The 144,179-nt window shown below is 34.1% G+C and overlaps 7 protein-coding genes across 12 annotated transcripts; 2 read left to right on the top strand and 5 right to left on the bottom strand.

Moving 5' to 3' along the window:
- Window positions 1–33,455: 33,455 nt before the first annotated feature.
- Window positions 33,456–37,751, top strand: LOC141723462 (delta(7)-sterol-C5(6)-desaturase-like). The gene is made up of 3 exons (XM_074525280.1): window positions 33,456–33,800; window positions 35,526–35,831; window positions 37,231–37,751. The coding sequence occupies exons 1-3, from the start codon at window positions 33,584–33,586 to the stop codon at window positions 37,527–37,529; spliced, it is 822 nt and encodes a 273-aa protein (XP_074381381.1). The 5' UTR covers window positions 33,456–33,583; the 3' UTR covers window positions 37,530–37,751.
- A 13,324-nt stretch (window positions 37,752–51,075) lies between these two features.
- On the top strand, window positions 51,076–56,024 carry LOC141723458 (chloroplastic group IIA intron splicing facilitator CRS1, chloroplastic). Of its 2 annotated transcripts, none has more exons than XM_074525274.1 (9): window positions 51,076–52,017; window positions 52,342–52,450; window positions 52,532–52,804; window positions 53,567–53,697; window positions 53,904–54,251; window positions 54,338–54,494; window positions 55,168–55,460; window positions 55,560–55,619; window positions 55,828–56,024. In XM_074525274.1, exons 1-9 carry the CDS (start codon window positions 51,253–51,255, stop codon window positions 55,849–55,851), a joined length of 2,160 nt encoding a protein of 719 aa, XP_074381375.1. In that variant the 5' UTR covers window positions 51,076–51,252; the 3' UTR covers window positions 55,852–56,024. The 2 variants fall into 2 exon arrangements, with proteins under 2 accessions (XP_074381375.1, XP_074381374.1); XM_074525273.1 differs by having other exon boundaries at window positions 55,813–56,024.
- A 257-nt stretch (window positions 56,025–56,281) lies between these two features.
- Window positions 56,282–62,135, bottom strand: LOC141723459 (LEAF RUST 10 DISEASE-RESISTANCE LOCUS RECEPTOR-LIKE PROTEIN KINASE-like 1.2). Of its 2 annotated transcripts, none has more exons than XM_074525277.1 (4): window positions 58,999–61,203; window positions 58,200–58,238; window positions 57,773–58,108; window positions 56,282–57,564 (listed from the first exon to the last, which is right to left on the bottom strand). In XM_074525277.1, the coding sequence occupies exons 1-4, from the start codon at window positions 59,744–59,746 to the stop codon at window positions 56,621–56,623; spliced, it is 2,067 nt and encodes a 688-aa protein (XP_074381378.1). In that variant the 5' UTR covers window positions 59,747–61,203; the 3' UTR covers window positions 56,282–56,620. The 2 variants fall into 2 exon arrangements, with proteins under 2 accessions (XP_074381378.1, XP_074381377.1); XM_074525276.1 differs by lacking the exon at window positions 58,999–61,203 and adding an exon at window positions 61,211–62,135 and having other exon boundaries at window positions 56,284–57,564.
- Window positions 62,136–62,381: 246 nt separating this feature from the next.
- LOC141723461 (LEAF RUST 10 DISEASE-RESISTANCE LOCUS RECEPTOR-LIKE PROTEIN KINASE-like 1.3) lies at window positions 62,382–65,368 on the bottom strand. Its single transcript, XM_074525279.1, has 2 exons — window positions 63,893–65,368; window positions 62,382–63,076 (listed from the first exon to the last, which is right to left on the bottom strand). Exons 1-2 carry the CDS (start codon window positions 64,671–64,673, stop codon window positions 63,066–63,068), a joined length of 792 nt encoding a protein of 263 aa, XP_074381380.1. The 5' UTR covers window positions 64,674–65,368; the 3' UTR covers window positions 62,382–63,065.
- Window positions 65,369–65,615: 247 nt separating this feature from the next.
- On the bottom strand, window positions 65,616–67,890 carry LOC141723460 (putative glutamine amidotransferase GAT1_2.1). The gene is made up of 4 exons (XM_074525278.1): window positions 67,699–67,890; window positions 66,575–67,305; window positions 66,095–66,301; window positions 65,616–65,981 (listed from the first exon to the last, which is right to left on the bottom strand). The coding sequence occupies exons 1-4, from the start codon at window positions 67,784–67,786 to the stop codon at window positions 65,730–65,732; spliced, it is 1,278 nt and encodes a 425-aa protein (XP_074381379.1). The 5' UTR covers window positions 67,787–67,890; the 3' UTR covers window positions 65,616–65,729.
- Window positions 67,891–81,770: 13,880 nt separating this feature from the next.
- Window positions 81,771–91,197, bottom strand: LOC141723456 (uncharacterized). Of its 3 annotated transcripts, XM_074525270.1 has the most exons (20): window positions 90,824–91,197; window positions 89,581–89,733; window positions 88,544–88,722; window positions 88,056–88,163; window positions 86,615–86,785; window positions 85,964–86,527; window positions 85,790–85,864; window positions 85,570–85,698; window positions 85,401–85,475; window positions 85,106–85,315; window positions 84,757–84,909; window positions 84,460–84,674; window positions 84,246–84,363; window positions 84,036–84,168; window positions 83,752–83,953; window positions 83,554–83,659; window positions 83,327–83,467; window positions 83,110–83,233; window positions 82,877–82,993; window positions 81,771–82,535 (listed from the first exon to the last, which is right to left on the bottom strand). In XM_074525270.1, exons 1-20 carry the CDS (start codon window positions 91,020–91,022, stop codon window positions 82,150–82,152), a joined length of 3,558 nt encoding a protein of 1,185 aa, XP_074381371.1. In that variant the 5' UTR covers window positions 91,023–91,197; the 3' UTR covers window positions 81,771–82,149. The 3 variants fall into 3 exon arrangements, with proteins under 3 accessions (XP_074381371.1, XP_074381372.1, XP_074381373.1); XM_074525271.1 differs by lacking the exons at window positions 89,581–89,733; window positions 90,824–91,197 and having other exon boundaries at window positions 88,033–88,163; window positions 88,544–88,681; XM_074525272.1 differs by lacking the exons at window positions 88,056–88,163; window positions 88,544–88,722; window positions 89,581–89,733; window positions 90,824–91,197 and adding an exon at window positions 86,884–87,007.
- Window positions 91,198–95,351: 4,154 nt separating this feature from the next.
- Window positions 95,352–98,554, bottom strand: LOC141723455 (protein PAL OF QUIRKY). Of its 2 annotated transcripts, none has more exons than XM_074525269.1 (2): window positions 97,756–98,554; window positions 95,352–96,410 (listed from the first exon to the last, which is right to left on the bottom strand). In XM_074525269.1, exons 1-2 carry the CDS (start codon window positions 98,430–98,432, stop codon window positions 95,585–95,587), a joined length of 1,503 nt encoding a protein of 500 aa, XP_074381370.1. In that variant the 5' UTR covers window positions 98,433–98,554; the 3' UTR covers window positions 95,352–95,584. The 2 variants fall into 2 exon arrangements, with proteins under 2 accessions (XP_074381370.1, XP_074381369.1); XM_074525268.1 differs by having other exon boundaries at window positions 95,352–96,419; window positions 97,756–98,551.
- Between the last annotated feature and the right edge of the window lie 45,625 nt (window positions 98,555–144,179).

Genomic DNA, 144,179 nt, shown 5'->3' with positions numbered 1-144,179 from the left:
ATTAAGAGAATGGGGCTGTGATTCCACATTTGCTGGAATCACATCAAGCTGAATTTGAGAGGGCACAGATACAAGTGGATGTATCTGTGCTGTGTGTGTCCCTTGTGTGGAAACTAGGGTCTTGGCCTTCTTCTTCCTTGAAAAGGCTTTAAATGGTGAATGTGTGGCTTCAGTTTCCCTCCCTCTTTTGTTCTGTGTCCCTGGTTGGGGACTATTTTCAATAGTTACAACCTTTTGGGAGGATGCAACTAGGGATGTGTTGGACTCCTTTTGAACCACCACAGTCTTTTGAGAGACTGTGGCTTGGCTGGTTTGGGTACCACTCACCTCTCCCACCTTATCCTGGGGGGCTTTTTGATGTTCACCCCTCCCCTCACCACTCACACCCTGTTCACTCCCTTCATGGTTTATGGTAGTTGTTACAACTGTTGTCTTTTGAGAAACAACAGAGGTAGGTTTCTTTGACTTGACTTTGGAAACTTTAGATTTAGTGGCTTTGGTAGGAGCCTGTTTGGACAGAGACACAGGTTCCATAGCCACACTAGAAGGCAAAGAAACATTGGGGTTGGAAATAGTAGGAGTTAGAGAAGTATTTACCTCACTTACCTGTGGTGCATTCATGATTGGCAAGTATACCAATGGCACTTGGCTGTTGAGGTTCATTCTCAAAAGGTCTGCAAGGACCCTTTTCTCTTGTGCCCAGCATTTGAGTTTATTATTCTCATTGGATATAACCAAACCTTCAGCAACATGGTTAGCCAATAACATAAAGAATCTAGCATAGTAGATGTTATGTGATCTATTAGCTTTGTTACCTAATCTGGAACCTAATTCTAGCATAACACAGTTGCTAAAATTAAAGTACCTATCAGAAACTAGCATATAGAGCATATTAATAAGAGATGAAGTGATAGCATCAAAATTACTAATCTTCCCAGAGAAAACCTTAATAAAGGCATCTCCAAGAAAACTCCATTCTTTCCTAAGGCCTTTCCTTCTAATACTACCTAAACTAGCAGAATCAAAAGCGTAGCCTATGGAATCTAGCATAGCAGAGACATCTTTATCAGTGTGTGGTGTCATGGCATTATTCTCAGGCAACTTAAAGCAAGATTGTATATCATCACAATTAATGCAATAGTCCTTACCTTTGAGAGAGAAGGCAATAGTCATATCTGTGGAGTTGAACTCTGCAGTTGTCCAAATCTCCTCAATCACCTCACAGTAGATGGTTGGGGCTTCCAGCATTGCATAACTTAGTTTGCAGTTTTTGATGAAGTCCATCATCTTGTGATAATCAGAATGGGCTTCATTCTTTTCAACCAAGGCAATGAAATTGTTCTTTTCATAAACAAATCCTGTTTGAGACATAATTTTGACTACTGGTACCATTGTTGTGAGTAGAGGTTGCAGAGAAAAACTTGAGAATTTAGAGAGAAAGAGAATAAGAATTGCAAGAAAGCGTAAAGTGAGAATAAGAGTTCAATTGGGCTTTTATACTTTCTTGAATTAAAACGTAAATAAAATGATTAAATGATACTTTTAAGTAAGTTACAGCCGTTCAAGAATAAATAAAACTGTAGAAATTCTGAAAACTACCTTAAATACAAATACATACAACACTGTATATCTGTATCAACGGTTGAGTAAAAGAATCAACGGCTGTGACTCACTTATAGTAACTGACGTGACACTTCAACGGATAAGGGAAATAGTTATCCGTTGATAAACAACACCATTTTATCCGTTGAAGGATAAAATTACCAGAAATGTATTTGTCTTTCAACGGATAATGAACATCCGTTGATGGAACAATTTTGGCTTTCAACGGATAGAGAATATCCGTTGATAGGATAAGTCTTAATTAAAGCCAACTTTGTTCTTGCAGCAAATTCATTTCAGGCTCCAAGGCAGATTATATAGATGACATAAATTATGAATAATTAAGCATACCTAACTCACTTACTAATCTTGTGAATGTTGATTCATCAAGTGGCTTGGTAAATATGTCTGCAATCTGCTTTTCACTTGGAACAAAGTGAAGTTCCACTGTACCTTTCATCACATGTTCCCTAATGAAGTGGTACTTGATATCAATGTGCTTGGTTCTTGAGTGCTGCACTGGATTTTCAGTAATGGCAATGGCACTTGTGTTGTCACAGAATATTGGAATTTTGTCAACAGTCAGACCATAGTCAAATAGTTGATTCCTCATCCATAGTATCTGTGCACAGCAACTACCAGCAGCAATGTACTCAGCTTCAGCTGTTGATGTGGAAACAGAATTCTGCTTCTTGCTGAACCATGATACAAGCTTGTTCCCTAGAAATTGACAGGTGCCTGTTGTGCTTTTCCTGTCTATTTTGCAACCTGCATAATCTGCATCTGAGTAGCCAATTAGATCAAAACCAGACTCTCTAGGGTACCAGATTCCTAGATTTGGAGTCCCCTTGAGATATCTGAAAATTCTTTTAATAGCCTCTAAGTGAGATTCTTTAGGGTCAGCTTGAAATCTAGCACAGAGACATGTAGAAAACATTATATCAGGTCTACTAGCAGTTAAATATAAAAGTGAGCCAACCATGCCTCTATAACTTGTAATATCCACAGACTTTTCAGCCTTGTTTAATTCAAGCTTAGTGGCAGTGGCCATGGGAGTTTTTGCAGGTGAACAATCCATTAAGTCAAACTTCTTTAAAAGATCATAAATATATTTAGTTTGACTAATGAAAATTCCACCACTAACTTGTCTAACTTGTAAACCAAGAAAGTAAGTTAGCTCTCCCATCATGCTCATTTCATATTTACTTTGCATTAATTTAGCAAACTTTTTACAAAGCTTATCATCTGTAGATCCAAATATAATATCATCTACATAAATTTGTACAAGTATCTTAGAGCCATTAACGTTTCTAAAGAAGAGAGTTTTATCAACAGTACCTCTTATGAAGTGATTATCTAGAAGGAACTTTGACAAAGTCTCATACCAGGCTCTAGGTGCATGCTTTAGTCCATAGAGTGCTTTCAACAGATAATACACATAGTCTAGAAAATTTGGATCTTCAAAACCTGGAGGTTGGCTTACATAAACTTCTTCCTCCAATTCCCCATTTAGAAATGCACTCTTGACATCCATTTGATAGACTTTGAAATTGGCATTAGCTGCATAGGCTAGAAAGATTTTGATGGCTTCAAGTCTGGCAACTGGAGCAAATGTTTCATCAAAATCTATTCCCTCTTGTTGAGAATAGCCTTTAGCAACCAATCTGGCTTTATTCCTTATGACAATGCCATTTTCATCCATCTTGTTTCTGAATACCCATTTTGTGTCAATAGAACTCTTGTTCTTTGGCTTGGGTACCAGCTTCCATACTTTGTTCCTCTCAAATTGGTTTAGCTCCTCTTGCATTGCTAAAATCCAATCTGGATCCAATAGAGCTTCTTCCACTCTCTTAGGTTCCTCCTGTGATAGAAAGCTACTATACAGACATTCATCTTGAGTAGCCCTTCTAGTTTGTACTTTTGATGTAGCATCACCAATGATCAGTTCAAAAGGGTGATTCTTGGTCCATTTCCTTTGAGGTGGTAGATTAGCCCTAGATGAGGTTGCCTCAGTATTGTCATGATGTGAGATAGAATGTTGATTTGTTGAAACTCCCCCTGAGTTGCTGATCCTTTGAAAGGAATTGGGAGCTCTATCAACTGATGAAGTGAATTGATTATCCGTTGACAGACTGTGATCAACGGATGCTTCATTATGAACTTCAACGGATGATGCACTTTGTCTTTCAACGGATGCTACATCGCTTCTTTCAACGGAAGCTGAATTATGACTTTCAATGGATGCAGCATTCTGTGCATTATCCAAAGGCAGATTCTGAATTCTTCTTGAGATGCCTTCTTCATCATTCTCATCTTCACTATCATCACAGTATATCTCAATGTTGTCAAATTTGAGTCCTTCATGATGTCCCTCATCTGTTAGTCCATCAATCTTTTTATCATCAAACACAACATGTACAGATTCCATGACAATATTGGTTCTTAGATTGTAGACCCTATATGATTTTCCAGCAGAATAACCAACAAATATTCCTTCATCAGCCTTTGCATCAAACTTCCCTTTGTGATCAGATTGATTCCTTAAGATGTAGCATTTGCAACCAAAGACATGTAGAAAGTTTAAAGTTGGTTTTCTTCTCTTGAATAATTGATAGGGAGTCATGCATTTTGCCTGATTGATTAGAAAAATATTCTGAGTGTAACATGCACAGTTAACAGCCTCAGCCCAAAAATAAGTTGGGAGTTTTGACTCTTCAAGCATTGTCCTTGCAGCTTCAATTAGTGATCTGTTCTTCCTTTCCACCACACCATTATGTTGTGGAGTTCTTGGAGCTAAGAACTCATGCATGATCCCACTTTCTTCACAGAATAACTTCATGGTTGAATTCTTGAACTCAGTTCCATTGTCACTCCTAATATTCCTTACTTTGAAATCAGGATGATTGTTGACTTGCTTGATATGATTGATGATGATTTCACTAGCTTCATCCTTTGATCCAAGAAAATAAACCCATGAAAACTTTGAGAAATCATCTACAATCACTAGGCAGTATCTTTTCCTTGAAATTGACAATACATTGACTGGTCCAAAAAGATCCATGTGTAGAAGTTGTAGTGGTTCATCAATTGCAGATTCAAGCTTCTTACTGAATGATACTTTCTTTTGCTTTCCTTTCTGACAAGCATCACACAGTTCATCCCTTGTGAATTCCACTAGAGGCATTCCTCTAACTAAGTCCTTTTTGACTAGATCATTCATTGTCTTGAAATTCAAATGGGACGGCTTCTTGTGCCATAGCCAACTTTCAACTGGACTTGCTTTGCTGAGAAGACAAGTTATGGATTCTGCATCTGTAGAGTTGAAATCAGCTAAGTACACATTCCCTTTTCTAACTCCAGTTAGAACCACTTTATTGTCCTTTTTACTTGTGACAATACAGGCTTCAGAATTGAAGGAAACAGTATTCCCTCTGTCACATAGTTGACTGATGCTCAATAAATTGTGTTTGAGACCATCAACCAATGCAACTTCATCAATGATGACATTTTCTTTTGAAATCAAGCCATATCTCATAGTGAATCCTTTGTTGTCATCTCCAAAGGTTATGCTAGGGCCAGCTCTCTCCTTAAACTCTGTGAGCAGGGTGAAATCTCCTGTCATGTGTCTTGAACAACCACTGTCCAAGTACCATAGATTCTTTCTTTGTCCCTGCACACAACAAAATCAATCAAGTTAATTTTGGTACCCAAGTTTCCTTGGGTCCAGCCTTGTTAGTCTTTTTCCTAGACTTTATTCCTCCTGTATCTTTTGACTTAGGTAACTTTGGGTCAACCTTGGTCTCAGATGTGGTTGGTTGAAGTGTAGGGTTAGTCACAGAATCATTTAACACATTTGATTGAATTTGATAAGGCATAGGTTGTGCAAACATGTTATTCCACATAGGCATATTGTATGGCATTTGAGGCATACTAAATGTAGTAAGATAAGGATTGTTAATATATGGCATGTTTGCAAAATATGCATGGGGATTCTGGTGAGATATAACAGGCATAGCATGCAGAGGTGACATAGACATGTTAGGCATGGAGGGATTTGAAGGCATGGGAGCATTTTTAACAGACTTGCAATTATCAGATAGGTGATTAACACTTTTACAATGCACACAGCTTTTTCTAGGAGCATACCTATCAGGTGTGTAATTGTTATGTTTATTAATCCCTACCTTCCCATTTCTTTTAGATTTTCTTTTAGTCTCCTTCTTATCCTCAACCAACTTAAGCCTATCTTTTAGCTGATCTAAAGTCATGTGTCCTATATTCATCTTACTAACATTTCTGGATGTGCTAGCTCCTTCTTTGACAAAGTTCTTGAGAGTTGAATCATTCTTTTTATTGAGATTATTTTTAAAAGAACTTGCCTGTTTTAATTGATGAGCCTTCAACGGATGCTCCTTTTCTTCCTTCAATGGATAACTTTCATCATCCGTTGATTCCACATCCATTGACAATCCATCAATTAATTCTAACTCCTTTTTGTTTTTCTTCCAGGCATCCTCACAGAATGATTCAATTCCCTGAACCTTTGCAATCTGAACACTAACATCCCTAGATGTTTTCCAGGTCTTGATTACCTCTTGCTCACTTTCTAACTGTATAGAAAGAATTTCTACTTTCTTAACAGCTTCTGCTAGTTCACTCTCAACAGTCAAACATTTAAGTTTTATCTTTTCAAGCTCAATTACCTGATCTTCTAACATAGCATTCCTATCACTTAAAAACACATTATTCTCTTTGATCCTAGTGTTTTCTTTCGCTAGTGATTTAAGGGAAACACGCAAATGATATAATTCATTGCTCATATCATTTATGGCTTCATTGCATTCATGTTTAGAAAGCTGAGATAGATCATTAGTAATTACCTGGTTGCTTGATGAACTGGTTTCATTTTCATCAGAATTAGCCATCAGGGCTAGGTTGACATATTCCACATCATCATCTTCATTTACCCCATCTGCTGCCCAATCATCATGAGTGAGAAAAGTTCTTTCCTTTTGTTTGAGCAAATCAAAATACTTTTTTTTCAAATCAAAATACTTTTTTTGTTAATCAACTTGCTCAAATTTCTTTTTCTCAGACTTTGGCTTCCTACACTCACTTGCAAAGTGTCCACTAATGCCACAGTTGTAACATTTGAACTTTGATTTGTCCACCATGTTTTTGTTTGGCTTAGTGAACTTTGTGTTTTTCCTGAACTTCATTTTTGCAAACCTCCTGGACAGAAAGGCCAAATGTTCTTCAATATCATCAGATTCATCCTGACTGGAATTGTCTTCATCCTCAGCAACTTGCTCTTTACCCTTGCTTGATTCTGATTTGCTTGTGCCAATTTTCAGACTTGGCATTATCTTCTCCTCATTCTTGGCTTCCATCTTCTCACTGTCAGCTACAAGAGCAACTGTTCCTCCTTTTCTCTTTCCCTTTTCCAACAGCTCATCCTGCTCCATTTCAAGTTCATAAGTCTTCAGAATTCCATATAATCTTTCAAGTGTGAAGTTCTTATAATCTTGAGAATTTCTCAAAGAGACAGTTATGGGCTTCCACTCCTTTGGCAGAGACCTAAGAAATTTTAAGTTGGAATTCTTGACTTGGTACACTCTACCATACAGCTTCAATCCATTCAACAGTTTCTGAAACCTGTTGAAGGTATCATTTAATGATTCACCTTCTTCAAAGTGAAAATATTCATACTGTTGAATAAGAAGCTGCATCTTGTTCTCTCTGACCTGCTCAGTACCTTCACAGATGATTTGTACAGTATCCCAAACTTCCTTTGCATTTTGGCTATTGATGACATTGTCAAACATATCTTGATCTAAGCCATTAAACAAAATGTTCATGGCTCTCTTATCCTTGCGGATTTCTTCCATGTCTTCAATAGTCCATTCTGCTTTTGGCTTGGGAATGGACTGTCCAACAGCAACTGTTGCAGTAGCAGCTGTGGCTACTTTGTGAGGGATGTGAGGACCATTTTCAATACAGTTGATGTAGCTTTCATCTTGAGAAAGAAGATGTAAATGCATCTTCACTTTCCAGTGATGATAATTATCTTTTAACAGGACTGGGATCTTTACACCAATATCCTTCCTACTCATGATGTTAGCAGGAGGATTCTTCTGTGCACTCATAATGTTAGCAGAATAGATCTTTAAACTCTTTGTATGTTAAGAGCTTGCTCTGATTCCAATTGTTATTCCCAGTGGACTAACAATGAGATTTACAGAAGGGGGGTTGAATGTAAATCTCAAAACTTTTTCAAGTTTTGAGCAGTTTCTAAGGCTAAGTGTTTGAGTGATCAAATGTGTGTGAATTGCTTGAAGCTGATGCAGACAGATATATATTCAAACACAAATGTAATGAGCACAAAGAACTTAAAAACTTTTCTGGTGGAATTGTTATTCCACCAGAGATGTGTTATTTCAGAAAATCTGTGATTCAAAGAATTAAATCACAGCTGCTTTCTAGTACAAACTAGATGATTTTCTCTTTTGATATTTCTAAACAGCGTAAGGAAAATTCATATATAATTACTAGTTGCTACTTGGTTTATATATCACCAAGTTTACAAGTGAAGACAAAATGTAAAATATAATTGAAAAGATTCTTCACATGTTTCTTCTTCATTTCTCTATCCAATGCAATCTAGGATAATCTGTAAATCTTTGAATACTTCCTTGTTTGCATCAGAATGGAAATGCTGCATTTTCTTGATTCCTCCTAGAGGCTTCCACATTCCAGTGTGTCTCTGTCAACCCATGTGCCTCTGTCAGCTTGTGAATTGTCACTATCAACTGCTAATGAACTAAGCATCCGTTGAAGCTTTCATCCGTTGATGCCTTATCCGTTGAGGCTTTATCCGTTGAAGTTTTATCCGTTGATGCATTATCAGTTGAAGTCTTTATCCGTTGAAGCACTTATCCGTTGATGGATATTATCCGTTGAAGCATTAGAGACATCCGTTGAAGCTTTGTTTCTTATCCGTTGAAGGTCTTCAATATCCGTTGACACTTCTTCACTTATACAAAATTACAAGGCATAAAATATTTACACTTAGCCCTCCTATTTGTACATCCATTAGTAGTCAACATGACTGATCATTTCCTAACAATGTCTAAGAATTACAGCTTGAAACCAGAGAGTGAAATGTGCTACAGTACTAAACTTATTGCTAAGTAAAGCTACTCCTTCAACGGATAGCCAAGATGGTCTTATCCGTTGAGGCTACAAACACTAGATTTCTACCTAAGTGTTTTGCTTAACTTATCATCAAACTAATATACATATTCCTAACAAATAGTAACCTTGACGGACGAGAAAAACGTTTGAGCCCATACTATGTAGTGCATGAGAAAATGAGTTTCGGAGTTGATATTACGATTATATGTACCAAATAAGTGTATGTAAACGCTATTAGTTTTCGAAGAAAATGAACTTTGAAAAACGACCGTATTTACGACTCATCGAGGATTACGAGAATCACAATATAATTACAAGATTAAAACCCTACGAATTTATATTCAAGTATGATAATTAAAAATATAAGGAATAAATACGAAAGGAATTACGTCGCGAACCATTTACGAGTAACTATTACAAAAACGTCTAAGCAACCGAGCGAACGCGTAAACGATTAAATAAATGTAACACACTAACTAAACCATGGTAAGAAAGTAACCATGGTTACTTTATCAAATAGTAAGCTAACCATAGGATGATCAAGCAAGCTATCCAAATAATGTGCTAAGGAAGCTAACACAAGTAGTTTCTAGGAAGCTACCTAAGATTTGTCCCTAAGATTTGTAACAAGAATAAACCTAGGATTCAACCTAGGAGAATAAAAATCAAGTGCAATATCTTCCATCCCATTTCCTAGAAGCAACCTAGGAAGTCCGACTGATGACGGAAGCTGAACGTTGCACGATCCTAAAACGTGTCAATAAATTGCGTATGAAATGGTGCTTCCTTCAAGATGGCAATAGGGCGATGACGTGTTTTACGTTACTACGGGAAGAAATGTTAAAACTGGCGCTAAGCGGGTAGCAGGAGACGAGCGTGTAGAAATGCGACGAGAACTTCTTACATAGAATAATCGACAGAGATGATGCGCCCAAAATGGAAATACGTTAAGGAATGAAACTCTAGCACTAGTAGGAGCAATGTAGGGGGAAACGAATAAGTTGAAGGATGATTCCAAACACTAGAAGATGCGCTAATTGTCCATATTATCAATTTTTAAGGGAAATGAAGTGGCCAGTTGACGTTAATCGAATTATCGACAATAACGAGTTATCATGCGTGCATTGGAACGGCTACAAAGCTTGTACGGAAGAAAGAATCGTTCTCTCTTAGGTTGGGAAGAAATTGATAAGCGGAAGATACTTGGACCATCGTTGAGTCAAACAGACCAAAGTAATTCCTAGAACTTATCAGAACCCGGCTAGTGGCAGCCCAGGACGAACAATAGAGATATGAGGACCAGGACTATAAAGACAGAAAGTACGAAGTAGCAGACCAAGTATTGTTTAAAGTACCTCCCGAGGAGGGAGTGATGAGATTCGAAAGGGAAAGGAATGTTGAACCCAAAATTTATTGGACCAGTTGAAGAATTAAAGGACTAAGAAAGTTGACTTACAAATTAGCACCATCATCGAACGGTCACCAAGTTTATAACGAGTACCACGAATCGAGGTTAGGAAATTTAATTGTCAAAACCAAATTTATGATTAAAAATGAGCTAATAAGCTCGTAGCCAGACTTAGCGTATGTCGAGTAACGTGTAGAGGTCATAAGACTACAAGGACGAGTAACCGGAAATATATTGGATGGATGCGTGGAAATTTTATGAAGAGATCAAATACTGCAAGGTCACACGTAAGAACTCAAGGTTGTCATGCGAGAAACATATCCCTAACTGTTTCTGAACTGATTCCGGGACAGAATCCTTTTAAGGGGGGAATACTGTAAGAACCCAAATTTTTGACATCGGTAAAAGACCTTTATGAATGGTAATATAATAACTTGAATTTTTGAGACCTTGTAAAACGTTTAATGAATAGTAACCATGACGGACGAGAAAAACTTTTGAGCCCACACTATGTAGTGCATGAGAAAATGAGTTTCGGAGTTGATATTACGATTATATGTACCAAATAAGTGTATGTAAACGCTATTAGTTTTCGAAGAAAATGAACTTTGAAAAACGACCGTATTTACGACTCATCGAGGATTACGGGAATCGCAATATAATTACAAGATTAAAACCCTACGGATTTATATTTAAGTATGATAATTAAAAATATAAGGAATAAATATGAAAGGAATTATGTCGCGAACCATTTACGAGTAAGTATTACGAAAATGTTTAAGCAACCGAGTGAACGCGTAAATGATTAAATAAACGTAACGCACTAACTAAACCATAGTAAGAAAGTAATCATGGTTACTTTATCAAATAGTAAGCTAACCATAGGATGATCAAGCAAGCTATTTAAATAATGTGCTAAGGAAGCTAACACAAGTAGTTTCTAGGAAGCTACATAAGATTTGTCCCTAAGATTTGCAACAAGAATAAACCTAGGATTCAACCTAGGAGAATAAAAATCAAGTGCAATATCTTCCACCCCATTTCCTAGAAGAAACCTAGAAAAACAACCAAGCTAAGAAACCAAGGGAAGCATATAACACCCTCCAAATCCGGGGTATAGATTTGGGGCATTATTAACAACAATTATCAACTATATCTGCACAAACGGAATATATAAATATAATAATTACCCCGAACTATCACTACTCAGGATCTTTTAAGGTTTGAGTTTGGAAACAAGAATCATGCACTACACTTTATTACAACCCAACTAAATAAAACCTGTCTCAAGAACTCTCTTTATTACAAAACTTTATTCTATCTACAGTTTCACTACACAATCTTTTATTCAAACTACACAAAACTTTTATTCAACCCAACATTACTACTTATCCTGTTACACCTGATCTGGCACTTCAAAACTCTCTTCGGGAATAGAAAGGAACACTCTTGGTATAAGAGGGTCCCGCTGCTTGACTCGCTTCTTGACTATGCGGGTCCTGATGGGTTTCATTCTCTACCTTAACTGTAAAACAATAGGAGTGACAATAAAAGAAATGAGCCAAAATTGCTCAACAAGCCTGCAACAATATATATATATATTATAAAGAGAGAGAAATAAATGAACCAATAAGCTGCTGGTTTGAACAACCATCTGTATCTGTATATGATAATAATTTGCCAACACTGGCGAGTGCCAAATGAACAAGACTGGAACAAGAACCAACATATGCACTATAACCTGCTGATCAGTCAGAATATAGTACGGATCTATACCCAACTGCATAGACCCAACCAACATTAGGAGTACTCAGGCAACTATGGCCTATTAATTAATGGTCTGGGTAAAACCCAGCCCGTAAAGTAACCATCCAGTCCAAGGCTTAGCATCCGGAATATTCGGAATGCTATTGATATATCCCAACACCAGGATATACCAGACTATATGTAACAAGGGTAAAGGAATTGAAATATGAACAAGGAATTCAATAAATTGGGTAAATCAAGAATTGAAATGAAATGGAATAAGTGATAATAAATGGGTAACAGTGTATATGAACAATGATTATCAAAGAGAATTGATACGATAGAAAGGAATTATAAATCACTATTCTGAATTTAGAATAGGGGAAAAATTTGCCTTGCGCGTACTTAACCTGGTTTAACTCACTGCCTTCTGATCTTAGCTTGCTTTGTCTTGCTAACACTGAACAAATCATGGAAAGATAGGTGTTTAGATAATTTACTACATACGTGTATCTTGAATTGATATCACGCAACCTTATCAGTCTACCCATGCGTTTCCATCTGACTCGCATATATATATACATACATTTATACAGCACATCTATTCACATAATCACATAAAGCACATAGCATGTAAAGCACATAATTAATTTCTAGATTTATAATTATTTTTTAGAATCAATTCTGGACTTATACCTGCATTACTAGTCGTATCTGATTTTATTATAATTTTTCGGGATTTATTCAGCTCAATTATACCCCTACTAGGACCTACGAACTACCAATTATCACCAAACCACTTTCTTTCAGAAGAAATTATAACTTACAACTATTTTTATTGGATTCGTCTCATTTTTCTGAGTCTAGGGGTCTTCGTTTTGCTCAAATCGGACTAACGGTTGAATTATTATGAATTAAACAAGATTTAATTAATTAATAATCAATTATAAATAATTAATTATAATTAAATAATCTTTAATTATACTTTTAAATAATTATTTAATAATTATTTTATTTTAAAATAATTAATCCCTAATTATTAAGATTAATTACAATTTACTACACTAATTTACTAATTATTAACGCTTACCCGATCAGATCGATTATTTACAAATAATCCATCGATACAATTAACTGATACGTTATTTATCGAATCAATAATTATTACGATATTCTTCAAATAAATTAACGATCGCATAATAATTCTAATTTAACGAATCACGACTTGAATAGGTACAAGTTACTCGTAATATTTAACTAATTATCGGATTATTATTAATATTATTTAATCCTTATTTATTAATTAATTACCTAATTATTAATTAATTAGATAACTAATAAATAATTAAATAATTAATTAAATAATTAACTAAATAATTAAATTCTAAATTCTAAATTAATAAAATAATTTAGAAATTAATTATACTATTTTTCAGAATTTAAAACTGATTTTCTGATTTTAGAAAATAGAATAAATATTAAAATATCATAAACACAAAACAGGTTTCAGGGTTAGGGTTTTCAGGATCAAACCCGGGTCGAAACCGGGTTGGAAACCGGGTCGACGCCGGGTTGAACATGAACACGCCGGCCGGCTGCCTGAACTCGGCACCGGCGGCGAAAACTCCGGCGAACCAAAACGCAGGCAAACCCCTTGATTTCGACCCCGTTTTTCATCGTTTTTCCACCCCCGTGACCTCTCCTCCCTACTCGTTGCCACAGCACCCCGAACCATGCCTTCCTTGCCGTTCCTGGCCGCCCATCGACCCGTCGCCGGCGTCCCTCCGGCCAAAACACGATCACCCAAATTCGTATACCAAACTTCGAAAAACTTATACCAAATCAAAGCCACACTCCACTATAATCATTCCCAATCATCATATTAATTCAACAATCTTTAGAAATTAGTAAAAATGAACTTGAAATTTTACCAAAACCCCTTAACTCGGGAATCATCTTCCCGGGGTTATACGAACTAATTTATTACACCAAATCACTCCTAGGACTGTGAATAAGCTATACAAATCACCAAAATCGACAAACAATTCCCGAATCCTAAACCCCTAATTCTAGCATAAACCCTAGAAAAACGAATTGAAAATCACAAGACTGAAACATGAAATTGATTATACGAATAGAAAGTAGAGATCAAGAGCTTTGTTTTGGTTACTCACATGATCGATTTGGATAACAGAATCACTATGAAATCTGCAGTTGAATTCTCTGAATGTTCTTCACCCCCAAACTAAATTTCTTAATATTCTGATTTTTAATTATAATTAACTTAATAATTAACAATAAATCAGGTATTTATATTTATGAAAATAATACCCCTAAATAAAATTAAGGGGCTAATTACACTCCTAATAAAAATATTTGGCCCCAATTTTTATAATTTTTGGGTATTAATATTAAATTTTTAAATATCCAATAAATATAAAATAAATACTAAAAATTCCCAAAAATTGTGAATATTATAAAAATGCAAAGAAAAATGATATATGATAATTTCATGATCATATAAAAATAAAAATGTGATTTTTGTGGGGATTTTGGTACCCGAAGGGGTCCGGAAAAAGTCGTTTTCGCGAAAAAGGTCAATTGGTAAAACGTCTAGGGGTTCAGAATAGCGATACGGTATAGGGCATTTTTGGAAAAATAGGGCCAATAATTTTGTTTGAAATACGGGCTTTTAAAACATAGTTTTGAGCTGTACAGGTTTTGATATAATATATATAACTGACGATAGAACACTCAATAAATATCCAAAACACGTTTGGATCAGAACAAACAACACGTAACACATAGCAGTTAGGGTTTAATGACTTAACACATTTAATCACATAATAATACACATAATTTATCATTAGTATAATATAATACAAGCGTAATTCCTCGGTCGTTACATTCTCCCCCCCTTAACAAGATTCTGTCCTCAGAATCTAATTATGCAAATAACTGAGGATACTTTTCTAACATTTCACTCTCAAGCTCCCAGGTTGATTCTTCAACCACTGGGTTTCTCCATAAAACTCTCACTAATGACACAGACTTATTTCTTAATACCTCTCTTGCCTATCTAGAATTCTTATTGGCTGTTCTACATATGACAAATCTGCCTGAAGTTCTACTGGTTCATACTCGATTACATGCCTTGTATCAGGATTATACCTCTTAAGCATAGATACATAAATACGTTATGAATGTGCTGCATATGGGGTGGTAGAGCTAACTCGTACGCAACCTTCCCAATTTTCTTCAAAATCTCAAATGGTCCAACGTATCGTGGCTTCAATTTCCCTTTATTGCCAAATCTGGTCAATCCTTTCCATGGCGATATTTTGAGCAATACGTGTTCTCCTTCCTGATAATCCATATCCTTCCTGGCTTGGTTTGCATATCTGCTTTGTCTGTTTTGTGCTGCCTCGATTCGTTTTCGAATAAGATTAATCTTTTCTTTTGTCTGCTGAATTAATTCTGGACCCAAAATCTTGCGTTCTCCAACTTCATCCCAGTGCACGGGTGATCTGCATTTCCTCCCATATAATGCTTCATACGGTGGCATTCCAATACTGGCGTGATAGCTATTATTATAAGAAAATTCCACTAGGGGTAAATGTTCATCCCAACTGCCTTCAAAATCGATCGCACAAACTCGTAGCATGTCTTCAATCGTTTGAATTGTCCTTTCACTTTGGCCGTCAGTTTGCGGATGATAAGCTGTACTCATATTCAACTTCGTTCCTAGACATTCTTGGAATTGTCTCCAAAATCTTGAATTGAAACGAGGATCTCGATCCGATACAATTGATACTGGTACTCCATGACGCATCACAATTTCTTTGAGATACATGTGCACTACTTTGTCGAGCGAAAATCTTTCATTAATTGGTAGAAAATGTGCTGACTTCGTAAGTCTGTCAATGATTACCCATATCGCATCATGATTTGCCCTAGTCCTCGGTAGTCCTACCACAAAATCCATCGCTAGATGTTCCCATTTCCATTCTGGAATGTCTAATGGTTGCAATAACCCACTCGGACGTTGGTGTTCTGCTTTAACTCGCTGGCATGTGTAGCATTTACTCACCCATTCTGCTATCTCCTTCTTCATATTCGGCCACCAAAAGTTTTCCTTCAAATCGCGATACATTTTTGTGCTTCCTGGATGAATGGAATACTTCGAATTGTGCGCATCTCGCATAACTTCTTCTTTTAATTCTGTCACGTTAGGGATCCAGATTCTTGACACAAAACGTAAAATTCCTTCATTATCTTTCTGAGTTGTAATCTCTTCTCCTGTTAAGCTGTCGTCTTGACTCATCACTTCTTCTTGACAACGGCGAATCTTTTCTAGCAATTCTGGTTGGAAAGTCATAGCGTAGATAGTTTCTGCAGATTCATCGGGAATACAAATTTCGATTTCCAATTTGTCGAATTCCTTGGCTAATTCTTCGTATGAAGTTAACCGATTCAATCTTTCTTTTCTGCTTAGCGCATCTGCTACAACATTTGCTTTTCCTGGATGATAACTAATTGTAACATCGTAATCTTTAATCAATTCCAGCCATCGACGTTGTCGCATGTTTAGTTCCTTTTGCGTGAAGATATACTTCAGACTTTTATGATCCGTGTAGATTTCACATTTTTTACCGTACAGATAATGTCTCCAAAGCTTCAATGCAAATACAATTGCTGCTAATTCGAGATCATGCGTAGGATATTTCTGCTCATGAGGTTTAAGTTGTCTCGACGCATATACAATGACGTTACCATGTTGCATCAACACACATCCCAAACCACGATATGAAGCGTCACTATAAATAACAAAATTTCCTTGCTCGTCTGGCAGTACTAATACCGGTGCCGTCACCAACCGATTCTTCAACTCTTGAAAACTTTCTTCACACTTACTATTCCATTCGAACTTTTCACTTTGTCGAGTTAACTTGGTCAGCGGTGTAGCTATCTTCGCAAAATCTTTGACAAATCTTCGATAATATCCTGCCAAACCTAAGAAACTTCGAACCTCTGTCGGCGTCTTTGGTTTTTCCCAATTCAACACAGCTTCAATCTTTGCTGGATCAACTTGAATGCCTTCTCTGCTGATGATGTGCCCTAGAAACTGCACTTCTTTCAACCAAAATTCGCATTTGGAAAATTTTGCATAAAGCTGCTCCTTCCGTAATATCTCCAATGTCGTTATTAAATGCTCTGCATGCTCTTCTTCCGTCTTTGAATAGATCAAGATGTCATCAATAAATATAATGATAAACTTATCCAAATACTTCTTGAATATTCGATTCATCAAATCCATAAACGCTGCAGGTGCATTCGTCAATCCAAAAGCCATCACAAGAAATTCATAGTGTCCGTACCTTGTTCTAAACGCTGTCTTTGGAATATCTTCGGCCTTGATCTTTAACTGATGATAGCCTGATCGTAAGTCGATTTTCGAAAACCATGCTGCTCCTTTTAGTTGATCAAATAAATCATCAATGCGAGGTAAAGGATATTTATTCTTGATAGTTAACTTGTTCAGCTCACGATAATCGATACACAGTCGCATACTACCATCCTTCTTTTTCACGAACAATACTGGCGCACCCCATGGGGATACACTTGGCCTTATAATTCCTTTGTCAAGAAGTTCTTGCAACTGCTTTGCTAATTCCCTCATTTCAACAGGTGCCATTCTATATAGAGCTTTCGAAATTGGTTCAGTCCCTGGCGTCAAGTCAATAGTAAACTCGATTTCTCGATCTGGTGGAAGTCCTGGTAATTCGTCCGGAAAAACATCAAGAAATTCACAAACTACAGGAATATCTTCAATCTTCAAATTTCCCTTATCAACATCTCGTACATAGGCTAAATAAGCTTGACATCCTTGACGTAGCAATCTTCTCGTCTGCATTATTGATAGGAATTTCTGCTTTTGCTTCTCACCTTTAAATATTACCGTTTCATTTTCTTCAGTTTGCAATTTCACTCTCTTATTCGCACAGTCAATTTGAGCATTATTACTAGACAGCCAATCCATTCCTAAAATAATATCAAACTCCCCTAACCTAAAAGGTATCAAATCAACTGAAAAATGACATCTCCCTATCTCAATATCACAGCTCGGACATACTCGATCTACTGCAACCTGATCATTATTCGCTAATTTTATGACTAACACTTCATCTAACCACTGGATCTCACAATCTATCTTAGAGACAAAGGCTTCAGAAATAAAAGATCTAGTAGCTCCTGAATCAATCAATACCAAAGCATTTACGGAATTTACAGGAAGTGTACCTGCAACCACATTCGGATTTTGTACCGCTTCCTTCATTGACATGTTGAAAGTCCTTGCTCTGGGCTGATTTTGCTGTGGTAGTGGAGGTGGAGGTAATGCTAAAACTCTTGGAATACTAGCAGCCATTGCAATTCCTCTGCAGTCTTTGGCGATATGTCCTTTTCTCCCACATTGGAAACAAGTAACTTCTGCCTTTCCCATTGGACATTCTCCAGAATAGTGTCCCCTTTGCTTGCACTTGAAACACGTAACATTTAGCTTGTTGCAAACTCCTGTATGCTTTTTACCACATGTTCTGCAATCAGGTATAGGCGGTCGGATAAGTCTCTGCTGAATTGGGGCTGGAAGTCGATTTCCCATCCTCTGATTGTTCTGCTCTGGCCTTTTGAAATTTACTTTTCCCCGAGCTTGAAATCCCGGCCTTTTGTTGAAACGATTCTGAAAATTCCCTGGTCCTTTCTCTTTCTGAGCTGCTTCGCTTTCTCCTTCAATAATCATAGCTTTCTGAACAACAGCCATATAAGTTGTCAATTCAAACACAGCTACCCTGCTACGAATCCATGGTTTTAGTCCTTGCTGAAATCTCTTGGCCCGCTTCTCGTCCGTATCCACCTGCTCTGGAACAAACCTTGCCAATTCAGTAAACTTGGTTTCATAATCCGCAACCGATAAGTTGTCTTGTTTCAGCTCCAGGAACTTGATCTCCATCTGGTTCTTCATAAAACGAGGAAAATATTTCTCCAAGAAAAGATCAGTGAATCTGTTCCAGTTCACCACACCTTCTTCCAAAGCTTTCTTTGATTCCCACCAGTAATTAGCTTCGCCTTTTAGAAAATAGCTAGCAAAATCTGTCTTCTGCTCTTCCTCAACCTTTACCAACGAAAAAGCCTTTTCCATCTCTTTCAGCCAAGCTCTCGCTTTTGTAGGATCTGTGGAACCCATAAATTCCGGTGGTTTCACCGACTGAAATTGCTTGAAAGTAGTCGTAGGTGCTGCTGGTGGTATTTGATGTCCTGGATGAGCGGCTTGCTGTAACATCTGTTGCTGAAACTGCTGTTGCTGCTGCTGCATTTGTTGTTGCATCATCAACATCTGCTGTTGCATGAGATTAAACATCTGATCCATCTGTTTATTATTGTTTTGGCCCTCGGTGTTTCCATTCGATGAGTCGGGCTGCGCTTTTCTCTTAGGTGCCATTTTTCTGGTAAATAAATAATGGATCTTATTTAATAACAGTATATTAAACATATATTAAAACAGTCGATTCGAGAAAATAAAATAACTTATTAAATAACTGAATAAATACAACAGTATGATATGTAAAAAATTTTATTATTTTTTTTTTTTTACAACATGATCGTGAATAAAACTACATTTGTAAATATGCAATGGTACTGAAATAAATGTAAATGCTTAAATGACTGGAAATAAAATAAAGAAAATATGCAAAAGATTATCTCATATATATATATATAGGTAGAACACCAGCTACAGGTGTCAGTGCTTGATACAAAACCCTATGATATAACAGTCGTACTGCTACTACTATCAGTCAGAGTCAGTAGCTACACTCATACAAACTAGTCATACAATACTATGCTGCCTCTATCTACAAAATATACATAATACAACACTCATTGATCTACTGGTCTCAAAATCCTGGTGGTACGTGGCTCAACTCCTCCTGCACTGCCTCTAGCACTGCCTCGGTAAGTCCCAATGCTCTGCGATATGCTGTCTCCGCACTAAGATCCTGCTGTCTCAAATCAGTAAGCTGCTGCGAACTAACCCGGTGAATATGATGTAGTCTCTCTCTCAGTATATAATCCGGTCGTAATGCTCTGACAGGACCATCCGTCTGTGTCTCATACAATCCAAGGATCTCTCTACACTGGTTCTGCCATCTAATCCTCTCATCCCTCTCTGCCTGAAAGCGCTGGTAAGTCACTGTATGATGCTCATGAAGATCAGTGCTGGAACCTCGAGAAGGTAATGGTCCATCCACCACGATCTCATCCATAAACTCTGGCTGAGGAAACTGATACACTCCTGGAACAGGTGCATAAATGGCTAATGGGGCAGGAAATAAGACAGGCTGCTCCATAGGCGCATACACAGGCGGCTCTGCCTCTGGCTCCATCGGTGGCATCTCTGGAATCTCGACTGGTGGCATATGAATCTGAGGCTCTACATCCTCCCACTGTGGAAGATCAACCATATCAGGAATATCAAACATCGGAAACTCTAATGGTGGAATATCTGGTATTTCTGGCTCAACGTATGGAAAATAATCTGCAAAACCTGGTACCTCCGGGAAAAGTGGTATCTCTGGTGCTGGCTCAGGTGGCAATGGAGGTAAAACCTGCTCTGACACTGGGGCTACTACCGGTGCATCCACTGGATCTGTCTCGGTCCTCTCCGTAGATGATGATAAAGAAGCCATCTAATATACATGAAAATAATAACACAAAAACAATCAAATCACAATCCTATAACTCATAACTTCTAATCACATAGACAAACAGTCCTAACACTCTCACTCTCATCCTATCTTATTTTCCTATCTTATCTTAACCCTAACATTCTTGTTTTCCAAGGTCAATCCTAAGCTCTGATGCCAACTATAACACCCTCCAAATCCGGGGTATAGATTTGGGGCATTATTAACAACAATTACCAACTATATCTGCACAAACGGAATATATAAATATAATAATTACCCCGAACTATCACTACTCAGGATCTTTTAAGGTTTGAGTTTGGAAACAAGAATCATGCACTACACTTTATTACAACCCAACTAAATAAAACCTGTCTCAAGAACTCTCTTTATTACAAAACTTTATTCTATCTACAGTTTCACTACACAATCTTTTATTCAAACTACACAAAACTTTTATTCAACCCAACATTACTACTTATCCTGTTACACCTGATCTGGCACTTCAAAACTCTCTTCGGGAATAGGAAGGAACACTCTTGGTATAAGAGGGTCCCGCTGCTTGACTCGCTTCTTGACTATGCGGGTCCTGATGGGTTTCATTCTCTACCTTAACTGTAAAACAATAGGAGTGACAATAAAAGAAATGAGCCAAAATTGCTCAACAAGCCTGCAACAATATATATATATTATAAAGAGAGAGAAATAAATGAACCAATAAGCTGCTGGTTTGAACAACCATCTGTATCTGTATATGATAATAATTTGCCAACACTGGCGAGTGCCAAATGAACAAGACTGGAACAAGAACCAACATATGCACTATAACCTGCTGATCAGTCAGAATATAGTGCGGATCTATACCCAACTGCATAGACCCAACCAACATTAGGAGTACTCAGGCAACTATGGCCTATTAATTAATGGTCTGGGTAAAACCTAGCCCGTAAAGTAACCATCCAGTCCAAGGCTTAGCATCCGGAATATTCGGAATGCTATTGATATATCCCAACACCAGGATATACCAGACTATATGTAACAAGGGTAAAGGAATTGAAATATGAACAAGGAATTCAATAAATTGGGTAAATCAAGAATTGAAATGAAATGGAATAAGTGATAATAAATGGGTAACAGTGTATATGAACAATGATTATCAAAGAGAATTGATACGATAGAAAGGAATTATAAATCACTATTCTGAATTTAGAATAGGGGAAAAATTTGCCTTGCGCGTACTTAACCTGGTTTAACTCACTGCCTTCTGATCTTAGCTTGCTTTGTCTTGCTAACACTGAACAAATCATGGAAAGATAGGTGTTTAGATAATTTACTACATACGTGTATCTTGAATTGATATCACGCAACCTTATCAGTCTACCCATGCGTTTCTATCTGACTCGCATATATATATACATACATTTATACAGCACATCTATTCATATAATCACATAAAGCACATAGCATGTAAAGCACATAATTAATTTCTAGATTTATAATTATTTTTTAGAATCAATTCTGGACTTATACCTGCATTACTAGTCGTATCTGATTTTATTATAATTTTTCGGGATTTATTCAGCTCAATTATACCCCTACTAGGACCTACGAACTACCAATTATCACCAAACCACTTTCTTTCAGAAGAAATTATAACTTACAACTATTTTTATTGGATTCGTCTCATTTTTCTGAGTCTAGGGGTCTTCGTTTTGCTCAAATCGGACTAACGGTTGAATTATTATGAATTAAACAAGATTTAATTAATTAATAATCAATTATAAATAATTAATTATAATTAAATAATCTTTAATTATACTTTTAAATAATTATTTAATAATTATTTTATTTTAAAATAATTAATCCCTAATTATTAAGATTAATTACAATTTACTACACTAATTTACTAATTATTAACGCTTACCCGATCAGATCGATTATTTACAAATAATCCATCGATACAATTAACTGATACGTTATTTATCGAATCAATAATTATTACGATATTCTTCAAATAAATTAACGATCGCATAATAATTCTAATTTAACGAATCACGACTTGAATAGGTACAAGTTACTCGTAATATTTAACTAATTATCGGATTATTATTAATATTATTTAATCCTTATTTATTAATTAATTACCTAATTATTAATTAATTAGATAACTAATAAATAATTAATTAATTAATTAAATAATTAACTAAATAATTAAATTCTAAATTCTAAATTAATAAAATAATTTAGAAATTAATTATACTATTTTTCAGAATTTAAAACTGATTTTCTGATTTTAGAAAATAGAATAAATATTAAAATATCATAAACACAAAACAGGTTTCAGGGTTAGGGTTTTCAGGATCAAACCCGGGTCGAAACCGGGTTGGAAACCGGGTCGACGCCGGGTTGAACATGAACACGCCGGCCGGCTGCCTGAACTCGGCACCGGCGGCGAAAACTCCGGCGAACCAAAACGCAGGCAAACCCCTTGATTTCGACCCCGTTTTTCATCGTTTTTCCACCCCCGTGACCTCTCCTCCCTACTCGTTGCCACAGCACCCCGAACCATGCCTTCCTTGCCGTTCCTGGCCGCCCGTCGACCCGTCGCCGGCGTCCCTCCGGCCAAAACACGATCACCCAAATTCGTATACCAAACTTCGAAAAACTTATACCAAATCAAAGCCACACTCCACTATAATCATTCCCAATCATCATATTAATTCAACAATCTTTAGAAATTAGTAAAAATGAACTTGAAATTTTACCAAAACCCCTTAACTCGGGAATCATCTTCCCGGGGTTATACGAACTAATTTATTACACCAAATCACTCCTAGGACTGTGAATAAGCTATACAAATCACCAAAATCGACAAACAATTCCCGAATCCTAAACCCCTAATTCTAGCATAAACCCTAGAAAAACGAATTGAAAATCACAAGACTGAAACATGAAATTGATTATACGAATAGAAAGTAGAGATCAAGAGCTTTGTTTTGGTTACTCACATGATCGATTTGGATAACAGAATCACTATGAAATATGCAGTTGAATTCTCTGAATGTTCTTCACCCCCAAACTAAATTTCTTAATATTCTGATTTTTAATTATAATTAACTTAATAATTAACAATAAATCAGGTATTTATATTTATGAAAATAATACCCCTAAATAAAATTAAGGGGCTAATTACACTCCTAATAAAAATATTTGGCCCCAATTTTTATAATTTTTGGGTATTAATATTAAATTTTTAAATATCCAATAAATATAAAATAAATACTAAAAATTCCCAAAAATTGTGAATATTATAAAAATGCAAAGAAAAATGATATATGATAATTTCATGATCATATAAAAATAAAAATGTGATTTTTGTCGGGTTTTTGGTACCCGAAGGGGTCCGGAAAAAGTCGTTTTTCGCGAAAAAGGTCAATTGGTAAAACGTCTAGGGGTTCAGAATAGCGATACGGTATAGGGCATTTTTGGAAAAATAGGGCCAATGATTTTGTTTGAAATACGGGCTTTTAAAACATAGTTTTGAGCTGTACAGGTTTTGATATAATATATATAACTGACGATAGAACACTCAATAAATATCCAAAACACGTTTGGATCAGAACAAACAACACGTAACACATAGCAGTTAGGGTTTAATGACTTAACACATTTAATCACATAATAATACACATAATTTATCATTAGTATAATATAATACAAGCGTAATTCCTCGGTCGTTACAAAGCAAGTATAAATACCCCCACCCATTCACTTCTTCCATTCGGTCCTTTGAAGAAAAAAGGGAGAAATTCCATTTCAAAACTCAAGTTCTAGCCATGGTAAAATCATCCCATTAATTCTCAAGCCTCCTAGAAATTAAACTAAGGTAAGAAAATTCTTTCATCTCTTTTTATCAAGGTTTTATGGGTGAAATAAAATCAAGAAACTCACTAGTGAATAGTATGAATAGTAACCTCTCTTTGGTTTCTTGATTTCAATGGTGGTTTTAGGTTCTAAAAATCATACCAAGCACTTCCAAGCCTCCACCATCCTCAAGAACACGTCTCAGGCTTTCAAGGAAGGTAAAAATCTTTGGCCCAACTTTATTTAAGATTTATTTTTAAGATCCATTTAGTATGTGGTAGAAAACTTAGTTTAAGAAGTGGTATTGTTGAGATCTTGAAGTTTAAGTTAAGTAGATTAAGGTTGATTGTTGTTGCCTCAAGAACATGATGTTCTTGAGAGAAGTTTGTGTGTTGATGATGAAATGATGATTTTTGGTGGTTGTGTCAAGAGTTAGAGCGTAAATGAAATCCCGATCGTAAACGTAACTCCGTTAAAACCAACGAATCGTAACTTTAAGTTTCTGCAGAAATTCCCGGAGTTTTAAACTGTAGTTTCTTGAAAAATAACCCTTTATTATGATAGACAATGTTCTAAGGATCATTTAGGCGCTTGAATCGCTTGATTCCGATTTACGGATCAAAAGTTATGGTCATTTTAGTAAAAGTGATTTACGCGACAAAAACTGCTACAAATCACGAACTTTGAAAATATAAAGGATCGTCTTAAAAGTGTTTATAAGTCAAACAGAGAGTAACATATTGAGTTTCCTAACTTCCATAAAAATTTCAAGTGAAAATAATGATTTCTCAATTTTATAAAAATATCGGAGCCGAGACCGCGCGAGTAGATACCGTAAGAATCCATAAGCGGAGCCGACGACGATAAAGAGAATGAACCTAAGATACTTAGAAAAATGAAGCGACCATGATGTGAATAAGGACTTAAAGGAATAATAAGGATAGTATAAGTTGAGAGGGTGCATAATAAATAGTGCATGAGTGCGAGTCGCCGTAAATCAGAACGGGACCTAACAGAATGAATTGTGTTTATGACTATAGATTTCCGAGTGGAACCTAGAGCATCCTCCACCTCGAGATACCCAGACAAGTTTTCAAACCCTACCTTTTAAGAACTGTTGTGTTGTGAATATTTTACAAAACTGTGATATATGCATGAGATTGCTTTAAACTGTTTTACGAAGTTTGAGATGTATTACATTACTCAATTGTTGATAATTTCTAGTATATGTTCATACCGAGTTCGAAATATTATATTTAGACCGAGAGCCGGTCGGTGTAAGATTATAAAAACTCGGAAGTATCCCGGAGGAGTTTATAATTGAGAATGTTGACGCTAGCGAGTAGCGTGGCGTGTATATATTTTAGACCGAGGATCGGTCAGTAAAAATTGATGAAAACCCGGAAGTATTCCGGAGGTGTTTTAATTAAGAATATTAACGCTACAGTATAGCGTGATGTATAAGTCGTAAGACCGAGAGTCGGCTAGTTTTGTTTTATAAAGTATAAACCCGGGAATCATCGCGGAGATGTTTTGGACGATTATAAGTCCATAGTAGTGCATTTTAAAGGGACTCAACGTCCACTTACGAAATATTAAAATACCTCGAACTTTTATTAAAACGATTTCCAAACGATCATATTACCTCAACTATATTTTATTGTTCGAATAATAAAAACTTTATACTTATTCCTTAATCATGGGAGTAGTATACCCCAACGATTATTTATTTCAAACCCGATTAATCATTATAGATTATTAATTATGTAGACACAAACTAGTTGAGTAATATTATTTTAAATATTCTTTTAGAGAGTAAACTCATTCGAGGTTAAATTATTTATTGACTATTATTTAATTATTTATTATTCTTAAGGGTTTATTATTGATTTAAAAATCATAGATCCTGATTTAAAATATACTTTCTGATTTCAGAGTATCATTCGAATAATTTCAGATCGTCGGTGAATATTATCCCGACCTATTTAATATTTTGAATATAGTTTCAAGGAGAAACTTTTCCCCCTTATTAATTATCTGTTGACAACAGTCAACTTACATCCTTAGTACTTCCTCCGAAATTCTCGGAAGTACGTATATACATATATATACACTTATATCTTAGAGAGATAAGTTGTTTCTATCAACAAGCAAAACGCTTGGGGAACTTCGATGTGGTTCGAGTTCTCGAGATTGATAGAATTCTTTTAAAGGACAAGGGAGGGGTAGACTCTGCTACTATGTGTGCTAGATGGAATACCAAAGGTACCGCAGGCGAAGGTACTCAGTGTACTCAAGAACTTGTAAAGTATGTGTATACCCGAAAATGGGACACGTAGCCCGAATGCGGCAAGGGTGATAACCGGGATACGAAGGTGTCGTCCTTCTACTAGTAGAAAAGGTTACTATTTCCGTAGTACGACTGATCATCGTATTCGGTGGCTCCAGTGAATGTCCTATTCTTCCAATTGGAATTGTGATGCAATACCGTAACCCAAGCCTAGGTGCTGGGTTTACTATTAAGGTATTCGCAGGTTAATAAAATCCACTAAAGGATTATTTTCATAAGAAGGTGTGTATAACCAGGGAAAACTATTTTTGAAGAAAACATATTTATCAAATATGATGTTTTACGTGAGTTTATCATACAGTCATTTTCATACTGTACATTATTATGTTGGGCATTATAGCTCACTCTTACTTTCTTTTAAATGACACAACACAACAGATAACCAGTATGCCGGTGTGGGACTTAGTCGCTTGCAGACGTGTTTTAAAAATCCCCGATTTTTAAAAAAATCCCCGATTTTTAAAAAAATCCCCGATTAATCCTTAAAAATATTTGGCCGATCTATTTTTTGAAATCCGATTAATATTTATAAATTATTTTTGAATTATATATTTCATTATAAATAAGATAAATATTATTAAAATATTTAAATATATCTTATTTTTATTCCGATTAATCCCTCCGATTAATCCCCGATTTGCCGATTAATCCCTAATCGGTACCTAAACCGATTAGTACCGATTACCGATTTTTACAACCATGCTTGCAGTCATGGGGAGGATCCCTGACAGTTTTGTCTCAAGTGTACTAGAGTATCAGATAGATATAAGATATCAGTCGTAATTATTGTAACTTCATGTAGAGGTTATAACTAATTGTTTGAGATCCTGTAAAGTACATTTGCGTATAATAAAAGAAGATTACATTTTGTACGTCGTTTCTAAGACTATAACTTGTGTGTGTGAGTATGAGATTGGAGTCTGTTAGATTATTGAATCAATACCAGGTTACACATGAGTGAAGGATGGCGTGACGACCCAGATTCCTGATCCCGGATTTGGGGGTATTACATTATTCATAAAATTTGTGACATTCATAACTAAACATATAGTAAATGTTTTCATTATTTAATAATATAAAAAGTTAACTTTACACATGTGGCATGCACATGAAAATTTATAAATATTTTTTTACATAATAATTGTTTTTTGACAAAATGAGTTGGCTTATTACTTTTTGATATGAATATCTTTTACCAAAATTACTATTATTTTTTATTCTAATAACATTATTTACATGATGATGATGATAATATTAATAACTTGCTAACCATAAATTTAATAATTTTATATTCCAGTGATTAATTATTAATTATAATATTAGTCATGATCACTGAATCCTAATTACAATATTATAGTCCTGGCGATCAAACCATAACCATTTTTTATATACGAATATTTTTTGACAAAATGAGTTGGTTTATTTACTTACTAATATCAATATCTTTTATCAAAAGTACTATTATTTTTGTTATTCAAATAACTTTATTTACATGATGATGATATTAATTACCTGCTAAGCATAAGTTTCTCTGTACATACTATAGTCTATATATATAATAACAACAGACTCTGAGTATATGTGTGTTGTGTAATACTGGATAATGATATAATATTTTACTGATTCATTATTAATTATCATTAATTATAATATTCCCACTGATTACCAATCCCTAATTACAATATTAACCCTGACGAGCAAACCATACCATTTTATCTATTTTACTCCAATTATATATAGAATATAATAAAGATTTATATTATCATTACAAAAAATTTAACAATTTTATGCAGATTATTTTTTGAATTTAACTATAAACCGTAAATACTTTATTCTTATCGAATGTTACAAATATCCTATAGTATTGAATAAACATTATCGTCATGTTCACAAACACACATATAAAACTTAGACAATGTATTTGCATTTCCGACCGATAGAACTTTAATATTATTTATGATATCTAAATCACCGGTCGAATGTATACTGGACTAAACAACCCCCAAGTGAGTGCGAAAAAATTGATAATTTAGTAAATATAAGTTGTTGATTTATATCCGTAAAAACTTTGACGAGATACAAAATTGATTGACCTCATTTCTCTTGTTGTTGTTTGTTTAATTGAAAAATACAGTTTCTTTTCCTTTTTTTAATTTAAAATTTACCCAATACCCCCTAACCTCATTTTTCACCTCAGACATTCATATTTGGTTTCCTTTTCCATATAATTTCATAATTTAAATTTTACATATACAAAATTATGGCAACTATTTCAAAAACTAAAAATTAATCTATAAATAAATTTTATACATTAAAAATAATTTTGATATATTTATATTCTAATTTATCTAAAAAATCTCTGATATTATTAAATAATAAGTTCACTAAATTTATTAAAATTTAAATAAAATTTAATATTTTTAAAAATATGACTATATATATAATTAAGAATTTGAAATTGCATAAAAAAATAAATCTAAAAATAATAATATTATTATCGTTCCGTTTGCATTTCCTGTTGGATTTTAATCGCAGCGGAGGCATGGTAAAACACTTTTACACATATAAAATCCAAATAAAAGCATATAAATCGTGATTAAAACATATGAATCGATTACTAACCTTTAATAGCGATCCAAAAACAACGATCGGAGATCCTTAGTAGCTGCTCCTCAAACGTGAAGCACTCCACCGGTATCCACCAAGAAAACGATGCTAAGGAGGAGGAGGTGGAGAGAATTAGGTTTTCTGAAAAATTTGGGTTAGAATAAAAAATAGGGTTTATAATAGTATATTTATAGGCAAAATTTTCAGCTGAAATTTTCCCATAAAATATTATTATTATTAACCCATTTATTATTCTCATTAATAATTAAAACACCTTTTAATTATTAATCATTTTTCTAAACACTTTAGAAATAATTCTCTCTCTTGATTTAATTTCTAAAATTAAATTATTAATTAATAATATTAAGAACTTTTCTTAATTAATTTATAATCAATTAAATCTCATTTAATCAATTATTAAATTTGCCAATTAATTATTTATTTCATAAATAAATAATTATCAGCCATTATTAATTAATTTCTCCACCATTAAATCATTCTCTTTTTATGGTGTGACCTTGTAGGTTCAATATTAAGCCGGTAGTAGAAATAAATAATAATAAAACTATTTTATCATTATTTATATAAATTCTCTAATTTATTAAATATGATTAATTAATTAATCATATTTATTCTACATCGTGAGGGATACTTCTCAGCATATCGCGACTATCCGGATAATACGAATTCACTGCTTAGAATACCAAGAACCTATTGAATGAATAGTTACCGTACAATAAACTCCTTCTACCATATAATGTCCTGATTAAATACAAGGCATGGATCTCGTGTCAAGCCTATCTAATTTAATCACTTGCTTACCATTTACTATACTTAGTTCTATGCAAATTAGAAACTCCTTTCTAATTTCATTCACTCTGTCCAGAGATTCCTGAACTAACATAAGTGGATCAGCCTTGAACATTCGCTTCCTTCACTGGAAGGGGTAGATCTTTTATTGATCATACACTATCTTCGTGTACAAATTTCTATACCCAGTAGAGCCCTAATAATTGTCCCCGGAGACTAAGAACTAAACCAAAACATAGTTCAGTGTACACAAGATGACTATGATGACCTCAAGTCTAAGGATACTTGTACAACTATCACTATGTGAACAACTGCTGACACGTGAGTGAACTTCATCAGTTGTTCAGCTGTGCGAGTCATGTTCAGTGAACTTATTCTATAATAAGCACCTACATACTAGCTATAGTGTCACCACACAAATATTTATGAGAACAGACATCTTTCAAAATGAAGCAAGCATAGTATGTACCGATCTTTGCGGATTATTAATTACCAGTTAGTAATCCTATGACCAGGAACTATTTAAATTTAGAGTTATCATCTTTTAGGTCTCACTATTATGATCTTATCATAATCCAGAAAAGTTTTACTCTAAACTATGGTATATCTTATTTAAACACTTAAATAGATAGAGCCCGTAATAAAAACAAAACAAGTCTTTTATTAATATCAATGAAATCAAAACAGATTACATAAAAGTTATTCATAAATCCTAATACATGATTGGACTTAGGACATATTCCTTTCATTTCCGAATACAAACCAAACAGTTATTACAATTTATGGCCATTCCTTTCTTTTTCACCCATTTTTCTTTTCAAATTTCATTTCGTTTTCTCGAAACGAACCGAATGCCTCCCTAAATATTTTTAAGTAAATTTCATTTTATATTCACAAATATATACATAGATTAGAAATTGCATATTTTATAACCATCAGGAGGATATGCTAATGAGTAATGCCAGACAGTAGTACTACACTACACTACTGATCTAAATACGTGATATAGAAATGCACAAAAGCCTGTGGGACCGGTTTTTATCCGGGTTTTAAAAACCTGATATTTTCGAAAACGGATCGGGCTGGGCCACATTTTAGGTTTACGGGCCGGGTCGGATTGAGTCGAAACGGGCTTTTATTTATATATTAAAAATTATTTTAATATTTTATAACTCGAATTATGAGTAATTTAAATACCAGAGAAAGTAATATTTTGATATATTACATAGAGTAATTTAAACACCGAAATAAATAATTATTTTTGAATATAAGATATAAATAATCATATATACCTTAACTATATATACCTTAACTGCTTCTTATATTATAATATAATATTTTAAAAATTATAAAAAATATTGTACATGGGATTTCAAATTTTTAGAACATGTGATAGTACACGGAATTTGTTTCCCGTGATAGTAGTTGCTAAAATATTGGATTTTTGTATCAGTGAGAATGTAGAGTGAAACAGAAACAAAGCAACCCAAGAAGACAAAACCCATGTGCAGAGCAATTACCCCAAATTGCCCCGATTTCCCCCACTAATCTGTAGCAGAGCATCATACTTTTCGAGATTAGTTGAATTAATGAATTACGTCTAAATTGATTCGAACATCTGATTAACAAATTTCCGTAAAATTTATAAGCTATCTTTAATGCTTTGATCAATAAATATCGCTTATGATTCTTTTAAAAATATGGAAAACACGAATTTGTCATAATAATAATAATAACCGGTATAATTGACAATATTTTATGATATGCATTTTATCGGCCGATAACGCGGCCTTGAAGTGAGAAAGAAGAGACCTTGTACATAAAACACTAGAATATTTTTTTTGTGGTTTTATAGATAAAACGGAATATATACGAAAGATGCACAATGAATAGAATATTTTCACATTTTTTTACAAATAAAAGGGAATATATAGATGCCAAGTATGCATTATAAATTAGATATTTTCATATGTCTCATGATAAAATAGAAATATATAGATGTGAATATAAATCAATTAAATATTCATCCGTTCCGTTTAATATTATAAATAAGTGGTGTGATACAAAGATTAATAATTAATAAAAAATATTATTTAATAAAAAAAAGTAAGAAAAGTGGGTAACATGACGAGATTAATTAATATTTAACATATAAGGTGTGTAGTGTGGATGTGGTTAAATTTTATATTATAAAAGTTTAATATTGTTGAAACGTATAGAATTGAACGAAATATCAAAAAATAAAAATGTATAAAAATAAATGAGATATAGGTAATTATAATAATAACGATCATTTGAAGTTTTGTGAATACAACAGAATAATCAGATGTAAAATGTGCATCATTCGACTATAATAAATTTCAAATTTATTTTTAATTAATTTTTGTAAAACTCTCATAACATATTTTATATTTTTTTAATAGTTTTTGAAACTTTCTTGACTCCGTTAAATAGAGCTGGCAATTCGTTCATTTCGTGTCGTGTTATGAATGCCTAAACCAAACACAAACAGTTAAAAATTCGTTTCGTTTCGTGTTCGTGTACCTTCATTTCATGTACATTTCGTGTCGTGTTTCGTGTAATTTAAAATTAATAATAAAAATAAAGATAAATTAAATATATATTTAAATATTAAATTTTTAATAGTCTAGTCTTAAGTCTATAAGTCATAAATGCTCAAATCTTATGAAATTTAAATTTGAATATATTTTGTATATATTTTAAGTAAATATTATGTAAAATATTATTGTAAGATATATGTATTCATATAATTTTAATTTATGTATTTTAATATTTATATATTTCGTGTACTTTCGTTTCTTGTCGTGTACCAAAGTGTAAAACCAAAACCGACACTAATTTTATCCGTATACTTTCGTGTAGAAAAAATGTGAAATCAAACCTGTAATTTTCGTGTCATTTTCGTGTCGTGTTATCGTATCGTATACGAAATTGCCGGTTCTACCGTCAAACAGAAAGAAAATATAAATCTATTTTATATTTTTATTTCTTTCTAGGCACGTAATTTGATATTTTTAAATCCATCAATATTTTTTTCCATATTCCACGTCATCTAAAATTTATACTACATTCTTATAAATCGCATCGGCCTATACATACATTACATACATACATCTCATTACAATACTCCAAACAACAAACGTACGACTCAACACTTGCTTTCCCTCTTCTTCACTCCCCTCTGTCCTTCTCTTGTCGGTGACCGGAGCTCACCGCCGCATCTCAAATTCCGGCATAGAAATGGAGAATTACAAGCACCTTTTCGTGGAGGAAACAACCTTGTACAATCGCATTGTTCTCGGAGCTTTATTGCCGGAAAGATTGTGGGCCCCACTACCCCATTGTGTTCAAGGGTGGCTCCGTAACTACATTGCCGGAACCCTACTTTACTTTATCTCCGGATTTCTTTGGTGCTTTTATATTTATTATCTTAAAAGAAACGTTTTTATTCCTAAAGGTACAATCTTTACATCTTTTTAACACTTTTTAAATCTTGATTTGTGTTTTAATTGCTTATTTAAATACTATTTATGTGTTTTTGTAATCTTTTTATGTTTTGTGATGTGGGTTTTGATTATCTTTGATCCTTGTAGCTGTTTGATTTTATCACTGTTTTGTGTCATGTATCAACATCAATGAGGCCTATTTTAGAATTTGAGCTATTATTTGTTTCGAAAAATATCAAGAATGTTTGACTGACCATTTCGGTTTTGAGGTTGGATTGCGGTTATAGATTAGTTGGTTTTTGGTTTGAGAAGATGTCTGAACTACTTATAGAAATTGTGTGCACGTGATATGTCTACTGATTATAGATGGCTCTTTACTTTTTTCGGGTTGATTTGTTCTTGGTCCCCCTCTTTATATGATTCTCGACTGGGTAGATGTGGTTATGTCTTAGTTTTGGGTTTTCCGCTACCTTATTATGTGGTTATGTCATTTTAGTTTTGGTTTTATGTTCTTGGTCCCCCTCAATATGTTTTATGGCAATTTTAGTTAATGGAATTTTATACAAGTCTGATGGTATCGGTAGAGTTTCTTATTTAGGTGGTAATATAATTGCTAGGATTCATATAATAATTTATTATTGACATGTTAAATTACTTTTATGCGTCTATGTATATTATATGACGAGTACAGACTTGGCATACGATTGCTATTAATATTCGTTTTTTGTGGAAACCGGAAGAAAACAAAATTGAAGGTTTGAAATGGATTTTAAAGACATTCACGTGTTTAAAAGTTAAAAATCTTGGGGATTTTAATGTAACAAATACCATCATCCCTAAGAATGATAGCAACAACAATATAGTGTCGCGGGTGAACTTATGATATGATTGCTATAAATATCCATCTTTGTTTTGTTGTGGAAACTGGAAGAAAACAAAATTAAAGATTGAAATGGAGAAGTGAAATATGTCTCATGTTTAATACTTAAAACACTGGGGATTTTAATAAAACAAATATACGGTGACCCATCATCCTTAAGAATGATAGCGACAATAAATACAGTGTCTCCGTACAAATTACTCTAGCTAAAGTCTAATTATCTAAGTATTTTCTTATAGTAAATGAGGGTGTCAGTGGACACACGGTACTGCTGTCAATTAAATTGTTATATGTTTTCTCTGCTGCCATTGCAACCATGCTCTAAAATGTAAATGTTGTTTTCGCTTGAAGTTAGTTATGTTTTTATACTCTGTTAAGGTAAAAACATTTCATTTATAAAGGTCGTAAGCTCATGATTTCAGAAAATTGAAACCCCGTTAGAATTTTTGGAGGGGGTTAAATGAGGAAGCAGAAATCTAGTTTCCTTGATCTGTTACTAAAAGTACTTCACAAAATTTGGAGTTGTTCAAGTAAAGTCAGAGTCCTTCCGATCCATGTGAATAACTCCTTCCTCATTTAAAACATATTGCAAAGCCATGTTGGGTGTATATTGTATGTTGGCTCATTGATATTATGCAAAACCATGTTTAATCAATTGACAATTTTAGTATGACATTGGTCTTTCTGTGCTCCATGAGACTCGGATACAACTAGTCTATCACTTGAGATTCTTGCTTCTATTACTCATGGGCAATGTATAGTGTATCATTATATCTTGTTACTTAAGATTCTTGTTTCAATGCTTACTTATAGTCAATTTATATTATATCTTGGTGTGTTTAATGCATAAATGCAGAAGCAATTCCTACAAAAAAGGCTATGCTCTTGCAAATAATTGTTGCAATGAAGGCAATGCCATGGTATGTTGTTCTTCCTACTTTTTCTGAGTACATGGTTGAGAATGGATGGACAAGATGCTTTCCAAGTATTAGCAGCATTGGTTGGATTGACTATGTCTGGAATGTAATTGGCTATCTTGTATTTGTTGAGTTTGGTATATACTGGATGCATAGAGAGCTGCATGATATTAAACCCTTATACAAATATCTCCATGCAACACACCACATCTACAACAAGCAGAATACCCTTTCTCCTTTTGCAGGTAAGTTCTACTAAACTGTAAACACCTTGGTTGTTCCGAGTTCATGAAGTATAACTTATGTTAGATAGCAGTAAATTAGACTGTTCTCTACTTAAAAAACAGTTCACAAGTTTGTTGATTATTTTTTTCATGTATGAAGCACAATTAGTATTACTTGAAAATAAGTGTAGATTAAACCTCCTTTTGACATTAAATATGATTCGAGGAGATACCAACTGAATTTGAAACCTTGTAACAGATAATCTTCCAAGTTCCATCCTTCCTTTTGCAACTCATAATAAATAGAAACCCAAATATAGCAAGCTATATAGATATCTTGTTGTATCTAGTTAGTTCTTGCTAGTCCAAGTAATTACCACTTTATCGAATCATTCAGACAGCTATTTCCATTGTCATTTATCAGGGTCTGTTGTGGATAGACGTGTTGGAATATTATATACTTATATACAATATTAAATATTAATCCACACTTAAAGTTTTTACAGCCATTAGTTGGTTAAAGATCCCCCTCCCGCACACCTTGCTGTGAAGATAGAAATAAATGCATATCTTAGATTGAGCATATACCTTGCCCTGAAAGAGGGTGCTTTGAGTAGCTGAGCTCATGCCCAAAAAGTATTTCATGTCTGTACGTAGTTTGTGGGTTCAGTTCCATATAATTACGAAATTTATTTATTTAAAAATAAAGTGAAAGGTAATCTCTTTTTAATACTTAATCTTGGACGTAGTGTGGCCCTATATTTATTGGCCTCTACCTGGATTCACTTTTCCGTGGATCTGTACAGAGAGGCATAGCAGTACCATCATTTTATGAGTGCAAAAAAAACTCCCTTTTTTCTTTACTAGAACTTGACATTTTTGCTGTAAGTTGTCTTCATTTTTCTTAACTTTTTCTTTCTTATTTCTTTGATTTTCCATGCTCCGAGTCAATCCTTGCTTGGATCCTTCCTGTATAAGTAATTCTTGTGGCACTTACGTTTTATATTTGGAGATCTTAAACGAAATTTCGGCTTGAGACATTTTCTTTGGCAGTATATAGGATGTTTAATACTATTAGATGGGTTACCTTTTCCATCTAAATTCTATAACATTCCCTTGTTTAATACTATTGGACGGGTTACTTCTTCCACCTGAGTTCTTAACAAGAAAAACTGAAGGGTTTCTTGCATTCGTATTGTCATTTTTCTAAATTACTGGAAAAATAAACGACAAAAACTCTTGTTTGAGGTTTCAGTGATAGCCTACTGCCAAAGAGCCAAAATATTATCCCCCACCCCTCCCCTCGTGACAAGGTCATTAAGGAAAACTACTGAAGCTCCCCACCACACACAGAAAAAAGCTCTTGTTTTTGTCTTATATTTAGTTAGAAAATGATTTATGGTTACTGTGTATGTATCAGGCTTGGCATTCCACCCACTAGATGGGATACTGCAGGCAGTTCCTCATGTCATAGCTCTTTTCCTGGTGCCCATGCATTTCACAACACATGTAGCCCTCTTATTTATAGAGGCCATATGGACAGCTAACATTCACGACTGCATCCATGCTAAAATGTGGCCTGTAATGGGAGCTGGTTACCACACTATCCATCACACAACATACCGTCATAATTATGGTCACTACACAGTGTGGATGGACTGGATGTTTGGGACTCTTCGTGATCCTGTAGATGATGATGATGATGCAAAGAAGATATAAACTGAACCACAGATGTATTTTTCTGGTCAAGTAGTATTCAGTTTCTTTTATCTTGTAGCGGGGTGCTGAAGATTTTTCTGGTCAAGTATTCAGTTTCTTTTCTCTTGCAGCTGGGCGCTGAAAATGACGCGTCTACAGCTTCCTGTAAATCAAACTTCATTGCTAGTTATTTCAACAAAATGGAACTCTTTATATGAAATTTAAATTGTGGTTTTTTGCTAATTGAATTTGTTCTTTCATTTGCTTGTATGTTAGGTCACACACATTGTAGAGGGGGTTAATACAGTGTAAAATACAATCAAATCGAAATTTTAATATTTCAAGTAACAGAAAACAAACTTTATTGAAACAATAAACTCTGTTACAGTATGGAACTGTTACCTCTTAGTGATGAACAAATATCACGAGAGCTGCTAAGGTTACAATGAATAATCTCTTCGAATATGATAACACTTATAGTGTAAACCCTATGTTTGTGTTTATATACTACACAGTTACAAGATAATCGCTAATTGATATGAAATATAATTCTGCTTCCTAAAATATATCAATCAGATATCTTTTCTTCCAAGTATTCTATTCTTCATAAAATTCCTTCTTCATGCATATCTCTTCTTATGTTTATCTCGATCTTCTTTCCTTTAATCAGCTACTGTACTTATCTGAACGTCCTTCAGCACTTAAGTTCTGATATCCATCTTCTGATGATTATCTCCTGATAATATAAGTACTGATATCCTTAAGTCCTGACTTCCAGTAAGTACTGATTTATCCTGTTAAAATAAGATCTGAAAACTAAACATAAATCATATTAGCCATGACATTATCAAATATATCTAACAATCTCCCCCAACTTGTAAATTAGCATAATATACAAGTTTAACAGATATTTGATGATGTCAAAAATATTAAGTACAAATGCATGAGAATTAGACTAGATAACTACAACTTACGGTCCTTAAAACTTTACCAATATTTAACTTCTGATAACAGCTTCAGTCTGTACAAATATCAGAATTTAATCAGTTGTAGATCTTGATTTGGCTTCATCTTCTGATCTCTCTGATGTCAGGAGTTGTTCTGAGATATTTCTTCAACAAACATCTCTCATCATATCTAAGTTCATCAATCATTCTCCTTTTAGCATCTTTAAACTCTGCATTATCTTCACCAATTTGAAAGATTGCAGCCCTGAGATCATTAATCTTTGTTTTTCTTATATCCTGATCCAGTCTGATCAAATAAGCTTTATCAGACTCAAGATTGAATTCCACAGCCCTGTAACCTAGAAAGGTAGTTATAATTTTAGCAGTGTTGGGCTTCATTTCAACTATATCACCCTTGTGATCTCTGTACTTTGGAACATATGTGCTGTCAGACTTAACAGAATAAAGCCTTTTCTGTCTCTGAATCTGATCCTTCAAATAGTTTGCAGCACTTCCTGTCAATCTGTCATCCACTTGAAGTAAGAATAGTACATGCTCCAATTCTTCAAAATACTTCAATGGAATGACATTTTGACTTATATGATAAACCCTACCATCTGTCATGAAGAACAACAAGATGTGTTCTTTCAAGTAGGTATGGTAAACCATTTGTACAGATTCTAGTTGATTCAATCTTTCAGGAGTTGCCCCAATACCTGGTTCACTCAAGGAAGTTGGATCATTGGTAGTGTTCTGTATTCTTCTTTCATCAGCACTTCCCAATCCAGTTTTATCTCTTGTTTCCTTTCCAGTAACTACTCTTGCTTCAAAACCACTTGCAGCAGTCTTCAGAGGTTGAGTCTGTTTTGCTTTAGTGAATCCTGGTAGGAGTGTCTTTGGTCTATCCTATCTTCTGATATCAAGTTAACTTGAGCTGTGTCAGAGGTTACTTGCTTCTTTGGAATATCAGAACTTACTGTATCTTGACTCTGAACAACTTGAGCCATGTCAGAGGTTGTTTTAAGAACTTTTCTTGAAGTCAGAGCAAGATCATCCTTTTCATCAGTGATTTCTTCATTCTCAGGAGGCACATAAACCTTGATAGGTTCACCAACCTTTTCTTTACCCTTGGATCTTGGATCTATCTGCGGTTGTGATTTAGCCAATGTTGCTTCAACATTTGTCCTTTCTTTTATCACAATGCCTTTGAGTTTTGGAAATGGCTTTTTACCAGAAGCTTCAGATTTAGATATGGCTTTTTCTGATTTAAGTCTAGCTTCTTCTTCCATTAAACTCTCCAAGTCCATTCCTGGATTTTCCTGAAGAAATAACTGTCTTGACATTTCTTCATCAAGATCTAAAAGTTCATCAGAACTTGTCCTTTTACCAGTAGCAGAACTAATTCTTTTCCCAGTATCAGAACTAATCCTGTGACTTGTGATTTCAGCTTTTCTTGATGTGAAACCTCTACCTTGACTATGACCTCTACCCATTCCAGAGCTTCCTTGATCATCATTTTCATCATCCTTTCCTTTCAGTGTCTTGTCAGGCTTGCATTTGGACTTAATTACTTTCTCCCCCTTTTTGGCATCAGCAGGTAGTAGAAGAGAGACAAGCAATTCCACTGAGGCTTGGATTTCAGTAAGTTGAGATTGCTGAGAAGCTTGATTTTTCAGAATATCATCAATCTGAGCTTGTTGTTTCTCCCGAGTCTTCTCAATATAAGCAATCCTGTCAAAGGTAGGTTGGAAGAACTTTTTCTTATCAATCTTTTGAACTTGTTCCTGTTTGATGAATTCTTCCTGAATCTTGTGTAGCTCTGCATGAGTAGTTGAATGGAGACCTTGAAGATGTTTAGTACTAAATGTAGTGACTCTAAGCTGGGTTTTGAAATCATCAGTATTTAACATCTCATCAGCTTTTGTCAATTGCTCAGCCAGATTCTTTGCAGATGGAACACAAGTAATTGAGTTCCATTCCTTAGTCCACTCCTGACCAGCAGGAGTTTCACTCCAAGGCACTGGTGCTTCTCTGGTAACAAACTTCTTAACAAGTTCAGATTTAAGAACTGTTTGTTGAGGGGCATGTCCTGAAGGACCTGCTTCATCAGTATCTGCTTGTAGAGCAGGATCACCAGTGTCTCCAGTATTTGCAGCATCAGAACTTACAGAATCAGTATCTTCTGACAGAACAACAGTGTGAGTAACAATGGAGGCTTCAGCATCCTCTAATTGCTGATCTGGTTCCAAGTTCTGATCAACAGCCATATCCTGATGCTCACCTATATTCTGATCATCAGCATCTAGATGCAGAGAAGGTGTAGTAGATAATTCTGGAGTGTGAGCAGCATCAGTAACAGGTGTTGTTGATGGATTAGTTGTTGTTGGAGCTTCTAAGTAAAGAACTTCAGGCACAACCAAGGTCTGGATATCAATTTCAGCACTTGTGCCTGGAACAACAGGAGATACAGACTTTTAAACAGGAGACACAGATGGTGTGTTGGCCTTTTCAGTAACAGCTTCCTGAGATGGAGTTGATGGAGAAGTAGGGACTGGAGCAGATTCCTTTTCTTGTGAGATCAGAGATTCCTTATCCCCTTCCTTAGCTGCTGCTTCTTCATCATCTGAAACTGGCCTTTTTGCCCTCTGTTTCTTGTATCTCTTTGTAGATATGGATTCCTTAGGAGTTTCAGGAACAGTCATTCTTCGAAGCCTCTTGAGAAGCCTAGATCCCCCAATTCCAGAATCCTTCTGAGAAGTCACTTTCTCAGCTTCTTTAACAACAGGTTCTGAAGAAGGAACCTGTTCCTCAGTATCAGATTCATCTCTCAAAGCAATCCTCCTTCTTTTTTGAGGTGTTTGAGTAACAATCTTTGTCCTCTTAGGGTTAGAAGATGAAGGGTTCACAGGAGGTTCTGAGGATGAGGGTTGAACTGTCTGTGAAGTTGAGAACTATGATCTAAGATATTGCCTTAGTGTAGGTTGAGTAGTATGGGTGGTAGGTGATGATGGTTGTTGTGGTGTTTGGGAGGTTGTTGTTGATTGGATATCAGAATAAATATATTGATAAGTATCAGGATCAGCATTTACTAAGATCTGTTTTACAGACTGAGGAATCTGTAAAGGTCTAACCACTGGTTTCTTAGTGTCAGCATTTACCAGGTCATTAAAGTATCGTTTTGCAACTTTAAAAGGTGGAGTTGAGGTACTAAGTAGTTGAGGTTCATCAGTACAAAAAGTATATATAAGTTGACAGAATCTAGCAAAGTAGACAACATTGCTATCCTCTGTCATCCTATCCCCAATAAAACCAATTATAGCCGTTGCAAAATCAAAATGAGTTTGGTTTATAATGGCATACCCGATGTGCTGACTCATTATGTGAATGACATCAAAATTCGAACACTTGTTCCCAAAAACTTTAGTGATGCAGTCGAAGAAGAAGCTCTATTCCCTCCTGATATGAGCCCGTTTCAACTGCCCAAACTTTCCCAAACTCTGTTCATATCCCAAACTGGCCATTAACTCCTGAAGAGCTGATTCCTTTGGAATTAAAAAAGTACATCCTTCTGGGAGATGTAGAGCCTTGCGTATTGTACCAGGAGTGACTGCATATGAAGAATCACCCACTTCGAAAACAATACTGGGAGTGCCATGTGTACCACCATTATTAAAGTGCCCAGTCCGCCAAAATGTCAGAACTTGTTGGCTCGAAAAGACTGAAGGCTGGGTTAATGCATACCCAATCTCACTGTGTGCAAGAAGATCTTGCACAAAATGCAATTCAGATGGAGCTTCAGCATGATCAAGAATTGCAGCATAGTTGTTTGGAACAAATTTAGCTCCATCAATGATTAAATCATTTGGTGCCATGAGAAAAATTGAGATTTAAGAGTGCCTGTTAGGTGTTTGATAAAATGTCTGTATGAAAAACCAACGTGAGAAGAAGAAAGAGAGTAAAATCAAGTAAAGAGAAAAAGTATGAAAGGAAATAAAAGATTAAAAAAATCCTCTCTCTGTCTTACTTATACTCTTAAAAAAAATGTTACCGTTGGACACCTGTCAGATATGCAGTAATAACGGATAGTTACTGGGCGCGAAAAAATAGTAATCATTACTTACCCACTTGTAGTTTTTCAAGGAGAAACCGTTCCACTTACCCATTTATTCCATTAATCAAGGTGAAACAGTTTTAATTCAGAATTGAAACCGCTCCCACTTATTTAATTATTGTTCACTGCAACATCAATATTCTGAAAATAAATCGAGTGAAAATGACCAAGATAAATCAGATGAGTAAGTACTGATAAAGGAAAATCAAAACTTAAATTAAAACAGAATTATATGGTCATCAGAATATGAATATGTATCAGGATTTAACAATGCATTAAAATATCTCAGAGACAAGATCTTGAAACAAAAACAAATTTCATTAATATATCAAGAGAATACATTCATAAAATTTAAATTACATCAGAACTTGTACAAGATTTCCCTAAGCTTCTAAACCTAACGTAAACAGCCTTTGTCCTAGCTCAAGAAGCAGGGCAAGGCTGATGATGAAGAAAAATAGGAAGAAGAAAATAAATCATTTATTCTTCCTACTCTCGATAAACAGAATGGCGAGTCGAATGATTCGCTCTTGCTGGCGGAGAGCTTCCAGCCTTTCCTCCTCCAATCGCTCCAGATGGCGATGGTAATCAATATAGAAGAACAGGAGGTGGGAGAGTACCTCCTGGGGAACAGAGTCCCATATCTCATCAGGAATGGCAGTGACGTGTCATTCCATGGTTGAGGTAGAATAATGTTTTGTCTATTGTTCCTCTGTTGAATCCACTTTCCAGAAGAAACTGAGCTAAAGTCTCATACCATGCTCTAGGAGCTTGCTGAAGTCCATAAAGTGCTTTATCAAGCCTGTAGACATAATCTGGATGTTTCGAATCTACAAAGCCTGGAGGTTGTTCAACATATACTTCCTCCTCCAATTCTCCATTGAGAAAAGCACTTTTCATATCCATTTGAAAGACAATAAACTTTTTGTGAGCAGCATAAGCCAAAAATATCCTTATGGCTTCTAACCTAGAAACTGGTGCAAATGTTTCATCATAATCAATTCCCTCCTGTTGAGAATATCCTTTTGCAACCAGCCTTGCCTTATTCCTTGTAATTATGCTATCACTGTCAGTTTTGTTTCTGAATACCCATTTTGTACCAACAACAGGTCTATTCTTTGGTCTTGGCACTAGGGTCCAGACTTTGTTTCTTTCAAATTCATTTAACTCTTCCTGCATTGCTTGCACCCAATCAGCATCTTGAAGAACTTCTTCCACTTTCTTTGGCTTAAAAGAATTGTAAAGACATTCGTTTGAAGTACTTGTTCTAGTTCTGACACCTGCATCAGGATTTCCAATTATCAAATCAGGTGTATGTGATTTAGTCCACTTCCTTGCAGATGGAAGGTTTTCTCTAGAACTGGATGCTCCCCATGATCCATGCTGTCTTCATTTTCATTTTCTGATGCTCCCCCTGAAACTATGCTCTCTGAGTTGGATTCTTCAGAATTTAGATTTTCAGCACTATCAGAACTTGGCTTATCAGAACTTGACGAATCAGAACTTGAAGAGCCAGATGTGTGTTCTAATGTTTCTTGAGATGTGGTATGTTCTTGAGTATGCTCCCCCTGCATAGGTGCATCTTCCTTTGGCGTAGTCACCACAGTTTCAATAACATCAGAGTTTAATCCATCAGAGTTTACAGTATCAGGACTTAGACTGTCAGGATTTTCAGTATCAGTACTTGAGTCTTCATTTTCAAATCTCAGCTGATCATGATAAATAAAATCTTCAAGACCAGTAATATTCTTGTCATCAAAAGAGACATTGATAGATTCCATGACCACTCTTGTTCTCAAATTATAGACTCTGAAGGCTTTTGTGGAAAGTGGATATCCAACAAAGATTTCTTCATCAGCTTTTAGATCAAATTTAGATAGCTGTTCAGGATGAGTCTTGAGAACAAAACACTTGCATCCAAATACATGAAAGTACTTCAGATTTGGCTTTTTTTTCCTCACCATCTCATATGGTGTTTTTCCTTGCTTGTTAATGAGTGTTGCATTTTGAGTAAAACAAGCAGTCTGCACAGCTTCAGCCCAGAAGTAGGTTGGAAGCTTTGCTTCTTCAAGCATTGTACATGCAGCTTCAATGAGAGTTCTATTCTTCCTTTCAAAAACTCCATTTTGCTGTGGAGTTCCAGGAGCAGAAAAATCCTGCTTAATTCCATGGTTTTTGCAAAACTCTTCCATTATCAAATTCTTGAACTCAGTGCCATTATCACTCCTTATGGTTTTCACAGAATCTTTGACCAATTTATCCAGATATTTGACATGATCAATCAAGATAGATGCAGTTTCACTTTTTGTGTGCAAGAAATACACCCATGTGTATCTAGTGAACTCATCCACTATGACCAATGCATATTTCTTCTTTGCAATAGACATGACATTCACTGGACCAAATAGATCAACATGTAATAGATGATAAGGCTCAAGAATTGATGATTCAGTCTTGCTCTTATATGAAGATTTTCTTTGTTTGGCCTTCTGGTAAGAATCACAAAGGTCATCAGGAGCAAATACTGACTTTGGCAGTCCTCTCACAAGATCTTTCTTGACCAACTCATTTATATTGTTGAAATTTAAATGAGAGAGTTTCTTGTGCCAATTTCAGCTTTCTTCAATTGATACTCTACTCATCAGACAGATTGCAGAACCATCAGTATTTGTTGAAATCTTAGCTTCATAAATGTTACCACGCCTGTATCCTTTTAGAACAACATTGCCTTTGGATTTACTCACAACTTCACAGTGTTCTTCAAAGAAATCAACATGATAACCTCTGTCACAGATTTGACTTATACTCAACAGATTGTGTTTAAGTCCTGAGACCAGAGCTACATCTTTAATGATGACATTCCCAAGATTGATATTGTCATATCCCAATATTTTTCCAATGTTGCCATCTCCATAAGAAACACTTGGGTCAGCTTTCTCCACAAAGTCTAATAGCAGGGCTTTATTTCCAGTCATATGTCCTGAACATCCACTGTCCAGAACTAGAATATTTTTTCTGTTGCCCTGCAATCACAAAGACCACTAATGATTAGTTTTAAGGATCCAGACTTGCTTGGATCCTTTGGCCTTATCAAGTTTGTTAACATTTGCAGCGGATTTAGCATCAGAGTTTATGTTAACAATTTTTATTATCAGAACTTAAACTATCAGACTTTGAATCAGAATTTACACTAGAAGGAACAATGGAAACTTTCTTCAGAGAAGGTTTTAATTGATAATAATCATAGTACAAACTATGATATTCCTTACAAGTATAAATGGGATGCCATAAACTACCACAATGAAAACAAGGATTTTGTGGTTTATATCTAACAGACTGACTCTTAACTCCTGATTTTGAAGGTAAGGAGTTTATGTTCTTATTCTTCCTGCAAAAAGAGGCCAGATGGTTAGAACTTCCACAGTTATGACATATTTTCCTAGGAGCATCAGGAACAGGTTTATAATCATTGCTTTTATTTACACCTTTCTTTCCATTTCTATTTTTCCTAGGTGATTTTACCTTGTTTGCATTCTTAACATCTTTCAGCTTATGCTTAAACTGCTTCTTAGTCCTTAAGCCTATGTTTACTTAAGCTGTCTTTTCCTGTTTTAGTTTGTCAGAAGTTAATCCCTCTCTAACTTCTGATTTATCATTATCAGACTTTACAGTTACAAACTTAACAGGTTTTAACTTTGGCTTTTGCTTAACAACAGGCTTAATTTCTACAGTTCCTTTATCATTCTTATCCTCTCCATAACCTAAGCCCTCTTTTCAATTTTCACTACTTAGCAAATTTTGAGTTGTTCTGCCAGAGTTAGTCCAAGTCCTGATTATCTCTCTTTCCTTTTCTAACTCAGTTTTTAGAGATTCATTCATTTTTAGCACTTCATCCCTAACATAAAAAGCATCATCTCTATTCTTCTGAGTTTGATGGAACATAACTAACTCTTTTTCTAAAAAATCATTTCTTTTCTTAAAAGCAATATTTTCAGAAGTTAATCTTTCACATGTTAAAGTTTGATCTCTATAACTAACAAACATGGTTTTAAGATATCTTCTCAACTCATTAATATCATCAGTATGAAAAGCATAAGTAGTCTGAGGTACCTTTGTTTCAGCAGCTTCAGAACTGCTCTCAGCACTTTCTTTATCAGCATTTGCCATCAACGCATAGTTCTCCTCACTTTCAGAGTCTGAGGTGTCTGTCCAGCTTTTCTAATTTTTGACAAGAGCCTTGCCTTTGTCACCCTTTACTTTCTTGCAATCATGAGATATGTGGCCTTTCTCACCACAGTTATAGCATTTGACATTGGTATAATCTCCTCTATCAGACTTTCCTTCTCTGCCTTCAGATCTTCTGAAATTCTTCTTATCAGAACTTGTGCCTTTCCTGGAAAACTTCTTTCCCTTCCTGAACTTCCTGAACTTCCTGTATGCAATCTTTGTGATCCCTTTCACCATAAGAGCACACAGCTTCATAATCTCCTCATCAACATCAGTCTCAGACAAGCTTTCAGAATCTGAGTCATCATCACTTTCAGAACTTGATGACTCAGTATCAGACTTTGTGAAAAGAGCTTTACCCTTGTCTTTTCTTGAGGTAGCTGCCTTGGGGGATTCTTCTTCAGCCTTAAGAGCAACTGTTCTTGACTTTCCTCCTTTCCTCTTGCTCCTTTGTTCCATCTCAAGTTCATGAGTCTTGAACATTCCATAAATTTCATCAAGAGTTGTTTCATCAAGACTGTAGTTGTCTCTTATTGTTGTTGCCTTCAAATCCCAACATTCAGGAAGAGTTAACAGGAATTTAAGGTTTGAATCTTCAAGATCATACTCCTTATTAACCAGTGACAGATCATTCAAGAGTTTGACAAATCTATCATATAAATCAGTCAATGACTCATTAGCCTTTGAGTCAAAGTGTTCATACTCTTGAGTGAGTATTGTCTTCATGTTCTTCTTAATTGTATCAGTTCCCTGACACCTTGTTTCCAGAGCATCCCATATCTCCTTAGCAGTCTTGCAGTTAATTACCCTGTTTGACATTACATTATTAATGGCACTATGCAGTAAGTGTCGTACCTTAGCATCCTTAGCAATTGATGCGATATCTTCAGCAGTATAATCACTCTTCTCCTTTGGTACGGTCTTTGCTGCTTCACCTGCAACTGCAACTGCGAGCTTGGTTGGTTTGTGAGGCCCTTCCTTGATTCTATCAATATATTCTGGATCTGTAGCTTCCAGAAACATGGTCATCCTCACCTTCCATATGGCATATTCAGATGGTCTCAGTATGGGAACTCTGATGGTTTCATACCGACTTTGAATTTGTGTCTTTGGAGGTTCTTCAGTTTTGGCAGGCTTAGTTGGAGTTTCTGTGTCAGACATGATTGTGTTTGGATCTTTAACTGTATGTGTGTTAACAGATAGGTTCTGATACCACTTGTTAGGTCACACACACTGTAGAGGGGGTGAATACAGTGTAAAATACAATCAAATCGAATTTTTAATATTTCAAGTAACAGAAAACAAACTTTATTGAAACAATAAACTCTGTTACAGTATGGAACTGTTACCTCTCAGTGATGAACAAATATCACGAGAGCTGTTAGGGTTACAATGAATAATCTCTTCGAATATGATAACACTTATAGTGTAAACCCTATGTCTGTGTTTATATACTACACAGTTACAAGATAATCGCTAATTAATATGGAATAATTCTGCTTCCTAAAATATATCAATCAGATATCTTTTATTCCAAGTATTCTATTCTTCATAGAATTCCTTCTTCATGCATATCTTTTCTTATATTTATCTCGATCTTCTTTCCTTTAATCAGCTACTGTCCTTATGTGAACGTCCTTCAGCACTTAAGTTTTGATATCCATCTTCTGATGATTATCTCTTGATAATATAAGTACTGATATCCTTAAGTCCTGACTTCCAGTAAGTACTGATTTATCCTGTTAAAGTAAGATTCGAAAACTAAACATAAATCATTTTAGCCATGACATTATCAAATATATCTAACATTGTATGTTGATTTTACCGCAAAATCTAGTGTTTCATCCTCTTTTTTCGGAAAATGTCATAGGTCTTGAAACATTTAATTATCAAATGTTGTACTTGCAACATACTCTGGTCGCTGTGGCATTATTCTACAAATTCCTTTCGTGATGTAATGTAATGTTATGCATAACTTCAATTCTACATATTTGTACAGCAAAAATTTTAAAAATCTAAAAAACATGAATTTATATATATCCAGTGTGTGTTCAGTGAGCAGCACTAAAATCACGAGCACATTTAAAATCTGGGCGTATTTTGATTGGTGACTTGTGATTGTGATGTTGTAAATGTTGGGATCTATCATTTTTAAAAAATATAAATTAATTAAAATAAATTAAATTTATCAAATTTTATATTTACTGTATGCTCGTGACACACCATAAATAGACCTTACTCCTAATATCAATCACAAGACTATCTCGTTTGTTTTGATCTAACCTAATTACTTTTTTGGAATCAAATTTGATTTGCTGTATTTTAAATTAGGCGAGGGTACTTCAAATTTCAAATTTTTTGTTATCATAAAATATTGGAAATTAGTTACCACAATCCCCCATAATTACCACAAATTATATAACTATTCAATATAAAAATATTAATTATTTATCAAATTTAACTACATAATCTATAGGGTTTTTTATTTACCTAAAAATTTGTAATTGCAAGAAAAAATTAAAGCTTTTAAGTGACGACATAATTGACCAAACAAACTAGGCCTCAGATTAATCTTTGGCCGCAATCTCATTCTTTTCTTTTCGAAAATAACTTTACTGGAGACTAGTATTATTTGGAAAGCTAAAGACCTATATAACTATATAACTAACGTTACATTTTTGTCAGATTGCGGAGTGAGAGACATGATTAATATTACTTATAAACCTAAGTCAAAAATGTAATGTAACATATATATAAATATTATGTTAAAAATATATTAAAAAAATAGAGTGCTGAACTTTATAAATATAGTGAAGTAGTTTAAATTGTAACATGATTAAAATCATACGTGAAAATTTTGTTTAAAAAAATAGAGTGCAGAGCATATCGTACAACTTTATAAATATAGTATAATACTTCAAATTATAAAATTTAATACTTTTAATTGTAAATAAAAAATATAATGCAACATGCAAAATAAAATATTATGTGAAAAAATATATTAAAAAATAATGTGCATAACATATTGTAGAACTTTATAAATAGAATGTAGTACTTAAAATTATAAAATATAATACTTTTAAACCTAAATAAAAAATATAATGTAACTTGCAGAATAAAATATTATGTGAAAAAAATATATTAAAAAAATGAAAGAAAGAACATAGTGCACAATTTTATAATTAGAGTGTAGTACTTAACATTATAAAATGTAGTACTTTAAATCTAAATAAAAAATATAATGCAACTTGCAAAATCAAATATTATGTTAAAAATATATTAGAAAAAAAATAGTGCAAAACTTAGTGTACAGTTTTTTTATAGATAAAATGTAGTACTTTAAAATCTAAATAATATATATATAAATTAACATGCAAAACACATATATGTGAAAAATAGAATTTTAATGCATAACTTAGTCTAATTAAAATTATAATGTAATATATTTGATGTGGAGTAAATGACAAAAAAAGTATTTATACATAAATAAAAACTTAGTACTTTTAATCCTAAATAAAAAAAATATAATACAATTTACAGAATAAAATATTATGTGAAAAAAACTAATAAAAAAATATAATGCAAAACAAATCGTAGAACTTTATAAATAGAGTGTAGTACTTAAAATTATAACATGTAGTACTTTTAAATTTAAATAAAAAATATAATGCAAGAATAAAATATTATGTGAAATATTTAAAAAAATAGAGTGCATAATATATTGTAGATTTTTTTATATATAAAGTGTAGTACTTTATAATCTAAATAAAAAATATATTTTAAAATAAACAAATAATATTTGAAAATTATATTCAAAAATAGAGTTCTATATAACTTAGCCTAATAAAAGTTATAGCCTAATATATTTGAGTAAGGAAAAATAAACTATTTGATCTATGTAAAGTAATACAGTTAGTTTTAGATTTTATTTTATATATATGAGTCGTCCATTTCATCCAATCTAACCGCCTATAAGCAAGACTTTTTGTCTTGATTTAGGTGCTATTATTAATCAAACTGTTATTAAATTCCTTGTATTGTTTTTGTTGAATTTTTACATCAGTTCAATAATGTTTGCTGTCGAGACTTTCATTTTGGTTTAACATTTTGACAATACTAATTATTCAAAAAAAAATTATACGATTTCTGATTTTATTTTAACAATAATAAATTATAAGCAGTTTTAATAAAGTTACTTTTTTAAACAAAAAAAATATAATAAAACAAAATTGTCTCCTTATCTCGGCGAGTATTTTTGCAATGCTACAGCATCCAGAAAAAAAATGAGCCACACCATGCTACAGACTGATAGTAAAAGCATCATCAAGTTCATTTTTTTCTTTCTTTACTAATCAAGATTAGATTTTTTTAGGATATCATCTTAATAAAACTCAAAAAGATCAAATCTTTATAGTTTTTACATTTCAATTAGCTTAAAAATCTTCCATTTCATCCTCCTATGAGCTCCATTCTTTTTCTTCCTGCTCCTTCATCAAACTTTCTTCACAATTCCACTTCAATTCCACCCAAAATCAATATCTTTAGTACTTTTAATCACAATAGAAAAGATGATAAAATAAAGGTTAAATCTTGTGACCCTGATGATTCTTTTTCAGCAGAGGTTGATTTGGGTACTAAATTGCCTTCAGCTCCATGGATGAAGAGAAGCCCTGTTGTTGTTGAGGAGAAAAAATTTTCAAAATCAAGAAACGATAGAAACTTTAGGAGTGATGAAGGTGAAGAAAATGAGGGTAGGCAGTCATTGACTGAGAGAGTTAGAGGTGGGAGAGGAAAGAAAGCAATGCACAAGATTTTTCGGGGAATTGGGAAACTTCAAGAAAGTTGTGATTTGGATGAGAGTGAGGAATTTAGGAAAAGCCCTGATCAGATTAAATTGGATTTTTTGATGGGAGGGTTTGAGGAGGATGAGTTTTCGGGTTCCGGGGAGCAAATGCCTTGGGAAAGAGATGAGAGGATTTTCTTTAGGAGGGTGAAGAAAGAGAAAGTGGTGACCGCTGCTGAATTGAGTCTTGATAGTGAGGTACTTGAGAGGTTGAGAGGTGAGGCTGCAAAAATGAAGAAGTGGATTAAGGTGAAGCAAGCTGGGGTGACTTGGGAGATTGTTAGTCAGATAAGATGTATTTGGAGGAATAATGAGCTTGTCATGCTTAAATTTGATCTTCCCTTGTGTCGGAACATGGACAGAGCTCGAGAGATTGTAGAGGTTTGGTTCTCTAATTGTCTGTTTTGTTGTGATGTAGGCTACTTAGACTTGTAATTGCTAAATTAGTTATTGTATATCATGTAGCAAAAAAACAGTTTTGACATCTTATACTCTTTGTGTGCTTTGTATGCTCCTACTGCCGATTATGCTCAGTTTATTTTGAAACCGTTTATGTTAATTATGAGAAGAAAAATGTGTGTTTCTATTGTGACCATTATATTAGCACCTGTCATCTCAGCTAACATGGGCATCATTATCTCAAATATTACTTAGAAGCATGAAGGTTGTAAATAAGTGCGAACTTGACTTGTACCTTTTGAACAGTTCAAGACTGGAGGATTAGTTGTGTGGAGTAAGAAAGATGCACATGTTATCTATAGAGGATCCATATATCAATATCCAAAACCTTATATCAGGAAGATTGACAAGTTGGGTAATTATCCTCAACCTATTCGTCACATATCTGTTATCGTGACACTGTTATTCAGCTGAAGTCAACTCTAGAAAATTACAGGTACAAATGAAGGTAAAGAGGAGATCATTTCAATTGATGGATCACTATATGAAAGGGAAGCTGATAGATTATTGGATGGATTGGGACCTCGTTTCATTGATTGGTGGAGACCAAATCCTTTGCCGGTTGACGCAGACTTGCTTGCCGAAGTGGTTCCAGAATTTAGACCACCATTTAGGCTCTGCCCACCAAAAACTAGATCGAAGCTGACTGATGATGAACTTACATACCTAAGGAGACTTTCTCGTCCTTTACCCACACATTTTGTTTTAGGTATTTTATATCCTATATGAAGTCCTTAAGCTATCAAATGTTAATATGTATGTTTCTTGTGAAGGAATGTCATGTACAAAGAAAGTTCTTTATAGGTTAATGATATAATTGCTGGATCAGCCATTGGTAGATATACACCAGAACCTTAGACTATCAAACTGAAGTAGCTTAGGGACTGTGATGCCAATTTCAACCACTTCCTGAATCTGATATGGTGCCTGTGGAACCACGGACACAGAAGTCAGAATCTGGCTATACATACAAGTGCTTAAATGTGTAGAAAGTAATTGCAAACCTTTGAAGAAGCCGAATCCTATTTCGAAATAGTTTTTTGTTGCATTGATTAAACTACTTCAAATTACGGTCTGTTTAAACTTCCATCAGAGCTGCAGGTTCTAAAAAAAAATTCTACACATTCTTCCTGCTAGATTGGTTTATTTAATTGCACTTTTACATTTTTCTCTATCTTTTTTTATCATAGCAAAAGCACATGTAACATAGTCCTCACATTATTTAGCAGATCCTTGGAGACATGCATAAGAAATTACGTACACCTTTCCCCTGTTCATGTCTAAACATGGTTTGGCTGCAGAAATCATTGCAAGCTTTGCTTGAGGTGATATAGAATCTACTTCACTATCTTAAAAGAAGAAAAAGAAGAGCCTAATGATGCTGCTTGCCATAAACATGCAAAGTTGTCATAATAGTAAGGATGTTTAAGTTCTATTTAGAGAATCTACCTAATTCTTATCTTCTCTGTAGGAAGAAACAGAAAACTTCAAGGCTTGGCTGCAGCCATTTTGAAACTGTGGGAGAAATGTCATATTGCGAAGATTGCTTTGAAGTTGGGAGTTCCTAATACAAACAATGCAGAAATGGCAGACGAGCTCAAGGCAAGTTTAAATTATGTCAATAATAGATAATATAATCTAATTTAGGTGCTGAAGGTGGTTACTAATATATTCTCATGTATAAATGGCTGTTAATTGTCAAAGAATGAAGAGGGTCCTCTGTGTAGAGAATTCTGTATGACATGGGTCCTTATATATTGCTGTGATGTTCTTAATGGGACTTACATGAACTGTACCTTATTGTGCAGTGTCTGACAGGAGGAGTTCTAATATTGCGTAATAAGTTCATTATAATAATTTACAGAGGCAAGGACTTTCTTCCTTGCAGAGTTGCAAACCTTGTGGTAGAGAGAGAATTGGAGCTTAGAAGCTGCCAACTTCAAGAAGAAGCTGCACGGGCTGAAGCAATTGAAAACATTTGTTTGACTGTTGAACCATCAAATTATGGCAGCACTGTGGGATCCCTGTCAGAGTTCCAGGATATTCAGTCAGACAGTGACCTGGAAGGTGAAGATAAGAAGGTGAATATTCAATTTGAAGCCGAAAAGAGGAAACTCGAGAAGGAACTGAGACAGCAAAAGCACAATCTTTCAAAGGTATTTATCAGCATTTTATGAATATGTATTCAATTCTATGGGAAATATAAGAAAATTCATAGATTAATTAATAAGGATTTCTACAGCTCAAAATGAAGATAGGGAGGTCAAGCAGAAATCTACTGCAGCTAAATTCAGCATGGAAACCTGCTGCTCTGGACTCTGACCAGGAAATAGTAACCCCCGAGGAGAGAGAATGTTTAAGGAAGATAGGTCTGAAGATGGATAGCACCTTGGTGCTTGGTAATCAATAACTTTCTCTTTGTCTTGCTATTACCTGTTATATATTTTTGTTCTTATATAATTCCGTAAAGAGTTATAGTTATTCTGAATATAATGATTTATTATTATTCGTAAGTAATATATTTTTGGTTTGTATTGTATTTGGCTGAAATAATTTACTTGGAGGAGAAAACACATAAAGCTACATATACTTTGATGCAAATTAATTTTCATTATGTATGCTAAAAGCATGAAAAGCAGAAAGAAAAAAAAATGTAAAGCTTTTTGTGAGAAATACGGGTAATAGGCCTCGGTGCTTAAAATTTGGAGATACTGCCTTGGTTGATTAAGTCATCAACAAGGCCATCTCCATGATTTAATTTCTTGGCACTCAAATGCAAAACAGGTTCCCTTCTTTAGTTGAAACAAATAATTATCAACTACTGTCACTTATTTTTTTACTGGTAAGAGAGAAAAAGCGAGAATTAATTTTATTATAATTCTTAATTTTGAGTTATACTTATAACAGCGCCACTTTCTTTATTCATATTTTGGTAAAGTGGGGTAAATTAATGAATTCATCTTGAAAGACTGATTCTTACCTGCCAGTATCCTTTTTCTAGGCAGCTGTTTAGCTTAGCTTTTGGTGAGGATATATGTAATTCTTACTAGCTTCGGCGTGATACTCTTTTAGGTAGGCGAGGGGTGTTTGATGGTGTAATAGAAGGATTGCATCAGCACTGGAAGCACAAAGAAGTAGTCAAGGTGATTACAAAGCAGAAAGTGTTCTCCCATATTGTAAATACAGCAAAACTTCTTCAAAGACAAAGCGGTGGGATACTTATTTCGGTAGAGAAGCTGAAAGAAGGCCATGCTATAATTTTGTATCGTGGGAAAAATTATAGACGCCCTTTAAAGTTGGTATCCCCAAATCTTTTAAATAAAAGAGAAGCATTAGAAAGGTCACTTGAAATGCAGCGAGTTGGAGTAAGTAAATCTTATATTTTTCTGCTTTGTTACCTTACAAATTCCATAACCTTATATCAAATGGGAGTATAGCTAATTTTTATATTCTTATATATTCAGTCGTTGAAGCATTTTGCATATCAGAGAGAAAGGGCAATCTCAGATTTGAAAAGAGAACTAGTAAGGGATCTAAACTTTTAATTGAGATGCATTGACCTTTATCTGTTCAATTTTTTCTTTGAATTTTAATAGATTTATAACATAGCACTCCCATTTAATGGTGGTTACAAGTTAAAAATTTACCTCTTCAAGCTGCAATTACAAACTCCTTTATCCTTATAAATTTAAGGCTTATCTATCTAATATTCATTAGTTTGTTAATATGCAGGCTGAAGTGCAAGAGGAAAAATGAGCTCAAAGAGAACCTGAAGTGCGAAGAGCCGAAGACCTTGTAAAGTTGTAAAGCCTTGTGTACAGATATGTTAAATCAACACTCTTCTTTGATATAATAAAAATGCTTCCTCCAAACATAATATGCATGTATGAACGAAAATCAATAATATGTACACCGATCTTGTTTTGTAATCCTCTGGTTTTGAGAACTCGAAAATGACCTCCATTTTCTGTGAAAGTGTGAGCATCCTTCATTTGCATTTGTCATTTGAGTGCATTGTCTATATCTTTGTAAAATCGGATTTTCTGATGTGTGTCAATGGGCATACACTAAGGTACTATTTGTCGTTTTCTGATTGGCCTTTACATCATTAATAATGATGAACCCCTATGTAAAAAAATACCTACCAATAAAATAAAAATATGACACCTCATAAAAAATGCATAGATGAAGGCGGCTTCAAATGTTAATACACAGCAGCGCCTAAGCTTAAAACGCCACGTCATTATCTTCCAAGTATGCAAACACTTGTACAATTCTTTATATTGCAACTAGTGATACATGTTCAATCTAAAATTAACAAAGTACACCGATTTACATAGGTTTTCTTACCAAAAAATATTGAAGTATAACCAAACAAACAAATCTGTCTAAAAAAATATAAAGATAATAAAAAAGATTGTTGCATGCTCTGTTAATTACATGTGTATTATAGTTTTATGTATGCCTTCTGGGGAGTTTCGACTTCTACATCACTCGTGCCATCTGATATCGGCTTAATAAATAGTCAGTATGTAACCATAATCTCTTCACTATGAATAGATGTGGAGTTGCTAATCCATTTGTCAGCCACCGAATCTGGTGAGAATGAACCTCCCTTACCCTTCAAGGGTGCAACCTCCTCCGCCACAATGTCCAATACTCCCGTTTTCTGAACATCAGAATCTTCATATTGTATCCCCTTCAATGTTTCAACCACTTCCTGCATTGTCGGTCTTAGATCCTTCTCCTCTTGCAAACATCGGAATGCTAACTCTGCCACCAATGTAGTCATCTTTTCTACTGAAGTATTGCTTTCAAATCCTAGTCTTCGATCAATTAACTCGTTGATTGTCTGGTTCTGGATTTTACTGATAGCCATACTAGCCAAATTTATATCAAATCGGTCCCTGCTGGTGTCCAAAGCTGGTAATGAAGATATAAGCTCAACTAAGACCACTCCAAAACTATAGACATCACTCTTGTCAGTGAGTTGGAAAAGTTTGTAATACTCAGGATCAACATATCCAGGTGTCCCTTGTGGAGCGGTCGAAACGTGAGTGGCATTATTTGGATTCAATCTAGACAACCCAAAATCAGCAACTTTGACGCAGAAGCTGTTGTCCAGGAGAATGTTGTTACTTTTGACATCACGATGAATGATACCAGAGACATGCAGATAAGCCAACGCTTCAGCTGTTTCTATGGCAATCTTCAATCTGACAGACCAAGAGAGCAAACCTGAATTTGCTTGTTTACCGTGTAGATGATCAGCTACTGTTCCATTTGGTATATATTCATAGACAAGGATGAGGTCTCGGCTTCTCTTTGAAGTGCATCCGTACAACTTTACTAGGTTTTTATGATTTAATTTTGTCAGGATTTCAACTTCATTCATAAACTGCTCAACACGCTTAAAATTGTTTTCATATAGTCTCTTAACTGCCACTACACGACCATCTTGAAGTGTGCCTAATCAGGAAAAGGACCAGTTCAGCAAAGACGAAGCAGCACACAACACCAGATACATATATGGACATTGGACAAGCAATACCAACACATGCATTCTGACGCAACAAACTATTTGACACCTAACCAGTATCAACACATGTGCATTCCTATATGTCTACATATTTAGGTACATAATTTAATTAATAAAAGATTTAGATAGAGATTTTACCGTAGTATACAGTACCGAAGCCTCCATCTCCGAGTTCTCTGGATGGATTAAAATTATCAGTGGCCTCCTCGAGTTCTCTATAGTTAAAGACCTGAACTCCAAAGTAGGTGCTTCCCTTTCCTGACTCAAATCCCGAGGAGGGATAAGAAGGTATGCTTTTGGTGAAATGAGTTGATGTTGTGGTAGTAAGAGATTTGGCCGAAGGAGTAGTCTGAAGGTCTTTGATTTCAATGAGTGTTGCAGACTGGGCAATTCTTTGTTTTCTCCTTTGCCTACAGAAGAAGACTGACCATCCAATTGCAATGATAGCAACGATAGCACCTACCACAGAGAGGACTGGAAGTGCAAGAGAGTATTAATTTCTTCGAAAAATATAGATGACAATAACAGAATAATAGATCTATACTGCAAATTAACTTTCTTTTACCTATGGGTAATGTTTTTGAACTTGATTTGCTCTGTTTTCCTGCACATATAAAAGATTTTATAAGATTTAGCTAAAGAATGTCTAAAATACTCGAAACTAAGTTTTATAATGACAAACATGAATCTGACCAAAATTTTCAGAACGAAACTCTTGAAATAAAATTAAAGGCAATCTGTATTAACTGCGTGGAAGCACAATTTCTACAAATTGCCAATAATATTGTCATAAATATAGAAAAACTCTGGTTCAACTATGTCCAGATTATAATGCAAGATTTGTTTTCATTCCTTCAGCTAATAATACAGCGAGTCAGTGACAACACCAGGGGAAGCATACAGGGTTAAAGTATACAACCAGGTACAATAATTCTAGGGACCTGTATTAATTTCACTAGGTTAGTTAACATAATTCCTAGATTAAGCACCACTGCTTCCCCCATTACATTTGTACCACGGAGCTAAAATAAAGAGTCCCCGGCTAGCTATTTATCTGTAGTCTACTTGAACCCATTAGCTGATCTAATATCTTCCATATCAATCTAGCTCACCTTCTTTGAAATAAACTATCTTATCAAGATATCAATCTAGCTCACCTTCTTTGAAATAAACTATCTTATCAATTGCGACGTGATAAATGTTTAGCGTGGCAAGGAAGGGTTATATGAAAATAATAATAAGACATTTATAGGAGTTACTTGATCATAAAAAAGCCTAATGAAATCATTAACAATTCTAAATAAGATTCATCTAAAAAACACAATCACAAGCAAAAAAAATTAGTACACAAAATGATCAGATACCTGCATCAACACACACTTTATTTTGACAAATGCAAACAGGCCGGATCGGATTAGTCAAAAACCCACATTGCCCACCCAACAGACTACAATTCAAACAATCATCGCCATAAGGATCACTATAATTCACTCTAAACCCCAATGCTAAAACATCGTCCAGAGTAGCTAAACTACTCCTGAGCCTTTCTCCAGCTATCCCAAGTATTGGAACGACAACACTGACAGCACACCGAATAAAGTTGATGACCGGAACCAATCCAACAAAATAATAAGCATTACTAGCCTCAACACCATTCACATTACAACTAAACACATTCAACAATGGAGAATTCAACGACGATGGAACACACCCGTAAATCAAATTAAGCATCACATTATCTTCACCAACAGTAAAAACACTAGAATTGAGGGTGTCATTAATGAATTTTTGAGGACAAGAGGTGTTATAAAGATCAGACCTAGCTAGGTTTAGGGTTTGGTGAGTTTGATTGATGTGAAGAACTCTGTAAGTGAGTGAGTTGAATGTTAACTCGGGGAAAGTGTTGGTGTTAGGACAAGTGAGATGGAATTGAGGTGGGCCACAGTAATTGGGCCGATCACCACCTGTGAATGGGTAAGTGATGTTTTGGATTGGGCCGCATGAGAAAGTGTTGGTGCAATTGGGATATGAGGTGGAGTCGTGGGCGGTGAATGACGGCGTAGCGGCGGAGATGAGGAGGAGGAGGAGGAGGAGAATGAAGGGGTGGTGCATTGGGAAGCGTGAGAAGTGAGGTGGCGTTGTGTTTTGAGTTTAAGTTTGAGGTCAAACTGGTTTGAGATTTCTCGAAGGTTGAAAATTGAAATGGCGGGCTGTCTTTGTTTGACTTTTTTGTTCTGGGGACATTTTAGGCAGGTTGCCTATACTCTTTAGTACAGCTGTACCAGGTATAATTTCTTTTTTATTAAGTACTTTTCGAATAATTAACAATATTACTGTATTATTAACCCATAGAATAAATATACCTTTTTATAATAAAATATATATATATTTTAGGAAAAAAGTATATAATAATACATAGAAAGATACTCCCTCCGTCCCGACCAATTCTTTACGTTTGGTTTGGGCACGGAGGTTAAGAAATATACATAAAGTAGTGAAAAGAGGAAGAAAAGTGGGTGAAGTGGTGAAACTAATTAATTTTTAACGTATGAAAGGGAGATAGTGGAGTAAAAGTAGTATGAAAAGGGTGGAAAAGTGGGGAAAGTGGTGGGACCCATTGACTATTTTTGGTAAGTTTTGAAATGTAAAGAATTGGATGGGACATTTCAAAAAGGAAATTGTAAAGAAATGGTTGGCACAGAGCGAGTAAATATTTAGGAAACTGAAGAGGAGAGATACATCTAGGTTAGGTATGTAATTCGGGCAGAACGAGCCGAGTTTCGTTTAATTTCACGAGTCGACTCGACTTATTAAGCTAAACAAACCGGTTTTAAAGAGTCGGACGGGCAAGTTTGTTTAAATGTCAAATCGAATTAAATGAGTTGAAAACTTTGTCAGAACTCTAACGCGGCTCATTTAACTAAACGAATCACGTGGACCCGAATCTCGGTACTATGTTATTTCGGATCGGATGATGAGAAGTCGATCTTTGGACTTTCTGAACATTAGTGAAACTGTACTAACAAGATATTTAACCACGAGACATCACTTTCATGTAGTTAGCCCTCAGAATAATGAGAATGTTTTAAATTATCTCCAACTTACAACTAAATTAAAATTATGGATGGCATCAAAGACCAGGTCAAATTTGTCATACTGACGCTTCTGTCCAATCTATGGCCTATCTGAAGACTGAGGTCTATTTATAGTATCAAAACCAAGAAAAAAATAATAAAAATTACCTAACACCCTCTTTGACATATAAAAATCAAGAACAAAAACATGTGTCTGGTTTAATTTACATGGGCGACAGAGACACGCACATATTTCTTGGGAAATGTCTATTTTGGCAAACAATGGAATGTTTTGGGGGTGTCGCAGCTGAAGCCCAGAAGGAACTCAAATGAAATAATCTCTCAATGATAGGATAATGAGTAGACGCTTACTGGTTTTCGCAAATCACGAACTTTAACCGTGATATTTGATTATTGCGAAAATTTTATTCGTAAGGATAAGACTCAGGAGAGTTCCTGAAGCTAATAGTAATAAGTTTGCGAGATATAGAAGGGAAATTACCATTAGTCGAGGCGGTCACGTTGCACAGAGATGGATAAGGACGATCAATGCAGTAGCAAGCAAGGGATGAGGTACTTGAGTTAAAGCCGCAACGCCCACCTGATCGGGCACATGCATTACAGTCGTCGTCATTTGCATCCCAATTCAACCCAAAACCAGCTTTAAGAACTTCCTTCAGGTCATCTTCTGTTGACGTCGGACTAGTTAATGATTGGACCGATGTTCCATTGATAGGAACACGAATAGTTTGGCTGCAGGATAACAGAGGTAGGTTAGGTGCTAGTAAAGCCCTTGTTAAGAAATAGCTGTCCCTGCTTGTTCCATTAACCTCGCAAGCAAACTTATATTGTTGACCAAGGCCTGTGTTGCAATCATATAACAACGTCAAGTTCTGATCGCCAGAAGGATGCTCGAAAATTCTGTAATCCAAGTCCGTGTTGTAGAAAACGCTTGGACATGTACTGTTCCACAAGTCTTCTCTAGCAACGGTAATAAGCTGAGATCGAGCATCTACTCCAAGAACTCGATATTGTCTTGACGTCATATTTATAAAAGTGACATTACCTTGGCAACTTAGCTGGAAATCTGGATGCCCACAGTAGGCCGGTCGGTCACCTCCCCAAAAAGGGTAATCAAGAATAGGAAAATTGGAGCATCGAAAACGCTTATTGCAGGCCTCATATTGTGAATCAACCTGACACAGACTCGTCGGTAGATGACCAAGAGTGAAAATTAAGATGACAAGGAAGAGAAACGAAGACGGAAATATATAGGGATGCATTTATAGAGGAGAAAGAAATAGAAACCAGAAAAAGTTTAGGAGCTAAGAGCTCGAAATCATAGAGAGAGGGAGATAGTTTTGTTATTCAGGGAGAAAGGGAGAGGATGTTAGACATGACTCGGTTTTCCTTTCTCTATAGGCTTGTCAAATGTAGCACCTCATAAAAAATGTTTACAAACTTGGAAGCTTCTGTTGGAAATTGCTAGTTTCTTGACCAAAGCTAATCCTAGACTTATTGAATAATAATGTCCAAAGTTGCGGTATTAAGTATAGAGATAACCATTGATTAATTAATCGTCTTCTATACCAGCTAAAGCAGTAGATTTTTATTTATTAGTCAAACATACAAAGAAGATCCCATTCAGTGGACACAACTTCTAGAAATTCAGTTCCTTCAGATTTTATATGTAAATTTACAAACAAACGGTCTCCACATCCCCTCATAACATCATGACTTTTACGGGATCATCTGGGAAATTAGAAGAGAGATGACACCTGGTATCTAAGGGTGTCATTGCAGAACTGTTGTAGTAAGTCGACTTACAGGTACGATTAATCTCGGAGGTGGATTGACTTTTCAGATGTTTACGTTCACCTATGCTTCTAGATACAGCAAATTTGAAGGACCAAATAGTACTTAGACTAGAGCGAAATATACCCCCACCAGCACAGCTCTCAAAAATCTATTGTTGCACCAAAGTTTTATTTATCTCAAGCTGCTGTGTATTCCTTCAAGAACTGGAACAATGAATTATCCACCAATGCTTCTAGCTACAGCCTACAATTAGTACTACTTTATAGAAAAGTCTGGTCTTGCGTTGATAGAGTTGTAACAGACGCTTGTTACATATATACCAATCTGATTGCAATTCAATTAACAAAAAACTGATTTGTCACTTGGCAAAAAAATCTGATTGGTCTCAGATGGTGCCTCTCTCTATAAGAATGATCTAAACAGCCTAAAAACAAGAAGTGCTTAAACGTACTTGCGTCTTTAGCAACCATTTCAAATTTCAGAATCCCGTTTCTTCATCTGATTTGTGGTGCTTAAACTCCAACCATTATGGATGTTATTTATGAAAAAACTGCCACAGATTCATCACATCATAAAATCACGAATTCACAATTCACAGATTAGTTAACAACAGGAGTACTTCAAACTCTAAAATCATATTTGGGAATAAAATCAGCAAAAACAGAACATTTAAAGTAAGAAAGAATCACTTTGATATCATAAGAACATTGTACAGATACATATATGTATTATGCCGAACTCTAAAAGTTGCATGTCATGACTTTCTTGGATCCCATATATAACACGACAATCGAAAACCAATGCCTAATGCAATACCTATAAATTAGGGTTATCCAACTCCACAGGGCTCAAATTTACATACTAGATTTGATATTTTCACATTATTCTAACTTATTACTTGAGTTACAATTTGTACTCACCAACATCAACATGGCCATAGATATGCACCGCAGTATAATACCAGCCTACATGTCTGTTAAAGACTTCAAGTGGGACTACAAGTATATTTTCTTTACAGCAAGATGAAATATGAAAAGAAGCTATTTTTATAACTAAAAACATCTGAAGCAGACCCGTAAACAAGCTATTTTTTTATTACTACTTTTTTTAAATTTTTTGTTGTTAAAATACGCTGTGGTGATAACAATGCAATCTAAAGGGATTGTGAATAACAATGTTATAGGTAAAATATACAAGACAGCCATTGGCTCACACCAACAATCGACCAGACTAACAACTTCTGACTTGCACCGAGTAAACAATGACTTGTTTCCGAGAGTTTGATCGTAGGAAATCATGAAAGATAAGCACATAAATCTAATACAAGAATGCATGTTTTCTGTCTGGGATAAAGGTAATTACATACCTGGACCAGGTGAAGCTCTCTTTGTTGCGGAGCAGGAATCTGAAAGGTACGGTTGGCCAGGGCAAAAGCAAGTTGTTTGATTAGTAGAAAAGCTGTATCCACATCGTCCACCTGTTTTGGTGCAGTCGCTGCATGCTTTCCCGTCCATTTTCCATCTAACTTCAAACCCCTCTTGAAGAAGTTGATCCAAATGTGTTAAACTGAAAGATCCTTCTGTACCTGTCTTTAGAACTGGAACAACAACACTGTAATTACAGTTTCCAGGGCCTTGAACGCCAGAAACTACACCAACACTATCATACTCTTTACTCCCACAAGAAAAAAAATTTGGACTTTGAAATTTAACTGAAACCGGACAACCATAGAGAAACGTAATATTCATATAAGCAGAAGTATAATCATAGACTGCATAGTTGAAGGTCGTGTTTACTAGTTCCTGTGGACAAGTTGACTCCATCACATCCTCTCTAGCAATCTTCATAATCTGAGTAGCTTGATCAATTTTTAATACACGATATGTCACGTTCATTAATCGAATACTAGTCGTGTTATCTTCGTTACATATAAGCAAAAAATTGGGATATCCACAATACTCTGGATCACCATTGCCCCGAAAAGGATATCCAACTCCAGTGATGGTGCCACAGCTGAATGTAGCACCGCAAGTTTGGTACCACTCATCTGGGTGACTAGAACATTGCAAAACTTGCATAAAAACCAGTGTTCTTAGTAACAGAAGGACAGAATACAAAGAAAACCAGGAAAGGAACTGAAAATCCATTTAAAAAATTCTGGTTAAACTGGAAGAAGTCGCTGACAGAATGTTATCGATTAGAAATTAGTAGAGTTAGAATTAAAATTTAGATGATACTAGAGGGAAAGTGGCAGTTGCCACAATATTCAAAGAAAGTTATAGAAGGTAACACATGATTTTAATCTTTGCCTTGACTTTCCATATTTATGATTATTTTAAGTTTGAAAATTTCATCTACCTCATATTCACTGTTCTTATCAGACCCTGTAATGTCAAACAAATTAACCTACCATCAGCAGACTATGGTGTTGTGGCAAGGAAGACAAGTTAAATGATTTCCCCTGCTCATTTTAGCTCATACTACCTAATTATATACCAACCAACCACTCCTTGGACATTGAGTCCATGTAACATGAATTCAAATGTAGTTTATCTGCAGTCTTACTACACAAAGCAAGTTTAGGCCCTAGTGAGATCCAGACAATCACACTGTTGACATAACATTACTGACTTGGCTCTAACTCTACAACATTGTCTTAGCAAAAAGATTTAAGTTGCTAGTGTGCATCCAAGACTATGCTTATTTAAATATAATCTCACCTTCAACCAATTTCGTGACTTGGACTGACAGTATATTATGAGGATTTTATTATTTGAAGCAGACTTAATAAAAGTAAGCTCCCAATGAGTTAATCCTAATCTTTCCAACATCATACGAGATCAAAACGGAACAGAAATGTGACCACCGTGTTAAATTTTATGTTAGCTCAAGGTGCGAAAAAGTCATCTTCATGCGTTTTGGGTAGTGGCCTTTCACGGTCTCTCAAAAAGTACAGGAAAATTGATTTCATGTTTTGTTAAAGTTTACAAATATTTCAAGAGAAATTGTAAGGTCCAGGTGGTCACATCGTTATACTAATAATGTTGGACAATCATCATGTACAATCAAGCGAAAATACAGAACAAAAAGAGAAGGAAGGATATAAAATTTTGAAATAAACAATAATCATTGACAGTGATCCTTATTATGAAGGACATTGCATCAAATGAAGAAAAAAGCACTTAACTAGAACATAATCTGAATCAAGAACCAAGATCGTTGACCACGCCATGAAGTTTTCTATCCAGAACATCGGAACATAACTGCCCCATCATGTGATAAAATGACATGAGATCCGATAACTGTTCAATTGACATTTTCTCTATCACAGTTTTTGCTAACCTTTCCCTCTCCGCATTTAACTTCAGTTTCTGAGAGTAGGAAGAAGCATTTCTCACCGTTGCACCCATCTGCTTTAACCTAGTCTCTTGTTGCAAACTCAAAGCTGTGTTTGACTGCAATTGAAAAACAAACCAACAAGTCCAATCATCCTTAAATATTTGAGATAAAATATCAACTTTTTAGACAACACTCAGTTATCTATTGCTCTATGATACTAGGTTTATACCTCCAGAAATTCAGCTCCCGGTTCAAGTTCAGAGTCTTTAAATGGATTCCTCTCATTTCCAGCTGCGTATATATCTCGTGCCAGGGAGAAACTTCTAACTATAACTTTCCTCTTCTTCTCCATCTCTTGATCAAGTTTAAGAGATCTTGGCACACTTGTTGTGCTATTAAGCCTTTTCTGATAAGCTACCACTGCTTTAACAAACTCCTGCAAAGTTAATATATTGCACAGATTTTAGAGAAGGCGAATATATTTTCACTTTACATAGCTTAAGCCGTAAAGGAAGTCACTTTCTCTGTTCCACTTGTCACTTGGGTTTTTTGTTGTTGCTAATATATCATTTGGGGGTTTTGGAATGGCAAGACTTGCATAAACTATATTACAAATAGTTTCAAATAGCCATCTCAAGAACGAAGAAAAATGTTGTCCTCATGAAAATTATAACATAAGACGGAGTAAGAATCTGTTAAAGAATGATACCTTGTAAGCAGCAGGGCATCCTGGATAATCAAACTCATCAGAATCAGGCTTCCTCATTCGCTCGGGGTGAAACTGCAGCCCCATAATAAACTTCCCCTCATCCGGATTATACGCATCAGGATCATAAAACCCTTCAACCAGCCCATCAGGTGCAAATGCCATAGGCATGAAACGTTGCGCCAACTTCTTAACTCCTTGATGGTGATAACTATTAACCCGAATCTCCATTTCCTCATCCTCCAAAGAATCCTTAAACCAATCACTCAACGGCGTGTTCTTCACAACCTTAACCCCATGCCTATGCCCATCATAATTATCATAATCCATATGCACAACCCTCCGATCCTCACAACAATTTATCGTCAATTCCTTACCAATGTCTTGATAAAGAGTACCCCCACACGCAACATTCAAGACTTGTGAACCCCTACAAATTCCCAAATACGGGATATTTCTTTCGAGACAAAGCTTAGCCAGGCTCAACTCAATCGTATCTTTTTCTTTATCAATTGCAGTATCACTAGCATGCACTTTCCTAATCTCATCTAATTCCTGTAAAGACAAGCCACAAGTTTCGGCTTGGTAATGAGAAGGATCAATGTCCTCTCCCTCACAAAGAAGAACCCCGTGAATTGGCTCAAAGCTGTCCAATAACATGTGGACCCCAGTCACCCGGGGCACAATCACAGGTACAGCTCCATAACCAACTATAAGATCAAGATGATATTCACCTAATCAAAATTAATCCAACATTACCAAGTTAATAATAACTCATATCAATAATCTTGCAAATTGCATGATTTTGTTTGTATTAAACAATAAACATCATAATAACTCATATCAATAATCTTAATTTTTAATGTATTAAATTACAAACATCGTAACAAAACCAGGATTTCGAAACAGCCGGACTAGATACTCATTCTAATTTCTAACCACACATAACATATACATAATACATCAGATTGAAATGATGTCATGTACATGTTGGATTTATAATTACGTCAATATATAAAATACAGATTCATCATGCATGATTATGAAGGTAGGTTTTTGATTAAATCATAGAAACAACACATAATACAAACATATAAAATGGATAAAAAAATGAAGAAGAAATGTACCAACGAAGTCGACAAACTTGTTCTTGCGAAGGCTACGTCGAGAGACAATTAAAACACGAGGTAAAATCACAGAGAGGTCTGTTGACATGGCTAATTAATCAAGCCTTTCTCAATTTTCTGGATTAATTAAGGAAGAAGTTGTATATGTTGTAATAATGTGTAAACTATGTGTTGTGTAAGTATAAATGTAGTTGGGGACATGTGTGTGTATTTATAGTTGTGAAGTGTTCCGGTTCCAGTGGAGAGATGCATAGGCGCCGCGTCTGTTAATTTGTCACATGTATGACTTACTACTAGTATTTTTTTTAAAAAAATAACTAATTATTAATAAATATTTATATAAAATTTAGGATTATGGTTGTTGTTAGCTTAAAAATGGTAATAAGGATGAGATTGACACGTAGTGGAAGTTCAAGCAAGGGTTTTAAACTGCGTGTAAGGTGAGTCAAATTAAGGCCCATGGATTAAGCTTTAAGCTCCAAGTGGATATGCATGCATATTTCCATTTTTGATATTTTTATTTGATTATCCATATCACCAAATTAGCTGGAGGAGGCGCTTATTTATTACTATTAGGAAAAATTGTAATTTGCATCTATTTATGGGGTGTCTAAACATATTTTATTTTATCTGGAGGAGGCTCTCCTGGTCCTGGATGTACTAGACTAGACAGCTAGCTAGACTGTATGAGGCGGTTTGCGGGGATTAGTTAGGCCTATCTAGTTTAGTGCATGTTTGACTACCAGCTCATTAGCTGTTTATTGATTTATAAACTCGTAAATATTTTATAAACAGATATTTATCGATTCAATTTATATATTTATAAGTTAAAAAATAATTTAGAATTTAATAAATTAAATAATAGCAACGACGTATTTTTTGTTAATTTATTTTGATTTTCTCATTTTTTATTAATTTTTGTTTCAAAAATATGTTTTTACATATTTTTCTAATTGAAAACTTACGAATTAAGATAATTATATTTAAAAATTATTTATTTTGATTCATGTGATTAAAAAAAATTCTGACTTATACGTAAAATTATCTAAACACTTATATAACTTATAATTATTTATTTATTTATCACTTATAAGTCAATTATTCATTTAAAATTATAAGTTATTTGTTTTAAAATTTTCTAAACGGACACTATTTTTTTATATAAATTGACAATTAGTAATATGTTAATATATAATTAAACGTGAAATTTATATTTTAATACAAAATATGACCAATTTACTCATGTTGTATATTTATTTTCTTTCCAAATAAGAGATGAAAGATCATTCCATAAGTTAATTACTACGTTTTAGAAAAATAAATCATTTTCTTTGACAAATGAAAAATAAATTTCATCAACTAGAAAGAAACTCAGCCAAGATAAATCCCCAATCGATGCAATCAAATTGAAAAATGTAAATAAATAAATTAAACAATTAGTCGTTTTGTTTCTCGATCGCTTAACATCACACAGACTATTATTCAAACTAGAAATGAATTCAATGGTATCTTGAATAATCTGGCCTATACAACTCTGAATTTCATCTGTAGATTTAATTTTCTGAGATTTTTTTTTTCTTCAAAAAAAATTCTCAGCAAATTCAATCTACAGATGAAATTCAGAGTTTAGATATTTCAATGATATTGATTGAGATCGAATGTACAATGCCTTGTAGTATGAAAATATTTATATTATCAAAGATGAGCTATTACGATTTTCATCGCTGTTTCATTTTACAATACTTCGATGCGTATATTCAATTCAAAAAATTGGGTATGTAAAACAAATCTCACCGTTATGCCATATTTTGGCATAACCAATATTTTTAATAATCTCATAATTTATTAATTATTAATTATGTTTAATAATTAATTGTTTAAGACCCAAGTTATCTTCTCTCCGAAACGAAACGAGGAAAGAATCGATCTAAATAAATCAATTACGGAAAATATCTCTCAACGATATTCTTCAAATCAGGAAGATATCACAACGCTCAGATAAATCAGATAAAATCGGTAATTACCACATTAACGAAACTTGTCCCTAAAGTCTCTTAGGGATAAGCCCAAATTTCACAGAACTGCGTAGACTTGATCCAATATATATAAATTAATACGCAGGCATCTTGACAAAAGAGATCCGATACAACGAGATAAATCGAGACATCTTCCAAGTCCAGCCCCCCATATTTTTATAAACCCTAATCCCTAAAAACAATCACAATTACACACAAATTGCTCTAATATTCCAGAAACCCTCTGATTTTCTTATTGTTACGAAATTCCTCCAACAACACTCACCGATAACTATAAGTAGACCTGGCAAATCATTCGTGTCATCTATTTTCGTATCGTATATTTTCGTGTTTCGTATACTTGAATGTCAAATACAAAATCGACCCGTTAAGGATTCGTGTTCGTGTACTTTCATTTCGTATTGGTGTGTGTCGTATTTTTGTGTAAATTGAATATTAATATAAATACAATTAAATAATTAAATGAATAAAAATATAAGTTTTTTTGGTGAAAATTTTACAAAATATATGCAATATATATTTAGATCACATGTATATATAATATTATGAAATCAAGTATTATTTTTAAATTAAATATAAACATATTTATTATAAATATACATATATATTATAAATATTAATATTTAACTATATTATTTATTCATGTTGTATACTTCGTGTCGTGTTGTGTATTCAAATGATATATACAAAATCGATACTAAATCTCGATCATGTATTTTTGTATTCGTGTATTTTCGTATCGTATATTAAAAAGACAAACATAAATACTAAATTTTTATTAATTTCGTATGGCATAAGTAGTGTCCAAAATTATCGGATTTACCAACCTACAAAAATAGGATTATTAAAAAGGAAATAGAGAGAGTATGAATGAGAGCCTCTGGCCGGTGAATTAAATTGTAATGCATATTCTGCCCTCTACATACATTTCCTTCTCAAATTTTTAGTTTTTTTACACATCACCTCTGTCGAGTAATTTGAAAACAAAATCTAAGAAAAACTTTGGAATAACTAGCCGTCCAAGCAGGTTTGGCGAGGTTAAGTGAGGTGCATGAATCTTATCTTGTTGAGATATTAGTGGAAAAAACGAAATGTTTTCCTTCCTAATAAATGAAAGATTAGTTAGCTGTGTTGAATGCAAATACTTTAAAATGAAAATGACCCGTATAGATATGCTAGTATACTATTACATGATAATATATAAGCCTGTAAAACTTGTATTATCACAAATTTGACTCATAAATTTGACTTAATTAGGAGTTATCTGGTAGCTAAGGAAAGGAAGGATAATAAGAATTTAATGAAATAGCTGACTCAAATTAGAGAGAATAATAATACGAATATTCTTGATAGAATTGTATTATGCATGATAACCTAATAGTATATTGTAAGGCAATAAACAAAGACTTATATCCAAGTTAATGCGCAAGCTAAACATGGATTAGGGGATCAATAAGCAGGCATCTACAGCTAATTCCTTTACGTTGGTCGCACTTCAAAGTTACATCACAGGGAAGGATAATAATATGTATAACGTCAGGTTAAGTTGTTGAGATCTAAACCACGAGTACTATATACATTTTACAACTGTATGTGTAATTATAGATTTAATTAGTTGTTCTTTTATAAGTTTTCACTCACTACCTTGGACGATCAGCAACCTTATGTTGAGGCCTCCCGTGATTGTGTGCTCTGTGCACATTATGTAGAAAATGTATGTGGCCTGTAATTTATGCCAATTTCATTAACTTTGATATTCAATATATATACTTTTAAAGTTTAAATTTAATTTCGATAATTTATGATGCAATTACAATTTAATGCTCCATTCGTCTTCGTCCATTACAATAAACTATGGACTTATGCCCGCGCTACGCGTGCTCTTTTTATTATTTTTTTAAAAATTTAATACTTTGTATATGTGTATGTATGTATCGTATGTATGTGTATAACATCATATATACTATTTTTTATATTAAATAACTTGTTTTCCGTTATTTTTAAACCGTCGAGAAATAATTGGAATAATAAGATAAAACAAATTAAATTAATTAATTGGGTTTCAAGATATTTTTTTCGCGACATGTAATAAAAATTACAAATGTAATTTATTTCAAAAATGTATCATTCAAATTTATGTACTTGTTTAAAATTATACTATGATTTCATTAATTTTCTTAATTATGACTTTAGATATAAACATTGTAGTCTTATATTAGATTTTTAAAATGTACTAGTTTAAATCATGTTCAATGCACGGGTTCCGTTAATATTTTTGAAATTTTATTTATCTAATTATATAATAATTTTAAAATATTTATAAAAATATATAATAATTATAGATTTATAATATAAAGAATTAGGGAGATAACACTATTTATTTTTATTTTTAAAATCAAAATAAGGGAATAACGCGTTGAACCAAAATATAACACATTCCTGTTATTATATTATAGTATAGATGTCAATAAAATACCAGACGATTACTTAATGTAGTAAATAATTTATTTACAAACTATACGTATAACATAGTATAATTTTAACACATTTTTAAATTTACTTAACCTAATGGTATAATATATTGTCGCGCCTTATGATGAGTAGATAAAAAATTATTTATCATTTTTTTGGTGATTTAAATTTAAATTTATAGTAAATTTCACGGTATTATTTGATTTAAAAAATAAATTAAAATAATATTGCTTTGAATGTTGCGGATTTTCAATTGAAAATAGCTTCATTGTGCGTTGCAAATTTCAATACAAATTTATCGCAATTCGTAATTGAACATTTACTCTCCTTTAAACTCATGTACAATATTACATATCAAGTTCCCCTTTAAACTCAGTTGTTATATTACATGAAAAGAAAAAATTTGTTGAGTTTCATTATATAGATGTATCGCTTTCCGGTTGTATTTTTTGGTGATTAAATTAACAAACTTTTGATTTAAGATTAAAATTTATTTATTGACAATTTCTTGGTGCCGCCAAAAGATATAAAAGATGATATAAAATAATTGTGAAATTAAAACAAAATCAATATATGATATTTATTAACAGTTTGTCGGTGTCGTATTGTGAAATTATAATAAAATAAAAATAAGATATTTATTGATATAATAGAGGATATACAATAATTTTGAAATTAAAATAAAATCAAAATAATAAATTTATGGACAGTTTATCGGCGTCGTCTTCGACGAAACCTCGTATTCTGCAACTAAAAAAATATAAAAGAGGATATACAATAATTTTGATATTGAAATAAATCAAATTAAGATATTTATTGATATTTTCTCGGCGTCGTCTTCGACGACACCTCGTATTTCGCAACTAAAAAAGTATAAAAGAGGATATACAAAAATTTTGAAATTGAAATATTTTAAATCAAAATAAGATATTTATTGACAGTTTCTCAGCGTCATCTTCAACGAAGCCCTGTATTCTAAAACTAAAATGATATAATAGAGAATATATAATAATTTTGAAATTGAAATAAAATCAAAATCAGAAATTTATGGACAGTTTCTTAGCATCGTCTTCGACGAAACCTCGTATTCTGCAACTAAAAAAATATAAAAGAGGATAACAATGATTTTGAAACAGAAATGAATAAAAATAACATATTTATTGATTTTTTCTCGGCGTCGTCTTCGACGACGCCTTGTATTCTGCAACTAAAAAGTTATAAAAAGAGGATACACAATAATTTCGAAATTAGAATAAAATAAAAAAGATCTTTTTACTTGTTCTAATAATATATTCTACTATTACTTATAAGTAAAATTTTGAAATTAAATTTAGTAAAATGCAAAATTTACATATATAAGAAAATCTAATATAAAAGAAAAACATTATATATAAAAATTAATATTGTTATAAAAGTAATGTTATGAGTATTATATTATCCTTAAAATCTTAAAACTTTTTATTATTCAAATTGATATTAAATTTATATGTTACATATATCTCATGTCTACTTTTTTAATGATCTTATTAATAATATCTATTACTTATCAATAGTTCATTAGTTATTTAAATAGTTATAAAATAAGGTTCGTAAATTCGTAATATATAATATATGTATGTATATATATTACTCGAGGCACCTTAGTACCGCATTTTATTATATTAAAATAATTTTTTTATAATTATAAAAATATGAAAAATATGTGCACAATTTCATACCTTAAGTGGTGGTAAAAAATCATTTGTTGTCCTAGATCCACTTGACTCATTCTAAGATATTCAATTATAATATTATAAAAATTGTAATGTTATAAGTCATATTAGTAAAAAAAAAGTTATGTACATAGTTGTCTTAAAAAATAAATAAAATAAATTATTTACTAGTAACACTTTTTGTTAAACAGCTCAAACTTTCATTTCAAAATTACATGCTTATGATCAAGAATATAATTTTTTTTTTGACATGAGAATATCATTTAAATCGATCTTACAAATTAAATTATAAAATCTAGTATTTATTAGAAAATTTAATGATGAATGAGTGAGCCCATATCACCTTGTATTAAAGTCTAAGAATTAGTATTAGAATTAGTATTTTTATTTTTCAAATTATTTTAAAAGTGACAAATAAAAATATTTGGAGCACATGAACTGAATAATTTTTATACCACAACACTAAATTGTGAAGCGATGTACAATGCACTTGAACTAATAATTTTTTTTAAAAAAAAACTAATATAAATTAGTTGTAGTGAGAGACTAAACAAAAATTGATATATTAGTGAGGTTAAAGATTTATCTTGATTCAAAATTGTGTGAGTATATCGTATTACACCAAGTTAATTGAAAATATTTACTTATTATTTTCAATCTATTTTAAAGAGAAATTTTATAGTTAATTCATTTACTTAATAGCCTGAGCATGTGTTTATATTCTCAACATATTAAGTATTACAGAAAAGTGGTACATGCAGCATATCACATTGAAAATTAACTCTTTATAAACATATTTGGTAATTTTAATGGAGGTGTTAAGAACAACATATCTCTCTATTTTATATATCTAATTTGACAACATTGTATTGAACGACAAATTAAATGCTTTCTATATTTAAGGTGTACTATTTTTATACAAAGAAGATGACATAGAACGACAAATCAAGTGCTTTGTACTAATTTTATACAAGGAAGATGACATACTCTTCTCTGCATGTATTATAATTACTATCAAATCATGAATATGAACATTTGAATTTGCTAATTTAGTAATTTAAAATTTTATAGAATAAGATTTAAATTTTTTTAAAGAATATAATTTTTATATTGTAAGTTTACTTTATATAATCATATAATAATCAATATTACTCGGCAGCGCCTCCCGGCGCCGTACTAACATATATCATTATGTGTAGCTAGTTTAGTATTAAAATTTTATAAAATAAGATTCGAAAATTCATAATAGAACATAATTTTCACAAATTTGCAAGTTTACCTTATCTTATCATATAATGATCAATGTTACTCCACGGCGCCTCACGACGTCATCTCGTATTTTATTAGGAACATATATTAATTATGTGTAGTTAATTTAGTAATTTAATTTTGATAAAATAAGATTCAAAAATTCTTAAAAAATATAATTTTCATTATGCAAGTTTACTTTATGTAATTATATAATAATCAATGTTACTCGACGCCGCCTCACAGCCTCGTCTCATATTTTATTATATAGAAATATTTATTAACAACATATATCAATTATGTGTAGCTAATTTAGTTTTAAAATTTTATAAAATAAGATTCAAAAATTCGTAAAATTATATAATTTTCACAAATTTACAAGTTTATCTTATCTAATCATATAATAATCATTGTTACTCGAACCTCTCGACCATAAGCGGCCTTGACCCAGTGCAGGCCGTGCTGGTGCACCGACCTAGTAGGATCCAGGGCCCAAATATTTTATAGCCCGCTATATATATAAGTCATATCTAATTTTGCAATATATATATTTGAAAACTCAAAACGAAGTCTCTAAATTCAAAACATAGCCGAAATTTTCTCATTTATTTTAGTTAATCTGAGGCCCACATGAATTTGACTTTTTTTATTAAATTTATTATTATTAATTCAGTGAATTTCTTATTGTATTGTTTACCATGATATGTACGTGGCGGTGCGGCTTGCTTTAGGTTATATATAAGTTATAAAATTCATTTTCTTGTTATTCTTAACCTATGTTATCTCTCATTAAAAATTTTCTAAATGTATACAATAATGTATTAGTTTAGATTTTGTAATATTTATATAATTTTAAGATATTTGGGTTACTATTTATTTTTTGTAACAAACTTGAATGTATTGGATCTAAAATTAACACGTGGGGATTAGCCTTCTAGCGTAGCACTTGTCTAGGTTCTAAAGCTCTTAAAACAATTTTTTTTTTGAAAAAAAATTTGTTTCACATTTTTATATAGGGCCTTGAAAAAATGTTTGCACTGGGCCTAGAAAAACCAGGACCGTCCCTACTCACGGCGTCGTCTCGCATTTTATTATATAGAAACATTTTATTTGGAACATATATTAATTATGTGTAGCTAATTTAGTACTTTAAAATTTTATAAAATAAGATTCAGAAATGCATAAAGAATATAATTTTTATTATGCAAGTTTACCTTTTACTCTCTCTGTCCCTCCCATTCGTTTACACTTTCCTTCTTGGGATGTCCCTTCCAATTGTTTACATTTCAAAATTTTCCAAAAATAGTAAAATTTTTATAATTTTTAAAATAACTACATCCACCACTTCTCTCCGTTATACCCACTTTATACATATAATATTAATCAGTCCCACTATTTTACTCATTTTTTTAACTTTCCTCCACAACTTTATCATTGTTTTTAAACTCCGTACCCCATCCAAATGTAAACATTTGAGAGGGACAGAGGGATTATAATCATATAATAATCAATTTTACTTAATGGCGCCTCAAATCGCTGTCTCGCATTTTATTATATAAAAATATTTATTTATAACATATATCAAATATATGTAGCTAATTTAGTATTAAAATTTTATAAAATAAGATTCGGAAATTCGTAAAAGAATATAATTTTCACAAATTTGCAAGTTTACCTTATCTAATAATATAATTATAAGTTTTACTTGACGGCGTCTCACAACGCCGTCTCATATTTTATTATATAAAAATATTATTATTTTAAAAAATAAGTACATACAATTATAAAAATATTAAAATCTTTATTATTTAAATATGTATATGGAACTGTCTTAAAAAATGTATATAATTGAAAAACTAATGATTCATTTACTAAAACCATATTTTGTTTAACCAATCAAACTTTCACTTCATTTTTTTAATTTAAAAATGGATGATTGTTTTCATAATATATATAAATATCATTAATTTTATAATTTTATACTTAATTAATATATTAATTAGAAATTTTCTAATTTAAAACATTGCTAATGGGGAAAGTATGTGCTACTGAGAGTAACAAATAAAATTTTGAATTTTGAAAAACGATGTTAGTGGGGAAAGTATAACATTAAGTGTTGAAAAAAATATTGGTTTGCTTAATTAGTGCACAAAACTTATTACAATTGGTTTATTACATTAATTACTTTCTTATTCTGGTACAATAATAGTTTAATTAGCATAATTAATACTCTGTTTGGAGCAACAAATTTGAAATTTGAAATATAAGGCCATGTAAGAAAGAATAATCTTCGTGGACAGAAATATGCAAATTTCATAGCCAACATAATAAATAACTTTCCTTTTCAGTTTTTAATTATTAATGGGTTAAGGAACTAATGTGTCTAAGAATAGGCTATTGAGAAAAATAATTTAAATTTTAAATTTTGAAAAATAATGTGAACAGGGAAACAATAACACATGATGCTGAAAAAATAATATTTTGCTTAATCAATGCACAAAATTTACTATAATTGGTTTAGTACATTAAATACTTTCTTATTTTAGCATAATAATAGTTTGATTAATAGAATCAATACTCTTTTTGGAGGAATAAATTAAAATTTGAAACAGAAGGGCAAGTAGGAAAAAATAATTTTCATGGACAAAAATATGCAAATTTCCTTGAGAATAACTTTTTTATGTAGGAGAATATCTTTTAAATCAATCTTATAAATTAAATTACTAATAGGAGAATTTCTACTGGTCTTCAATAAGTTCCATATACAACCTTTCATAAAAAATATCTTATTTTATAACCTATCTAAATTGGATCTATGAACATAATATAGCTAAAAAATATATCCATCTTATAAGCTAAAAAAAACCGATATAAAATAGAATAAGAAAGTTTAAAAGTGGAAAAGATGAGATGCTGAATCAATAAATCATTGTCATTCAGTCCCCCTTATCTTTTACGGCTGTATCCTCGGACAATGCCTTTATGAATTTTGTTCTGGTAGCGTCTATGCAGCAAACATAATTTAAGAGGCTATTATATTTTAGATGATTTTGAAAATAGAAAGATGATTACATGACGGTGAAGATTGTGTATCAACTGATTATACCATACTTGATTTACGTTTTAATCTTTCACAATTAAAACCACAAATACATTCCCCATGTTCCTGCCTAGATATGTTTATCATGCAAATGCGATTAAAAATAAGTATCATATATAATAATTATCAAAGAAAATTGGTACATGCAGCATGTCACATTGAAAAATAACTCTCTATAAACATATATATTCATTGTAATAGAGGTGTTAATAACAACATACTTCTCTCCTTTGTATATCTAATTTGACAAAATTGTAGTCAGGTGAATGGTTGAACGATAAATTAAATATTTTCTATATTTAAGGTGTACTAATTTTACACAAAAGAAATTCCATACTCTTCTCTCCATGTATTATCATTGCTATCAAATCTTGAATATGGACTTTTGAATTTGTCTCTTCCCCGTTAGCTTTTAAAGACTATCAGACAAAGGTGAGTTATTAGAATTTCGATAAAAACCTCTTATTTCTTCCATTGCAGTGGGAGAAAAAAAGGAGTAAAATCATCCAATGAAGTATATAATGGAATATTTTTTTGTGTATTTAAAAATAAAGTAACCACATTCAAAAATAAATAAAATTAAGAAAAAAATAGCAGTAGAAAATCATTCAACAACCAAACACATACAACTATTGTTTATTTAGTGCAAGTATAAATATTGGAGGATAAATGCACAAACTATAGTTCGAACTGTAATACATGAGTCATACCATTGATTAATTATGCTTCGACATAACTAATTTGTCCAAATTGTTATCTGCTGCATTCTCAGCTGCTCCATTTATCTCAACAAAGTCGCCAACCACCGTCTCCGAATTCACCAATGGCCATACCTCATGCTCATTTTCTCGTATATATGGAAAATATGTAAAAATAAGTATTTTTTAGTATGAAATTTAAGTCTGACTGTGACTTCATTTAAAATCATCAAAATTACAGACAAAACAATCTAAAGGCTCTAAGGCATACTAATTTGCAATGCACAATAAAAAGAAAAAAGAGTGTAAGGTAATCCAGTCCTTAACAAGGTATTCCCCTCATTTCCAAGAGTTTATCTTTTTGGATTTTTTTTCCAAATATCCAATACATGTTGTTCATATCTCTAACATAAGTAAGCATTAACCCATTAGTTGAAAGATTTGTAATATTAATTGGAGAATAAACTGAATTAATCTATAATGATATAGGTGTTTCATACCTAGATTGACACTTAATCGAAAATTGCGTCATATTCATTCTCGATGGCTCCTGTCATCAAACATGTATACCTATAAAAATATTCATAGCTATATCAAAATTTTTGTCAAATATTTAGTCTTATAAAAATTGATATGCATCAACGAATTGCTATAAAATCAAAATATAATAGAGATAGCTGGTATTATACTCTTGATATCATTGTTCAATATTTATAAACAAATACCTGTTTTGATCGAATCCTTGCTTACAAATAATTACTCTACTGTTATAATACCTATATCTTTGAAACAGATATTTAAAAACAATAATTATATATAAATCAACATTATAAACACATATATATCGAATTTCACAGTTTGCTCATATAAGTTTAAACAATGTAAGGAACAAATAAAATATTTATAGGAAGAAAAAGGAAGGCGACTGAAGATGAAACAATGAGAAAATAGAAAATATATATACACTGGAAGATTTAAAATCTAAATATACAAAATACAACTAATCAATCACAAATTTGAATTTTCAGATTTCTATAAATGTATATGCATGTCATATATCAAAATTTAAAAAAGGACAATAATGAAAAAATTGATGTACGTCCATGTTAATTGAGTCTTGTATTGATACTTGATTTTGTTTAAAATTATTTATACCACGAATTTTGGGTCTCTAATTGTTATATACATAAGACCGTATTATTATTTAATTACAATTTTGTTTAAATTGCTGAAATCATGAAATTAGGATCTCTGATTGATATACATATCTTGATCTTTGATTACAATTTTAAATGTTTAAATTGTTGATACCATAAAATTAGGATCATAGATACATAAGATTGTAATTGATCTTTGATTATTATTTTGAATATTTTAATTGCTGATACCGCGAAATTAGGATCTCTGATTGATGGATACATAAGACTGCATTAAATGAAAGCGGGTAAACCGGTCGAACTTGGTTATATTGTTGGTTATTTTCATTAAACGGGTCGTAGTTGGTTATTTATTTAATTAGTTATTTACTATAATACCCTTTTCTATGTAAAAATTGTATACCTTCACTAGTGTGCATTAAGAATATATTGATACAGTTTTTTTCCAACAACTCTAAACCCGACCATAGAGGTTTGTAACGATATTCGGACGATCACGTACCACACAGAGAGGCTGCAATGTATACGAGGTTGCGAAATCTATACTACACTTTGATATTTGGAATTTGGTATAATTTGGTATATATTTTTTTTGATTGGTTTGGTTATTTTCATTTATGATTGTCGGATATTTTTAATCAAGTGATCAGGACCGTCAGAATCAAATATTAAAAGAATATACACTACTCATACTCTCAAGTTCGAATCCCAACAACAAATATTTATATTATTATTGATACATTACTAAAGACTTTCAAGTTCGAATCTCACCAACAACAAATATTTATATTATTATATATTTTATATACACTACCCAAGATTCAAGTTCGAATACTACCAACAACAAATATATATTATTATTTATAAATATATCAATAAGGTAATGATCTAAAAAATTATTATATTTTTAAATAATATAAAAATATTAATGAATAATCGTACATCGTACGGATTGTAAAATTAGTACCGTATAAAAGACAGAAAGGCTGCCTCGAAATTAAATTTCTAAACATGTTTAAACCGATTATTAACAAAAAAAAACGAGATGTTTCTTTAATGATCTTATGCGTACCTGTTGGTGCTTCCCAAGGGCCACTTTTACAGGCCGCCAGCCGACAAATGTTAACATTAAAATAAAAATTAATTAAATAATTATGGGATAAGTTTGTATATTAGGGACCCGAAAAAGGGAAGAAGTTTTTATAGCGTAATTCTGATTTATAAAGCCTATTACGGAAATCGAATCAGTTTATAAGGAGAATATTCCTAATCGCAATTTAAGTTTGATATTTGTCGGTACGTGTTTACGATGTTGACCTTTTGTGTAAAGGGGTAAAAAGATCCATTTACACTTAAACTTAGCTCCTCAGTAAATCATACTAAATATTTTAAAATAATTAAAAGATAAATTCTCAGTAAAATATTTGAACTTCTCAGTAGTCATACTAAAATACTATAGAAGTCATACCAAATTATCAGAGAATGGTCTTTTTTAACAGACGAGTTCTTTGAAAATGGTTGGAATAATCCTTGCTGATTAACTGCGATATTCCTACGGCCATCAACACATACATAACTGTTTACTGAAAAATTATCTACAATTACACGTTAACTATAAAATTTAAAATAACTTTCAATTCACAAGCAAGTCACACATAATTACACAGACTCAATGAGTCTCGTCAGATTAATAAAAAAACTGGGTACCAAAGCTTTGATACTCACGAAATTCCGAATACATCGCTCGACAAAACACAAACACCTGCCACACTGCAGAAGTGTACTAGTCTAAATTCTTTCGAGCAAATGAATTTTTGCTATGAAGTCGACCAGGTATATATTAACCTCATTTTATACACTCGTTTTATTCGGCCCATTTTTAAGGTTTATATCTAAACATTAAACAATTGTGACTTTTGCTATGAAAAATATGAAAAAATTTAGAACCTACTTGCCTATCAAGTTCAATGATGAAACAATTAAAAACACCTAAGGATTCCAAAATAACCTCCACTAAAAAAAACATCCTCATTGCTCAGTTTTGCCCCTTAAAATGTCGGTAAAACCACCCCTCATTATTCTTCTAAATCTTGTGTCCTCGGCTGGTGTTTGTGCTGGATCTGGATCTGGAATAGGCTTCGAAGCCTCAGCAGTAGCTTGATCCGCTATTGCCGATAAATCACCACTTTCCTTTTTCCCCAATAGGCCCCTTTCACCAAATAAGCTGCTCACAGATGATGCAATCCCCAGATGTGCACCCATCACCTTACTAAACGTATCTAATGACCCCCCCGATCTTTCCTTCACAATTATTTCAAGCGCCTCTTTGTGTGCTGGATCAAGAGCATCGGAGTCCTTTAACAGATTTTGAATGGATGGTAGCAAATAATCCCGTACACTTGTGGCAGGAAGATCTGCACTAACGAAAACACGTATCAATGCAAATTATTAGGCAGACCCTATTCTATGATGAATATTAATCAATCATCTTTCTAACGCAAGAAGTATACACAACGGTTGAAGACGTACCAATACTACCCATGTATAGGTGAAAAAATAAGGGGTTTCCATTTTTTAACATGCGTGCCTTAATACAATAGTATTATAGTAGAGTATTACACAGATAGCTTCATACCATGGTTTAACAGTAAGAATTCATTTTGAAGAAATGGAATGATTACAGAGGTACTGTATGCAAAACATTATGACGACTAAACATTTCTGAAAAACAAATGGTCAAACATAAAAAACATACCTGTAGCATCTACAGCACGGATACATTCACAGAATGCGTTGGCCCTGTCACGTCGACGTATCACGTCACTTGAAGGAATAGGTGCAGCTGAAAGTGCGCAAATCTTGGACAAAAGATGTATATTTAGTTAAGAAACATTTATTGAGACTTGGGATTAAAACTTGTTTGGAACTAATAACAATAGTTGAGCTACATCAAACATCGATCATGTACACGAGAAATATTAAGGATATAATCTCTAAATCTATCTGTTGAATGTGGTACAGCAACCACCAATGCACGCACAACAGCAACTGCAGTTTCATGTGATCCATCTTCAAGGAAAGCATCCATTTGCACACGTATTTTGTCAATTATCTACGGAGAAAAGAATGTCATAGTTGTTACACAAAATCTTCTAACCCAAAAATAAATAAATAATAATTTTGGGTTGTCAGGAGCAGGGAGTACCATGTCATCTTTGAACTGCTGTGCTACAGCCCCAAATGCTTCAATGCTTGCATATTTGACATTTAAGTTTTGGTCAGAACCAAGAGTTACAAGAGCAGGCAAAACATGCATTGATGCGACCTTCACATCCATATATGCAACCTGCAAACACAAAACAGAAAAGAGTTAGCAATGTATATAGGTATAGTACACAATATATGAATACTGTAAGTCAGTGATAGTCTTACTATGGCTTTCAACAGATTAGCAGCACGAATTTTCATATTTATGTTGGAGCTTACAACCATTTCCCATAGGATATTAAAGACCATGTTATGATGTTCTTCAAACATGCTGCATATTTAAGTGGAAAGTTAGTATTTATAGGTTTCAGTAACAAAGTGCAAACTCTAAACATATATTCATCCCAGCAACAAGGTACGGACCAAAGGAAGCGAACGGAATTAACAATCTCTACATTCCTCCTCACTAACTGGTTTTCCTCCGCGGCATTTTGGACTAACAGATTCCGCAAGTACTCTGTCAAATTTTCACGCTTACTTGGACTTCCTAAGACACCGGCCAGAAGCAGAGGTAGGACACACATGGTAGCTAGTTTCTCAGCTACAGAACTTTTAGGTCTTATACCTGCAGTTTACGAAGAATCAAGATCTTTAGTAACATGACATGACACTTATATTACCAACTCAGAGGTCTGAGCACTTCAAACCTTTGATTCTTGACTGAATTCTGTTAGGAATGTATGTGAAATCAGCTTTATCACCAACTGCTATCAGAAATACTGGTAGCATAATCTTTGTTACATATTCATCCCCAAAAAGCTCAGATACGGTCAGCAATAGCTGCATCAAATCCAAGAGCGTCACTATATAAGAAGTAAAGTTACAGAACAGCTACCATTATAAACCAGAGAGCATACCTTTGTGATTCGACTTCGTAAGTTATCCTCTTTCTGAGGTAATAATAAGGCTAATTGTATCAAAGTCGGAAAGCAATCACAATGTAGCAACTCAAAAGTAGGCCATTCCACATGTCCCCTAATCATCACATCTCTCATGAGACATTGACACACTATTGCAGAATCTAGAAAAGAAAGCTGACATCCACTTCGGAAGACTCAAAATGGGACTTACCCTGCATACAATTCAAGCAAGGAAGTGGAAAAGAGTGTTCCTGCAACATCTGAAGCAGAAGGGAATGGACAAGTTTCAATTGCTTTTTGGTGCAAAAATGGAATCATTTCTGCCAGCAATCGCAACAAAACATCAACATTCCAACGCTCTCTTTCACCCAATACACGAAGATATGATTCAAGAGAACCTTCAACCCCTGAAACAGGTGGACATCGCTGAAAACAAATTGTGTCAGAAACATTGTAACAGGACAAGTTTTGGTATGAAATAAAATAATGTGTTTTAAAATATGTTTACCTGAGCAGCACTCAAGATGTTGGACATTAATACTCGTAACATATTATCCAGTCTGTTAGCCCAGTTTAATAAAGCAGGGACTAATTCTTTGATTGTCGTTTCTACGACTACTCCAGATGGATCACAAACTAACTGAAACATCATCTCCTCCACCTATGACAGGCAAAATAAGAGAAACTGGAGAAAAATCTAAAACACTAGTGCTATCTTTCTTTTTTCCTTTAAGCAAACAGATTATGATCATGGAATACGCTCCTTTCCTAGACACGTAGCTTACATTTGTAGGTAATTCTGTCTAGTCAGATAATCTTCTCCATGATTGCCTCGAAGCATAATTAGTGAAGCTGACCTTGTAATATTTATCCGTAGTTGGAAATAGTGGAAGCAACAGAGTCAGATTGCGAGCAGCAGCTTCACGTACGACAGTAGCAGAATCCTCTACCAGCTGCTGCACAATAGATAGGATCAGTGAATCACGAATCTCTGGCCGCACAAATCTTGCAAGCTCTCCGCATGATTGAGCAACAAGCAGCCTGCGTTCCTCGTACTTATGATTAATCTGCATAAGAGGAATCAACCGATTTTTACATACAATCTTTAGTCAGATATAAAAAGAGAGTTCTACTTGATCAAGATGATCTCACTTGTTCCCAACACTGAGGAAGTAGTTCTGTTTCTGTTCTCATCTCTCCCACATCCTTGGAAAGAGTAACACAGGCCTGGACATAACAAAAAACTCAGCTACTTTATATAGATTTACCAAAAAAATTATAATTAAAACCTTTTATTGTAGATAATAGTTAGAAACTTAACATCCATAATAATTCGTCTCTGTTTTTCATCTGGACGTTTAATTAAATTAAACAATGTGTGTGTCAAGGAATCCCGTGTACTGCTATCTGGATGGCGCTCAATTGCACACATTATCAGGGGAAGAAGCTCCTACAGGTAAAAGAATACAAAAACTATAAGAAAATAACTACATCATCACAAGCCATCTGGAGCAAATATTGTAACTACTCAGTGAACACACCTCGCGATGGTTAATGAGAACGTAAGGAACTATCTTCGGTAATGCATCAGACAGTATTTGAATGGTTAGAAGGCCCTGGTTTCAAGGAAAAAGAAAACTGTCATAATTATATTTATATATTACTTCTAACGTAAGGAAAGGGGAACAGTTCTGGAATGAGTGGAAGAAACAAACCATCTTCTCAATATTAGCTTCACCCAGACTATCTGTTCTTAAAAGCAACCCATTTTCATTACGGGGTGATCCAGCATTGTGTTTGGGGGGATTTTTAGCTTCTTTTATGTATGAACTTTCATATGAAGAATTGATTGCTGGCTCTTCTAAAACTTTTTCAGCTGTAATAGAGTTTCCACGGCTTGTATCATGTGACACAGATTGATCATCTTCACTTTGTAAGGCTCCGGTTAGAAACTGAACGGAAGATTTTGGGGCATCCCTTTCACGTAACCTAACAACATCATCATTTACCTCCGTCATCTCATCTATAGGACAGACAGGTTTTACAGAGATTGGAGAAACGAATTTTGCAGCTTTTAACTGTTCTAGTTCCTTCTGCAATGCTTCTATCTGTTCCTTGTAGCTTTCCAACGGCAGTGATTCAACTTGATCCACGTTACTTGAGACCACAATTTGTCCAGATCGAGTTCTTTCGATGTGCATTTTGAGTGAAGTAGTTTCAGTTCTGCAATCATTAAGCTCTTTTCTTTGGTGATCCAAGGACTTCTTTAAATTTTTCACCTGAAACATGAGCAAGTGTACAGTTGCATGCCTAAATTCAAAGTACAATGCCTGCTAATAAATATTTGGTGGAATTATGAGTATTACTAGAATTTCCTTTTCCTTGATACTATTCTGCAGATTTTCCAATGATTTGGTTAATGCCATTAGTTGCCCATCGGCCAAATCTTTGTTTTTCATGGAAGCCTGCTTTTCAGTCTTCAGTCTATCATTTTCTTTCTGCAAAGATTCGTGCTCTCTAAGTATGGCAATTTTCTCCTGCGCCATTAGAAATTCTTCTCATTGATGTGCAGATCAGGACAAACAACCACTAATTCATACTTTATACTTTACACTGTAGTTACAAGCATGCTTACCAAAAAAATAAATATACCAGGCATTCACGTGCACCAATGATATGTTTGTCCCTTAGGACTAACAGTACCGAACTTATTTGCTCTAAAAATCTAGGCACTTTCTAGTTCATTTCCATGGGATTAGTCAAGCCTAGGAAGCAAGTGGGATTAATATCATAGAGAATGTCCTAGAAAGTGATAGAAGTATTCAATAAAGTTATTTAAAAGATGAAGTATGGCACAAGTGCAAATTGAAGATAATTCAGGAAATAGAATCCTTGCAAAAAAGCATATTCTAATTGTGTATATAATAAAAAAATGTATAGAAACAATTAACTGGAACTAATCAACAAAAAAGGGCATATCATATTCATAAATCAGGTTCTATCAATAACACGATGACACTTGTGAATCTGAATCCTAAAAGGCCATCTTTCAATTGAGGTCAAATTCTTAGCAACTTCAAATAACCATAATTTTAATACGTCAACTGGTCTCGACCCTCTAAATGTGATGTTTTGCTAGAATATCTCAAGTAGGTACAAAGAACATTGCCTTCTGCAGTTCTGCCATATTCATTTGAAGAACACCTTATTAAGGAAAAAGTAACATGGACTACATTACTAATGCTGGGTTTGGTTGGGAGGAGTGGATGGAACAGAATGGAATGAATGAAACTAAAGGGAAATAATGGATGTAAAAGGGATGATTTGAAATAAAGTACGAGCAAGTGCAAATTTTCTGTGATGAGATTTGGGTAGAAAATGGGTATGATGTTGAAAGGAGCATTCCTTTTCAAATAGCAGGATTTGAACTCCAGATCAGTTTGTTAGTAATGGAATGGAGGAAGGAATGAAAATTGAAAACATTTACCCCCAATGTGATTCAGATTTCATTCCATTCCTTCCAATTTCATTCATCCAAACCAAACACAACATAAGAGCCTATAGTACCAAACCAACCTTGTAAGTAAGATAAAATGATAGTTTCTTAATCAGTAAACTTAAAAGGGATAGACCCGATTACTGCATTCAGAAAACTGACTGAAATCGAACAATAAACAGTTGCACGTGGTTGAAAAGAATTGTTTTATATAACTGGATTATTATAAGCAACCAACATACAGAAATCTCTTTGAGAATACATAAAGATAAACAAAAACTAGCCTACCCCATGAGTGTCTGAAGAAGTACCTCTGCAGCCTCTGTGGTCGACGAAAGGTACTGGTAATAGTAATGGCGCAAAGCATCTGGAACACATGCAGATGACTTCGGCCGAACGTCAAGGTTCTGATCTGTAACCTGCAGTAAATATGAACTCATTAACACCTTGAAAGCTTATATAAATAGATATATACAGTCGGGCAAATAAAATAAATATATATTTGTGAGACGGTTAAAGACCAGTTAGCAAAAAAAACAGATAGTAGCAGCACTTGGTATCATGTGAGATACAAAAATAGCACAAACTGGTTAGATTGTGGTTAAAGTATACTCCAACCAAGCTCAGTTATTAGTTAAGAGTATTATCTATGCTTGGTCATCAAAGAACTAAGACTTATCTGGTCAAACTTTAAACAATTTCTCAGATCCCACGTAACCATGATGGTAGTATTTCAGTCTCCTCATCCTTCTATTCAGATGCAAAAAGTGACATGCGTGTAAACTTCTTAAAAAATTACCTCTTCGTAAAATGTCATTGCAGTGAGACGGTATCCTGCTAACAACAAATACTCCTTAACAGCACAATTAAGATCTCTACGTTCATTCTCCTTTAAAGGGCCCAACTCAGAAAAGGATGTGTCACTCTTCCGTAGTTCCAGACCTGGTTCATTACTTGCAGAAGCATCTGAATGCGGCCCTGCATAAGACATAGAAGTAAACTCACATTGCAAAAAAGTAAATTGGTTCTTTACCCATGCAGAACACAAATTACTAGATTAGCATTATCGTAAACATCTTATGATCGAACAGAAATCAACAGTTATACAATTCTATGACATATCCAAAAAAATTAAATAAGAAAGTACCAACATCACAAATGAAATATAAAGATACAGCTTATTGCATGTTATGTCTAATTCTTTGGAACAAATGTACAGTCTACAATCATGGAAACACTAAAAATATGGGATGAGACCAAATATAAAAAGCAGCAAAAATGAGTTTAAACCTACAAAACTGATCCCATGCCGTATTACCAGCGGCAACCACAGATTTTGATTAAGATCAAGGTAGTTTCTGACATAACGTTGAAAAAATATGCAAAGAAAATACCAGCTACATAATACAATGAAATTTCTTTAAGAGCGTGCACATAATCATTTTTCAGAGACTTCATATCAAAATCAATCATTTACCCACCCGGGGAACTGAGAGAATTTCATCTTGGTAGGTGCGCCATTCTCTTAGATGCACCTTATGGCAAAAGAAAATTTCTATCCGCCTATGTTTTACAATACATAGCTGGTATTGTTTTACAATACCAGCTACATAATACAATGAAATCTCTTTAAGAGCGTGCACATAATCATTTTTCAGAGACTTCATATCAAAATCAATCATTTACCCACCCGGGGAACTGAGAGAATTTCATCTTGGTAGGTGCGCCATTCTCTTAGATGCACCTTATGGCAAAAGAAAATTTCTATCCGCCTATGTTTTACAGTACAGACTTTAAGAACATAAGCATAGCATGTGAAGCAGAGTTGAGAAGTACCATTCAGTTCAATCGGAGTGGTGTCCGTTTTCTTTTGAAGTTCACCCTTTAATTTTGTAGCATCTTCTTGGGCTAAACGAAGTTCATACTCAGTAATCGCTAGCTTTTCTACCAGTGCTTCTTTTTCCTCTAGCAAACTTTGGGGGTCTGCAACTGGTACCATGAATCAAAAAGACATCATATAAAAATTGATAAGAACGCATTTACCAGTTCACCAATAGAAAAATTAGAGATCATTATTAGTAAGGGCTTTTATCATGCAATGGCAAGAAAGATTCACCTAGTTTCATGCTTCATTTGTAAATTGCAGGATTCGATTAGGAAAACAACTGAAAGCTTTACAGATACTATCGTAGTGGTCGCTATTAAGGTACTTAGACTGTAACTTACAACCACATCCATGTACGTTGTACACTTAGAAACTTAAGATTCTTGATTCCGTTACCAAGTAATAGACGCACTCCCCAGGTCCTAACTAATAAAGCTTAGATGTATTTTAAAGTTTGATGTTGCAGCATCCTTAGACTTATATATCAGGACAAGCCCTCATCGATATTGTTATGCAAAATATGCTCAGAAAGCATGGAAGAGGATTCCTCATATTAAATATTTATGCCGAGCATAACTTCAACATTTCCTAATAACTTAATTATATTCTTACTTGACAAAAAAATAATCCCAAAACTACGACAGTGATCCCCATTTTCCAATTAATAACAATAAGTTACTCTACCATGTCTTTCTAGCCAAAAAAAGATTATCAAAGTCAAAAGTAAACTGTATCGTAAATCAACACTTCTTAAAACGAATGAAAATCCCAAAGAATCTATAGAGTCTAAACTTAATAGAAACATGGATAATACTATAAGACATTGCGTTGATGGACCGCTGAGAGTAAAAGACACATCACTACCTAATCACACAAGTTAGTAAGATACATATCACCAGAACACAAATCCGAATCGTTTACAAAACTTAATCTCCTTAAGAAGCATAATGAATCAAACACTTTAAGTTTCGAAAGATAGTGATCCTTAAGTTAGACCATCATTCATCAGAAGACTGCAACAAACAAAAAAATCACAGTGCTCGGATCATACTGAAATACAAGCAAACAGTGCACATTTCGCCTGTGTGTGTGTAAAAATTACATAAGGAGCCGTATAATTAAAGCTCATAGCTCCGATTCTGGTGAAACTAGATCAAAATAACATGTATACAGAGAGAGAGAGAGAGAGAGAACCTCGGAGAGAATTGAAGCGAGAGATCTGATCGGGAGGAAATTGAGAAGGATTCTCGAAAAACTCTTTGAGACGCATAGCATGAGCATCGCGACCGTCGTCGAGCAGCTCTTGAAGAAGCTCAAAAGCCGATAACAAGTAATTCTCTTCCAACAGAAAATTCACTACGCAATTACACAACGACGCCTTCTCCACGTCCATCGCCGCGATCGATTTCGATTCAATTTCCCTGTATCCTCCTCCACATTTAAATCCAAGCTTCGTTTAAATCTGTTGAGCAATTTTTTAATTTTTTACGGGGAAATGGTGTTTGTCAAATTATTTTAGTCTGTTCAACCTGAGTCTGTAACCAACTTGGGTTCTACCAGAACCGACATAAATGAAATCTAATTATTTTCTATATTTTGTGTTTTTATTGTTATTAAAACAAAATTCAATCTTTTTAGCGCTAAAAATGTCGTTTATTCGTTGCTTTTAACTTCTACTAATTACTTTTCTAAGTGCAGGAAATAATCATTTAAGTTACACAGGTGTTTTTTGATATTTTTTTCTGTTACAAAGTTTTAATTTTTTTGGGTGCTAACAGTGAGTTTATTCTTTGCTTTTAATCTGCAGGGGCCTTCAAGTATATAAAGGGCCTGTTTGGCTGTTTATTCATAAAAAATGGCATGTTTGGCCGACTAACTAATAAGTCTCTAACATTTTATCGAAACTGTTTGTCGATCCAATTTATACGTCGAATTTATAACTTATTAAGCTGATAAGATTAATGTTAGTAACAACATACTTTTTATTAACTTATTTTGATTTTCTTACTTTTCTTATTAAGTGTAATTTCAAAATATATATTTTAAATATTTTTATAATTGAAAATTCACGAATTAAGATATTTTTTTAAAAATTTGTTTATTTTATCTCATTTAAGGAAAAAAAATCACTTATAATTAAAATTATCTAAACACTTATATAACTTCTAAGTATTTATCCACTTATTATTTATAAGTCACTTATTTATTTTAAGTTATAAGATATTTATTTTAATATTTCTCAAACGGGCACAAAATATCAATAGAAGTTACAAATATTTCCCTTTATGTGTTTTAATTTTGTTACACGATTTTTCAATTTTGATGCTGAAATTTAATTTTAATAGCTACTAGCTTTGAGTAATTCTCAAGTACCTAAAATAATTATTTAAGTTATCCAAGCATTTCTTGACGTAACGGTATCTACTTTATCTTTTTTTATGAGATGTTAAGGTTTCTCACTTTGTCAAAAAAAAGGTGAATAAAATGCGGTAAAATGGTTATTTCATCATTATAGTCAGTAATAAATTAAAACTGAGTTATCAAGTTAAAAAAGTTTTCGGTCAAATCATGAAGTATTTTAAAACTTATAAATTTATCATTGTCGTCACTGCCGTTAAAATTCCTAACGGAAAAATGACGTGGCATACCATACTCTCAAGTTCACTTTCAATTGATCATTAACTTTATCTCAATTTTTAATTAGGTTATCAACTAAATTTGATTTTAAAATATATTAAATTTAAAATTGAACATATTCATTTATTTCATTTAATTACAAAAATATCACAATTTTCAGTTTTATTAATTTTTCTCCGAATAATGGCACTACACTTTAATTAAATTTAAATTTGAATAACCATTTAATTTATACCTTATTTTTTTAATGTTTTCCTGAATGTTACACTTTAATTAAATTTAAATTCGTACGTACAATTTCAATCCATATACTTATAATCGATAAAAGTGAACAAATATTTAGATATCACGTTTTTCCCAATAATTTTGTTTCCTCCATTAACAATGTTGATGTTTTTTATGTGATTAAAATGTAATTAAATTTAGAATTGATAAAATTTATATAAAATTGGTCGGTACGATAAAAGAACGCCCAATAGAAGATGGTATGCTAATAAATCCATAAAGTGAAAAAATATTTTAAATATCGTTTTTCTCAATTCAATTTTTTTATAGTAATAATTGATATCAATAATTTTGAATTTTATTTTTTTAACGATTACAATTTAAAAAGTCATATCAATTTTTAAAAAAAATATTTTGTTTGTTATATTTCTAATATTCAATTTTTTCCATAGTAAGTAACCTAATTGAAAATTAACACATAGTTCAAGGATTAATTTGAAAGTTTAAGATATAACACAATTTAACGGTCTCTGTTGTTAAAGGTCGACACATTTTCAATGACGGTGCAAGTATTCGCAAGTATTCTGAACTTCAATGTTGTGATTGCAAGTTAATTACAATTTCATGATGCGATTGAGAGTTTTTTTAATTTAATAACTCACTTGCAAGTTATCAGCGACTACATTAGAATAGTGAGAAAGATTATCTCCTTATATTTCATACCCATTTTACCGTGTCATTAATGGTGAACCTGTTCTCCCTGCAGAGTTAACCTTAGTCCTAACATAAGAAACGTTTTAACTTTAAAACATGTTAATTTTGAGCTTTGATTACTGAGACCGGATATATTTAGAGCTGATTTAAATTTGGGTTAAATTTCAAAATAGTCACTAAATTGAAAGACAGATATCAAAAAATTGATCTTAGTTATTGACATCTCATTTGCACTACTCTAGTTGAGAGTAATGACAACACCGTTAATCTTGTATTTTGACTTAACGGAAGAAACATGAGTAATAACTGGAATGGTGTAACCCACATGAAAGGTCGCTCTGGGTCCTGTTGTTTTCAATCTTTTAATATCAAATCAACTTTATTTCTTAAAACTCAACATGCTTCAGTTAGATTTTATAAAAAGTTTATATAATATTCTAAAATTAGAAATATTTTAATTGTTTTTTTCTAAATTTATAAATTGGTCACAAAATTTTAAAAAAGAATTTTGAAAATAAAAATTCTTATTGTTTTAATTTACAAAAATATTTGGGTTTATTTTTATAAATTAACATTGATTTTTTTAATTTTATATTTCTATAATTTTCTTTTAATTTAAAAAATTCAAAAAAATGTTGAATTAATTATGAAAGAAACAAAAAGAATTGCTCGTATTTTTTTAATTAATTATAACATTAATAACTTTTGAAATTAGATAACTTGGAGATCAGTGATTTTTTTAAAAAAATAAACAATATATTTCGGATATAAAAATGAAAATGAAAAAGTTATTGAAACACAAAAAACATATTAAGAAAAGAAGAAGCTAAGAAAAGACAGAAGAAGAGCAAAAAGGATATGATTAACTCTGCTAATAATGGATAATTACATGTAAAACCTCACAAATTTTATGTTATAAACACATACCATAATCGATAATTATATGTAAAACCACACAAATCTTATGTTATAAACATATACCATCTATGTTGATTATGCATCAAACCTATTTTTCAACTTATTCTGTACTGTACTTGTGGTTATGTAGTTGTTGAATTAGTATAATACTTTAAATTTCATTTTTGTGTGTATATATAAATGTATATATATATATATATGTTTGTGTGTTTAATTCAGTTGTTAATATATTTTAGCCGGGTTCTTGGAAGCCACATATCATATCAGGCTGGCCACGTCAATACACCTTGAATTTTGTTAGGTCAATGGAGCTGACTAACGGCTCTATAATTACTTGTTATTATAGTGATGCAAATGAGTTCCACATAATTAGAGTGAGTTTTTTTGATATATGCCATTTACTTCAATGATCACTTTGAGATTTAACCCTTTAGAGTTTTAACAAATATTGATATATTACCAATAATTTATAAGTTTAGAGTATTATAACTATTTATTTTGATGAAAAAGTTTATCTCCCGAGTCCACCAAATAGTTGAGTTTGGATTCATCACTAAACGTTTGCCCTGTAGTTTGAATGTCTTGAAATTAGCTTTCGTAGAACTATAGAAGTATTTATGTTCGTCAAAAAAATAAAAATAAAAACAAAAATGGTATTTATGTTCGTCACAAATATAAAAATAAAAATAAAAATGATTTTCTAATGCGTCCTTTTTTTGTCCGGATCAACTTTCGCACACCTCAACTAAAACTAATTCAGAAGACTGCTAGCATACTCATATCCACCACACATGGCAAGACTGCTAGCATACTCATATCAATCAACACACTTGCTTCCATGTCTCTGTGTCTCTAGGATGGTTCACACTTGTGTTAAATACACAAAATGCACTAAATATTACCACTACATGTCTCAAAACTTTTGACTTTTTTTAAACGTATTTTTAAGTAAATAAAAAGGATAGTTCTACTTACTAGTATATTTCAAATTATTTTTTTCGAATAAAAATATAAATATTAAACTTTAATTCAAAAAAAAATTAAAAAATTATATACAGACTTTTATACAACTTGAAATAATAAGTGAAAAAAGTAAAAAAGACCAACTAATTTATACGGAGAAGCACTTTGTTAGACAACGATAGAAATAAACAATCAACACGGATTTAACAATCTGTATAATGTTCTGTTAAATACTACTCCTGTAACACCTTATACCTCCAAAACCTCTTTAAAATAAAATAAACAAATTAATAAATCAATCAAAGAAACATCAGAATTCAACAACCTTAACTTGAACCTCCAAAAACCTACCTTAACTTTAAAATAAAACAAATTTATAAATCAAAGAAAGAAACATCAGACTCCTATCATCACAATTCACAGCCAACACTTTTACAAACAAAAATAGTATAGGAACCACAGATGTAAATTTGACAAGCACTCATCGCAAAACTGTTTCTACACGTTAGGTCTCTTACTCTGCAGCGAAGTTCCATGCAGCGGGGTTGAAGTCTCAGATGCTAATACTTTGGATGTGTTTGTCATCGCTTCATAGGGAGGAGTCGTTGCAGGTGCTGGAGGTTGACTCTTGTATATCTGAGCATAAGCAAGATCATCAACAACAATTTCAGCATCGCTATTGGTAGTAACCAATGGATCAGAAGCCACAGGGTGTGATGGTTGATATGATTCCAGGGGATCCAAAAGTTGTTGTTTCTGAACGGAAGGTGCAGTACTCCAGTAACCGTCCGAGGTTAGTTCAGGTAGAACCGGAGCTGGTGTGACTTCCTTGTAGGCTACCTGATTGCTGAGCAAAGAAGTTTGTGGATGCAAAGGAGGACGGCTTGGTGCAATCGTTGCTGCAATATTTAAGTTATGGGAAGCAGACATGTTGTAGGATTGATTAGGCCTAACAGGCAATAAATAGATTGGATAGGGAGGATTAGGAGGATTAGATGGATAAGGGACATGTTGCTGATGGATCTGAGGCTGATACACTGGATAGTAAGATGAAAACGGCAATGGACCTGTAGGGTATTGTGACACGTAATGACCACCAGAGTGAATGTACTGGACCTGTTGATGAAGTTTTTCTTCTGGTGCAGGAGGCAACTGATATGAAGACACCTGAGCCGCATTTTTCATTTGAATCAAAGATGAAGGTTCAAGGATAACACTCTCAGGTTTCACAGCGTTCGAAGATACTTTAGCATCTGAGGAAGAAATATGAACTGCCTGATCTTGGTGAAATCCAGTCTTTGGATGAGAAACAGCACTTGCAAGACTATTATCACTAGCAAACATGAAAAATTAGACAATTGATATAAAATGAAAATTATAGGTATACTGAATTAAAATTTATCTATCTTAATATCCCTTATACTACCAGGGAGAAGAAGCGGGCGTAAGTGGGAAACAAAACGTCAAACCTATTAGTCTTTATTACCTACGTAAAAGGCATAATAAGCTTAACTGCATTTCCTTGAGCTATAGGGCAGGGCACATAAGCTTACATTGGGACACTACTCGTATCAATTTTCCCCGGAACTGAATTGCTCAAAAATCATTAATTATGTCTTCTGATAGGAAATCACAAAATTACTAAATGCATTTTATTAGAAGTCACGCAATCAACCCGGTCAAGACACGTACCACTCACATGCATCATACAGATACTTGTTATCCTCGTCAGGGCGAAAAAATTTGTTTGATGGTCTGCACTCAGCCTAGATAACATTTATTAATCTTGCCTATTTTGAAATATTAAGGTAAATGGGCAGATTTGTGTGTGTGATGGTGGGAGGGGGGGGGGGCTGACTCCTAATTTGAGACTGGTGAATTAACTTGACAGGAATCAACCAGTACCTCGTGCCTAATTTACGCCTACTTTCAGAAACAAGACATAAGTACGTCATCAGATCTCCAACAAAAAAATACTAAATATATATATATTTATTATATGGCACGTCATAATGAGCACAATCGTATCACGTTTAGCAATAAAAAGTGCATCAAATTCAACTCCCACAACAAGAATAATTGAAAACGACAAAAAATTAATGTCTCTTTATGGTATAACTTGCTCAAAAAGTCTAGTCTTGCAACATTACAACATTCATACTCCAATAAAATGGTAAAAAAGCGTAACTCTAGCAACACGTACAACAATTTCTATCCACAACCTCAAACATTCAACTCAACAAAATCCAATTTCGGCATACAATTCCAAATTAAAACTAAAAATGCTCCTACATTTCATCAATTTCCCACCTTTCAATAACAACTTCACGTATTCATTACACTAACTAACCAATAACAAATTAACACGTAAATATCCAATTACTTAATACCAAATTAAAACTAAAACTCCAACATTTCATCAATTTCTCACCTTTCAATAACAACATCACGTATTCATCACACTAACCAATAACCAATTAACACGTAAATATCCAATTACTTAGGTCCAAATTAAAACCAACAATGCTCCAGCGTTTCATCAAATTCTGACCGTTTAATAACAACATCGCGTATTCATCACACTAACTAAACAATAGGCAATTAACACATAAATATCGAATTACTTAACTACAACACATTTCCTATAACCAAAGAGATATAAATTATACCTATCAAGCGAGCCCGAAGAAGCCACCGTAACCTTCTTCTTATCCTCCTCACCAAAAGCCCCAATAGTAGGCATAGAAGTGGAAGACCCGGTAGAGCCAAACGAAGAATTATTCTCCAACACCATAGACTCCGACCCGAACTCCATCAACCCATTCTTCCCACCATCCGACTCCAAAAGCCCCAGCCCATCAAACCCCAAAATCCCATTCCCCACATCCTCACTCTGCCCTCTAATCATCATACTACTCTTCAACGCATCATTAAACCAGCTCTCCGACTTCGGGTCAAGTAAAACCGTTCCCACCGACTCGGGTTTAGTCGGGAACAAAAACAATCTAATACGCGCAGGTCCACTGGCACTACTCACTGCACGCTCATGCTCCTCAAACATGTTGATTAGATCTTCATCGCTAGTCACCGAAATTAGCGAGTCTATATCCTCGCTAGGAATCTGGTACTTCAGAACAAACGGACGGTTATTGAAAACCGTGCGTGACAAGTGGGCCATGAAAGCGGCGAGATTGGTGCGACGATCAACGGCCACGATTCGAGTCTCGCCGCTGGAGTAGAATAAGGATTTTTTGTCGGCGCGGGGGATTATTTGGCCGCCGTAACTGACCATGAGACGGAGCTTTGTGTTTGGTAAGGGTGGGAGAGCTGGGGGTGACGTGTCCATCGGAGAATTGAGGTGTGTGATTGTGTGTAGAGGTGTATGTATAGGTGAAGGAGGGTTTGTTTCAGGTTGTAAAGGTGGTGTTTTTTTAGTATTTGTTTGGTAGCTAGGTTGTAGCTGTAAAATGGAAGTTAAATTGGGGAATTTTTTGGTTACGGGTCGGTGAGGTGGAGTGTTGTGACGGACAGACCTAGATGAGGGTTTTTTTTTTACAATTGTTTTTTTTTTGTTATTAGTGTGTGTGTGAGACTTGTATTAATTTCATAAAAAATAGGGAGATTATCAAAAATGTTATTTTTTCTAATTTTTTATATATTTTTACTATCTTATGAAAATATTTGTAACAATTTCGATACAGTGCAATCAATCAGAAATGTAACTAATTGCATCGAAATTTTTGATTGCATTCGAGATTGCATTGCATGAAATTGTAAAAACTCATCGATGTTTAATTAAATTGTTATTAAAAATCGTATTTTTGTAAAAAAAATGACAAAACATTTTTTTACATAAAAATATTATAAAATGATATTATTTTTGCAAACATCTTTTAAAATCCTAAAAATATGGTTAGGCAATTTTTTTGTGTGATTCATATTGTTTGAATTAAATTATAAATTCACAAATATGCCTGTTGTAAATATTATAATTTTCATAGCTACAATACCATATTCGAGTTAGAAAAGTGGTTTATAATGTAAATGTGTATTTAAATTATCGTAAATAAATTAGAATCAAATAGAAATTGTAAATTAGCAATTTGAGATAAATACACCATTTTCTATGTGTGATCGCGGTGGAGTATGTTGTGATTTGAACTAAAATCGTAAATCAAATTGTGTATATGATTTGCCCAAAATCTTAAATCGTAGCGGCATCACATAAATCTCAAATTGTCCCAAAATATGAAATGATATGATATGGTTTAAGGAATATAAATGGTTTAAGAAAAATAAAAAGTGATAAATTATTTAAAATTCAATTTTGCACAAATATTTAGGATTTATGATGTGAGCGATTTATGCGAGATGTGAGAATTGTATTTTGTGGTGGTGTATGATGCTGACATCTTCGGTTTGATTTCAGTAACTCTACTTCCAAGAAAATTAACAACCATTTGCGAGTTTAGTCTAGTCAAGTTCGATTGCATATACAAGGATACCGGTTTCTTTCTCTCTTTTGATAGTTTAGGTTATCAAACTCATATAGTAGTGGTAAGTTGTTGTCATCACTCATCACGGTGTCTGTAGATAAAACATACCGCATATGTACTTTTTTTTAAAAATAATCTCTTCGTATAAGATTATTTGTTCAGTTTGTGACATGTAATTTAAGATAAATTACCTTTGCATTATTTTTAAATTTTTTATTTATGTGGATGAAAATTTAAACCGAATAAGTAATTTGGGATGTATGTGATACTAAGAGCCAAGTTTTTTTTGTTGTATTGTATTGGACATGTTTGTTTGAAGACTTATAAATTAAGTATTTGTCAACTCAACTTATAAGCAGAATTTATAATTTATAAACTGATAAGTTATATATTAATACCGACGTATTTTTCTCAACTTATTTTTGTTTTTTTTATTAGCTTTAGTTTTAAGATAGTTGTTTTAAAATGTTAAATTAAATTTAAAATTTACCAAATTAAGATATTTATATTTAAAAATTATTTATTTTAGTTCATTTAAGTAAAATAAATTCTGACGTATATTTAAACTTATCAAAACATTTAAATAACCTATAAATATTAATATATTTATCACTTCTAAGACAGTTATTCATTTTAACATAAGTTATGGATTTTGAAAATTTTCAAACGGAAACATTGTGTCTACAACTTTATTTGAAAAATAAAATTGATACTACTAAATAATATAATACATATTTATTTAGTATGTGTTCATAAATATATGTTAAGCGCGGAAATTATAAGTTTAGTACTTTTCAATTGATCTAGTTAATCATTTTAAGTTACACTTATATATATTTTTATGTTTAAAAGAATGAATTTAGAGGTGTGTATTCAATCAAAATTTTGAAGGATTTTTTTGTATTATTGAAATCAAGAGGTATTTAATTAGGATTTTTAAAAATCTTTTAAAATCTGATGGTATTCAATAGAGATTAGAAAAAATCTTTTAAAATCTGAGTGTATTCAATTTATATTTTAAAAAGTCTACCAAAATCTGACGGTATTCAATTTGGATTTTTAAAAATCCATCAAAATATGATGGTATTCGAAAATTTGTGGATTTTTTTATTTTAAAATCTTGTGGATTTTGTTAAATTTGTTAGTTCATTTTTAATCTTTTAAAATCTCTTTAAAATACATGAGATTTTGAAGGATTTCTGGAAATTTCACAAAATTAGCTTCAAGATTTTTTTTATCAACTCCGTCAAAATCCACGAACAATTAAAATAAAAAAAACTTTTAAAATTAATAAATTATTATCAATTCTTTAAAATCTGAAATTAATACACCCGTCTTACTACATTCATGCCTGAGACCCACACTAAAAAAATAATTTAATACATACTCCCAAAAAAATGATTTAATACATACTCCCTCCTTCGGTCCTTCAAATTATTTTTGTTGTTCAAGGGCGGACAAATGATACATATGCCAGCAAGACACTGCAGCGTTTAGCGTGAGTACTACTTTTAATGACTGATTTAGTACAAATTAAAATATCTTAAATTTACAAAAGGTGCTCTTTCACGTTTTTCAAGTAGAGATCGCGGGTAACACATACCGAGACACGACTCATGGCCCATTGGCAATCTTCTTCCAAACTTTGACTGTTGATGACTTGTAAATTTTATTCACTTAAATTAAATTATTTACTGAGCAAAATGTAATTAAAATATGTTAATTTTAGCAAAATCTTTGGCCCAAATCAATTAATATATATATACTTATATAAATGAAAAAATGGGAGCGTTCAGGCGGTTCATCTCAGATCGTCTCATTCTATCTTTCTAATTTCTCAATTTTTTTAGTTAATAAATATCAAAAATTACAATTATCTTATATTCTCCTAAATATATTATCATCGTTCGTGATATTCTCCTAAAATTTCTACAAAATCTTTAATTAAATTTTTTGAAATCAACTTATCATTATATTCTTCTAAAACTTCTACTTTCTATATAAATCAACTTACCATCTTCATATTTTCATAAATTTCATTTATACAGCAATTTATCCTCTTTTAAAATTTTTAAAATCAACTTTTTCATCATAATATTCTCCTAAAACTTTTACTTTCTATTTAAAACAACTTACCATCTTCATATTTTTCTAAACTTATTTTTTAATATCATTTCTTCTATTTTTCTTAAAATCAACTTACTATATTATATTTTCCTGAAATTTTAATTTTAATTTTTAGCTTATGAAATATTACAAAGACAAATATCTATAAATATGTTTTTTTAATATTTTTTTAAAATCATTTATATAATTATATTACATATTATATATGTTATAATAAAGGAGAAGATGAGAGCGATGGTGTGGCGCCTCTCATTTATTTTTATAATTTTCTCAAAATTTTAAATTATTAAATAGGAAAAAAAATACATTGATTATTTACTGATAAATAATATAATTTTATAATATTATATTTATGAATAATGAGAGAACGACTCATTGTAGTAAACATGTTTAACGAGAAAATGACTTTTTAAACTTTTTGATTTAATATATTTATTTATTATTTATAATTTCATAATGATAAAGATCATATAAGTAATATAAGAAAGAAAAAAATCGGAACATTATTTCAGAAGGCCGCTCCAAAGCGCAGTTTAGTAAACTAGTTTGATAATAATCATTCAGCGGCCGAACTTAATTTCTGCATTTACCATTATATATAAGATACTAACTCTGTTTCATTTTCACTGTCTCTTAACTTTTCTGCACATATTTCAAGATGCTTTGACCGCATAGTTAAAATAATTATTTTTAAAATTTTCTTTTTCTGAATAAAAATATATAACTTAAACTTTTATTTACAAAATAAAATTTTAAAAATAATTATTTTAACTATGCGGTCAAAGCACTTCGAAATGAGTGCAGAAAAGTCAAACGACTATTAAAATGAAACAGAGGGAGTAATACCTTTAATTTTGTACAAATTGAAATTGATATAAATAGAAAATACATCATAAATACACATTAAATGTCACATTAATTACGCTTGAAATTCTTGTTCAAAGCCCAATACAAACCAGACTGGTCAAAGTTTGTAACAGTCTAAAAAAAACCCAAGTCGTCAAGGCCCACGAGCAAAAGTCGTCAAGGCCTACGAGTAGAGGTCGACAAGATCCATGAACATGAGTTGTTCATGAACAAGGCACAATACGACTTAAAGAACAGAGACATGACGTCCAACATAGACACTAACTCCTACAAGGAAGGATCTAAAATTCATTGTCTTACAGAAGTTCTGATTATCATCTAAATTGAAGACTTGTCCACTAAGTCTTCCAACATAAGTCTAACCTTAGACTCGTCTCCATATAATGGGTTATACCCCTCAATTTAGAACTACGTTTTTTGGTTTGGTTCTCTACAACACAGAGATACGTAGGCATCTTGCGAGGACAACCATTAAAACTCAAAACTCACAAACCCTAACATTAAATACTAACAAATCGTAGTTTTTATTCCACAATATTGGGCGTCGTCTGTGGGAACACAACAACAACCATGTTACTTACACGGAGCAGAAACAATAGTGGAACTGACGATCCCGTCACATCACAAATAATCTCATCAATCATGGAGATACCCCCGCACTCAACCTATGCCACCACCCAAGGAGGAACCCATTTAGGGGCATTTGAGGCTCAACCTCAAGAGACTAATCCCTCAATCCAAGATCCGACCCTAGAGACGAATCCCCCGGCTCCTCAAGGGATGAATCCCTAATTTCAGCAACTATAGTCAACTATAAACTCTCATCCCGTTGGGTATGAGTACTCAACGATCGTGATTCTATGGACTACCAACCCCCCTTACAGGATGCTTCTATAACCCGAGGTTGGAGGAAGTGGACACTCTAATCGAAACGAAGAACAGGGGTGAACGCCAATACGTCCGTGGCTTGGTTCCCATCCATGAGAACCGAGAATTCTCTAGAGCCTACTCTTCCAGGGATTTCGACTCATCGGACGATTAAGTCGCTCCAAAGAGAAGACGTGTTGGTAAGGAGCCAATGCCTAGTGGTTATAAAAAATACAAGAGCACTCAAGGGACGATTATCCAGTATGTACAAGAGAAGATTAGGGCTCAAGAAACTGAGATCCAAATGCTGAAACGTGACCTCGAGATGCAACAGATGCCAAGGCCCCAACAAATAGCAAGATAAATGAATTTTCCTCCTATCGTAGACCTGGAAGGTCCAACACGAAGAAGGGTTGCGACCCCAAGGGCTCATCCAAGTGACTTGATGTCTGTAGAAGACCCTGATGAACCAAACCCACCATTCACTAAAGAGATAATGAATGCCCACATATCAAGAAAGTTTAAGATGCCCACTATCAAGGCGTATGATGGAACTGGCGACCCATCTAACCATGTCAGAACATTTTCTAACGCCCTGTTGCTACAGCCCGTGAACGATGCTATCAAGTGTCGGGCCTTTCCTCAAAATTTGTCGGGTATGGATCAAAGGTGGCACAACCGTTCACCCCTCAACTCGATTGGATCTTTCAAAGATTTTAGCCAAGTTTTCATCAAGCGGTTCATTAGTGGCAGAGTACACGAGAAGAGTTCGGCTTCTCTCATTGGTTTAGTCCAAGGAGCAAAGGAGTCCCTTAGGGACTACCTTAACCGATTCACGAAAGAGGCCCTAAAGGTCCCTGATCTCGACGACAAGGTAGTGATGATGGCCCAACAGTAAGGGACTAAAGATGAGTTCTTCAAGATGTCCCTGGAAAAATGCCCTTCTAAAAGCATGCAACAGCTCCAGGATAGAGCCGAAAATTATATCAAGGTAGAGGAAAGTAAGAGAAGACGGTGGTAAATAATGAGCCCGCCGACAACAAGAATTGGAAGATGGATCAGGAGTATGACGCCAAGGACAAGTATCCTCGAACTGACAAAAGCTCTGACTCATCTTCTAAAAAGAATTAACTACCAAGATTCACTGAATATGCAAGGTTGAACGCTCCAAGGAGCCAAATCCTGATTGAAATTGAGAAGGACAGAGAGTTCAGATGGCCGAAGCCACTAAGGGGAGACCCCGAAAAAAGAGATAGGGGTCGATATTATAGGTTCAATAAAGATGTTGGTCGTGATATTGATAATTGTAGGAAACTCAAGAATGAGATTGAGTTTTTAATCCGAAAAGAAAGGAAAATTCGGACGCTTTACCAAGGGTGAAGAGGCTAGAGGCTAAAAAAGAGATGTTAGATATATTTGTGATGTCATGTCTAATAATGATTTATGTTTAGTTTTCAGATCTTGACTAACAGGACAAATCAGGACTTAACTGGAAATCAGTACTTATACTGAAGTCAGAACTTAAGATATCAGAACTTAAGTTATCAGAACTTAAGTTGTCAGAAGATATTCATCAGGAGATAATATCAGGACTTAAGAAGATTTTTAGATAAGGAAGGCGGCTGATTGAAATGAAAGAAGATCAAGACTAAAACAAGAAGAAATATGCATGGAGAAGAATTCTATGAAGAATAGAAGACTTGGAGGAAAAGATAACTAATTGATATAATTTAGGATACAGAATCATATTCGATATCAATTAGAGATTATCTTGTAACTGTGTGGTATATAAACACATAAATAGGGTTTACACTATAAGTGTTATCATTATCGAGAATATTATTCATTGTAACCCTATCAGCTCTTAGTGATATTTGTTCATCACTGAGAGAGAACAGTTCCATAGCAATATTGTTCTATTAATAAGATTATTCTGTGTTACATACTTGTGTTCTTAATTCGATTTGATTGTAGTATACACTGTATTCAACCCCCTTCTACAGTGTGTGTGACCTAACAAGTGGTATCAGAGTCTATCTGTTAACACACATACAGTTTAAGATCCAAAAACAATCATGTCTGAAGAAGAACAAACTCCAATCAAACCCACCAAAACTGAAGAAACTCCAAAGACTCAAATCCACAGTCGATATGAGACTATTAGGGTTCCCATGCTGAGACCTTCTGAGTATCCCATATGAAAAGTGAGGATGACTATATTTCTGGAAGCTACAGATCCAGAATACCTTGAAAAAATTAAAGAAGGACCACATAAGCCAACCAAGCTCTCTGTTGTAGTTGCAGATCAGCCAGCAAAGATCGTACCAAAGGGGAAAAGTGAATATACAGCTGAAGATATCTCATCTATTGCCAAGGATGCAAAGGTAAGACATTTGTTGCATAGTGCCATTGATAATGTCATGTCAAACAGGGTAATCAACTGCAAGACTGCAAAGGAGATATGGGATGCGTTGGAGATAAGATGCCAGGGAACTGATGCAATTAAGAAGAATAGGAGGACTATACTCACTCAAGAGTATGAGCACTTTCACTCAAAACCTGATGAGTCATTAATTGGTTTATATGACAGATTTGTCAAACTCTTGAATGATCTATCACTGGTAGATAAGGAGTATGATCTTGAAGATTCTAATCTTAAATTCCTTTTAGCTCTTCCTGAAAGTTGGAATTTGAAGGCAACTACTATAAGAGACAACTATGCTCATGATGAAACTACTCTTGATGAGATTTATGGTATGCTCAAAACACATGAACTTGAGATGGATCAAAGAAGCAAGAGACATGGGAGAAAGTCAAGAACAGTTGCTCTTAAGGCTAAGGAGGAATTCCCCAAAGTGGTTGTCCCAAAGAAAGGCAAAGGAAAGGCTCTCATCACAAAGTCTGATTCAGATTCATCAAGTTCTAATAATAATGAGGATTCAGAAACTGAAAGTCTATCTGAGATGGATGCTGATGAAGAGATCATGAGATTGTGTGCTCTAATGGTGAAGGGTATCACAAAGATAGCCTACAGGAAATTCAGAAGGGGAAAGAAGTTTTCCAGGAAAAGTGGAAGTTCTGATAAGAAAGGATTCAGAAAATCTGAAGGCAAAGCAGGAAAGTCTGACAGAGGAGATTACTCAAATGTTAAATGCTACAATTGTGGTGAGAAAGGCCACATATCTCCTTATTGCAAGAAAGGAAAAGGTGACAAAGGCAAGGCACTTGTCACAAAGAAGAAAAGCTAGACAGACAATTCAGATTTTGAAGATGAGGTGAACTATGCCTTGATGGCAAATGCTGATAGCAGTTCTGATGCTGCTGAGTTAAATGTACCTTAAACAACTTATGCTTTTCATACTGATGATATTACTGAGTTGAGATTTTATCTTAAAACCATGTTCATTAGCTATAGAGATCAGACTTTAACATGTGATAGGTTAACTTCTGAAAATCTGGCTTTTAAGAAAAGGAATGATTATTTAGAAAAAGAGTTAGTCATGTTCCATCAAACTCAGAAGGATAGAGATGACGCTTTCTATGTTAGAGATGAAGTGTTAAAATTGAATCACTCTCTAAAAACTGAGTTAGAAAAGGAAAGAGAGATTATCAGGACTTGGACTAACTCTGGCAGAGCAACTCAGGATATACTAAGTAGTGGAAACTGGAAAGAGGGCTTAGGTTATGGAGATGATAAAAGTGAAATAGGAACTGAACAAATTAATCCAATTATTGTTAAACAGACTACTAAGCCAAAGGTAAATCCTGTTAAGTTGTAGCTAAAACTGTAAAGTCTGATTCTGAAAAGATGAAAGATATTGAGACATAAGTTAAGGCAGAGTCAACTTCTGACAAATTAAAACAGGATAAACCATCTGAAGTTAACATAGGCTTAATGACAAAGAAGCAGCTTAAGTATAAGCTGAAAGAGATTAAGAATGTAAACAAGGTAAAGCCACCTAGGAAAAATAGGAATGGAAAGGAACGTGTAAATAAAAGCAATAGTTATATGTCTGTTCCTAATGCTCCTAGAAAGAAATGCTATAACTGTGGAAATTCTAACCATCTGCCTTCTTTTTGCAGGAAAAATAAGAATATAAACTCCTTACCTTCTTAGTCAAGAGTTAAGAGTCAGTATGTTAGGTTTAAGCCACAAAATCCTTGTTTTCATTGTGGTAGTGTATGGCATTCCATTTATACTTGTAATGAATATCATAGTTTGTACTATAATTATTATCAAATAGAACCTTCTTTGAAGAAAGTTGCTTTAATTCCTTCTAGTGTAAGTTCTAATACAAAGTCTGATACTGTAAAATCTGATAAGAAAAATGTTAGCATAAACTCTGAAGTTAAATCCGCTGCAAATGCTAACAAACTTAATAAGGCCAAAGGATCCAAGCAAGTCTGGGTCCTTAAAACTAATCATTAGTGGTTTTTGTGATTGCAGGGCAACAGGAAAATTATTTTGTTAATATTTTAATTGATTATTTTGTCAGATGGATATTATTTTGTTAATATTTTAATTGATTATGTGTGATTGTGGTGTTCGTGTATTAATTGTATAATTCGTCGTGAAGCTGTGTTGCGTTACTTTTGTGTTTAAAAGTGATTTAATTCAGGATTTATTTTCATAAATATTTGGGTTATCCCTAAAATCATTCTTATGCCTTCATAATTTTATTAATTATTTTTAGGTGTTTTTAAAATTGAGAAAACAACATTTTCTCCATTATTTAGCCATGTATGATTTTCTGATTTAAATTATTTGTTAAATCCGTATTTAATTCCAAAATTCTTTAAAAATTATGAAACTCGTATTTATCTAAGTTTGGAATATTCCGAGAATTTTAAAATTATTTTGAGAATTTTTGGGATTAAGTTCATATGTGCGTTGTTTCGTGTATTCGTTAAAAAAAACGGGTATAAACTGTGTTTTAGAAATTATTTTAAAATTTTAAAAATTTACGTTTTTAGTAACCTCGGGATATTTACAATACTTTAAGGTTAATAGGGTAATTTTCGGGTTTATTTTACCCGTCTATTTATTCGTTATTTCTGCAAAAACGCGGATAAGAGATAAATTTTCGGTCAAAATAGAGACGTGGCAGTTGATTTGTGTTGCCTGTGATACGTGTTAGCTACAGATGAATTGTAGGAAAAAAAAACAGAACAATACACCCCTGTCTCTCTTCTCTCATCTCTCTCCGCTCGTTTCTCTCTCGCTCTCCACTCTCTCTCGGTTATTTTCTCTCCCTCCCTTTTTTCTCTCTCTCACGATCTCTCCTGACCTATTCTTCCTCCTCCCCTTTTTCCGTTTCCTTTCCTTTCTAGTTGCTCCGTTCTCCGCCCTCTCTTTTTCGGCCGTCGGTCAGGTTGGTTCCGTTTCCTGCTTCGTTTGCCTGATTTTGTTATATATATACGTATATGTGCTTCTGTGTGTATGAATCGTGTGTTGTTCTGTGTGATGATCGCCCTTGTCGATTATTTGTCGCCCGTCCCTCTGTTTTCCGGATGCCGCCGGCTTCGTTCGGTGAGGCGACCCGCGTGTGTCGTGTGCTCCTGCACGCGCCGCGTGCGCGTATAGTTGTATTCCGTTGTTTTGTTGGCTGTGTTGGTTTGGTGAATTCGAATTTAATTATTATTATTTTATTGAATCACAGGAAATTATGATTGCCATTCGTGATATTAAATATAATTTCGTGCGAGGTTGATTTACAAATTTATCGGTGAAATTTTTGTGATGGAACTCGAATAATCGGGTGCCCCGAAAATTTTGCCGCCGTCGGCGATGAGCTTCGGCGAGCCGACGGTGGACGATGATGACGTTGTTCTGAGTCCTACAATTTAAAATACAAAATACGATTTAAAATGCGAATTGCGAATAAAACTATAAAATGCGATTAAAATTATAAAACGGGACTATTAATTAATAATTGTATTTAATTGGTAATTGAGAATTTTGGACTGATATTGATGGCTGAAATCGGTGGTTGGTTTGGATTGTGATTGATTGTAGTTGTGTTTGTTTGGACGTCGGGATGTTCGACGGGTTAATCGATAATCAAAGGAGGTGCTGCCCGATTTCCGAGAAAATTTAATTACGGAAATACGGGGTCGTACCCAATGACTATCGGGACGTCGATCGGTTATATGTACGTACCTTATACGAAATATGATTGTGTGTTGTGATGAAATACTTTACAAAAATCGATAGCCCTAATTTCATAAAGGATAAATATACCTATTTATAAAAACGAACACCGAACCGACTTTCGAAGACGTGAACCCTAATTGATACGTGTATGATTATATGAAGTATTACGAGTCGGGTTTTGTTAACGTTCGGGTAGATTGTTAGAGAGGATATGTCAAGCATAATCGAAAGTCTAAATTAGGGTATTTCGACTTTGTAGGTGCTAGTCGGAAAGCTCAAGAGTTGGCGCTGGATAGCCTAGTGGACAGTCGACGAGCTCAGTAAGGTTCCAATGGAAGGGCCTGAGTGTTGGAGTCGAATCCAGGGTAATCTAGTGGTTAGACGTTAAAGTCTGAGCGTCCGTGTCGGCTCAAGGTCAATCAATAATAGTTGTAAAGCTTTGCAAGGCAAGTACCCCTGACCATATCTTTATGGTTCAGTATATATGAATATAATGTTGTTTTATTCTCGTACTGGAACGGAATGATTTAAGTTACGTGTCCCCTGGGTTTCAAATTGTTTTACTAACTTGTGTTTTGGGGGAAAAGTAACTTCTGAAAATACCTATCTCTAAGTTTTGAATAAAATGGAAATGTTTTGGGAAAATGTGATGTGTTATAATTGTTTTGACAAGAGATAGGTAAGTGATGTGGAAAAACTGGATAAAAATGATCAGATAATTGGATGAGTGTGCGCAGAAGGCCCGTAACGGCCTGGAAGTTAGCGTAAGAGGCGAAGTGGTTGCGCACCCTATTATAACCACCAGCCCAGCGTGATAGAGACCTAGCTAGTCTCTGAGTTCCGGAACAAGTTTCATATGATAGCCTGATCAGCTGTCTCACCAGGAATCATCCAATGCTTTTATATCTGAGCAAGCGATTTTGAGGTTCCCGGAAAGGGACAAGTTTTATGGTTCCCGTAACGGAACAAATGGTTTTGGGTCCCCGTAACGGGACAAGTGGTTTTATGGTTCCTATAATAGAACAGAAGGTTTGAAAATGAAAATAGCATGCTAAAATTTAACTCTGGTATTTATACACAGCACACGACTGTTGATTTTGGTTTTACAGAGCATGCCAGTTTTATATCCAGTTTATAACTGTTTTACATGTTTCTGGCAAGTTATGAATTCTGTTCCTGTAACCGTTTTACTTTAAACTGTTTACTTGTTATTCATATAGTGGTGCTGTTGAGCAAGCAATTGCTCACCCTTGTAGAATGTTTTATATATATATTGCAGATGCCTAGGAGATTCTTCGGTGATAGTCGGGCAAAGTTCCAGTTCCTTTCGTGTCGGACTCCTCTGAGATGGTTGTGCTAGACCAAGGGTGGTCTGTTGAGTTACTGTGTTAAGTTAGCTGCGTTGAGGTGATTGTTGTAAGTTTGAGTTGTGTTAGTTGAGTAACCTGAGTCATACTTAAACCTGGAAAAGGTCTAGGTAAAGGGGTCTTAGTTATGTTTTAGATTTATTTATAATTGTTATTATTGTTTGTTGATGACGTCAACTCCTGACCCCGGGGTTGAGTCCGTCACAGTTAGGCTGACTAGAACCCTCACGGAGGGAAACAAGTTTCGTGAAGAGTAGAACGTTCATGAGAATAAATACTGAACATTCACGAGAACGAGAGTAGAACGTTCACTAGAATAATAATAGAACTTTCACACAAAAAAAGCATAACGTTCACTAGAATAAGAGTAGAACGTTCATCATAACAAGAGTTGAACGTTCGCCAAAATAAACCTAGAATGTTCACGGGGATGAATACAAAAAAGTTCGGAGAACGTTCACCTCCTGACCGACCAGGAACACCATGGAGGTGGCTCCATGGCCGACCAAAAGCAGAAGGGGCCGAGTCTGGCCAACCAGAACCTCCATGTAGAGCTATCAAAAAAATTCAAAAAATCTGATATTCATTCGAAAGATTCGCATTCGTATCCGAAATAAATCGTATATTATCCGTATCCGAAACAAAGCGGATATTATCCGTATTTGAATTCGGCGATTGCGGATACGGATACGGATATAGGCATATCTGTACCCGATAAAATCCGAATTCAGATATATATATAATTTAAAATTTATTATATAAAATTTATAGTGTGTGTATGTGTATATATATACTTATATATATAATATTATGTTTATATAAATTTTAGATATAAATAAAAAAATAACTTGAGCTCAACAATTTAAAGATAACAATTATATTGCAAAGATAAATAAAATTAATTTTTTGAAAAATTAAAATATGATTAAATTACTTTAACCCTTATTTTAATTATTAAAAATTAATTTTTAACTTTTACTAATTTTTTTCAATTTTTTCATTTTTTTCAATTTTTAATATAAAAATAAAAAATTGATTGAAAGTCGGATTCAGATATGGATATTATCCGTATCCGAATAGTATCTGTCGGATCCAGATTCATATATTATTCTTTTAATATTTTCAAATTCGGATATGGATATAGATACAAATTTTCAGATACGGATATAAGCAGATCCGTATCTGAATTATCTGTTTGACATACTTACCTACATGGAGGTTGGTCCAGAGCCTCTTGGAGGATTTCTAGTGACCCTCCTGGAAATTTTTTGAAAGTTTTTTGAAAATTTGGCACACATCGAGAACAAGTTTCGTACATACTAGAACGTCCACGAGAACAAGTTTCAGGAAGACTAGAACATCCACGAGAATAAGTTTCGTGAAGACTAGAACGTTCTGAGAAACAAGTTTTGTGAAGACTAGAACGTCCACGAGAATAAGTTTCGCAAAGACTAGAACGTCCACGAGAACAAGTTTCGCAAAAAGTAGAACATCTGAGAAACAAGTTTCGTGAAGAGTAGAACATTCACTAGAACAAGTGCAGAACGTTCACTAGAACAGGTTCATTGCATTCACGAGAACAAGAACATAAAAGTTTCATGAAACTCCACGACCCGGCCGACCAGGACCACCATGGAGGTGGCTCTTTGGCCGAACAAGAATAGGAGCCGAGTCCTCCATATGGGGGCTAGAGGCCAAGTTGAACCTCCTGCAAAAAATAAATAAATTTACAGGACGTCCACCTCCTAGCCGACCAGGACCACCATGGAGGTGGCTCCATGGCCGACCAAGAGCAGGAGGGGTCAAGTCCTCTACACTAAGGCCTCTGGCCGACCAAAACCTCCACGGAGGTTGGTCAGAGCCTCAGGATTTCCGGTGACCCTCATGCAAAATTATTTGAAAACTTTTGGAAAAAGTTGAAAAAAATTGATTTTTTTTTTAAAATTTTCAGGATATTAAACTTAGACCCAATTAGGGCCGATTAATGAAGATTAGTCCCGATTAGGGCCGATTAATGTATATTACATATAATTAGCCTAAATTAAGTATAGTGGTAATTAGCCTAAATTGAGGGTAATTAGTGGCTTGTGTGATATAATTAGCCTCGTTTAGGACCGTTTAACTTATTCACACACATGATCAGTGTGAATTAAGTATAATTAGTAGCTTGTGCATACTAATTAGGCCGCATTTAGAAAAAATTTCCCTGATTAGGGCAGATTAGCCTCGATTAAGGCCAATTAGCGTACTCTAACTTAAAATTAGGCTATGTTAGGCCTAATTAACAGCTTGTACATGGAAATTAGCCCTGATTAGCCCCGATTACAATCCGTTAGCAGCTTTTACCCTATAATTAACCTTGACAAAGGTTAAAGGGTGATAAACGCTCTCTTTTTAGTCTCGATTAGGACCGTTTAGTGCCAAACACTATTCAATTAGCCCATGCAAAGGCCCTAAGTGTGCATACTCACAATAAAAAAGTATATGTCATTTTAAACCTGTAGGTCGCTCCACACTTTACGATAAAATGACGATACTCATGAAGGGCCGATACCCGAGAAGGGCCGATACCCGAGAAGGGCCGAAAGTATCCCTAATCGTGAATAGTCTATAATAACTTCTGCAAAAATTTGAGAATTTTCCCCGGAAGTTGGGGGACAAATGATATGGATAGAAAATATATCCTAAAGACACATTAAATATCGCACTAATTACGCTTGGAATCCTTATCTAAAGCCCAATACAGACCAGACTGGTCAAGGTTTTTTACAGACTAAAGATGGCCCAAGTCGTCAAGGCTCACGAGCAAAAGTCGACAAGGCCCACGAGCAGAGGTCGACAAGGTCCACGAGCAGAGGTCGATAAGGTCCACGAACATGGGTTGTTGTTCATGGACTAGGACCAATATGGATGAAAGGACAGAGACATGACGTCCAATAAGGACACTAACTCCTACAAGGAAGGATTTAGAATCCCTTGCCTTACAGGATTCCTAATTACCATCTAAGTTGGAGACTTGTCCACTAAGTCTCTGAACATAAGTCTAATCCTAAACTCATCTCTATATAAAAGGCTCTACTCCTCAATCTAGAATAACATTTTTTGGATTGATTCTCTACAACACATATATTTGTAGGCATCTTACGAGGACAACAAGTCCCCACCGCGAGAACAACCATTAAAGCTCGAAGCCCACAAACCCTAACATTAAATACTAACGAACCCTAATTTTTATTCCATAACACAAATAATAAAAAATATAATATTTTTAAAATATAATTAATCATTATAACCATTGCACTTTAAAATTCAGCAAATTTTTGATGCGTTTATTTTAATCTAACCGCAAGCTCACCGTGTTTATTGCTCATATAAAGTGACGAGTGGGCTATACCCTAAGGAGACAGGTTCAACCAATTTGATTCGGTTATTATCAATTATTCCAAATACAAACGATTGTGTTGATATTTTAATTAAATAATAATTATGTTTAAGTTGTCACTAATTAATTAGACACTAAATAAGGGATTGAAAACCTAGGGTAATCAGATTCACCATGCTTACACAATAACTGACTTTCAAGCTAAAATAATTAAGGTGATCAACTAGAGTATGCCAATCTCTCTCTCACTTTTAATAATTCGATGGATTGGTTAATTAGAGTAATTGTTAATCTCTCTCAAGTATTAACACTCTCAGAATTCAATGATGCTCTCGCACTCAAATTCAATTTTGTTAATTGTATATGTGCCTCTAGTAGTATATCTCTCGATCATACTTCTATTTGCATAGAATTAACTCATGATATCGGCCAATTAGATAAATTAAAATATTAACATAATCAACCACAATTAACCATAATCAATCAAACTACTGTAAAAATCGTGCCAAGATTATAGTACAAACATGATTTCGCCTACTATGCCCTACAAAACACTACTCGTTAGTAATTAAACAACTAAAATAACTAAGAAAAAAATTACATAATTAAACTTAAAATAATAAAGAAGAAAATTAGATATAAAAACTTGTAATATAGTCAATCCTGTCACGAGATGAAAATTCATGGCTCTCTCTCCAAGTTTCTCAGTACAAAACCTTAACTATTCTAGGTACTCTTGTTTAAAAATAATACCAACCACATAATGTATACCATGTCTAATATATAAAAAGTATTTTAATACTCTAAACCAATTACAATTATAAATGGATATCCATTATCCAATATGATTTCTTATTTAAAATTCCCACCTGACTTTTGACTCTAGTTTCTGGGTTGTTCCACGTAGATTTTGCTTATTGGACCATTTCTGAACTAAAGAGAGTTCTGTAAGTTTTGCGTGGGCTGTAAGATCGTCCAAATCGGATTTCTGAATCGTAATATACGGCCTAAACAATATTTGCAACCTGTGGAGTCCAATATTAAGAATTTTCTTCTATTTTTACTCAAAAATAGGATTTTTTGTACGAAATTCTCCAAGTCATAGATTCTTTATCTTCCACGATTAAAATATTAAAATCTACCAAATAATATCCAAATCAATTCAAAACACAATTAATATGAGAATAAAATCATCTAAAATATATATAAAAATATATTTCATCAATTTTACATAATCGTTATTTATGATAGTTTAATCAACCATTTTAGAAAATATCATAAAAATACTCTCGCATATGATGTGTGACAACTCCCAATAATTTTATCTTTCACACGTCAGGCTAGACATCTGCCTCCTTACTATGTGACATAGTTTTCCTCAATGCCATTTGACTTTCCTCGTGGGCCCATTTGGAAATTTATTACGCTGCCCGGCTCCTTCTAAGTCTATAATAAAAAGTTCATTGCCTATGTCTTAAGCTCATCTTGAATAGTGCACATGCCTCTTCATATGTTTACATAACTTGTTAAGCAGGTCTTGACTCCAAAGTAGTGTGATGATGTTTGCTTTGAACAGACTCACACCATTTTATTTTTTGACATATCCTAAATGAATTTATGTATATACCACATCGATTAGAATAAAAGTATTTGAAATTTTTATAGATTTAAGTTGACAACAAATATATAAAAAATTGCTAGTTTTTACGAATTGGCTTATGGAGGGGTTATTGAGTCCAATATACATCTGATTGTGAGGTTGGATATTATAAATTGTATTAGGAATATGTTATGTACTTGATGATAAGTTAAACAAAATATCTTAGTAGAGTTAATTTAGTGATTTTGTAGTCTTCAACGAATGATCACTTTAACATCCGTTGAAAAAGTAGCTTATGTATTAATAAGATTAGTAGCACATTTCTGCACACTGTAATGCCTTAGAGAACTAGATATTTTAGAATGTCTTAAGTCATGTTGACTACTAGATTGATATGCAAGATAGGTTGGCTAACTGTAAATATTAGATGCCTTATAATCTTGTATACGTGACATAGAGTTAACTACTATGAAGATGCTCTCAACGGATGTTCCACAAGGTTTCAACGGATGATCAACTAGAGCTTCAACGGATGATCAATCAGACTCTCAACGGATGATCAACTAAAGTCTCAACGGATGATCCCACAGAGTTTTAACGGATGATCAAATTCAAAAGCAGGTGATAGTGACTTGACAGTCACATGCGTTTATTGTATGCAAATGGAATGTGGCAGCCTATTTACAGGTTTTAGAGAATAAATAAGCATTTCCACTTTCATGCAAAACTGAAGATATTCAAAGATGCTGGATAGAGAAATGAAGAAGCATGAAATTAGACTAGAAACATTTTATCTTATTTGTTTATCTTTTTATCATGTAACTTGGTGATACATAAACCAAGGGTAGCAAGTAGAACATTAAGAAGTTAGTAAGCAATTACCAGAGAAATAGATAAACCTATATCTGTAAAGAATTTCTCTGTTCTTTGTAAGTTCAACTTGTAAGCAGTTGTGTGCAAAACATTGCATTACAGAGTTCTCAATTTTATATAGATCTCTGGTGGAAAAATTCAATCCACCAGAAAGTTTTTAAAAACTTGTATTTGATTACTTTGTGTTTGATTTCTTTAATACTTTCATTCTGCACCTTAGCTAAATCAAACACAGTTAAATATTCAAGGTAGATCAGTTCTTAAAATTCAAAAAGAAGCCAGAATTACATTCAACCCCCCTTCTTTAATTCTTTGTTAGATTTTTTGGGAATAACAACCGGTATCAGAGCAAGCTCTTGAAGTACAAAGAGTTTAAAGATCACAACAACTAACAAGATGAGCAAAAAAGATGTTGGAGTAAAGATTCCATTTCTGGACAAAGACAACTATCACCATTAGAAGGTGATGATGCACCTGCATCTCCTCTCTCAAGATGAAATAAATATGTGGACTGCATTGAGAAAGGTCCTCATGTCCCTATGAGAGCTGCTACAGGAAATGAGTCATCTATCCCAAAGCCCAGAGGAGAATGGTCCGATCCAGATATTGAACAAGTTCATAAGGATAAGAAGGCCATGAACATTTTGTTTAATGGTGTTGATGGTGACATGTTCGACAACATCTTAAACTGCAAAATGGCTAAAGAGGCCTGTGATACAATTCAAGTTATATGTGATGGAACTGAGCAAGTGAGGGAAAATAAAATACAAATTTTGATTCAGCAATATGAGCATTTTCATAGTGAGGAAAGTGAGTCACTCACATACATTTTCAGTAGATTTTAAGGAATTTACCTTGGATAGACTGTATGGGATTCCAAAGACCTATGAGCTTGAAATAGAGCAAGACGAGAAGCTAGAGAAGGGAAGAAAGAAAGGAAGATCCATTGCATTGATTGCTGAATATGAGAAAGAGAAGGAGATAAAGGTTGAAGATGTGGAATCTGCACCAAACCCTAGAGTTTGTGAAGGAAAGGGAAAAGGGCTAGTAGCTGAACATGAAGACCATCTTAGTCAAGATGACATGGATGACATAGATGAGCATCTGGCTTTTCTATCTAGGAGGTTTGCCAAGCTCAAATTCAAGAAGAATTTTGGAGCATCCAAGCCAAATAGAAACATGGTTGACAAGTCAAAATTTAAATGTTTCAAGTGTGGGTTGAGTGGTTATTTTGCAAATGAATGCAGAAAGCCTGATTCTGATAGAAAGAAGTTTGAGCATGTGAATTACAAAAAAAATACTTTGAATTGCTCAAACAAAATGAAAGGGCTTTTCTAACTCAGGAAAATGACTGGGCTGCTGATGGATTAGAAGAGGGTGAGGATATAAGCTATGTCAATCTAGCACTTATGGCTAAATCAGATGAAACAGAAGTCAGTTCATCCAGTAATCAGGTAATCACCACTAATCTAGTACATTTATCTAAAGTTGAGTGTAATGATGCCATAAATGACACGTCTACTGAATTATATCATCTGTGTGTTACACTCAAATCACTTACTAAAGAAAACACTAAAATTAAAGAGAATAATTTGTTTTTAAGTGAAAGAAACAATGTGTTAAAAATTCAATTTGTTGAGTTTGAAAAACTAAAAATGGAGTGCAAGATTGCCAAAGATGAGCTGACTGAATCCTTAAAGAAAGAGGATATTTTAAGAAAGCAACTTGAACGAGAACGGGAAGTAATTAAGGCATGGAAATCATCTAGAAATGTCCCTGCTCAAATTACTAAAGTTCAAGGTATAGAATCCTTCTGTGATGAAGCCTGGAAAAAGAGCAAGGAGAAACTGAATTCCAACTTGGAAGAAGGACTTTTAACGGATGTGGATTCGACGGATGATGAATGTTATTCGTCGAATGATCAAAAGAATTATCCGTTGAAAGACAAGGAACCACATCCGTTGAGTGAAAGAAAGCTAGTTAGCAAATCCCAACTAGCTAAGTTAAATGAGAAATATGGATCAATTTCCAAGAATTTTGTTCCGGGAGAAACAAGTCAAGTGAAAAAGAACAAGAGAGTCAATTTAGGGCATCTGTCAATCAAGCAGTTGAATGACAGATTGGATAAAATAGAAGTTAAAGTAGAATCAAAAAAGAAAAAAATAGGAATGGGAAAGTAGGAATTAACAAACATAACAAGTACACACCTGATAAATATGCACCTATAAAAATCTGTGTGAAATGTGGTAGTGTTAATCATTTATCTGTTAATTGCAAACTTGTTATGCCTGCACCCATGTCTGCACCTTCTTCATTTCCTAACATGCCTACAATGCCTGTGAATGTTATGCCTGCACATAATTTGAATGCATAATTTACTAATATGCCATTTGCACAAAATCCTTACTATGCTATATTTAATATGCCACAAATGCCATTTAGCATGCCTTACTGGAATAACATGTTTGCACATAATATGCCTTTCCATGTTAATCAACATGTGCATGACAATTCTGTAATGATGAATGGTTCATGCCCTTGTCATCATCAATCACATAAGACAAGTCAACAATCATCCTGATTTCAAAGTAAGAAGGATGAGGAGTGACAATGGAACTGAGTTCAAGAACTCTGTGATGAGATCATTTTGTGAAGAGAATGGGATCATGCATGAATTTTCAGCAGCAAGAACTCCACAACAAAATGGAGTGGTGGAAAGAAAGAATAGATCTCTTGTTGAAGCTGCAAGAACAATGCTGGAGGAGTCAAAGTTACCAACATATTTTTAGGTAGAAGCTGTAAATACTGCATGCTACACTTAGAATATTTCTTTGATTAATCAAGAAAAATGCGTGACACCCTACCAATTGTTCAAGAACAGGAAGTCAACATTAAACTTTCTTCATGTATTTAGCTGTAAATGCTATATCTTAAGGAATCAAACTGATCAAAATGAAGCAAGCACCTAGAGCCTGGTATGATACTTTGTCAAAGTTTCTCTTAGAAAATCACTTCACAAGAGGTACTGTTGACAAAACTTTATTCTTTAGAAATGTTAATGGCTCTAGTATACTTGTTCAAATTTATGTAGATGATATTATATTTGGCTCTACATATGAAAAACTTTGCAAAACATTTGTCAAATTGATGCAAAGTAATAATGAAATGAGCATGATGGGAGAACTAACTTACTTTCTTGGTTTACAAGTTAAGAAAGTTAGTGATGGGATATTCATTAGTCAAACCAAATATATTTATGATCTGTTAAAGAAGTTTGACTTAATGGATTGCACATCTGCAAAAACTCCCATGGTCACTGCAACTAAACTTGAATTAAACACTACTGAAAAGTCTGTGGATATTTCAAGCTATAGAGGCATGGTTGGCTCACTTTTATATTTAATAGCCAGTAGGCCATATATAATATTTGCTACTTGTCTTTGTGCTAGATTTCAGGCTGATCCTAGAGAATCTCATTTAGTAGTTGTTAAGAGAATTTTTAGATATCTCAAAGGAACACCAAAACTTGGCATTTGGTATCCTAGAGATTCTGGTTTTGATCTAACTGGTTATTCAGATGCAGATTATGCAGGTTGTAAAATTGATAGAAAAAGTACTATAGGAACCTGTTAATTTCTAGGAAATAAGCTAGTATGCTGGTTCAGTAAAAAGTAAAATTCAGTCTCTACTTCTACAGCCAAGGCTGAATATATTGTTGCTGGTAGCTGTTGTGCACAAATTTTATGGATGAAAAATCAACTGTTGGACTATGGTCTACAGGTGAATAAGATTCCTATTTTCTGTGATAACACTAATGCCATTACAATTACTGAGAATCCGGTACATCATTCAAGGACCAAGCACATTGACATCAAGTACCACTTCATTAGAGACCATGTCATGAATGGTATATTGGAACTTCATTTTGTTCCAAGTGAGAAGTAACTTGCAGAAATCTTCACCAAGCCACTTGATGAATCCACATTTACTAGGTTGGTAAGTGAGTTAGGTATGCTTAATTACTCTTAATTTATTTTGATGTCTAAGCAAATTGAAATGCAGCCAGAATAAAACTTGATATTTCTTGTCAAAGATGAAATTTTGGCTATGTCAGAATTTACATCTCGATGGATGTTTATTATCTATTGAAAATGAATATCCGTTGAACCTTATCATCCGTTGAAGTATCAAATATTATTCTGGGTACTTTTAATCCTTATCCATCGAATTGCCCTCAATCTTAGCCGTTAATTGTAGATAATATCCGTCGAATTTACTTACAGCCTGTAAGTATACTTCGATGGATAATCATTAGAATTTTGACAGTTTTCTTTATTTTTAAACGACTATTTTGGGCTAATTTGATTGGCTACTTTATTTTTACTTTTACTTTTTAACCGTTTATTTTTGATAAAGTATAAAAGCCTATTTCATTTTTTACTTTTACTTTTATCTTTCTAAACACTATCTCTAATCTCTCTTCGTCTCCAAAGCAAAAACCCCCCTTTATGCAACTACTTTCAATCAAAGAAATGGCACCAGTAGTCAAAATCATGTCTCAAACCGGGTATGTATATGAAAATAACAACTTCGTGGCTCTAGTGAACAAGGAGATTTCTGCATCTGAAGACTATCACAAAATGATGGACTTCATTCGAAGCTGCAAATTGAGTTATGATCTTTTGGATGATTTGTTGCTCACTTGCCATTTCTTTCTGATTCTACTGAGAAATCTGTGCTAAATCTCAAATCAATCACCACAGATTCTATAATAGTTTCAACTCTAAACTCTGTCATTTCTACTATCTCGACGGATATTTTTCATCCGTTGACTAGGGATTGTATCTCGGCGGATGTGCTTAACAGCAGTCATCCGCTGAAAGTCTCAACTAATACCTCGACGGATGTCTCTCATCCATTGACTGTCACTACACCACTTGAAATCTCAACTATTGTTACAAGTGCAGATGATTTAGTAGTTGTACAATAACTCTTAGGATTGAGGGAAGAGAGTGAACAGAGTGAGAGGCTGAGTTGCTCTCAGGCAAAAGGAGGTAAAATGAGTGAACAACTGCAAGCTATTTCTTCCAGCTTGGCAAAGTAAGTGAGAGGAGTCCCACCTTAAAAGGTGAAGGTGAGGGTATGAGGGTGGGAAGCCAAGGGAAGCCCTTGATGCAAGAAAAGAGAGAAAATGAGAGAAAGGGAGGTACTGAAGAATGGGAAGAGCTCATTGTTAGTGAGTTAAGGGGTGTCAATGAGGCTGAAAAGAAACAGCTATTTTAGCAAGAATATCAAGTTGTCTTAGATTTTATTTCTTTTGAAGCTGAGGCATTTACTCATCCTTTTCCAGCCTATCAAACTTTGGCTGAACGGGACAATGAGGCTGCTGAGAGAATTCTCAACTTGGTGCACACAACAGCTTCAATGCAAATGGCCAAAAATGCAATCACTGCCATGCCTTCCACAGCTGGTGATGATTTTGAATATCCAACTGGTGGTTCTGAAGATGATGAAGGTGAAGATGATGAAGGAGATTTCATGGATATAGGGGAGAAGCAGGTCCTAGCTCAAGCACAAACACTCCATCATGGATGTTTAGCAAAGAATGCAGTGAGCATCACTTCAAATCAACTCTATTTCACATCATCCACCAGACTCGGAGAACTCTTCAAGCTACTACAAATGTCAACACCAAGAGTATTCTTCAAGCACACCTTGAGTCTCTTCACTTGCACAAAATCCAATTTCTCAAGAAAAATCAAGATGTGTCTGAGATCAAGACAGAAATTGGACAAGTCAAGAAGGATATCAATGGAAGATTGGAATATCTTCTTCCTGACACAACAATGAGAGATGTAAACAGACAACTCAGGAAAGATTCTGATCTCAGTCGCAAGGTTAATTCCTTAGATACAAGGCTAAAAGTCTTAGAAACTTCAATCACCAAAATCTAAATCCATCAAGCTCAATAGACACTGCTTCTCCAAAAATTGGTGGTTGCACAAACCTCAACCTCTACTCAACTTGATGCTAAAAAAAGGGGGAGAAAGATTCTATCATTCCAGTTAGTCAGGGGGAGTCAGTTAGTGATGGAGAGAAAGTGCACAACATTCAAGTCAGTAAAGTGATTGTTCCAACAATTATATTCTCTAAGCCATTTGTTCTTGACATCATTGACTTGATCAAAATAGCAGCAGCTGATCTAGATATGAAAGAGAAATGGAAGAATCTTGATGAGAACATCAAGAAGAAATTTGGTCCGATTGAGAAACAAGACAAAGCCTTCTCTCATTTCTCTCAATTGAGACTAATTTCAGCCAATGACATGAGCTTGGGGAACATGGAAAGGGGGCCAATGTGATTTTTCAACCAATGAGAAATTATCCAAAAAATTCATACAAAAATCCATTGGACCTAGTTTATGAAACTCCCAAGCCTGATGAAAAGAAGCTGCTTGGTAGATCTATTACTTTCTTCAAAGATCCCAGAGACTCAGTCCTGAAGAAAGAATTGCTAAAATCTACAGGAATGGCAAAATGATCTGTATGGTGGCTGGACATCCACAGTTTGCAGAAGATAAGAAAGAAGAAAAAGTGAGGCTCAAGCAACGACAAAGGCAAGCTGCCCTAGATTCCAAGAACCAAGCTAAGAAGCCTGCAACCACGAAATCTGAAATGCCCATTGTGATAGCTGAGCCAGTTAATGAAGAAAAGCAAGAAAAGCAAGAAGAACTAAAGAAGACAAAGAAATTAAGATACAAATACAAACCAAAGAGGATGCTGGATTTTAATGAAGATAAGGAAGAGTTCATGCCTACCCAATCTACTACTTCAAGTCAACCAGCCATACCCATAACGGATAAGGCTGAATTCAAGATTTATCATGACATGAACTTTCATGGTGAACCCATAGTTCCCAAGGATGAACCTATAGATTGGGACAATCTTCCTCTTCCTGATCTAAACATTCCTATCTAAACCAAACCAATGAAAACAAAGAAAAGAGCAATCAAAAAGGTCAAGCCTGTCAGACTTCAATCCAGAGCCTTAGCCAAACCCAAACCAACTGTCAACAAGGGAGATCAACTTTTCATTTGTGATATCAAAGAATTTTCAAACATAAATCTCTATCTGGATGAGCTAGAAGAAGTTAGTGCTATTGATGCTTACAAGCATCTTCCAGAGAGATTGGTCTTCAGGTATAAGGGTGGAAAAGAGCTAACTTGGCCTCTTCACAAAATTCTTAATTAAGACTATTCTGTTATGATGAAAATTTTTTACTCAATAAAGAAGAATTTTGGGTTCAACATAGTTGCCAAAAAGTTAGTGCCGAATAAAATTGAGGAGATAATGAACATCAGAAGAAACCCAAATGCACTCCCCAAGAGTCCTAACAATTCCATACACATGAAATAGAGTGCATTTGAGGCCTTATTGGTTGATGGAGTTCAAAGATGAGAAATGCACCAGAAGATTCTTCAGATTAGAAGATCAGCTAAAAATCGCAAGCAATGAAACTCTTATGGAGATGCAAGGAATGCTGGATCAGACAAATGAAGATGAACCTGAATTCTACAGGCAACTTCAACAACAAATTGAAGAAAACAATGAGAAATTGGGAAAGAAGTTCAGATAGTCAAGGAAACAAGGTTAATTTGCTCAGTCTAGATGAGCACCTTGAAAATGGCTTGTGAGATTCTTTGTAAACCTTGTAACGTCTGGGAAATTTATGTCTGTATTATATCATATTTATAATAAATTATGTGTATTAATGTGTTATTATGTGTAATTATCTGTCAAACCCTAATTGCTACGTGTTACGTGTATTCTGTGTCATTCCGGTATTTTTTAAGATATTTTTCAAATATTTTATTTTTCATTCATAAGTTTCATTTCAAACGTTTTACGACCCAAACCATGATTTTAAAGCCAGTATTTCAAATAAAATAATGGGCCTTATTTTTCATCAAACGGCTTTTACCATCACATTATTCTGAACATCTAGACATTTTATAAATTTTCTCGTTTTGCGAAAAATGACTTTTCCGGGCCCCATTGGGTGTTAAAAACCCCACAAAAATCACATTTTTATTTTTATAAAATTATAGGACTTTTATTTATTTTCTTTGTATTTTTGCATTATTCACAATTTTTGGGAAATTTTGGCATATATATTGTATATATAGAATAATTATAAATTAAATTTTAATACTCAAAAATTATAAAAATTAGGGCCAAATATTTTTATTAGAGGTATAATTAGCCCATTAATTTTATTTAGGAGTATTAATTTTTCAGTTATAAATACCCTAATTATTATTAATTTATTTAATTAAAAATCAGAAAATTCTGCAATTTTCCCCAATTTCCAGAAATTAGGGTTTGGTTTTCTTGAGTTCAACCAGCGATTTGATTGTGATTCCGACCTCCAAATCAGACATGTAAGTAGTCAATCGAAAGCTCTTGAGCTTTACTATCTGATTATACTATCAATTTCATGTTTTATATCTTCAATTTTCAATACGATTTTTAGGGTTCTTGAACTAATTTGGGTATTTGCAAATCGTTGTGTTTTGGTTGATGAAAGTTATGTGAATAGATTTCCCAGGTTGTGTAGATGATTATACATATTTCTAATTAATTTTTCTATTCCCGGATTAGTCAATTGTGTTTTTGAGTTTCAACCCGTTTTAAATTCGGGTTTTTAGTTCGAGGGATTTTTTGATGTTTCTGTGGCCACGAACGTGTAGTTCGTTGAATTTCCAGTCTTTTGACACCGGTTTTGTGTGAATTGGTTTCGGTTTTATGCTCGCCGGAGTTCGAACGCCGCCGTTGTGTTCTTCACGATTCCGGCGTGATGGTCGACAATCGAAGGAGGAGAAGGCTGGGGAAGTGATTGTGGAATAATACAGGAGTGATTTTGGTAGAAAAAGAAGGAAGAACGGCTCGATTTGGCTGCGTTTTTGCCTCGCCGTTACTTCGCCGGAACCGGCCACCGGGTTCTGGGTTGTTCTTCGTCGACCCGAGTCGACCCGGTTTCGACCCGGGAAACGACCTGGGTTTGATCCTGAAAACCCCCAATCTGTTTTCCTGTTTGTGTTTCTGAATTTCAATTATTTAATTATATTTTATAAAATCAAAAATCAGTTTTATTAATTCTATAAATCTAATAAAAATTAGTTTTAAATTCTGAAAATTATTATTAATAATTCCTAAATTATTTTTATTAATTTAGGAATTTGAATTTAGTTATTTACTTAATTATTTAATTACTTATCTAATCATTTATCTATTTATTTATTATTTAGTAATTAAGTAATTACTTAATAATTAAGGATTAAAATTAATCCAATATTGTGATTTAAAGATTCGATAATTAGTTAAATAAAACGAGTAACTCGTAATCATACGAGTAAGTGAGCGATAAATAGATTATTATTATTCGAGCGATAATTAATTATACGAAGAATATCAGAATAATTATTCGTAACAAATAATTAAATACAGATAATTGAATTAAATTGTAAAAGTTATAATAGTAACCGTAATATTTCAATAATTATTCGAGAAAGGTGAATAACTAGTATTTATACGAGTAGTTGATTGTTGAACTGGAATATGATTCGAATAATAATTGTTGAACTGGAATATGATTCGAATAATAACTTATTTATTCGATAAATAACGTAACAGCTAATTGTATCGATTATTTATTTATTAATAATCGATCTAATAGAGTAAGTAATAATATATTGTAAATATTTGTAATAAATTATAATTAATCCTAATAATTAGGGATTAATTATTTTAAAATTATTAAATAATTTTTTTATTAATTATTTATTTGTTATTTGTTATTTATTATTTATTAATTATTTAAAAAAAATGATTACTTATTTTGATAATTAATCAAACAATTTTCAATAAATCATAACATATTCATTTTAATTCCAAAAAAATTATAGAAAAATCATTTTTGACTCTGATTTTTTTCTTAAATAATTATTTAAAAATTATTTTAGGGTTTAAAAATTAGTAATAATTATTTATATTGAATAATAAATTGAATTATCAGTGTTTAATTGATATTAATTAGACCGTTAGTCCGATTTGAGCGAAACGAAATTCTTTTGACTCAGAAAAATGAATTCTTTTCATTAAAAATAATATTAAGACCTAATTTCTTCTAGAAATTAGTTGACTTTGTTATTTGTTTGATTATCAGTCGAAGTGCGTGCCGAGAAGAGTCCGAAAAATTCCGAAAAAATGGGAAACGAGTGAGATGGTGATCAATGGAGCGATCTGCGAGTCGATTTTGATTCTAAAAATTATTTTAACTATAAAAATGATTATGTGCTTATGTGCTTATGTGTATTATGTGGTTAATCGAGTCTTACTTGCTAATAGGTAATATACGAGTCAATCATAAGCGCATGGGTAGATAATAGGAACGATGTGAAGTCGATTCAAGATGCAATTGAAGTACGAACTAACTTAACCAGTCTATTTGTGCTAACAGAAGCTACGCCAGCAAGGCAGGTTGAGTAGGTGATAGACGAAGGTGATTTAATTGCAGTGAGTCGCGCAGAAGGCAAGTTTCTCCCTTATTCTATTTTCTAGATATGTGATATTTCTTCAGATTCTTATCACGCTTGCACTCTTTTGGATTCTCTTGTTTATATTTCATTTCGATTCTTGCTTATTCTTTTCATTTGACTTTATTGTTCATATTCCAATTGTTACTCACAATTATTGATATATTCTGGTGATTAGAATATGCCAAAGCATACCGATTGTTCTGGTTGCTATTCCAGGGACTGGATAATGATACTTTGGGGATTAAGTTTACTTAATCCTAAGGACCGAGAAAGAACCGGATCTTTGAGATGGGCCGTAGTGCCTGGGTGCCCGACGGGATCTATATAGGGAGATATAGATCTGTACTGTATCCTGGCTGATCAGCATGGTATAGATGCGAACTTGAGTCCAGTTTAGTTCGTTTGTATTCGCCAGTAATGGTCTTCTTTCTATTCTCGCGGGGTTATATCTTTGCAGATATACCCGGGTTACGATTTTATTTAAACTGCTTTAACACTGTTTATATTTTACGGACTTGTTGAGCAATTTTTGGCTCACCCTTTTTGTTGTTATTCACCTTATTATTTTCAGTTAAGAAGGAATATGAAACCCATCAGGACTCGAGTGGTAAAAAAGCGGGTGAAGACTCGAGATCCTCTCATACCCAAGGTGTTGATCCCAATTCAGGAAGAAAGCTTTGAGTTTCCCGAACAGGTGGTGTGTAGATAGTTAGTGTGTGTGTTTGAATAAAAGATGAACATACTTTAAAACTGATTAGACAATGGTTTGTAATAAAGAGAGTTTGTGAGATTTTGAATTTGGTTTGTAATAAAAGTAGTTAGTGGTTCTTGTTTTCAAACTTCAACCTAAAAAGATCATGGTTAGTGTTAAAGGGGTTTAGATTCATTTCTTTATTATTTGTTAGTCAGATTGTACAGGTTTGGTGATTAGCTAGTGACCCCCAGACGTATACCCCGGGTCTGGAGGGCGTTACAAACCTTCCCCTACATAATTATCAATAAATTGCAACGCTTGTTAATTTTATCTACTAGTAATCAGTCTGTATTCATAGAGTGTTTTGTTATCATCACGTTTTTCTTAATTTATGACTACAATTCCAGTAGACATAAATTGGGGGAGATTGTTAGGAATATGTTGTGTACTTGATGATAAGTTAAACAAAACATCTTAGTGGATTTAATTTAGTGATTTTGTAGCCTTCAATGGATGATCACTTTAACATCCGTTGAAAGGGTAACTTATGTATTAATAAGATTAGTAGCACATTTTTGCATACTATAATGCCTTAGAGAACTAGATGTTATAGAATGTCTTAATTCATGTTGACTACTAGATTGATATGCAAGATAGGTTGGCTAACTGTAAATATTAGATGCCTTGTAATCTTGTATAAGTGAAATAAAGTTAACTGCTATGAAGATGCTCTCAACGGATGTTCCACAAGGTTTCAACGGATGATCAACTGGAGCTTCAACGGATGATCAACCAGACTCTCAACGGATGATCAACTAAAGTCTCAACGGATGATCCCACATAGTTTGAACGGATGATCAAATTCAAAAGCAGTTGATAGTGACTTGACAGTCACATGCGTTGATTGTATGCAAATGGAATGTGGCAGCCTATTTACAGGTTTTAGAGAACAAAAAAGCATTTCCGCACCTTAGCTAAATCAAACACTGTTATATATTTAAGGTAGAACAGTTCTTAAAATTCAAAAAGAATCCAGAATTACATTTAACCCCCCTTTTGTAATTATTTGTTAGATTGTTTGGGAATAATACCTACCTCCATCTTAAACTCATTCTGGGATAGTGCACAAACCTCTACATATGCTTAAATAGCTTATCAAGCAGGTATTGACTTCAAAGTAATGTGATGATGTTTGTTTTGAACAGACTCACACGACCTTATTTTTCTGCACAACTTAAAGACTTTTTGTAACATCGCACATCGATAACAATAAGAGTGTTTGAGACTTTTATAGATATAAATAAACAAATAATTTATACCAAATCGATAGATTTTACGGATTGACCTTTGGTGAGTTGTTAATTCTGATATAAATTTAATTGTGAGCTTGGACTGCTGCCCAAATTTTGTAAGTTAAGACGATGACTCAATTAGAGGGGGATGTTTCTAACATTCTACATTTATAAGAATAAAGGTATTTTAGACCTTTATAGATACAAGTCGATAATTAATATATATCAAATTTCTAGCTTTTACGAACTGAACTATGATATGTTATGGCATATATTCGTATTCCTCCCATAAATGGCAGGTAATAATGCTCAATTCCTTGAACATTTCCCTTGATCATCGGATAACATGACAAATAACACATATAATTAATATAACCAGACAAATAAATAAATATTTAAATTAAATAAGCAGGTGTGACTCGAATCCGAAATCTTCACTAAAAAATTTTCTCAATTGCAGGATTTATTCTGTGATTTTTGAATTTTAGGTTTTTTCGTCTTGTTCTGTTTAAGTTATTATTTGTGTGTTTGATTGTCTCGCTATATGCGATATGTCTCGCTTTGTACGATGTGGTGGTTGTGTTGAAAGTGAATTTGACAGTGTATTGGGAGATTTGGATATCTCGCATCAACAACACTTTCGGCAGGTTTATAGCTGGTGTCTGGCAAGTAGATAGCTGGGGTGCGCTTAGAACGGTGGTGAAAGCCACATGCGCTTACCTCTCACAAAAAAAATTTGTTCATAACATGATGCATCTAAACTCAGTTGTTGTAGCTGAGTCCTCTGAACATTGTACTATCAATGGAACTAATGTGAGAGTCAATTGTGAAACTACTATTTTTAGGGGAGATGCATGCGGGATTGCCCGAAAAAGCATTACCTTCATTTTTAATTTCAAGAATATTTTTATTCAGTTTCTTAAGCAATCCGGAAATAAAGCGACTAATTATTTAGCTATGTTTGTTTTTCAACCTAGTTGCATGATCAGTTGGGGGATTCTTCCGATTGAGTATCTTTCAAGTTATTAATGAAATTTTCTCTAAATTTGGCAAAAAAGAAATTGCAAGATTGATTAAACAAACAAGAAATTTAATAAAATACAAGGATACATATTTAAATTAAATAATTTAATGTGGGAGAAAATGAGACTAATTCATGGACCGAGCTAACTCTAATTCGAGATTAACTTATCATGTCATCTACTAATTAAATCAGATTTAATGACATATTGTGTAATTATTTTGAGTAATGGTACGCATAACAAAAATAATATAAAGCAATCATCGATAAAGTAATGATCTCGTTAAAATACTATTTTTATTCAGTCTTAAAATAATGGACACGGTATATTTTAATCCCGATAAAGTAATAAACTCACTAAATTAATATTTTTTATTGGTACAGACCCTAGTATTTTAAAGAGGTTTAACTATTATTTTTTTCAAATAACAGATAAAGTTTACACATATAATGAAAATTATACGCATCATTAAACCGCATACATATAAGTGGACCTTTTTAAAAAAAAATAGTCTTTTCGACTGAAAGAAGATTACGTATATCATATCCTTCATATTGGATGATATATAGACATGTCGATTATGTTACAATTGATTTGGTTTATATCTTAATAACATTATTAAAATAAAATAATGATACTTAAGTGAAAATATAAAAAATGTAATACATAAAACCGCAGAAACCAAAATCTCCGTAGTTAAAATATTTTATTAAAAGGTGACAAAGATAACACCTGAAAAAAATAGGAAAGTTATCCAAAATATATATATTTTTAAATATATTAAAAAAAATATAATTTTTAAACTTATCTTCAAAATTATAATTTTTTAAGTTTCAATTTCAAAAATACGATTTGCAAATTCTGCAATTTATTATACAACTTAATTTCAAAGTATTTTTTTTTATTTGAAGGTTGCACTAGTTGCGTTTCAGGTTTGCAACCGAATTAATCTTAAAATTAGCTTTAAAATAAATAAATTAAAAGTTGCATTTCAGGTTGCAGAAGTTCCGTATTTTTGAAAATGAAATTTCAAAAATTATATATTTGAAAATTGTTCCACAAAAATTCATATTTTTAAAATATTTTTTTAAAAATACTGTATTTTTGAAAAAACTTAAAAAATATATATAATATTTTCATAATTAATAATTACATCCTATATATAATTGTAGTAAGTGGTTTTGGCGATATTGTTTGATCCTCACACAGATGGGTTGCACGTGCTAAGGTATTACTATATTTATTTCATTTATTCTATTATTCTACTATAATATAACAAATACAATGGACAATTATTTAAGAAATTGATTTATAATTATATATTCTTAAATGATATAAAATAATATTAAAAGCATTATAATATATATATAATACAAGAAACAATTATCTTATTAAAAATAAATATAAGTAACAATTAACAAATTATTTATAATCGGGTTAAAATTGTATCATTTTTCAAAAACGTTAAAGTGGGTAATTTTGAATGGATAATTTTTATTTGTATCTTATAAAATAACGAAAATATTTAGATTATATTTAAGTATAAATATTACATTATTTTGTTTCATTTTGTAAAAAGGGGAATGCATCTAATAATAATAAATCTATTACAATTCATAATTGAAATACATATATAATAAAATACATCATAGATTATATTTATTACATTCTTCTTATTATTTGATAGAGATAAATAAATCCTGATTATGTAATTAGATATTACAGTAATTATACATGATTCGGGCTGCCAGGCCCAATAAGAATATGTATGACATTCAGACCAAAAAGGTTAACACATTGATCAGACCTGATGGACCAGATCAGGCCTGATGGAACAAAGAAGGCCCAAAAACCCTAAATATTAATTAATTTCGTAATTAATTAATATGGGAAAAATCAGTTACTGAGAAGAGTCCCAATAAGGACATAAATCCTTGCAGATTAGCCTATAAGGGACCTAAAAGGATAAGGAATCAGTTTCCTACTATATAGGACTCCAAAGTCCATTTTAATTCAGAGACTTGCCCACCAAGTCTCCTAACCCAAGTCCAATTCAAGGACTCCCAACATCTATATAAGGGGCCTCACCCCACAAATCAGAACTACGTTTTTTGGCTTGATTCTCTAATTAACAGAGATACGTAGGCATCTCGTAAAGGCAGAGTTAAGCTACGAAACACGAGAGCAGCCATTAAAGGCCTTGAGCTCCCGAACCTTATCAATAAATACAACAAATAATAACCTTAGTTTTTTATCCATAACATTTGGCGCCGTCTGTGGGAGAGCACAACAATAACCATGGTGAAAACACGGAGAACAGTTAGAGCCCTTGGAGGAGGAACACCAACGGGGACAACCCAAGTGATTTCTTCAACTGTGGAGGTACCTCCTCACTTAACCTATGCAACCACGCAATGAGAAGCCCAGATAGGGGCAACTGAACCTCAGCCACAAGGGACGGTTCCCTTGGCTACTCAAGGTACGAATTCTCAAGTTCAACAAGTACATACACCTGTGAATTCTCTACCCATCGGGTACGAATATTCAACTGTTGTTACTACTAACCCCCCTTATGGGATGCCCCTTTACCCCGAGGTTGGAGGAAGTGGATATGCTGGACGTAGTGAAGCACGAGGGCGTTCGCCTCCATACATACGAGGTTTGGCTCCTATCCCTGAGGATCAGGAATTTTCTGGTCCTTACACTGAGAGAGACTCCGAATCTTCGGATGATGAAGTAGCCCCAAGAAGGAGACGTGCTGGCAAAGAGTCGATGGCTGATGGTAGCCAACGCTCTCAAAGCACCCAAGGGACGAATCCCCAAGAAGTGCAGGAAAGAATCAGGGTTCACGAGGCTGAGATTCAAAGGATGAGGCGCGACTTGGAGGTGCACCAAACCACCAGACCCCCAGTACCTCCTAGGGGGAGAAATCCTCCTCCCATTATAGACCTGGATGGTCCAGTGCAGAGAAGGGCTGTTGTCCCAAGGGATGATCCAAAAAATCTTCTTCCCCTTGGAGATCCTGATGATCCTACTCCACCCTTCACTGAAGATATAATGAATGCCCATATCTCAAGGAAGTTCAAGATGCCAACTATAAAAGCTTATGACGGCATGGGATATCCCCCTAATCATGTTAGAACATTCTCTAATGCACTGTTGTTGCAGCCCGTGAATGATGCTATTAAGTGTCGGGCCTTTCCTCAAACCCTGTCGGGTATGGCTCAAAGGTGGTATATTCGTCTGCCCCCGAACTCTATTGGGTCGTTCAGAGAATTAAGTCAGGCTTTTATTAAGCAATTCATCAGCGGGAGAATATATGAGAAAAGTTCAGCATCTCTTATGAGCATTGTGCAGGGAACAAAGGAATCCTTGAGAGACTACCTGAATCGTTTCACAAAGGAGGCTTTAAAAGTCCCAAACCTTGATGATAAGGTAGCCATGATAGCGCTGCAACAAGGAATTAGGGATGAGTTTTTCAAGAAGTCCTTAACCAAACGCCCCCCTGAAAGCATGTTGCAGCTCCAGGATAGGGCAGGGAAGTACATCAAGGTGGAAGAAAGCATGAAGAATACCGTAGTGAGTAATGAGCCCACTAGAGGCAAGAAGCGGAAAACTGATCTGGGGTATATCGCTAAGGACAAGTATCCTAGAACCGAGCAAAACCCTGATTCAACCCCCAAGAAGGGAGGACCTGGGCAAAAGTTCAGTCAATACGCTAAGCTGAATGTTCCTAGAAGCCAGATCTTAATGGAAACCGAGAGAGATCGAGATATTCGTTGGCCTAAGCCCTTAAAGGCTGATCCTGCCAAGCTAGATAAGAGCAAGTATTGCAGATTTCACAAAGATGTCGGTCATGACACCGATGAGTGTAGACAACTGAAAGATGAAATTAAGTTCCTCATTCGAAAAGGAAGATTGAATAAATACACTGGAGATGGAGGGGAAAGGAATAACAATGGAAGAAAGAACTTTGAAGATCGTAGGAGGGACCAAGATGATCAGGGGCGGAATCCCCAGCCTAGGGGACCTGTGATAAATACAATCTTCGGAGGACCACGACCCCGAGGGCCTATGATAAACACAATCTTTGGAGGACCAACTGCTGCTGGGTTATCCAAGAACTCCAGGAAAGCGTATGCCCGAGAAGTTATGCATATTGTTGGGGAAGCTCGAAGAGGGCCAGGATAGGAGTAACAATTTCTTTTGATGATTCCGATCTGGAGGGTGTGAAATTTCCCCATGACGACCCGTTGGTTATAACCCCGATAATAGGGAACATCCCAGTGAGAAGGGTCCTTGTGGATAATGGTGCTTCAGTGGATATCTTACTCCATGACACCTTTTTGAGAATGGGATATAATGCCTCCCAATTGAGCCCAACCGACATGCCAATATATGGGTTTGCGGGAGTGGAGTGCCCCGTAGAGGGGATAATCAAGTTGCCAACAACCATAGGGCAGGAACCAAGGCAAGCAACTCAGATGTTGGACTTTGTGGTGGTGAAGGCTAGTTCGACTTATAACGCTATTATGGGAAGAACAGGGATACACGCCTTCAAAGCAATCCCTTCTTCCTACCATTCAGTTATGAAGTTTCCAACCCGGGATGGGATCAGAGAAGAGAGAGGAGACCAAAAAATGGCTAAAAGCTGTTATGTTGCCTCTTTGAGGGCAGATAGAGCTGGGGGGCAGGTTCTTCCTATTGAAGATCTGGATATCTGAGAGAATGATGAGAAAAGAGGAAAACCAACAGAAGACTTGGTTTCAATTCCTTTAGCCCACGAAGATCTTGAGAAGGTGACTTTTATTGGAGCATCACTCGAGGAGCCCCTTAGAGGGAAGTTGGTGAAATTTTTGCAAGAAAATAATGACGTATTTGCATGGTCAGCAGTTGATATGCCAGGCATAGACCCGGAACTAATTACTCACAAGCTGAATGTGGACCCAAATCGGAAGACGGTGAAACAAAAGAAAAGAAGTTTTGCTCCAGAAAGGCAAGAAGTTATAAAACAGGAAGTGGAGAAGCTCTTGGAGGCTGGTTTCGTTGAGGAGATTCAATTTCCAGAGTGGTTAGCAAACCCTGTAATGGTGAAGAAGGCTAATGGAAAATGGAGGATGTGTGTGAACTTTACTGATCTAAATGATGCCTGTCCTAAGGACTGTTTCCCGTTACCAAGGATCGATACTTTGATAGATGCCACTGCTGGGCATGAAATGCTGAGCTTCATGGATGGATTCAGTGGATATAATCAGATCAAGATGCACAAGGATGACATTGCAAAGGTATCATTCATCACTGACTTTGGTGTTTATTGTTATCTAGTTATGGCATTTGGCCTTAAGAATGCAGGAGCCACCTATCAAAGGTTGGTAAATAAAATTTTTAAGAATCTTATTGGCAAGACTATGGAAGTTTATGTCGATGATATGTTAGTCAAGAGTCTAATAAAGACTGACCATATAACCCATTTGAGGGAAGTTTTTAAGGTCCTGAGGTACCACAAGATGATGTTAAATCCTACAAAGTGTGCTTTCGAAGTAGGATCTGGAATTTTTTTGGGATTGATGGTCTCCAAGAGAGGGATCGAGGCTAACCCCGATAAAATAAAGGCAATCCTGGATATGGAACCACCAAAAACTATCAAGGATGTTCAGAAGCTCACAGGAAGGGTTGCTACGCTGGGACGATTCATCTCCAAGTCAGGAGACAAGTGCCTATCATTCTTCAAGTCACTAAAAAACATTAAGGACTTTGTATGGAGTGAGGAAAATCAGAAGGTTTTCGAAGAATTAAAGAAATATATGGCCCAGGCCCCGTTGTTGGCCAAGCCAGCTTTGAATGAAGTTTTATTCTTGTACTTAGCTGTTTCAGAGAGTGCCTTGAGCGCTGTATTGGTTAAAGAGGAACTGAAAATCCAGAAACCCGTATACTATGTCAGCAAAATTCTGCATGGTGCTGAGTTGAATTATTCAACTATTGAGAAATTTACTCTAGCCTTGGTGATGGCTTCAAGAAAGTTACGTCCTTACTTTTAGGCTCATCAAATTGAGGTGCTAACAAATCAGCCCCTGAGAAATATCATTCATAGTCCTAAGGCTAGTGGGAGGTTGATCAAGTGGACAATAGAGCTAGGAGAGTTCGACATTAAGTACAAGCCACGGACGGCAATAAAAGCCCAGGTATTAGCTGACTTCGTGGTGGAATGTACCATACACAACCAAAAAGTCGGGGGGCAGGAAGATATCATACCTCAAGACAAGGAAGTTGATAAGGTGGACAAAGAGAAGGTTGATAAGGAGAAAGAATATTGGGTTCTCTATTTTGATGGAGCATCAAAAACAAATTCAAGTAGAGCAGGTTTGGTTTTACAAAGCCCTGATGGGTTCTTAAATGAGTATGCCATGAAGTTAGACTTCCCAACCACAAACAATGAGGCAGAATATGAAGCTCTGATAGCTGGTCTTGGCTTAGCAGGGACACTTAGAGTCAAGAACTTAAAAGTCTATGGAGACTCGAAGTTGGTCATATCCCAGGTGAAGGGAGAGTTTGAGGCAAGGGATGAAACGATGGCTAAGTATGTCCGCCTGGTAAGGGCCGTGATGATCCAATTTGATGAATGTCATGTTGAGCACATTCCAAGGGAGGAAAATGCCAAGGCAGATGCGTTGTCTAAATTTGCTTCATCTGAGATGGAAGAAAGTTCTGGAAGTGTATACTATCGCGTTTTGAAAACACGGAGCATTGATGTTAAGCTTGTGGCTCCTATAGGCCTGGGAACATCATGGATTGATCCTATTAAGGCTCACATTCAAACCAGTTGGTTACCGAACGATGCTACTGAGGCACGAAAATTGGCTGTTCGAGCACTGAGATACTCTTTGATAGATGGAATTATGTATAAAAGGTCTTTCGTGGTTCCCTACTTAAGATGTCTTAGGCCCGATAAGGCTCGCTTGGCTCTTGAAGAAGTAAATGAAGGCATATGTGGGCAACACTTGGGGGGCAGGGCCTTGGCTCATAAGATAACCCGTTTAGGCTTCCATTGGCCAGATATGATGTCTGATGCCAAAGAATATGTGAAAAAATGTGACCGCTGTCAGAAGCACGCACCAGCTGTTAGACAACCCCCCGAGATGTTGACCTCAATTAACTCGCCAATCCCCTTTGCTATGTGGGGAATGGATATACTAGGGCCCTTCCCCATGGCCACGACACAAAGGAAGCCAATGGACAAGCGGAAGTGGCAAATCGAATAATCCTGGATGGACTAAAGAAGAGGATCGAGAAGTCAAGAAATAACTAGGTGGATGAAATACTCCCCATACTATGGGCCTATAGGACTACCTGTAAAGTCATGACTGGAGCAACTCCCTTCATGTTAGCATATGGTGCAGAAACAGTTGTTCCTGTAGAGATCTCACATTCCTCCCCCAGGATTCAAGCTTTCAATATTGAGGAAAATGAAGAAGGACAAAGGTTAGCCCTGGATCTAATTGACGAAGTACGAGATGAGGCATATGCAAAGATAGTGGAATATCAGAAAAAAGGTTCGTTCTACTACAACCTAAGGGTTAAAGAAAGGTTCTTCAAACAAGGTGACTTAGTCTTGAGGAAAGTGGAAGCTTCTGGTGTAGGACAGAAAGGGAAACTTGCCCCAAATTGGGAAGGTCCGTACAAAGTCAAAAGCGTTCAGGGTAGAGGAACCTACAAGCTGGAGACTATGGATGGTTTTGAAGTCCCGAGAACTTGGCATGCCCAAAACCTGAAGGTTTACTATGTGTAGAACAGTTAAAGTACGATTCTCACTTGTCAGTATGATAAGTAGGTTTAAAAGCACCTTGAAGCTTTGCTTGCTTAGGATTTTTCTATATAGAAGCTATGTTTAGATTTTATCAGGGTTGAACCCATTTCATGTAAGGTATCAAGAATACTAAGTTATAATATAAAGCCCTGAACTTGATCTCAGCTTATTATATTGATGCATTGTGAAGGATAAAACCGAGTTATAAACTTGAGTTTGAAAAATCGAAAGAAAAATACGAAGATACTTGGGCAAAATACTACTGAAAATAATAAAAGTCAATTACAAAGTTCAATATTAAGAAAGAAGAAATACATAAAAACTTAGGCCTTGAAAGTCTGGGATTCTTCGGAACCACTATCCGAAGTCTCCTCGGATGTCTCTTCAGTCGGTCCCTCGGGAGTCCCCTCGAAAGTCTCCGCAGAGGTTTCCTCAGAACTATCTTCGGACGCTCTGGATGCTGCAGGAGACGCTGGTTTAGGAGACGCTGTCTTTGGAGGCTCTTCTACCCTGGCCTTCTTTACAACGGGCTCAGGCTCCTCCTCAGAAGAAGATTCCTCCTCTTCAGAGTTGGACTCAAGCTCCTTCCTCTTTTGGCCTTGGCCTTGACTCCCCGGTGGGCCGTCCTTGATCAAATCAGCAAGCTTATCTGTAACGCCCCCAAGTGCTGGAACTCGCACATGGCAAGGGAAGGAAGACTGTTCGAGGACTTCTGGAAATTCATCCTGAATGGGCTCCACAGCGGCGTCCCAGCCTTCCTTATAGCTGACTGGATGAAGGAGGGCATCGTGCTCCACCATTAAATCCTTGAACTACTGAGTGTCCATCCAGCCGTCAAAGGCTTTATCCTTTTGAGCCTTAAGGATAACATTTTCGGCCCGGGCCGTTTCCAAGTCAGAAGTAGATGAGGCAAGTTGGGCTTCAAGGGCCTCTATTCTTTGGTTGGCCTCCTCCAGCTTCTTGTTCGCATCCTCGAGGCCAACCTTCCAAGCCTTGGCTTGATGAATCGCCCCTTGAAAATGGGCGTTCGCCTACAAGATACACAACAAAGGTAAGAAATAAAAAAAATCAAAAAGGCAAAAAATTACGAATGGCAAAGGAAAAAGACGTACAGTCGCCAAAGCCTGAGCTCCGAAAAGCTCGTTAGCCTCTAAGTCCTGTTGAAGGACAAAGTCTTGATAGTCAACCGGGGAAATGGAATGCATAGACCATTCCTTGGCAAGCGTTGTGCTGCCCACAATCGAATCCTTGCCCCGGATTCCCCAAGCAGGTTGGAAGTAAGCCCCTGGTTTTTTCTTGGTACGTAAAACTTGGATGGGGCCTTCTTCGCCCGGTTCCTTTGCCTAGAGTAGGAACTCCGGGAAACAATCCCCAAGGCGCGGGTCTTTAAAGACTTTTCCAGCACGCTTCATCCTGGTCGTTTTCAGGTCTTTAGGCTTTGTAGCCTCCTCAATTTTCTCAGCCACTGCAACAAATAAGATAAGTAAGTTGAGAAGTTAGCAAAATGGAAGATAGAAGGAACGAAAACAACTAGATAAGGAAGGACACGTACTCTTCTTAGGGATGGGAGAAAGGCCACGTTCTACAAGAACGGTCTCCCTGATAAGATCCCAAGAATGGGAAGTCCCATTATCTTGCGTAAGGAGGTTGAAAGCTCTTGTCTCCTCCTCAGAAAAAATTATATCGTTTGGGCTCCCATCTACGGCTAGTCCAAAAGACGAGCGAAAGAGGGTGCCCCAATCGCCACCCTCCCAAACGACGAACATAAAATCTTTCTTCCACCCCAAGTTGTTGTCAGGGATGGACTTCCCGTTCACTATGTGGGGAACGGTTGGGCGCTGGTTTAAAGAAACCCACCCTAGATTCTTGTCAAGACTGTTCTTGAACTGGAAAATCTTTCTAAAAACAGCAATAGAGGTAGAGACATTGTGCTTGGCGCATTGCGACAGATAGCACAAAATCAACCTCCAAGAGTTAGGAGGGAGTTGGCAAGGGCTGATGCCCACATCAGCTAGCAAAACAGGGATGAATGGGTGAAAAGGGTGACTAATACCTGCCCTTAAAGTATCCATGTAGACGCATAGTGCGTCTTTCCTCCACTGACAGGCTCTGTCGGCCGGACCTACAAGAACTAGCTTGAAATAATCCTCGATTCTGAAATAACCGCTCAACTTGTCCAGCTCCTTTGGATCCCGCAAGGCGCTGATATGGTCGTGCGCGTACAGATGCGCATCTGACGGGTACTCGTCCCCTCGGGTGTTGATCATATCAATCAAGGAAGTGTACCTTGACCTAATAGGGAATTCATTGGACTTTCCGGCCACATTCATCTTGGCCAAACGGGTCATTTTCTAATCAGCCATCTAAAAAAGGGGGGCACATAAGGAGACAATTTTAAAACGCAAACTATGCAAAAACAAGCACAAAAAGTAAAGGGTGAAGTCTTACCTGAAGTAATGCTCCTAAAAAAGGCTTTGGGGCTTAAGATACTCCGACTTACTGTTATTGCTCTGAGATTCTTAACAGAAGAAGAAAGAAGGAGAATTTAAAAATGAGAAAGTGAGGAGCAGCAGACTCTACTCACTCCTTTATATAGGAGAAAAAGTGAAGTTGAAGGGACAAAAAACCCAGTAAGGATAAAGGCCCAAAGAAAAAAGCCCAGAAATGAAACATTCCAAAATATTCCAAGGAATTCCAAAGAAATTTCCGAGAATTCTAGAGAATTCTAAAGAAGGTTTTTAATATATTAAGCCTAGATTAATAAGAAGCCCAATGGGAGGCCCAAATTCAATTAAGATTTGGAAAATAGAAGGCCCAAATCTAATTAAAGATTTGGAAAATAGAAGGCCCAAATCCAATTAAGATTTGGAAAATAGAAGGCCCAAATCCAATTAGGATTTGGAATAATTGAAGGCCCAAATCAAAGCCCTTAAAAAAAGATAAGGCCCAACAAGGCCCAATCCAAAGTTGGATGAGAATGAAGCCCAATAAGACCAGGATTAAGGTCGAATTTCAAGTCGTGAATTCTGCTCGAATTCTTTCGAACAAACACCCGAAAATTACGGGTATGATAGACCAGGATTGAGGTCGAAAGTCAGACCAGGATTGAGGTCGAATTCCTAAATCAAGCACAATATTTTTCAAGAATAGGTGCAGAAACCTAGACTCAAATTCAGGTCGAAGAATCGACTAGGATCCTGGTCGAAACCCAGGTCGTGAATCCTAGTCAAAATCTAACGACCAGGAAGCAAATAAGCATATAAGTCTCGACTAAGATCCAGGTCGAAGGTTCGACTAGGATCCCGGTCGAAATCCAGGTCGTAGATCCTAGTCAAAACCAAACGACCAGGAAGCAAAGAAAGACACTAGTTTTCGACCAAAATCCAGGTCGAAGGTTCGACTAAAATCCTGGTCGAAAGCCAAGTCGTGTATCTTAGTCGAAGTCCTTCGACCAAGATTGGAAAGCTGGCCCAAAATTCGACTAGGATCCAGGTCAAAATTTCGACTAGGATCCTGGTCGAAAAAGGGCTGAAATTTTGAATATTTGTGAAATATTGCAGAAAATGTGAAAAAAATCTCGGAAAAAGGGGAAAATTTCTGAAAAATACCAGAAAATTCCTAAAAATAGGGAGAAGGTAAGAAAATAGAAGGGGAAGTTTTTAAACGACCCTGAAGCCACGTACAAGGCAAATCGTTGTAAGCGTGTAGGTCGCTCTACACTTTACGCAAAACGATACCCTGGAAGGGAATGAACGAACTTAACTTTTGCGAAATCTTATACGGTTTCCCAAAAGTTGGGGGGCAAATGATAGGGATAAATAAATCATGATTATACAATTAGATATTACAGTAATTATACATGATTCGGGATGCCAGTCCCAATAAGAAGATGTGTGACATTCAGACCAAAAAGGTTAACACATTGATCAGACCTGTTGGACCAGATCAGGCCTGATGGAACAAAGAAGGCCCAAAAACCCTGAATATTAATTAATTTTGTAATTAATTAATAAGGGAAAAATCAGCTACTGAGAAGAGTCCCAATAAGGACATAAATCCTTGCAGATTAGCCTCTAAGGGACCTAGAAGGATAAGGAATCAGTTTCCTACTATATAGGACTCCAAAGTTCATTCTAATTCAGAGACTTGCCCACCAAGTCTCCTAACCCAAGTCCAATTCAAGGATTCTCAACATCTATATAAGAAGCCTCACCCCACAAATCAGAACTACGTTTTTTGGCTTGATTCTCTAATTCACAGAGATACGTAGATATCTCGTAAATGCAGAGTTAAGCTACGAAACACGAGAGCAACTATTAAAGGCCTTGAGCTCCCGAACCTTAGCAATAAATACAGCAAATAATAACATTAGTTTTTTATCCATAACATTATTCTATTATAATATTTAATAATTTGTATAACAAATACAATAGATAATTAATTAAGAAATTAAATTATAAGTATATATTCTTAAATGATATAAAATAATGTTAAAAGTGTTATATATAATATAAGCAATAATTATCTTAATAAAAATAAATATAAGTAACAATTAAGAAATAATTTGTTAATAGGGTTAAAGTAGTATTATTTTCTTAAAACAAAATTGGAATGGGTAAGTTTGATTTAAAATATTATAAAAAGATAATTTTAATTTTTAACTTATAAAACGAGGAACACATTTATTTAGGTATAAAATATTACACACGTTTTGTTTCATTTTATAAAATAAAAAATTACGGGTTGTCTTTAAAAAATTTAGAGTATATGAATCCTATAAAAATATAAAAACTAGAAAGAAATATAATAATAATAAACTATTAAAATTCAAAATTAAAATACAAATGTAATACCTTAAAAATACTATGACAATTGATTAGTAAAAAAAGTATTGTGATAAAGTATTTTGTTCAATATTATTACTAGAATAGAAAAAATTATAAAATATTGTTACAAACACAACAAAATGAAATCTAAAGATATTTTGTGATATGATTAAAATATTGTACTTACAAATTTATAATGTGAAAAAATCACACAACCAAGAAATAAAATAAATTACAACACATATGTTATATTTAAGCTATCAAGGTCAAATATAAAAATACAATAATAACTAAATATATAAGTACAAAAAAGTATATTTTTTTGAAAAAGATATTGTTTTCAAAAAAAATTGTTTAGGAAATAAAATTATTATATTAAATTTATTGGAAAAAAATATTCAAAAAAATTATATAAAAAAATGATAATGACCCGTGCATCATTAAAGTTGGAGCACGTTAATCTACGGTCATACCGTATGGGCCATGGGCCATGGTGCATGAGTCTATAATGGGCTAGTAGTTATTTAACCACACGGGCCATGACGCTATTACATCAATCCACTACTGAATTTGGTTCCGGTCCGTCACTTGCGAGTTGCGACTTGCGACCAAGTGTATACACTGAGAGAACTGTATTCGGATTTAATTTTATTTTCCCCTGATAATTTTATTTCGATGGAATTTAGGTAAAATCAAAGACTACATATTGAGAAAGTTTGTAGTATTTAAAAAGGGGAATATTATTTTTAGAGTTTTTTGTTTACTCTCATAGCAGAAAAAAGAGAGGGTAAAAAGACAAGATTGTTCCCGGATGCAAAACTTAAATGAGAGGATAATTTGATATTTTACGGTATTCTTTTGATCTGAAAATAAAAAAAGAGTTTTGAAAATAACACCCCCTTTTAAAAATTATTTTAAATGAATATTCTTGAGATCAAAATATTTTATTTATTAATTGAGATGATTCATTAATTAAGATAAAAATATATTGTCTCTATATGTTAGCATCGTAAAAAAAATATTTATTTGACGAGGTTATTCATTTATCGAAATCTTACAGTATATGTTGGCTATAGGCCCAATAAGGCCAGACGGATGATTAAGCTATTGGGCCGAAGGCCCACC

The sequence above is a fragment of the Apium graveolens genome, chromosome 5 (genome assembly GCF_009905375.1).
Source record: "Apium graveolens cultivar Ventura chromosome 5, ASM990537v1, whole genome shotgun sequence".
Lineage (NCBI taxonomy): Eukaryota > Viridiplantae > Streptophyta > Magnoliopsida > Apiales > Apiaceae > Apium > Apium graveolens.
The sequence above is the reverse complement of the archived record's forward strand: the minus strand, read 5'-3'. Positions and strand labels throughout refer to the sequence as shown.

Coding starts and splice junctions, on each gene's coding strand:
- LOC141723455 (XM_074525268.1), bottom strand. CDS start 98,432: ATGGACACGTCACCCCCAGCTCTCCCACCCTTACCAAACACAAAGCTC. Junction 96,420..97,755: donor TCTTCGGGCTCGCTTGATAG/GTATAATTTATA, acceptor CATGTTTGCTAG/TGATAATAGTCTTGCAAGTG.
- LOC141723456 (XM_074525270.1), bottom strand. CDS start 91,022: ATGGACGTGGAGAAGGCGTCGTTGTGTAATTGCGTAGTGAATTTTCTG. Junction 89,734..90,823: donor TCGCTTCAATTCTCTCCGAG/GTTCTCTCTCTC, acceptor TCATGGTACCAG/TTGCAGACCCCCAAAGTTTG. Junction 88,164..88,543: donor CAATGACATTTTACGAAGAG/GTAATTTTTTAA, acceptor TATTTACTGCAG/GTTACAGATCAGAACCTTGA.
- LOC141723461 (XM_074525279.1), bottom strand. CDS start 64,673: ATGGATTTTCAGTTCCTTTCCTGGTTTTCTTTGTATTCTGTCCTTCTG.
- LOC141723459 (XM_074525276.1), bottom strand. CDS start 61,991: ATGCATCCCTATATATTTCCGTCTTCGTTTCTCTTCCTTGTCATCTTA. Junction 58,239..61,210: donor CGTGACCGCCTCGACTAATG/GTAATTTCCCTT, acceptor TTATATGTGCAG/GAAAACAGAGCAAATCAAGT. Junction 57,565..57,772: donor CTTCGGTACTGTATACTACG/GTAAAATCTCTA, acceptor TTTCCTGATTAG/GCACACTTCAAGATGGTCGT.
- LOC141723462 (XM_074525280.1), top strand. CDS start 33,584: ATGGAGAATTACAAGCACCTTTTCGTGGAGGAAACAACCTTGTACAAT. Junction 33,801..35,525: donor AAACGTTTTTATTCCTAAAG/GTACAATCTTTA, acceptor GCATAAATGCAG/AAGCAATTCCTACAAAAAAG. Junction 35,832..37,230: donor TACCCTTTCTCCTTTTGCAG/GTAAGTTCTACT, acceptor TGTATGTATCAG/GCTTGGCATTCCACCCACTA.
- LOC141723458 (XM_074525273.1), top strand. CDS start 51,253: ATGAGCTCCATTCTTTTTCTTCCTGCTCCTTCATCAAACTTTCTTCAC. Junction 52,018..52,341: donor GAGCTCGAGAGATTGTAGAG/GTTTGGTTCTCT, acceptor CCTTTTGAACAG/TTCAAGACTGGAGGATTAGT. Junction 55,461..55,559: donor TTGAAATGCAGCGAGTTGGA/GTAAGTAAATCT, acceptor TTATATATTCAG/TCGTTGAAGCATTTTGCATA.
- LOC141723460 (XM_074525278.1), bottom strand. CDS start 67,786: ATGTCAACAGACCTCTCTGTGATTTTACCTCGTGTTTTAATTGTCTCT. Junction 66,302..66,574: donor GATGCCCTGCTGCTTACAAG/GTATCATTCTTT, acceptor TTAACTTTGCAG/GAGTTTGTTAAAGCAGTGGT. Junction 65,982..66,094: donor CGGGAGCTGAATTTCTGGAG/GTATAAACCTAG, acceptor TTTCAATTGCAG/TCAAACACAGCTTTGAGTTT.